This window comes from Alnus glutinosa, chromosome 3 (assembly GCF_958979055.1).
Source record: "Alnus glutinosa chromosome 3, dhAlnGlut1.1, whole genome shotgun sequence".
NCBI lineage: Eukaryota > Viridiplantae > Streptophyta > Magnoliopsida > Fagales > Betulaceae > Alnus > Alnus glutinosa.
The window spans coordinates 26251303-26382495 of NC_084888.1; the positions used below are offsets into that span (position 1 = coordinate 26251303).

The 131193-nt window shown below is 37.7% G+C and overlaps 8 protein-coding genes and 2 long non-coding RNA genes across 15 annotated transcripts in view; 5 read left to right on the forward strand and 5 right to left on the reverse strand.

Annotated features, from left to right (window-relative positions):
* LOC133863896 (probable polygalacturonase At1g80170) overlaps positions 1–1774 on the forward strand; it is a 3607-nt gene extending 1833 nt beyond the window's left edge. For both annotated transcript variants that reach the window (XM_062300034.1, XM_062300033.1), the window contains 4 exons: positions 436–517; positions 600–708; positions 810–926; positions 1253–1774. In XM_062300034.1, the coding sequence (XP_062156018.1) occupies positions 436–517; positions 600–708; positions 810–926; positions 1253–1534 (590 nt within the window). In that variant the 3' untranslated portion in view covers positions 1535–1774. The remainder of the gene's footprint in view (positions 1–435; positions 518–599; positions 709–809; positions 927–1252) is intronic.
* Positions 1775–1972: 198 nt separating this feature from the next.
* On the reverse strand, positions 1973–6353 carry LOC133864831 (peptide deformylase 1A, chloroplastic/mitochondrial). Its single transcript, XM_062301259.1, has 4 exons — positions 5862–6353; positions 5306–5395; positions 5132–5199; positions 1973–2544 (listed from the first exon to the last, which is right to left on the reverse strand). Exons 1-4 carry the CDS (start codon positions 6279–6281, stop codon positions 2304–2306), a joined length of 819 nt encoding a protein of 272 aa, XP_062157243.1. The 5' UTR covers positions 6282–6353; the 3' UTR covers positions 1973–2303.
* Positions 6354–10486: 4133 nt separating this feature from the next.
* Positions 10487–10888, forward strand: LOC133864824 (uncharacterized). The gene has a single exon (XM_062301246.1). The coding sequence runs from the start codon at positions 10557–10559 to the stop codon at positions 10794–10796; it is 240 nt and encodes a 79-aa protein (XP_062157230.1). The 5' UTR covers positions 10487–10556; the 3' UTR covers positions 10797–10888.
* A 13516-nt stretch (positions 10889–24404) lies between these two features.
* On the reverse strand, positions 24405–26189 carry LOC133864626 (glyoxylase I 4-like). Its single transcript, XM_062301014.1, has 3 exons — positions 25937–26189; positions 25730–25835; positions 24405–24831 (listed from the first exon to the last, which is right to left on the reverse strand). The coding sequence occupies exons 1-3, from the start codon at positions 26089–26091 to the stop codon at positions 24580–24582; spliced, it is 513 nt and encodes a 170-aa protein (XP_062156998.1). The 5' UTR covers positions 26092–26189; the 3' UTR covers positions 24405–24579.
* Positions 26190–42237: 16048 nt separating this feature from the next.
* Positions 42238–43308, forward strand: LOC133863286 (uncharacterized). The gene is made up of 2 exons (XM_062299238.1): positions 42238–42420; positions 42523–43308. Exons 1-2 carry the CDS (start codon positions 42238–42240, stop codon positions 43306–43308), a joined length of 969 nt encoding a protein of 322 aa, XP_062155222.1.
* Positions 43309–75557: 32249 nt separating this feature from the next.
* Positions 75558–79618, reverse strand: LOC133864718 (uncharacterized). Its single transcript, XM_062301127.1, has 2 exons — positions 79194–79618; positions 75558–75832 (listed from the first exon to the last, which is right to left on the reverse strand). The coding sequence occupies exons 1-2, from the start codon at positions 79567–79569 to the stop codon at positions 75771–75773; spliced, it is 438 nt and encodes a 145-aa protein (XP_062157111.1). The 5' UTR covers positions 79570–79618; the 3' UTR covers positions 75558–75770.
* Positions 79619–89421: 9803 nt separating this feature from the next.
* Positions 89422–92762, reverse strand: LOC133862200 (uncharacterized). Its single transcript, XR_009899179.1, has 4 exons — positions 92534–92762; positions 91811–91871; positions 91180–91254; positions 89422–89662 (listed from the first exon to the last, which is right to left on the reverse strand). It is a non-coding gene; the product is annotated as an uncharacterized LOC133862200 (long non-coding RNA).
* A 2090-nt stretch (positions 92763–94852) lies between these two features.
* Positions 94853–99041, reverse strand: LOC133864687 (uncharacterized). Of its 4 annotated transcripts, none has more exons than XR_009899550.1 (3): positions 98807–98995; positions 97392–97710; positions 94853–95044 (listed from the first exon to the last, which is right to left on the reverse strand). XR_009899550.1 is itself a non-coding variant. In XM_062301092.1 (3 exons), exons 1-3 carry the CDS (start codon positions 99024–99026, stop codon positions 95010–95012), a joined length of 363 nt encoding a protein of 120 aa, XP_062157076.1. In that variant the 5' UTR covers positions 99027–99041; the 3' UTR covers positions 94853–95009. The 4 variants fall into 4 exon arrangements, 2 of the variants coding, with proteins under 2 accessions (XP_062157076.1, XP_062157074.1); XR_009899551.1 differs by lacking the exon at positions 98807–98995 and adding an exon at positions 98744–98758; XM_062301092.1 differs by lacking the exon at positions 98807–98995 and adding an exon at positions 99018–99041.
* A 6575-nt stretch (positions 99042–105616) lies between these two features.
* LOC133864475 (uncharacterized) lies at positions 105617–109498 on the forward strand. Its single transcript, XR_009899516.1, has 2 exons — positions 105617–106018; positions 109224–109498. It is a non-coding gene; the product is annotated as an uncharacterized LOC133864475 (long non-coding RNA).
* A 7610-nt stretch (positions 109499–117108) lies between these two features.
* On the forward strand, positions 117109–121676 carry LOC133862533 (uncharacterized). Of its 2 annotated transcripts, XR_009899238.1 has the most exons (3): positions 117109–117659; positions 119734–119817; positions 120984–121676. XR_009899238.1 is itself a non-coding variant. In XM_062298366.1 (2 exons), the coding sequence occupies exons 1-2, from the start codon at positions 117329–117331 to the stop codon at positions 119787–119789; spliced, it is 387 nt and encodes a 128-aa protein (XP_062154350.1). In that variant the 5' UTR covers positions 117109–117328; the 3' UTR covers positions 119790–119817. The 2 variants fall into 2 exon arrangements, 1 of the variants encoding a protein (XP_062154350.1); XM_062298366.1 differs by lacking the exon at positions 120984–121676.
* Positions 121677–131193: the final 9517 nt, after the last annotated feature.

Sequence of the window (131193 nt, forward strand, 5' to 3'; positions counted from 1 at the left end):
TACATATTTGAGAGTACTTCTCATCTGCATATCCCTTTTTCCTTTTGGTTCATAAATTTTATGTTAAGGTTACTTTCATCATGACTTTTGCACAGCTTAAAGCAATAATTTGTTTAAGCAATATATGGGTGAGATTTCCATGCTAACATGCTTATTTGTGGTTTAGCTTTGAATATACAGATGCCTAGATTTTGACTACCTTGAAACAAAATGTATCACTGAAATTCAAGGATAAATGCGTTCTTCCATTTAGTTGTGGTAAAGACAGATAAGAAAATTACCATCTCTGTGCTATTTCTTCGTTTTCTTTTCAACCCAAAAAAGAAGAAGATAAAAGACTGCATCATCTGTCATTTACTGAAGTTCATAAATTTCTTTTCCATCCAAACAATGCTCAACTAATTGTCTTATGGAGAGATCTTAAACTGATTATAGGGGATGACTGCATCTCTATTGTCAGCAACTCTTCACGGATCCGGATCAGAAACATTATCTGTGGCCCTGGTCATGGCATAAGGTAGACGAAATGCTCATTCCCATTAAGTTAGAACCACTGATATCATGAACACTTTTAACTAATTCTGATCTACATCCTTCAGTATTGGAAGCCTGGGAAAATCAAACTCATGGTCACAGGTGCATGATGTAATGGTTGATGGAGCTTTCCTCTCCAACACTGAGAATGGGGTGAGGATCAAAACATGGCAGGTAGTTTTCTTCACCAACATTGCATCTCTCTCTCTCTCTTAGCACATACAAGCACTGAATCCGGGGTTGATTGAATCCTTGTTTTCTTATATCTTCATCAGGGAGGTAGTGGTTATGCAACTGAGATTTCATTCCAGAATGTGCTGATGGAAAACGTATCCAATCCAATAATAATAGATCAATATTATTGTGATTCAAGGCAGCCATGCGCAAATCAGGTGAGACTGGACTAAGTCCTTATGGAATGATAGTGTAGATGTGATTAGTGCTCTTTTTGGGTCATTATACAGTAGTGTTCCGACCACCCCTTAAAGGGTGTGGGGATGGTTGGCCAAACCCTTGGGAGTAGTCGACCGTGCCCATGGCTGGCTTGGAGTGGCTGATCACCCTCTTAAAGCGTTTTTTATTATTTTTAGTGCTTAAGTGGCTCAATCCAGGCCATTCATTCAAAATGAACAGCCTAGATTGAGGGAATTGTAGATAGAGTGGATTAAAGTAGAATATAACATCATAGGCTAATGTGTATTATCTTGTGGAAATGCAGTCTTTGGCTTTAAAAGTGGAGAATATATCCTTCACGCACATCAAAGGGACTTCAGCTACAGAGGAAGCAATAAAATTTAGTTGCAGTGATAACTTCCCATGTGCAGGGTTATACTTAGAAGACATTCAGCTTGTATCAAGCTGCGGGGGAATTACAACATCTTTTTGTTGGGAAGCTTATGGCTTGAGTTCGGGTTTGGTTAACCCACCTGCTTGCTTTTCTTGTAGCGAAAGCTATATTAACCAGAAAGTCTTGCTGGATTCTGCCATTCATTCCATCTGAAGAGAGATCATTCAGTTTTGAATTTGTATAGAAGCATAGCCAAGACATCAACTCTAGTGCAGAAATACTGCATGACTTTGTAGGGTTCAATCTTCAAGGTCAAGGATATACCTAATTTGTACATAATTCTTCGATGATTCCTTGCAAGTTCCAATTATATGTACTAATTTTCTGTAAATCATTTGTATGCACTGAAGGACTAGACTCAAGTAACAAAGCATAATTAGCGAAATTCATCAATGCTGTGTTTTTCCTCTTTCTAGTGGGCTATTCTGCTATGCTGTTCATTGGGAGGAGCTTCCTGCAATGTGTATGATACAAAGTGTGCTTATATATATATATATATATATATATATATATATATATATATATATATATATATATATATATATATATATATATATATATTATCCTTTGTAAAAAATTAAAAATGCCAAATGAAATCAAGCCAAGAGCTTCATTAGGTATGACAAAAAGAAAAGGGAAAAGAATGATCCCCATCGTTCAGTACTTAATTGTAGTAGTATCAAAAGCTACATTATTGAAGAAATTGCATGGAATGAGCTGAACTAATCTTGAAATATTAGCTAATCGCCCAGAAGATGATACCCCAAATTAAACAGAAGACATCCATTTCCAATCTTAAGCAAAGAACCTTGATTTCCACACAGTCAATTGCATCCATAAGCAGTACTGGAAGTCTGGAACTCATTCTCTCAAGTCTGAAAACCTGCATATCAACATCTATTGAGTGTGTCCAGCGCCAAGACTAGCAAACGCCAAGCTTGGGGCATCCCTCAGCAAGGGGCAAGTCCAAGTTTTCTACAGTTCTGAATGTTTTGGGAAGCATCTTATCAACATAAAGAGTTCCATCCAAATGATTACACTCATGCTGTAAAATTCGGGCCTGCCACCCTGAAGCATCTACCTTAATAGGTTGGCCATAACGATCCAAACCTGTGACCTCAACATCGAGGTACCGCTCCACCACTGCTCTGAATCCATCAACACTGCAAAACGTCACAATACAAGAAGATTACCAATCATAGGAGCTGAAATCTCATCAATATCATGGTTGAGGTATAAATGGAAGTTCCAACAGTATCAGACATACATTTTAAATGTGTAGCATTTCTTGTAATTCGTCAATACGAAATGTCAGATTACAACACAATAGAATTACAATGTTGTAACAAAAATTTGAGTTTCATCCCAAAAAAAAAAAATTCTTCAGTATGAAGAACTCATTAATTTCATGTTGGCTCCTATCATGTTAGAAACTAATTGACACTAAGACGATAATTCTCATATTAAGGACTACCACAATTTTTTTTTTTTGATAAATAATAGAACTTCCTTAAAACGCAAAAGGGTGCACCCAAGTACGCAAGAAATATTAAAGAGAAACACCTAATCATAAAAGGAAAAAAGTAAAAAAAATCTATAAAAACTACAAATATGATAGGCAACCATCCATTGGTATAGGGTATTGAAGAAGAATGCCTTAAATTTTACCACCGTCTTTTCACTGTCTTCAAAGCTTTCATAATTTCTCTCTCCCAATACACACATCAAGTAGGAAGGACTACCACATTAAGTACACCTTTCATTACTAAATTTTGACATAGCCTTAAAAAGAAGTACCATAACCAAGGGGCATTGGACTTGGCAAGGAAATGAATTCAGAGCACGTAGAAAGCAACCAATGGGGACAAAAGCTCATATCAAGATAGATGCAGGAAAACAGTCTTACTATAGAAATTATAGAAAATAATATATACCCATTCAGCAGAGGGAGTAGTAGTACAGGAAGGACCAACATCATTTCTTTGTAATATCTGACTACCCCGTAAGTAACTTCCATCAGAGAAGAGTTTAAATAGTCATTTTCAGCAAACGGAGCAATGAGGAGAATTATGTTCTCTGTTTTGTGGGCATGATTCATTCATTTAACAACACTCACTATTTTTGCTCAAACGCAAGCATATTAAGCTCAGTAATAGAAGAAACATTTAGCTTGTTTTACATGAAAGGTGTTGTCTTGCCCCTGAGCTTCTCTTCAATCTTATAAATGTGATGCAGATTTCTTTCATACAAATTTTCGGTGGGTAAGCTTGACTCAAGCATGAGACATTAAGGTTGAGTTAAATCTGATAATGACTTCATCTACCTACTTAAACCCAAATTTTGAAATTTCTCTTGGTTTACCAATCAAATATAGTCATACAAATAAAGGAACAAGAAATGAAAAAGAAGCTTCAAAAGCATCAAGTAACCGTTCGAGGGATAAGGCCTCCCATTAATATTAGCGCAAACAACTGCTTGAAAACTATATATTACATATCATCCAAGAGAAATCAGAGCTCAATATTCCTCAATTTTGCAAACCATCCTACAGAGCCAACTAAGAATGCGCGTAACTCAGAGCCCATCCATTCAATTTCCCAAATCACGTGGAAGGTAAATTAGTCTTTAGAAAATTGAACCTTTGAGAAAACAGAGTCATAGCTAGGGCTGTCAATTTTTGACATGACCCGCGAACCCGACACGAAGTTAAAGGGTTAGGGTTAAGCTTAAAAGGGTTTGGGTCATAAAAGGGTTAACCCGTTAGACCCGTTTAATAAAAGGGTCGTTATAGGGTCAACCTGCTTGACTCGTGGGTCGACCCGTATACTTAAAACATTTTTTTTTTCCAACATTAAAAATTAAATATAAACAATCATGTTACCTCTCTCTTTCTCTCATTGTCTAAAGAGTAAAAACTAAACTAAAAAAAAATATCATAAAAAACAAAACTAGTCTTTTTCTTTTATTGAGTTAGAACTTGAACAAAAAAGGCAAAGACTAAACAAAATTAGCGGAGTTTTTTTTTCTTTCAAGTTTTCGAACTTAGAAGTTGAATCAAAACAAGTAAAACAACTCAATATTTTATATTTCAACTGTGAAATAATATGATTATTCAAATAATATGATTTTCTTTTTAGTTTAAATTTGTGTTTTTATTTTTATTTTTATAGACTTTATTAATAAACGGGTCGGGTCGTGTTAACCCATTATTTAGCAGGGTTGTGTTAGGGTTTAAGAATTTGACCCTTTTATCTAAACAGATCGTGTCAGGGTTGACCCTTAACGTGTTGGCAAGTCAAACGGGTCGGGTCAACCCGTTTTGACAGCCTTAGTCATAGCTGCAGATGATGAAACAAGATTGGTCATAGGATCTCATGAAATGATGCTGCCATCACCTGTGTTGAGGACTATATTTTTTTTATTTTCTTTAGCTTAGAAAAAAAAAACCTAACTAATTTTCTGGATAGTTACATGTTTGTTTTTTTTTGGATATGTTCTGATTTGGATCCTTCTAAGAGGCCCTGTTGGACAAGTTAAAAAATTAGACTACAACATGTACAAATGTCAACTATTCAATTCATCACGATGTTACAGGAAAAGGCAATCAGTGTACTGAAGCTTGTAATTTAGTCTCATCTCACACATCACACAATGAGTACAACAAAGGGTCACAGGAAAAACAGAGAACTACGCTGTGGACTTGAAAAAACAAAAACACCATACAAATTACTCCTAACTTCTGTATTTTACCTCAGGCACCCTTCAAAAAATACTGCAGTCCGGTTGCTCTTCTTCTTAAGCTTTGGGTTTAAAATGACCTGCCTCGAAAGAACTAATAAATTGTAATTGTCAAGTGAAAGTTCTTGGATGCTACAAATATCAGTATCATTTGAATTTTAACCTTGCCGGTAGAATTTGACATACCAGAAGATCAAAAGGTCGTCTATCTTGTGCTTTAGTCTCTTCCTTGGATGCATAACTAATATATTCTTTTGTATCTTCTAAAACTATTATCTGCAGAAATAAAATGACAAGGTAGTGAAATGACCAGGTCCTTCCATAGAATATGAAAATCAAGTATTCGAAAAGAAGAAGTCTAATCTTATCCACCATTGTGACTTGAAGTTAGCAATTACCAATACATAGACTCTCTCATTACTCAAAGCAATATGCTCAATATTTAGCTTCAACTTCAGCCAAAGACACAGCACGGATCACCATACTCCCATATAGTTACTGGTAGTATAATTGGCAATTTAAAACGACGACTGAGAAAACCAAAATGTCCACCCAACTGAACCCGAATCCAAAACAAACACAACAATTATGAAATCCATATTTTCCCACACTTCACGTTTTTTTTTTTTTTTTTTTCACTCACTTCCTCAGTAACCAAGAAAAAAATAAGAAATTTACTAGGGGAAAAAAAAGATTTGAAACTGCCCATAAAAGAAAATCAAAAATAAAATTCAAAACTGACCCTTAGAGGGATTCCAATCTGAGGAGCAGCGAGGCCAACCCCAGGAGCCTTCCTCATAACCTTAACCATGTCATCAATTATGTTCTGGATCCGGTCCGACCCAATTTCTCCAACTTCAACTTCGCGGGCCGGTTCGTGAAGAACCGGGTCACCGGCCTTCACGATATCGGGCAAGCTCACCTTCTTCTTTTCTCCGAGACCCAGAAGCCACCCTGCTCTGGCAACGGAAGTCGACTCCGAACTGTACGGTTTCCAGGCGGTGAAAGTGCGATTAAAGGGCGGTTTCGGGTTGGGAAATCCAGGTACCGCATCGTGTATTCGGGTTTTCCGAAATATAGGGGTGGTCGTGGCGGGTTTAAGGCATTTATCTGCGAGGGATATCGGGCGGAGACGGAGTGAGTATCGGTGGAGGGTCTCCATAGCCGTTTCCTTATTTTGATTTCTTTCTGAGATAAAGCTGGGATCATCAGGTGCGAAAAGGCCCAAAGGCAGCAAAGTTACGATTCTGCCACTGGATGAGTGCGTACGTACTGCGAGTGTCTGTGTGTGGGTTGGGCTTGGGCTTGGGCTTGGGCTTGAGTTTTGTTCTGGCCAAGTAAAGGGCCTCTAGATGGACTGAAGTTTTTGCAGCAGAAGTCACGCAAACGGGGTCTTGGAGGAGCTCTTTGCAGCGAATAAGGGGGGCTTAAGTAGCTCAGTATAGAGGATAACACCGGCTGGGGCGGGGGCGGGACTGGGAGAAGAGGGCCAAGGGCAGAAGGCGGTGGTAAAGGACGGAGGGTGGCGGTATAAATGGTGCATGATATCGCTATTTTTCATTATTTTCCCTTGAAACTATATATTTCGCATACTTCCATTGGAATAAGGACAAATTTCGTACACAAAATGATCATTCCTTTAGGAATAGAAATGGGTATTACCGGAAATAAAAGAGGTTGTAATATAATGACTATTCATATTCTATTGTTTGATGACAACATATATGCTCTAAATGGAATTGAACAAAATTCTTAAAATACCAAAGATTTGTTTTCAAATGATTTTGAAAATTCTATCGGTGGCGGGACACCACAACAAAACATTGGTGGTGGTCCCATCACCCCTGGAGCCCATGGTTGTGGATCCCTGAGGAACTTCGAGGGTGCATGGTGGGAACACCGCCGGTGCTAATGAGCACCATGTGGTGCTACCATATCTAGGGGTGTCCGAATACTTGTTTGAGCAGATGGGCTTCACAAGAGTCCTTCCACAATTGCTTATCTAAATTATAAACAATATGAGCAGACAATTACACTGAATGTCAATTCCAACTCCAAAGGCCTTCTATTATCACACACTCTTTTCTATATAGAATCGTGCTCGAGCTCATGTATGATTTTACGCCGAAACATTTTCCAACATAAAACATTTTATGCCGAAACAAAATAGGCCTAGGGCCCTAGTTAATATATGTTTGAACTTAAGAATAAACCTTACATTACTATCAAATTCTGTGTAGTGCTCATGTCTGATTCCGAGTAATGAATGATCTTGAACAAGTGTCTTTTAGAATCAAGCTTGAATAATTTTATTTTCAAATATAAACATGGAGCTAAATTAAGGCTCAATTTATTTCGACATAAAAGTGTTTTTCGTTGAAAAATGTTTTCAACAAAATCATTTTTAGGAAAATGAGTTCAGCTGAAAACAATTTTTTGCATTTGACTCATATGGAAAATAGTGACGGCGGACAACGGTCGGTGACTGCAAAAAGCAATCCACTACAAAAGAAAATAGCATTTATGGATGGTTTTTTTCTAGATGGTTTTTAAAACTGTCTAGAAAACAAAATTTGCAAACGGTTTTTTCTGAAACTGTCTGTAAAAAATTTATTATGGACAGTTTGATTAAACCGTCCATAAAATTCCAGACGGTTTTTACTAAACTGTTTGGAAATTTTCATTTCTAGACGGTTTTATAAAAACCGACTATAAATTTATAGACAGTTTTTTCCAAAACCGTCCGTAAATGTTATTCCTAGAGAATTTTTTGGACGGTTTTTACCAAACCGTCCATAAAATTTAAGTTCCAGACTGTGTCTTTTGAAACCGTTTGAAAATATTTTTTCCCATGCAATGTCATCAATCCATGTGATGCCTCTAAATTTCACCACATCCATCTGATTTTTTTCCCAGCCAAAATCACAACCATCTGTTTCTTTTGACAGCCAAAAACTTTCCCAGCCAAACCAAAATAAATAGAAAGGAATATGGCCTGGCTGGAGGTAGCTAGATTGAAGACGACAAGTAATTTCACTCACCCATCAATGCCGTCACTGACAACGACGTCTCTGAGCTCTTCGAGGTCTATAGCTTGAGCGAGAGCGTGTCCACTACAACCACCGGCCAAGAGAGACGAAGATGAGGAGGTCTGATCCGCCAAGAGAGATGAAGATGAGCATGTCCACTACCACCACCGCTTCCACACCTCCAATCCGAGACTGCGCACTGCTGGACAGACATCTCCGACGATGACTCCCCGTCGTCCCCCTCCGCCGAGCTTGAAATTGAACTGAGCCGCGAAGCCTTCGGATCTCGTTGCCATTGAAATCGAACGAAGCCTCCGGAACTGAGCCGCGAAGCCTCAACACCGTCCTCTCCATCGTCGACTCGGCCAAACCCGATCTGTTGCAACTACGGCGGCATGGGGCATTTGCTCAGGCCTCAGAAAGAGAAAAACATAATTATCTTAACATTTCTGGAAAAGAAATAAATAATTTTTTTTTTTAAAAAAACAAAATTTAATTAATGATATTAATATATATTAAAAAAAGAGAGAAATACATCGAAAAAAAAAATAATAATATGGGCAAACCGTCTGGAATTAAACCGTTTAGAAATCCATTTCGCGACTTTTTATTCCGGACGGTTTTAAACCGTCTATAATAAACCGTCAAGAATATACGGTTTGTTTGTTTGTTTGTTTGTTTGTTTTTTTTTTTTTTTTTTTTTTTTTTTTTTTTTTTGTAGTGATCGACAAATTCTGAAAAAGTTTGATGGTGGCCGGCGAACTCTGGAGACCTCCCATCGGAGTGTGCCAGATTCTAGTGACCTTTGGGGGCGATGGAGAATAAATTATGAGAGAAAATGCGTACGAGAAGAAGAAGCTCAAACTTGAAAAGAGATTTATGATATTAAAATACGGAAACCATTTTTTGAATTAAGAAGTTTTTTATGTGGTCAAATCCTTTTTTTTTTTTTTTTAACTATCATTTTCGGTCGCACCAAACATCAAAAAAATACAAAAAAGATTTTACACCGAAACAAACGAAACCTAATTAAGCACTAATAGTCATAGAATGATTTATTTATTTATTTATTTATTTATTGGAGGTCTCTTTCTTTCTTCCCTTTAAGTGATCATGCAATGGAATTAGAATCATTAGATCCTTCCCGTGTTCAGACAACTATAAGATCGATGGTATGCTAAACACAAGCAAAATCACATGAGCTGTTTTCTTTTACACGTATTGTAAGAAGATTTAATAAGATAAGAGGGAGATGTCGTGGAAGTCAAATTGAAAAAGGAAGTCTCAACCTACGTTCCATTGCAATCTCTAGACAAGCCAAAATAAATAAATGCCGTTGTATATTTCTTTAGCTTGACCCATATGCGATCCTTTAATTCTGATGGATCACATTTATGATTTAGCTAGCGTGACCCACTTGCCATACTCATCAAAATATGCCATACATGCATGTGTAATAAATCATTTTGTATTCCGTCTCTTGAAGAGAACATGTTCATACAATGCACCTATACGCAAAATTACAAGGTAGGTATTCCTGCCGCCATACTATTCTTTAATTCATTATTCATCTCCCACGAACCTTCGTCTTTCTAATAATTCAAGCTATCCATTTACACGTGTGCATGCATGTGGAATATATATATATATTTTGGGTTGAGTTGACACGCTTGATTTATTATTAGTATTTTTTTTTTTAAAATTTTTTAATTAATAGTGAATAAAATATGTTAATTAAATGTCCCTACATGTATGATTGGTTACCTAAAACACAAAAATATTTTATGAACCTAACGTTGCATTAATTATTCCTTGACACCGCACAAATGGCCCTTCGATTGGCAGATTTTGGTGCTAATTAACCGACGTTGGGCCATGCCTTAAGGCGTACGTACGATTGATTTGGAAGGTCCACAATCACATGCGTGAGAGTTTATTACTAGTCACTTTATTTTCAAAGTCAGCAAAGATGTTCACTTTTTGGATAAGGATTATTTCTTTTTTTTAAAAAGAAAGTTAATATTGACATTATTTATATCATTAAATGTATAAATTTTAAATTCTGACCATAACATAGATAATATCTATTTCATTTAAAATGGAGACAATCCTATCTATTTCGTTCACTTCGGCGTGCACCGGTATTTAATATGGTCCTCTTCTCTAATATTATTCTCCTATCTAGTTGGTTTTTTTTTTGTAAAAAAAATCAGCCATTAATCAAATTAGTATTTGTGAAAAAAAAATGTTACATTAACGGTTCCATTATTATTGTGTTTTGACCAAAATAATGATAATAATATATTTTACTTGTATAAATATTATATAGAAGCAAAGGATCTGAGGAAGCATTGCTGAGTACGTTTGTTGGTTGAGAGGAGTTAGAGGAGAGGAGAGAAGACGACAGAATGATCAAGAACAGGTCCGTTCCAACTGTTGAACATGGAAGAGAGGGAGATGCCAAGTGTGATACTGAGGAGAGATCAAAAGAGGCAGTAGTACTGCCAAAGAAGGCAGAGAGCAAGGCATCCGGCCAAGACATCAACGAAAGTGCCGAGGCATTCATCAAGAAGTTCCGGCAACAGCTTTTGATCCAAAGGCTCGAATCCATTGAGAATTACGAGCAAATGCTTGCAAGGGGGCTCTAACGCGCGCGCTAACCTACTCTTTCTTCATCTTCATGTACGTGATTGTACGTGCGTAGTATTATTAATAAAGTTGTTTCGTTAATTTGTTGTCACTTCGTTCCAATCTTTAATGGACATGCATGTTATAGATGGATGTGGATCGATATGAAAAATAAATAAATTTTTTGGCCATTCAAAGATGAAATTTATGGGTTTTTTTCCCACGTACTCTCTTTTAACTGTCATCAGATAACGAATCCATATTTTGATGAGAAATGATCCCTACACTCATTTCTCACAACAGCCCCACAACAAGCTGATGTGGCTGGAAGTATTTTATTATTTTTTTACAAAAACAAAACAAAATAAAACAAAAAAAGTAATAAAATATTACCAGCCACATCAGCTTGTTGTGGGGCTGTTGTAAGAAATAAGTGTAGGGATCATTTCTCTATTTTGATAGGCCGGGTTCCACGTATACTAAGATGAGCCACAAGTAGAGAAGGCCTCCTTGCCAACGCGAAGAACCTGAAGGATAAGTGAGAAGGTAGCTAGGAGAATAATAAGGCATTGAGGCTCACGTGAAATTAATTAATCCCCTTCTATCGATAGTTTGTCTCTTTGTTATTTAATTAATGTATTTGTTATCTTATCATTATCTTATTGTTGTTAGTTTGTTTGAGTATTAGTATAAGATGATGCATCGAGTAGTCACTACAAAAAACTTGAATTTTATCCACATGGCTACAGTATTCAGTACTGTAGCTACTTGGTGATTTCGCTGCGTGGTAGCTTACCCACGTTGCAATTTTGCCACATGGGTAATCCACCACGTAGCGAAATGCTTTGCGTAGGTAATTAGCTACATGGATTTTTACCAAGTTACCAATTAGCCACGTGGGCCTAGGGATGTAAATAAACTAGTCCGTTCGACAACTCGCTAGATATCAGCTCGGTTTAGCTCGATCCGAACTCGAGCTCGATACTGTAGAAACTCGATCGTTACTATAGAAACCTGCTCGATTAGTAAGTGATACATACCCGACTCGCTCGACAAAACTCGATAGGGGCTCACGAGCTCAGCTCATTTAAAGCTCGACCGGATCGCTTGCCCGGCTCGTTAGTCTGACTCGTTAGCTCGTTCATATCTTACATATATATTAGTAAATAGTAAATATAGTATAACACATATAGTATTACATATTAATTATAATACTTTGATAACAATATTTAGTATGTTAAATTAACATATTAAGTTATTAATAGTTAGAATATAACAATATAACAATATTAAATAGTTAGCATATATATATATATATATATATAGGGAAAAATATATATTAGCCTCCCAAACTACCACCCATTCTCCGGATGGACCCCCAAACTACCAATGCTTAGATTCTGGCCCCCCAAACTACCACTTTCTGATTTTTTGGCCCCATCCGTCTATTTATGCCGTTAATTTTAACAAAACTTGGCAAAAAACCCGAAAATACCCCTCCCTTAACCGTGAGAATTTCAAAGTGTAGGAGGGGTATTTTCGGAATTCTGTTTAGAATTAACGGCATAAATGGACGGATGGGGCCAAAAAATCAGAAGGTGGTAGTTTGGGGGCCAGAATCTAAGCATTGGTAGTTTGGGGGGCCATCCGGATAAATGGTGGTAGTTTGGGGGGCTAAAATATATTTTTCTCATATATATATAAACACATGTATCACATCACACATGATTAACAATAGTTATATATTATACTTATATTATAGTTACTTAGTTATATAGAATATATTATACTTAATATTTGTTCACATTATACATATACCATAGTTTATACTCTCTAGTTATATACAATAACATATTGTTTATTTATTACTTATAAACTATAGTCATGTACAATATTTTATAATATGCCTTATATAATTACATATTATATATTTATGTTATTAATAAATGCATAGAGGTTGTTCATAAACTTGAGCTTGAATTCTGCTTTGATCACTCATTGAAAAATTTAATAGTCTACCTTGAGCTTTAGTTGAGCCGAGCTTGTCGAGTAACCCGGCTCAGCTCGAATGTCATTTTCAACGAATTCGAGTTTGAGCTCGAACTCGCCCGAGTTTTAAACGAGCCGAACTTGAACATACAATTTATAGCTCGGCTTGAATTCGAGCTCGACTATTTATGCTTGATTCATAAACGAGCCAGTCTTGAAATCTTCAAATTCGACTCGGCTCGGCTCGATTACATCCCTGTGAGGTGGCTAAAATTTTCATTTTTTTTTTTTTCCAATTTTCAGAAATTGAATTTTTTTTTTTCAATTTTTTTTTTTGAGGTTTGAAATTCTAGCCACGTGGTGTATTGACCACGTGGCACATAAACCACATGGCTAATTTATTAAAATTATTTTAATTTATTTTAAGATTTAAAATTTTAGTCACGTGATTTATTGGCTACGTCACCAATTGGCCACGTGGCACATCAATCACGTGGCTAATTATCATTAATTGCTGAAACTTCTCTCCAACCCATTTCTAATTTCCCTTCTCTTTAATTATCTCTCTTTCTTACTTTTTCTAATTTCCCCCATTTTTATTTCGTTTCCCCCGCCCCCTTTTTTAACTTTTCTTTTCATTTTCACTTGGATTTTTTCTTCCTTCTTTCCTTTTTTCCCAAGCAGCCTTTCCTTCTTCTCCTTTTTTTTTTTTTTTTTTTCTTCACAAAGAGAGAGAGATGGAAGAGGGAGACCGAGAGAGCTAGAGAGAGAACTTGAGCGATTATGAGATAGAGCTGTGGTCGACGACGTCGCTGGAGTTCGGAGGGTCACGGCCCGACGCCAGTGAAGCCAAGGGGGTGTTTTCCAGCGTTTTTTGGGTATTTTTTTTTTTTCCTACTGTTTCTTTGAGTTATCTGATCTGAAAGTTAGGTTTTTTTTTTTGGTTTCATTTCGCTCTGTCTCGGGTAAACATGCATATCCACCGGTAAAACAGGAACGACAACGTGGTAATTTTTGGTTTTTGTTGGTGATTTTTGGTGATTGTTGGTGATTTTTTGGTGTTTTGTTGGTGATGCGGTCGACGGAGGATTTTTGAGGGATTTTTTGGATTGGATTTCATGGAGGAAGGAAGGGGAAGATTTCGCCAGCCTTGAAGATGTTTCCGGCGAGGGAAAAAAAAAAAACATATATGATTTTAGTGATGTGGTTAGTTTCAAGTGGCTAAAAGTACTTAATTTTATTTTATTTTTTTTAAAAAAATATAATAAAATGCATTTAGCCATGTGCCATTAGCAACGTGGCTTTTTGGCACATGGCTAAAAGCGATGTTGCTAAGTTATCACATGTATAAAAATTCATGTTGCTAAGTGACATTTAGCAACAACCGGATTAACCACGTGGGACCCACATGGCTAACTGCACGTGGCTAGCAGTTAGCGACGTGGATGACCCTCATCCACGTGGCTAACTCCATGTGGCTAAAATCCAAATTTTTTGTAGTGAGTAATTAATGAGGGATATTGAGAATTGATATAGACTTTTCAACCTTAATTGAATTCACTTGTGGTTTATCTCTAACCCTTATTGGATCGAGTTCATTATCAATATGATTTCCCTTCCATTTTCATTTATCTAGCTATTTCCATTTGATCAGTTGAAAGTACCTGCTTCGTGATTCATTTACAGCTACGTGTAGTCATTATTAGGTAATGGGTCTGTTAGGAAGTATTATCTGTTAGGTTATTCGGTTCATTAGTGTTTTTTTGTTTTATTAGTTTTATTATTTTATTATTGTTGTGTGGGATGATTCTTAGTGTCAACATGAGTATTAGTAGGAATTGATTTAATTATGTTAGTAGTTGAGTAATCGTCCACGTTCAAGACTGTTTGCAACAAAAAATATCAACTGAAGTTTCACAACCAAAAATTCACCCGCGCCGTTCAATCCACCAACAGCTACCATCTCGCAGCATCACACCCGTCTCTTTAGGGACAACCCCAATCGGGTCTAAGGCATTAAAACCATATATGAATAACATGACATGAAATAACCTTAGAAGTTAGAAGAAGCATGTAATCTACTTACCTCCTGTCTTCAACTAGAAGTAGCTCTTCCACAACTAACTAATTACCTCTGTGCAAAGGTCTAAACATTAATACTCCTATGCCAGCCTAGCTAGGATAGGACAATCGATTCTTTATGGACTAACCCCATAGGGATACAAACCAGAATGGTTTCTCATTGGTCTATCCAAATACATTGGCCTTATTTGGCAAACAACACAAAAATTTCTCACTTTATTTTTACATTTTCCAATAACAATCAATTAACATCAAAACATTCCAACTTTTTTCACTTTTTAAATCACATCAATAATTTTTTATTACTATTAAAATAAAAAAAAATCCACTACAACACAAATTTTTCACTTTTCAACACAATTTTTTTTTTTTTTTTTTTTTTTTTTTTTTTTTTTTTTTTTTTTTACTTTATATCACATCGATCACTTTTTACTGACTCCAAAATTAACAACCCACTATCTTATTCTGCATAGTACTTTGCCAAACAAGGCCAATTATATATTTCTTAGTCTAAACCTAAATATAAAAGGGCTTTGATGACTAATTTGCCCCAAACGACACAACCCGATACTACCACTTTAATTGGGTTAGGCTTGCTAGTCTTTGTGTCTTTGAGAATGAATGTCTTATTGTTGGTTAGAAATCTTGAAAATTTCATACCAATAATTGATTTGGGATTAATGTAGAAAACATCTATTATTATTTTTAACGGGTTTGGCTATGATTTATAGGTGGAAAATAGCCTTTAAAGTTTCTGTCTTATCTGAGATTTATGGCTTACCATGCGGTTTCTAAAAATTCTTTCATGAAAAATATAGATCCTATATCTTGCCAACAAGGATTATGAATTGATTTTTGTAGTTTATATATCTTAATTTTATTATTATAATTAGAGTAAGTGTATTTTGTTCCTTATGACACCTTTGTACCTGGTACTTATATAAAGATATGAATAGATGGTCCAGGTCAATGGTGTGGAGGTTTCTTTAAAAGAATACATATAAGCTAAGAGAGTTTTTGAGAAAAAGAAAACAATACGTGCCCCATCTTTAATATTCAATAAAAGCCATGAGATGCATGTATATTTGTTATGTTTCCAAGACAATTAGTCCGAAAGTTTACAAAATAGAGAGGGATTTCAGAGAATGTGAGAGAAATTGAGAAGAAAGAAAATTGTGTATACCTTGAATATATGAATGCGAAAGAATAAGATATTTCTATGCAGTATACATGTCCTAATATACACAACGTGTGTACATGAATTTACATGGAAATAACAATGTCGGGAAATATTCCTAACAGTTAATAGATGGGCTTTATCCATTAACCATAAGCCCATCTATTAAAGAAAGCGGCCAGCTAGCCACGAGATCCACCGGGTGGAAAAACCCAAATCAATTCGAGAGCAAGGGTGGCAAAGCCCAAGCCCAACCGGAAGCAACTAGCGAGAATCCACAGAGAGATCAAGGTCCCGAGATACTCGGAAGTGTCTCGGGAATGTCAAGACCCACGTACGTTCTAGACACGTGAAGCCTCGCGATCCGAATAATTGAAGACCCACGTTCTGGAAACATGAAGACCACGATTTGGAACGTGAAGACCCACGTTCTAGATACATGGAAACCCACAATCAGACAATCGGTTTCCACCATATCCGGGGAAAGCAGATTCAAGTCCTTATGATAAATATATAAAAACACTCAGGTATTCTCTAGTGGAAATTATTGTTATTAAGGCATTGATACACATTCTCTCAAGGGACTAGCTGACACCCTTAGCAAGTTCATTTATCGATCTTTATTGTTTTACAGGGAGAATGAAAAACTTTCTAGAAGCTTGTGACATCATACCGGAAATTGTTTTAACAGTTTGACGCCGTCTATGGTAACGACAATCATTCATTTCTCATAAATATATCCACAATGCTGCGTACAAGATCCACAGATCCAGGAAGGAACAATCCACCAGCCGAGATGGGGGGGACCATTAAACAATGAACATGTGGCTACCCTAGAATCCCGGATCGCTCAAATGTCTAGGGACATGGAAGCTCGCACCTAGTAAAACCTGTAACTATTGCAGCGGATCCCGGAAGAATTAAATATTCATGAAGGAGAAGAGGAAAACGATGGAGAAAATAATGGCCATCACAGCGAGGATACAAATCTATAAAGTAAAGGAACTCCTCGGGACAACCAGCTTGAGGACAACTCTTAGAATGACGTTGGCGGAAGGAATCCCAGCCAACAGAAGAAGAAAAAATTGAGGGAAGTGGTAGCCTCGCTGGATGAGAAGTACAATCAGTTGCAACATGAAGTACTCCACCAAAAAGAGAAGGGAAAAACTTCTCTGGTAGATAACCTACTGCATGGGACAGCCTCACATTTCACTGATCGAATCTTTGCCATTCTTCTTCCCGAGAAGTTCAAAGTCCTGAGTATCACCACTTTCATTGGGATTAAAGATCCAATCGAGCATCTGGACAATTACCGAGCTCACATGGATCTCCACGGCACCCCTGTAGAGGTAGCTTGTCGAGCCTTCTCTCTCACTCTCTTCGGGAGTGCTCGAGACTGGTTTAGGAAACTTCCCCCAAAGTCCATTGATAGCTTCGACGATTTGGGAAGAAAGTTCCTGGTCCAATTTCTGGTGAGACAAGTGCGAAAGAAGCCTTCGAGTCATTTAATGTTGTTGCACCACCAGGATGATGAGTCCCTAAAAGATTTCATCATAAGGTTCAACCAAGCGAAATTGTCTATGGAAAGCCCGAAAGACAAAATGGTGTAGGCCTCTTTGTACTAGGGCTTACGAACTGATGGGCCTTTGATGGCCGAAATAGCTCGACGCCAACCCGAGACCTTGCTAGAGTTTATGGACAAAGTGGAGGAGTTCATAAAACAAGAAGAAACGCTCTGAGCCAATATTGGCTCCCGACAAACCCAGATCTTAGGGTCCAAGAATCCTGAGGAGAAGAATAAGCAAGACGCCCCAAATAAGGGGAAAGAGAAGATATCTGAGGCTTCAAGGCGCCCTCGGGTTAGGGCACAAGAGGCATTTCCGCTACTTATTAGCAAATTGATGGGTGATGCCATCAAGTCCAGGGGTGATAACTCCATCGGTAGTAGTCAGAGAGTCAAGATTGTGCCTCGTAAGAGGCCTCGTATGCCTGAGAAGGAGGGAGACTATGAGGCCGCAAAATGGCCAAGCATGTTGAGATAAATTAGCATCTAAGGGAAATCCTAGCCGATTCAGATGCCTGCTACGTCCACCTGAGGATCCCTGTCCCGACCCCTCCTGCATTGGTCTATGAAGAGTTATCGGACTGGGAGGAAATTGAACCTGTGGATGCCGTGCACGTCTCAGATGGGTCTGAGTTTGAAGATTCAGATATCGAACCTCTTATCAGGAGGTTGAAGGCGAGTCTTTCTCAGTCTCCCTTGATTGCCTACTTACTTCTTCTTTACTCCTCCGTCATTAGGGGCGGAAGCTTTCTCCGCCCCCTTGACTCCAGGGGCGGTTCTTGTCGAGGCAAGATACGAATAGCCACCTATCAAGAAAAAATCGCCCCAGTACTTTAATAAGAAAGTCAAGCCTAGATCCTTCAACCTAGGCGACTGGGTTCTGAGGAAGGTTACTCTGGCTACCAAAGATCCAACAGAAGGAAAATTAGGTCTAGCATGGGAAGGACCGTACCGAGTAGTCAAGTGCCATCGGAAAGGAGCTTATCACCTCGAATCCACCACTAGAAAGATGCTCCCGAGACCATGGAATGCCGAACATTTGTGAAAGTATTATATGTAATCCGATCATGTAATACTCTTTTCGTTTTTCAGATCAATAAAGATCCAAATTCAGGGAACAATTGCTTGTCATTATACATTGAAGATAGAAGTAGATGGGCTATGTTTCCCAGGACAGGTTCCGAAAAGGCAAAAATCTTCTCTACTTAGCTTTGATCCAAGCTAAGTAGAGAAGTAGAGGGGCTATGTTTCCCGGGATAGGTTCCCAAAAAGGCAAAAATCTTCTCTACTTAGCTTCGATCCAAGCTAAGTAGGGAAGTAGAGGGGCTATGTTTCTCGAGGCAGGTTCCCAAAAAGGCAAAAATCTTTTCTACTTAGCTTCGATCCAAGCTAAGTAAAGAAGTAGAGGGGCTATGTTTCCCGGGACAGGTTCCCGAAAAGGCAAAAATCTTCTCTACTTAGCTTCGATCCAAGCTAAGTAGAGAAGTAGAGGGGCTATGTTTGAAAAGGAAAAAATATTCTCTACTTAACTTCGATCGAAGCTAAGTAAAGAAGTAGATGGGTTATTTTTCCCGGGATAGGTTCCTGAAAAGGCAAAAATCTTCTCTACTTAGCTTCGATCCAAGCTAAGTAAAGAAGTAGAGGAGCTATGTTTCCTAGGACAGGTTCCTGAAAAGGCAAAAATCTAATATAGAAGAAGAGTGTTTCTCGGAACAGGGACTATGTTTTCTGGGACATATGGGCTCCCGGAATTACCCAACCTAAACTTAGTTTAAGTTCGGTAATGGGGGGTGGGGTAGACTATACTATAAAGAGTTGAAAACAAATATTTGCATCGTATGCATCGGTACATGCGGTAGAACGGCAATGAGCTTTCTCTAAGGGCTTGACCTTATGGTCACAAAGGTTACTTGGAAGGATACTTGGCCTAGGATCCAATGGTTCTTGTGACTAGTGCAATCATGCTTTAATGGTGGTCACTATTGACGAACGTTATTAGCGGTGTGGGCCACCTGAGGTCAGACTTGGTCGGGTCTCTAGTGATAGACGGTAGCGTACAATATTCGGGCACCGATGTTGTATTATAGAACGCTCGGGACAACGCCAACCATACCAGGAAATGGTTAAAATCCTGGATAGACTATATGGAGAATATCTATGACTTACATATATATATAACAAATCCCTCTAAACTAACAACCGATTTTAGAATAGCACCCTAAAGTTTCAAGTGTGCTAAAGTGACCCATCAAACTACCATCATGTTTCAAAAAAGCAGTGTATTTTTTTTTTCCCGGATAATAACATTATCCTCTAAAAACAAAAATAAAATAAAAAAGTTTTTTTATACAAAAAAAAAAAAGAATAAAAAACTTCAGATAAATGCAAAATCAGTTCATGTAATTGGCCAAAATTAGAAATCGCTCATTGCAATAAACGAATAATTCAGAGGTCATCAGGGTAGGCCAAAATAATAATTTAGTTCCTGCAATCAAAATACTTGACAAATTCCGTTAATGTCCATGTCAACATCAATAAAATGATGACATATGTCACTTTTAGTAAAAAAAAGGAAAAAATATAAAATTAATTCCCGTGGTTTATCTGATTTACAATTAACTCTTTGTGGTATCAAAATGAACTTAGAGATCCCTATGGTACGTCAAAAATACAAATCACTCTTTCCAGTGAAATTTCGTTAAAAAATTTGACAGATTCTGTTAGGTGTCACGTCAGCGCTAATAAGATGGCGACATGTGTCACTCTTAATAAATAAATACAAATATATTAAACTAAAAATATTATTATTATTATTATTTTAAAAAAAAAAAATAGAAAAAAGGAAAGGGGTGGCCTACGAGCCACCCTATGGGATCTAGGGGTGGCTCGAAGGCCACCCCCAGAGGCTGTCGAGGGTGGCTTGCGGCCACTCCCATGGGCTGGGGGTGGCCTGCAGGCGACCCTCAGCCTGATCTAGGGGTGGCTCGAAGGCCACTCCCAAACTGGTGGGTTTTTTTAACTAAAGAATTTTAATTTTTTAATTTCTTTAACTTTTTAGATTTTTTTTTTCAGAGGATAAGGGTATTACCGAAAAAAAAAGTGTCATTTTTGGAACACGGTGGTAGTTTGATGGGTTACTTTAGTACACTTGAAAATTTAGGAGGCTATTCTAAAATCGATTGTTAGTTTAGGGGGCTTTTTAATATTTGACCCATATATATATAGAGCATGTTTTCTCTGCATTTAAATAGTAATATTTTTACATGGGATTATGCCTCATCGGTTTTTCCATCTGGGCATAATAACGGAAGCAATATACGTCATTTGTAAAAACACATGTTTAAGATTCCAGAAAAACAAATTGTTATTGAGGGCTCATTAATTAGTCGATTTTGTAATTATTTATTTACTAAGTCATGGACTTACGTAGGTATTTTTCTTCCATTATGAAACACCTCATTCTTTTGCAGGTTAGTAGGTTTCATAAGGATAGAATGAGAAATTCGCTGGGATGAAGATGCCAAGCGAGTGACTCATGTTGATGGGTTCGGGAAATTAGAATTTAATTGTTATATATAGTAATGCATGTTTGGAAGATGAGTCTAAATTTGATGATACATGCTATTATTGTAAATTTAGAACTAAAATCTCATATCATGATTTATGTTTCCATATGCCCTTTTTACTTTGACTTAGTTTAAAGGTAATCTCTCCAGTCAATTACAAGTTAATTGAGCTGAGGAAATAGTCAATAACCATCTGAGTTAAGTAAATACAATTACTTAATTTTGGAGGCGTTACATATATGGGGTGGTCGAAACCTTGGGGGTGGTTTGGCCACCCCTTGGTTGGCCATAGGGGTTGCTCGAGCCACCCATTGGCCAAAATGGCCACCACCAAGTTTTCATCAATTTATTTATTTATTTTTTTTTTTTGAAGTTTTGGTGATTTTTTTTTTATTATTATTTTTGGCATTTAATATGACATAAATACCACATGTATCGCTTGTGATATAGCGACATGTAATAGGATATGCTGAGTTGTATTACGTGGCACATGAGACATGTGTCATGCTTTTATGGGAGGTGACGTGGATCTCCGTAAAAAAATTGAACAGAATTTGAACGAAAGTGTCAAGTAGGTATTTCGATTAACGACAGTTATCACGTGCGATACTTTTTGAAACCGAGATGACCATTTGATAATGACTTTTGCCACATGTACCAAAAATGCATTTAACACTTAAAAAAAAAAAAAAAAAAAAAAAAGACACTTCCGGAAAATATATAATGGTGGAAGATGTGAGAAGCCTTTTTTTGGAACTTTATTACGTACCCATTAATTGGACTCCATCTTCAATTCCCACGTGATGTTGATTGTCATTTTCAATATGAGCTGCCACCTCCAATAAATGTCTCTCATGCTATGAGCTATCCTCCGTCCATTGCGTCCAATGTGTCCTTGAGACCTTGAAGACGTACAAGTTCGTTTTAAAGAGTAAAGGTAGGTTACTACTCCTTCTAAACTAAGAGGCATAATATTCCTAATTTACCTCGCATAAGTTAACTCTAATCTTTTACTTTTATAAGATTCGTTTGGTTGATGATTCAGCCTTAATTTTTTTTTTTTTTTTTTTTTTTTTTAATTAAGACTTTATTTAAAAGTTATTTTTAAATAAAGATAGAAAAGAATTAATCTAAATCAATCTTATGTTGGTAACATTAGCAAGAGTTAAAACATTTCAATTAATCCGCAAACTTTGAAAATAAATTCCTAAAATGAAAGGAATGAAAAGATCGTTAAAGACTAGAACGAGTTCTTTTCACCCCGTCTCACTTCTCCATCCTGGTCTCTTTCTTCCAACTCATACATGATACATCCAATTTCTACACGTCTCTCTCTCTTTTTGGTACTACATGTCTCTTGTCAAGAAAACTACAAACAAAAAGTTTCGATCGCAAGTATTTCGCATTATTAAAGCATTCTCTTTATTTCATGACAAAAAGCAAATTCTCAACTTTTTTATTTTATTTTTATTTTTATTTATTTTATTAATACATGAAAAAAATTACATCATAAAAGGAAATGACAACAATAAGGACCGATCAACCCAAAATAAAAACTAAAAATGTAAATATGCGGTCACAATGCTGCTGAAAATGCGGGTCAAATGATGATTGGCACGGATGCTAAGAATCTGGGTCACTAGTGAATGTGGTTTGTGGTGTGTAAAGAATCCTGAGGATCCAAAAATCGAGACAGGAATAAACATGGAAAAGTTGTAGAAACAAAAAAGCATAGAAATACAAATGAAATTAAAACAAATACATTACCATAAATAGCAACATATATCCGGTGGAGGAGAGTGGCTGGGAGTTGCCAGATGTGGCGCGTGAAGGCCACGTGCCGTTCCTAAAAAGCATCTCTCCAGTGGGTATCGTAGGGAGCTGTCGAGATTCGCTGAAAACCGGGGTGCATGGCCACCACGCACTGGAAAGGGAGACAAACTCCCTGGCATGTGCATGCCATGCTCCGATGCGTGGGCGGCGAATGAAGACATGGTGACCGTCGGAGGAAGTAAAAGATGCCAGCGAACCCACTGGAGAGGCGCATGTCTTGTAAAAATTGACGAAGGATCGTAGATCTAGATCTAAAGATTTCTACCCTACAACCAAGTCAAAAATTATAGAAGACCCGGTGGATTAAGGAGATGGTGATCGATAATAGCTGTGTTGTGTTGGAGAAAAGCAAGAAAAATACCTCAGATGAGGTGGATAAAGCTAGAGTAAGCTCTAGCTAAGCCTCAGAAGAGGTGTTAGCACATGGAGGAAGGGGGAAAAGCGAAGGGGAAAAGGGAGTGGAGGAGGAGGGATGCACAACCTCCCGTGTTATGTGGGCAGAAACTGTTTTGAGAGAAAGCTAGAGAGAATTAATTAGGCAGAGTGTCTCTCTCTAAAGAGTGCTAACAACTTTTTATTCATCAACAAAAACATCTGAAACTTGATCAGAATAATTCATCGACATCTAGTCTCCACGTTTGAAAGATAAATAATCCACGTAAAATAAATAGATTATAAAAACACTTGTGAGTACTATATCTTATATTAATTTTTTATTAAGTGAGATTGAATTTTATAAATAATTTTAAAAACTTTAAATTAGATGTCCCCACGTTTGAAAGATAAATAATCCACGTAAAATAAATAGATTATAAAGACACTTGTGAGTACTATATCTTATATTAATTTTTTATTAAGTGAGATTGAATTTTATAAATAATTTTAAAAACTTTAAATTAACTCTTATTTTTGTTAGAGTGTATTTGAATTACTTTGGAGTTAGGAAAATTAGGGATTTGATGAAAATATATTGTATTACCTTTTATAAAGATTAGATTACCTTGAATTTAGAGATATTCTCATCAAATTCCTAACTTCAGAATAATCCAAATATACTCTTACGACTTCGACGATGATAGCAAAAACACCTTAACCCCACTTTAGAAAGATAAATAACTCAGTACTCATGATGAGTGTTAACTTTATAAATAATTCTCAAGAACTTTAAATTGATTATTCTTTTTAGAGTAATTATCTGACTAATTTTTTTTCTGAATCGTTACTGGTATCCTGTCCTAAAACTAACTTCCATGAAATTATTACGACAAATGAAATTTCAGACTCCTCTCTACTTAATACTAGACTCGTGTATAATTAATGATGTAGTAGTGTTGCATTTATAAAGCAAGTTAGGTGTGAACAACGTGGCGTTGAATCAGAAAGAGAGATTTGAGATCACAATATGCAAGACAGCTCATTGAGATTCCAACTTCTACAGCAAAGTTGGAAAACAAACAATTTCCCATTTGGATGATGATTATCATGAGTTCACAACGTTGTCCTGTCACACACACAAAGAAAAAGCAATAGAAAATGGAACACATTTCCGATGATTTTATTATTATTGGCACTCCACCAAACCCCCCTATTTTCTACTGATGGACCACTCGGATCTGCTGCTGATGCTGCATCATTTGGAGGTTTATGCGCGAGCATGACCGAGCCATCTCGCCGGCTAAAGGGACCACCGGAAGGTTGTCACAGTCGCATATCTCCACCATGAATCCATCAGGATCGTGAAAGAATATCTGATCAACGTGGATCCCGCCTTCCTCTACCATTGCCCGCACGTATGTGATCTCCATCTCCGTCAGCTTCTTCTCTACTGCACCCATGCTCTCGCACTACCCATCAAACATTAATTCCATCATTACACAATTTAATCTAATCATTTTTCATGTTCCTCATGATATTTCTTATATATATATATATATAACTAACACAAAGTTTGGTGTTAGAATATTGTAAAACAATACATTTGGTGTTACATTTAATCATTAAATTTACCAAAAACATCAAATAGTATTAATTTAATGTAGTATTATAACAAAGCATATTGTTTATCCTTTCCTCGTCTCTGAACAAGAGACAAAAGTAGTAGTTCCAAAAGTTGGCAAAAGTTGAGAGTATATATCTACCACTAATTAAGTGGCAAATGATTAAACTGATCACTAGAACAGGCCAAAGAAAATGAATTATTCAAAGAATTAATGAATTATGTTTTTTCCTTTTTGGTGCATAAAGGAAATCTTAATACCAATTGACATGTTTAATTCGTTATGCTTTTAGAAACTCGATTTTAAAAACTATTTTTTTTTAAAAAGAATAAAAAAGAAAACTCACAAATTTACAAAATATTCAACTACTCCAAAAATGAAATCACACATCCACTAGAGATCTAAAATTCCACAGTATGCATTAATTAGGTTGGTTTTGATTTACAATTTTAAAAAATACGATCATATAAATGTTTTAGATACTCCCTCAACCTCAAGTACTTAATTCCTCAAGCTTAGAGTACTTAACCAGAACAATTAATGCCTGAATTTTTGTATTTGAATTTGCCTTGATCACTTTTTTGTTTAGTTTTTCTTTCCCTTTTGGCACTCAAAAGTATATATATATGATGCACGCATGCTTGTATCAGAAAAAAACTAGTTCGGATTAAATCTGAAAACAAACAAATTAAAGTACCAAGAAAGAAAAATAACAAAAAAGAAATAAAGAGACAAGGAAAATTACCTGGAAAGAGATATGATTATCCTTTGGATTAATTTCAGTCTTCTTTGGCATGTTCTCCGGATGATCTGATTGCAATAGATGTATTCCGATCCCGAAGCCAAATAACCTGTATATATAATTAAGAACAATCATATATCCGTCTGTTGATGTTTATTAATTATTTTCTTGGAAATTAATCACAATTCTTTGTGTGTTTAGTGAAATTACCATGCCCCATCAAAGTCAAAAGAGCCGGGCCTCCTGATAGGAACGAACCCAAGAACATTCTGATAGAAACCAATGGACTCCTCAACTGATTTACACACAAGTGAGACGTGGTTCAAAGATTTGAGATGCAAAGGGTTCCCTACGTTTTCCTTCATTTTCCCAAGAAACACTTAACAATTAAAGCATATAATCAACCAAAATAGGCTGGAAAGAAAAGGCGAAGAGTGGAGGATTACTCGTGAGTGCAGAAAAGGAAGGAGAGGAAGAGGGTCTATATAGATGCCGTGGAGATAGAGGAAGCTGTGCAATAGATGTTGAATTCTTCATGTCAGCCACGTGCCATCTCCATGCAAAGTCTCCGATGGGGATGATTCTGCCACGTAGGTTCCACGTTGCTGACTCGGATCGCGGCCCTACCGCGGGCCCTCCACAGGTGAGCTGTCAACTTGAACTTGTAGTGAGATTTTGGACTGTACTTGATGGTATCATATCTACCAGATTTTTCAAAAGCTAGCTTTTATATTCAAAAATTAACCATGATTTGTATCAGAGTGGAGAGAGGTTTCTAGAGCCTTCATTTTAGTATTGTGAAAGCCGAAAGGTTGAGGTAGAGGGTACAAAACATATTAATTCGACAAATATTATTTTATGATTAATTAAGTGGGACCTGCTGGTCCGCCACTATATTATTTATACCTTTTTCTGTCTTTCTTCTTCATAAAGCAAGTGTGCCACTATACCAGTTGGCCATCATAAAGGTACGTTGGTCTTTTTTGATCCCTCAGTCACTCTCTCATGTTCTTTTGGTGAACATATTTAAAAACATTCCCGTAAAGCATATCACAAATTTGGTCCCACTAATTAACACGAAGATGTGAATATGATATGTAATCGGGTTACCAACTTACCATCATGATTTGATTAATTAACACGCAAATGTATAGTCTATGATGTCGAAATAGGGACGGATTAATCACTATAAAAAAACATGCAATTAGCCACGAGGCTACAGTAGCCGTTACTGTAGCCACGCGGCCAATTAGCCATGTGTAATAAATACACGTGGCTAGATGACATTTAGCCACGTGTATTTATTACGCGTGGCCACTTGGCCACGTGTATTAATACACGTGGCTAAATGTCATCTAGCCACGTGTATTTATTACACGTGGCTAATTGGCCGCGTGTAATAAATACGCGTGGCTAAAATATTTATATTTTTTGTAATTTTTTTATATTTATATTTATATTTGCAATTAGCCACGTGTATTAATTACACGTGGCTAATTGGCCACGTGTAATTAATACACGTGGCCAATTGTTTTTATCAAATATATATTAATAAAAACAAATTTTATTAAGGTTTTGATAAAATATATATATATATATATATATATATGTATAAGAGAATTGTCCACGTGGCTTAAGGCCACGTGGCCAGAATTGGTGTAGGTAGGCGCGCGGGAGTTGTCCCGCGCCCACCTGACCATTATTAATTTCAAGTTTCAAATATTTGAAAAGAAAAAAAAAATTCGTTATATATATTACTGCACGCGGTTCTTTCTCTCTCAAGGTACTGCACAGTGCACGCGTTCTCTCTCTCTCTCTCTCTCTTGTGTATCGCTCTCTCTCTCTCTCTCTCTCTCTCTCTCTCTCTCTCTCTCTCTCTCCGTCAGTACTGCACCACCGGCCAGCTCTCCAACCACCGCGTGGCCGGCCTTCCTGACGTCTCTCTCTCTCTCTCCATCAATACTGCACCACCGGCCAGCTCCTTGATCACCGCGTGGCCGGCCTCCCTCCAGCCTTCCCGACGTCTCTCGCTCGCTCTCTCTCTCTCTCTCTCTCTCTCTCTCTCTCTCTCCGTCAGTACTGGACCACCGGCTAGCTCCCCGACCACCGCGTGGTCGCCCTTCCCGACATCTCTTGCTCTCTCTCTCTCTCTCTGTGTATCTCTCACTCTATGTATCTCTCTCTAACTCTCCAAACTCCAGCCGGCCAGTTCTAAGTCGACGACGAGTTGGTTCTGCATGTGTTTCGTATAGGTATATCGTATACGTATTAGGAAAAAAAAAAGAAAAAAAGAAAAGAAAAGAAAAGAAAAGAAAAGAACAGATCTGTTCTTTTTTTTTTTTTTTTTTTTTTTTTTTTTTTTTTTTTTAAGCAATAATATCATTGTTGGCGACGTGTGTTAAGAATACGTGTAAAAAACAAAAAAAATAATTTTCCATTTTTTTTAATAAAAAAAAGAAAAATACATTTAGCCACTTGGATTTGAATACACGTGGCCAACGTTAGTCATGTGTATTAAAATACACGTGGCTAATTGTTCGCCACGTGTACTTTAGACGTGGTTGACAGTTAGCCGCGTGTATTTTAATACACATGGCTACTTGGACACGTGTATTAAAATACATGTGGCTAAATGTGCATTTAGTGACACCCAGATCCGCCACGCATGCGCACGTGGCCACTTGCACGTGGCCAACAGTTTGCCACGTGTACAGTGACCATACACGTGGCGAAAATCTTTTTTTTGGTAGTGAATTAATAATTCTTATGAGACGGAGTGAAAGCATAAATGAGAAATATATTGAAATTAAAAATTTGATTAATACATATAAAAATTAAAATTAATATCCATTCAAGGTTAACCAAATACATAGAAAATAAAAGACAAAAAATAATTGTTTCTTAATATATTTAAATTTTTAACTTAATCACCTATTAAAATGGAACCCGACATTCTTTTAAATCCCAAAAATCTATGGTTAAATATGTACTAAATTTTGTAGTAATTTTTCTTTGGATATATAATAACAAAGAATCAGTTAGAAACTCGATCATTTTCAATTTTGTTGCAAAGTCTCGTTTCAACAATATTTATAGGTAAAAATATTTGTTTTGTAGTTGTGGAAGAGATGGGAAGAGTAAGCACAAGTATGATAGCTCAAAAAACAAGTTGAGAGATAGCTAATAGCTTAATTTAAAAATATTTGTCAATCCCTGCAAGTTTGAAATTTGAACTATGTACGTACATTATGCTCATAATGGTGAAATTCAATTTTCAATTGTTCTTCTTCAAGATATGTAAAGTCTTTCGGATAAAATTTGTTTATCAACTGACAAACATCTTCGATCTTAAAAGATTCACGTGAAACTCGAGGATCAAGAGCCGAGCTGAGAATAAGCAACTCCATTGCATCCTCACTAAACCAACGTTTTAATTTTTGCAATTAAGAATCTATTCCGTCACACAAATTATTCACTTGATAATGCTGCTCAATTGTAAAGTCATCTTGTTGATGGTGAGCTTGACTTCGTCTGTCAACATAATGAGCATTCATATCTGATACATCTATGTTGTGTTTCTCGCACAATGATTTCACATTGGTAAGTAAAACATACCATTTATCATCTCTATATTCTTGTATAAGTGCTTTAGTGGATGAAACAAGATGCATGCCATTTAAAATGTCTTGAAATTTGCATTGCAATTCTTGACATAGATTACCAATGATTTGCGGAGTTTCTTTCAAAAGATGCAAGATGAAGAAAAATTCAAGTAAAGTCATTGCCTGATAAACTTAATCTGCTTCTGTTCGTTGGGAAGAAATAGTTTCCTCATGAATGATTTTAAGAACTTCACATGTTGGACCGAACATTTTGATCAAGCTAGAAACTAATGTCAAGTGGGAACTCCAACAAGTATCTCCAGCCCATTGTAAAGTACCAATTTGATTTAGTCACCTTCCACTCTCAAGCTCATCAGTTTCAATCATATGGTCAATTTTAGCAGCTTGAGTGACCCTAAATTTTTCATTACGATTGCATGAGGAACCAACAAAATTGACAATAAAAGTCAAATTAGTAAAAATTGATGAATAAGAATAACTTCTTTAGATGCTGCCATTAATACCAATTGAAAACGATGTGTGAAATAATGAATATAGTAGGCATATGGACAATCCTTTGAAATCAAAGCTTGCAACCTATTCCACCCACCTCGCATGTTACTTGTACCATCGTATCCATGCTGTTGAATATTTTGAATGTCTAGATTATGCTAATACAATACATAATATATCAAATTTTTTAGAGTTAATGCCACAACATCACGGACATGAACAAGACCAAAAAAATTTCTCGCACAAAGCCATATGTACTGTTGGGGAAAACACCGGCCTTCTTGGTAGCCAGGCCCATTGGGTCCACCCGACCAGGTCCAAGCATTAAAGAGGAAATAGTCCACCCAAGCCCGTCAATACCACTTGGGCCTAATCTGTTCAACTGGTCCGATTACCCGGCCCGAATAGTCGACCCGAATACCAGTTGACATCCACGTCCATGTATATCTCGGAAGTACCCGGGATCTAAGGGACACGATGCACGACATGAAAGTGGATTACACTCCCGAGGTAAGCGGAACCCGAAATATCCGTACACCCAGGGCCACGTCTCTTTCAACCGCCGATCACTGCATGAATTGGGAACTAACTGAACTGCTCCTCAAACTCTATAAATAATAGAATCTCCTCAGATATTAAGGTACATGCTAATCCATCTTTTTGGCATTATTCTGCGCATTTACCCTCAGAACAATACACTCACTTAAGCATTGGAGCGGGATTGTCGGAACCCCCCCCGACTCAGCTCTCTTTTGCAGGAATATGCAGGAGCTTACAAGACGAATCCTTGATCGACACGTCACCTACCGGAAACTGTCTCAACAGTTTGGTGCTGTCTGTGGGAACGACTTGTGTCGTTTCTCTACTACAAGTCCGCTATGGTGAACACTAGATCAGAAGCGAACAGAGCCTCTCGGGATGATCGAAATGCTCGAGAGGAAGGAAACTCAAACGATCCCCAACTCACTCGGCTGAATGAGAGGATCGAGCAGATGGCCAAAAGTATAGAGGATTTGGCCACTATGAATGCCATTCTCCAAGGTCGGGTTCCGGAATTCCACCGGACAGTCACAGATCCAGAAGTCCAAGAGGTCCGCAATAGTCATATCGGAGAGCGACGGGAGGAGGAAAGACCCGAAGGCAGCCGAGTCGAGGGATCCGGAGAAAGAAACAACCTAGAGGAAGAAATCCCTGTGCATCTTCCCCCTCCTCAAACTGAGGCTGAAAGGGCGGTGCAAGGCATGATCACCCCTTTAGAATAGAGATGCAATGTTTTGACTGCAGCTATAGAACAGAACGACAAGGGAAAAGCATCCTTAGTCGAAAATATTTTACAAAAAACCACCTCTCCATTCACCGAGGAGGTGGCCAACATTCGTCTTCCCGAGAAGTTCAAAATCTTGGAGATCCCGTTCTATACAGGCCTTGAAGATCCCGTGGAGCATCTGGATAATTTCCGCGCGCACATGGATCTACACCGAACACCTGAGATAGTAGCTTGTCGAGCCTTCCCTCTGACCCTCTCGGGTAATGCCCGCGATTGGATCAGGAAGCTTTGATGTGTGTTTTAATGAGTACTTGCAAGCGCACGAATCGTTTGCAATATAGTGTGTGCAAGTGCGAGGTCGAATCCACAGGGAAATGGTCAAATATTGGTGTCTTGTTTAATCAACCTCATTTTAACCTAGTTCCAAAGGTTTTAGGATTGATTCAAGAACAAAAGACTAAATAAACGAGATGAAATGAAATATGCAAATTAAAAGGAACTAAGGCTAAGGAATCTACCAAACCAAATCCAACAACTCACACTCTTGGTTTCCACTTGAACACCCAAAGAACATTAAGCTTTGGATGTCATTCAAATGTCTTAACTACAAACTCTAGAACCATTAAATGAATCTAACTCAAAGATAAATCACAAAGAGTACCCATTTGAAATCAAATCATCCAATGTATCCATTTAGTGAACAAATCACAATGGATACCATCATTTAAACCGATAAAACAATGTATCCATCGGTTGAAACACATTAAATGTCCTATATCTACCAACAACCACATTCATTGCAAAAGATAAAGCATTTAAATGAATGGAACTTTGAACAACAAATATGATATATCATCAAATGTGCAAGTAGTATAACAAGAGTGTGAGTGTCATCAATGGAAAGGTTTCATCCTCAACCTTAGTTGAGGTTACTAGCCTTCCATGACTAAGAACACCACAAGAAAATGAAGAATAACCATGGAAATAAAAGAAAAGCTTTACAAAGAGAAAGTGTCTAAGAACAAAAGCTACTGGAATACACTACAAAATGCACGAAATTAAACCTATATACTGTTCTCTGAACTCCCCAATAAGGAGGCATGACTATGGCTTTTATAGAAGGAAATTAGGGCTAGAAACCCATGTAAAATGACTCCTCTAACCCCCTCTAGGGTTCCTCTCTTGCTAGAGACAACCAAGGTCACGAAACCAGCGTGTTCTGCTGCGAAAATCAGAGGGAGAACTGCTTTTTGTCATGGAGAAGCCCCTGATTGGGTGTTCTGGCGCACTTCTGCAAAAGTAAGTTCTGAGAAATTTCGATCGATCGACTTCGGACAAAATTTGATCGATCGAATTTAAGTTTGATCGATCGAGTTCTTCAGAACTTCCGAATTTTCTAAGCAATTCCACATGAATTTTGCCATTCCTCACTTATTGACCTACAAAACATAAAAACACAAAAACTAATCAAAGCATCAGAAAATAACAGGGTTAAAGGTTTAACTAATGTAAATCAAGGGGTCCAAACACACAATATTTGGCACTCATCAAATACCCCCAAACTTACATTTTGCTAGTCCCTTAGCAAAAAAAAAATGGAAAACAAAATCAAAGCATGAAACATAAATCCTCTTTCGTGGGAGAAACGATTGCATTTAGCATATGCAACAAGCCTTTTAAACCCCTAGGACTCCCAAGTGGACGAGTGAAGTCTCGTGAGGGTTTGTCAGAAATGATACCCACAAACATTGAAGTACTGAATTATCAATTGAGCAAAAATCATCATTCAAACACATGGTTCACACATCATGAGTATATCTAACAAAATGAATATCATATTATCATGTTATCAAAAATCGATTAACTCATAGATGGAAAATTGAGACAACACATGTTCAAAAGTGTAAGGTGTGAATAACATAGAGTCATGGGGTTTCGATTTTCCTCAAAGCACATATATCCAAAAATTCGCAGGACTTCCATCAAATAACCAAGGCTTATCTTACATTTATTAGTATTTATTTATTATTTTTGTGTCGGCTGTGCAATGCTTGACTCCATTAAGCTTTCTAATTGACCCATGTAACGAGTGTTGGGCCAGTGACTCCCAAACCAGATGGTTTTAGGACACTAGATGTAAAAACATCCCTAAGGGCTTAATTACTCAAGTCAAAAAGGTTACGAAGTCAAACTAGCCAAACAAACATCCAAGCTGAAATTCTCATTTTATTACGCGAACACCCAATGCTTAATGACGCAAGGGGCCCGGTTACTCAATGAGAAGTCAAATTGGAGATATTATTCTAAGCAGAGATTTTTTTATTTATATTTATTTTATATATATATATATATAACAATAAGCCAATGTTTCATCAACAAGTCATCCTACAAACCTCAAGGCATATAATTTTTAATTCAAATCTCATACCCCACAGAAACAATGCTAATGTGCTTGTGATAAACAATTTAAACATGTCAAGTCTCTCTAATCCAAAGATGAGTCAAAAGATCTCAGATTTTAATGATATGCAAAATTCAACATGTTAAACAAACCAATGAGATGCAAACCATAGTAAGATGTAACCATGCTCAACTAACAATAAGGTATATATATTAACAAGTATTAACAAAGCAAACATTAAATGAAAATAGACAGAAATGTCTACCCCATCCCCAAACTAGAATGGCACATTGTCCCTAATGTGGCTAGAGATACAATACCGAAATGGTGATGCAAGTTGGGCACACTGCAAGAGAAGCGCTCCCCCAAACTTGAATGGCAGACACTGTCCTGAAAATCACAACTAAAACACAAGAAATAAAATCAAATGATAAGGAAAAATGATGAGGGTTGCCTCCCACAAGCGCTAAGTTTTCAGTCTTCAGCCAGACTTTCCATCCTGACGACAATCACTCTGAGTAACTCGGATCCTCTAAAAGGGTCGTCTCAACCTCCGAGCTCTGTAACTCCAAAAATGGCTTCAGTCGTTGCCCGTTCACCTTGAACGTGCTGCCATTTTTTGGATCATCAATCTCAATAGCCCCATAAGAAAATACTGATCGAACTATGAAAGGGCCTGTCCATCGAGATCAGAGCTTCCCTGGAAACAGATGCAGACGTGAATTGTAAAGAAGGACTTTCTGACCGGGCTCAAAAAATCTCCTCAATATGTTCTGGTCGTGGACCTTCTTCATCCGTGCTTTGTACATCCTAGCACAATCATAAGCATTGTTCCTCAGCTCTTCCAATTCATTGAGTTGGAGCTTCCTCTGTGAGCTAGCCTTTGTGAGATCGAAATTCAGCTGCTTAATGGCCCAGTAGGCTCTGTGCTCCAACTCCATAGGCAGGTGGCATGCTTTCTCGTACACGATACGGTAAGGTGACATGCCAATCGGCGTCTTGAAAGCTGTCCGGTACGCCCATAATGCATCGTTCAACTGGAGAGACCAATCTTTTCTTGACGGGTTCACCGTCTTATCTAAAATCCTCTTGATCTCTCTGTTTGAAACCTCCACTTGTCCACTCGTCTGAGGGTGATAGGGAGGGGTAACCTTGTGCGTGATGCAATATTTCTTCATCAGCTGCTCGAAGACCCGGTTGCAGAAATGCTTTCCACCATCACTAATAATTGCTCTAGGAGTACCAAAACGAGCAAATATAGTGTCTTTTAAAAACTGAACCACAACTCTGTGGTCATTGGTCTTGTAGGCAACCGCCTCCACCCATTTGGACACGTAGTCTACTAGAATGTACAGATAGCCGAAGGAAAGTGGGAAAGGTCCCATGAAATCGATGCCCCACACATCAAAGATCTCGACAATAAGAATGGGGTTGAGGGGCATCATATTTCGGCGTGAAATACTCCCTAGCTTCTGACAGAGCTCGCATGAAACACAATAAGTGTGAGCGTCTTGAAAGATGGTCGGCCAGTAAAAACCGCACTGCAAAATCTTTGCACTGAAGTGGCCTCCACAGGCATGATCATGACAGAAGGAGATGACACTGGATTGGTCAGGTTCGGGAATGCATCTCCTAATGATCTGATCGGGACAATACTTGAACAAGTAAGGATCGTCCCAGAAAAAATTCTTCACCACGGACATGAATTTGGACTTATCTTGCCGCCCCCAATGCAAAGGCATTTGACCGGTGACAAGATAGTTCACTATGTCAGCAAACCATGGTGAGTGCACATGAGCAATATGCATCAACTGCTCATCAGGGAAGGTCTCAGAGATGGGGATGGCTTCTTCCGTGAAGTCCACGGTTATCCTCGAGAGATGATCAGCCACCACGTTTTCGGAACCCTTCTTGTCCCGAATCTCAATGTCGAACTCTTGTAAGAGCAAAATCCACCGGATGAGGCGAGATTTAGCATCCTTTTTGGAGAAAAGATACTTCAATGCCGTTTGATCCGAGTAGATGATGACTTTCGATCCTAGTAGTTAGGATCGAAACTTGTCCAGAGCAAATACGACTGCCAGCAGCTTATTCTCAGTGATCGAATAATTAAGCTGGGCGTCGTTCAGAGTTTGACTTGCATAATAAATGACGTGGGGAAGTTTGTCAATGCACTGCCCCAACACAGCTCGAACGGCGTAATTGTACGCGTCAAACATGATCTCGAAAGGTGTACCCCAGCTCGGGGACCGAATGATGGGTGTGGACGTTAGAATTGCCTTCAAGGCCCCAAATGCCTTCTTGCAGTCCTCGTCAAAAATAAAAGGGGCCTCCTTCACCAACAGTTTGCACAAGGGCCGGGCGATCTTACTGATGTCCTGGATGAATCGCCGATAAAATCCTGCATGGCCTAGAAAAGAGCGAACCTCTTTTACCGTCCGTGGGGGCGGAAGGTTGGATATCAGGTCTACCTTCGCCTTATCTACCTCTATCCCCCGATGAGAGATGATGTGCCCGAGCACAATTCCTTGCTGTACCATAAAATGGCACTTCTCCCAATTGAGTACCAGGTTCTTCTCTTTACACCTCACCAAGACTAACGTGAGGTGGTGCAAACACTCCTCAAAAGATGACCCGAAAACCGAGAAGTCGTCCATAAATACCTCCAGGAAACGCTCCACCATGTCAGAAAAGATGTTGATCATGCACCGCTGAAAAGTAGCGGGTGCATTGCATAAGCCAAAGGGCATGCGTCGGTAGGCGAACGTCCCGAACGGACAAGTGAAGGTCGTCTTCTCTTGGTCTTCAGGGTCCACAGGGACCTGGTTATATCCAGAATAACCATCCAAAAAATAGTAATACTCGTGCCCGGCCAACCGCTCCACCATTTGATCAATGAACGGAAGAGGAAAGTGATCTTTCCTGGTGGCGGTGTTCAGCTTGCGGTAGTCGATGCAGACTCTCCATCCAGACTGTACTCGAGTTGGGACCAACTCACCTTCCTTGTTCTACACGACCGTTACTCCAGCTCGCTTGGGCACGACATGAATGGGGCTCACCCATTTGCTGTCAGAGATTGGGTAGATGACTCCTGCATCCAATAACTTGATTACTTCTCCTCTGACGACTTCCTGCATGGTCGGGTTTAGCCTTCTCTGTGGCTCCCTTGATGGTTTGGTGTCTTCCTCCAGATGTATCTTGTGCATAACCACCGAGGGGTTGATTCCCTTAATATCTTCTATGGTCCAGCTTATAGCTTCCTTATGCTCTCTCAACACGTCTAACAATTTCTCCTCTCGAGAAGCATGTAGATCCGAAGCTATGATTACAGGAAAAGTTTCAGCTGGACCTAGGAACTTATACTTAAGATTGTCCGGCAGGGGCTTAAGTTCCTTCTTAGGAGGCTCAGGTACTGTTGCCTCCTCTTCTTCCTTGCTCACCAGAGGAGCAAACTCTAAAATGGCATTTGCTTGCTCAAGTAACTCATCCAAGTCCAGATCTTCTCTGAACTGAGCAAAGCATGCCTCCAGGGGGTCTTTGGTGCTTGATTCTTCCTTTATGATCTCCTTAGTCAAGCAGGCACTTTCGATCTCATCACATTCCCTCGGCCTCTTGCTGATGTCAAAGATGTTCAGCTCCACTGTCATATTGCCGAAGGAGATCTTCATTACCCCCGTCCTACAGTTGATCAAGGCGTTAGCCGTAGCTAAGAATGGTCGCCCGAGGATCACCGGTATTTGAACTCCAACATTCTGTACCGGCTCAGTATCTAGCACTATAAAATCCACGGGGAAATAAAACTTGTCCACCTTAATCAAAACATCCTCCACTATTCCCCGTGGTATCTTAACTGACCGGTCAGCCAGTTGCAGTGTCATTGAGGTGGGCTTCAATTCTCCTAACCCCAATTGCAGGTAAACTGAATAGGGTAGGAGATTGACACTGGCTCCAAGGTCAAGCAGCGCCTTCTCAATGTGGTTGATGCCTATTGTGCAGGAAATAGTAGGACATCCGGGGTCTTTATACTTGATAGGCAGCCTACACTAGAGGATTGAGCTGACTTGCTCGGTCAAACAAACTTTTTTCGGGACATTGGTTTTTCGCTTTACAGTTACCAAATCCTTCAAGAACTTAGCGTAAGACGGCACTTGTTGGATGGCATCCAAGAACGGGATGTTGATCTGCACTTGTTTGAACACCTCCAGAATGTCCTCGAACTTTCCTCCCTTCTTTGGTGCGAGAAGTCTATCAGGGAATGGCGCCTTAGGTATGAACGACCTAGGAGGAGTCTTTATGGTCGAAGCTAATGTAGATAGCTCGGCATCTCTCTTCTCTACGTTCCTGCTTCCTTGTCCTTCTTGTGCAGCAGGGTTCTCCTCAGGGTGAACCACTTGGTTGTCTACTTGTTTCCCTGACCTCAGTGTGACAACGGCTTGCACATGCTCCAGCCCATGCACTGCATTTGATGAACTTCCCTCATGGAACTGCAACTTTGGATTTGGCATAGGCTGACTAGGGAGCTTTCCCTTCTCTCTCTCCCCCAGGTGACTAGCAATTTGCCCGATCTGGGTCTCCATCTTGGCAATAGCTTGAGTGTTTACCATGGTAGCATTCTTCACGTCATTGATGGATTGGCCTGTAAGCTGGATGAAAGCCTTAAGAGTGTCTTCCAAAGAAGACTGTGAAGAAGAGGCAGGGGCTTGAGTAGGGGCTTGGTATGATGGTGCTGGCTGGGATGGATGGCTTTGATGGTGAACCAGCTGATGAAATCCAGGGGGGTATTGAGTATGGGATTGGTGAGGAACTCCCCCTTGAGTCATAGGTTGGTTCTGCTTCCAAGAAAAGTTAGGGTGGTTCCGCCACCCTGGATTGTATGATTCGGAGAAAGGTCCATTGGATTGTTTCCGATAATCGTTGAAAGCGTTCACTTGCTCCATTGGTGACTCGACAAAAGCCGACAATGATGGGCAAGTCTGTGCTAAGTGCATGGGACTAGCACAGATGGAACAATAGTCAACATGGAATGGATTGGCAGCATTCATGGATTTGCTAACAACTAGGGCTTCGACCTTTTTGGTAAGGGCATCTATTTTCATTTTTAATTCTATATCCTCCCTAACCTCATAGATGCCTCCCTTCTTCTGAATGCGAGCAGCTTTATCTCGACAGCTTGAAAAATCCCACTGTTGGGAATTGTCGAATAACTGATCTAAGGTCCTATACGCCTCCTCTCCCGTCAAACTCAGAAATGCGCCTCCGTTCATCGACTCGATCATGCTACGGTTGGATTGAGTTAATCCTTGATAGAAAAATTGCACGAGTCTCCCCTTCTCGTATCCATGTGGAGGGCACTTAATCAGCATATCTTGAAATCTCTCCCAATTCTCAGAAAATTTCTCATCTTCTTCTTGAGTAAATGAGCTTATCTCCTTCCTACACTCATTGACTTTGGACATGGGGAAGAATTTGTTGTAGAACTTGTTTAGCAAGTTCTCCCAAGAAGTGATGGAACCAGGCATGTTTGAATCCAACCATGCCTTGGCTTTATCATGGAGTGAGAAAGGAAAAAGCCTAAGATGCATAGACTCTTCAGAAAAATTTTGAAATTTGAAGGTGGCATAGATGTCTTTGAATTTCTTCACATGGCTATAAGGATTTTCGAGGTCCAAGCCATGAAATGCGGGTAGGAGTTGGATGACACGAGGCTCGAGGTCAAAGTGAGTGGCATTGGTTGGGGGTAACACTATACATGAAGGAGAATTTGTTGCAACGGGTGCAAACAAATCCCTAAGTGTCCTAGTATGATCAACGTTTTCTCCCCGATTCCTCTCATTCTCATTCGCATGCATGTTATCTCCCATCTCAAAAAGAATTTCTAAGACTTCTCCTAAGAGTTCTTTCAATTTCGGGATCTAAAGACGTCAAGTCTAGGTTCAATGATCTTCTACCAAGCATACACCAAGCATACACAAATGTTTAACCAAAAGACAAACAAAAATAAAGAAAAGAATTTGCTAATGGGGAACAAAGTTCTCCAAAGTACAATCTAGGCTAGTTCCCAGGTAGGTGAGGGGGGGTCACATTGGACATACTTAAATCCTAAGACCTGTCCTTGCCAGAATTCGCCTCGTCATTGTCCTTAGATAGCTAAGTAGACCCTCACTAGCAAAAATCAAAAGAAAAATTAACACAACTAAAAAGGTAAAGACTAACAAAAATGCATACAATTTACACAAAGATAGCAGCAAAAGTAAAAATAAGAATACTTACAAATTGGGACCAAAAAGAATTTTTGGTAAAAATTTCTGCTACTGATCTTATCCAGGAGCTGCCTTCTGAGTTGAGGTCGATCGATCGAACATAAAATCGATCGATCGAATATTTGAAATTGTGCAGGAACAGAAACAGAAACAGGAACAAAAACAGAACAGAAACTTTTTTTTTTTGTTAGAACAAAATAAAATAAATTGAGGGTAATATGAAACACAAACTACACAGAATTTGAACTAAATTATAATGAACTAAAAGAAAATTAAACAAACAGCAAAAAACTATTAAACAGAAACAAATTATGAACAAAATGGACTAAAAGAAGTACTGGAACAGAGATACTCACCTTGTTCCGAGCTGCTGCTGTGCAGAAAGTTCGTTTGATCGAAGTCTATTTCGATCGATTGAATATATTTTCGATCGATTGATTTTATGTTATGCAGATGCTAACTCGATCGATCGAATTTATTTTCGATCGATTCTTCAGGGCACCCAGCAAGTTACAAAAGCTGCAGAACAGATCCGGGAGAAACAAAGAAAGAACTTTAGAATACAGAACAGAAGCTAAACAACAAAAAAAAATGAAACAAAAATCTATCTAACTAGTAGAAAAACAAAATCAATTAAACAAAAACCAATTTTTGAACCGATTTCCCCGGTAACGGCGCCAAAAACTTGATGTGTGTTTTAATGAGTACTCGCAAGCGCACGAATCATTTGCAATATAGTGTGTGCAAGTGCGAGGTCGAATCCACAGGGAAATGGTCAAATATTGGTGTCTTGTTTAATCAACCTCATTTTAACCTAGTTCCAAAGGTTTTAGGATTGATTCAAGAACAAAAGACTAAATAAACGAGATGAAATGAAATATTCAAATTAAAAGGAACTAAGGCTAAGGAATCTACCAAACCAAATCCAACAACTCACACTCTTGGTTTCCACTTGAACACCCAAAGAACATTAAGCTTTGGATGTCATTCAAATGTCTTAACTACAAACTCTAGAACCATTAAATGAATCCAACTCAAAGATAAATCACAAAGAGTACCCATTTGAAATCAAATCATCCAATGTATCCATTTAGTGAACAAATCACAATGGATATCATCATTCAAACCGATAAAACAATGTATCCATCGGTTGAAACACATTAAATGTCCTATATCTACCAACAACCATATTCATTGCAAAAGATAAAGCATTTAAATGAATGGAACTTTGAACAACAAATATGATATATCATCAAATGTGCAAGTAGTATAACAAGAGTGTGAGTATCATCAATGGAAAGGTTTCATCCTCAACCTTAGTTGAGGTTACTAGCCTTCCATGACTAAGAACACCACAAGAAAATGAAGAACAACCATGGAAATAAAAGAAAAGCTTTACAAAGAGAAAGTGTCTAAGAACAAAAGCTACTGGAATACACTACAAAATGCACGAAATTAAACCTATATACTGTTCTCTGAACTCCCCAACAAGGAGGCATGGCTATGGCTTTTATAGAAGGAAATTAGGGCTAGAAACCCATGTAAAATGACTCCTCTAACCCCCTCTAGGGTTCCTCTCTTGCTAGAGACAGCCAAGGTCACGAAACCAGCGTGTTCTGCTGCGAAAATCAGAGGGAGAACTGCTTTTTGTCATGGAGAAGCCCCTTATTGGGTGTTCTGGCGCGCTTCTGCAAAAGTAAGTTTTTGAAAATTTCGATCGATCGACTTTTATTCGATCGATCGACTTTGGGCCAAATTTGATTGATCGAATTTAAGTTCGATCGATCGAGTTCTTCAGAACTTTCGAATTTTCTAAGCAATTCCACATGAATTTTGCCATTCCTCACTTATTGACCTACAAAACATAAAAACACAAAAACTAACCAAAGCATCAGAAAATAACAGGGCTAAAGGTCTAACTAATGTAAATCAAGGGGTCCAAATACACAATATTTGACACTCATCAAGCTTCCTCCAAATTCCATCCGTCACTTTGATTACCTCTGAAGGATGTTCCTAACGCAGTTCATGGCCGGGAGGGTTAGAAGGAAGCTACCCGGATCCTTGATGTCATTGCATCAGGGACCTGAAGAGACTCTCTGAAACTTTTTCTTGAGATTCAACCAAGCAAGGCTCGAAGCTGAGACAACCACCGACGACTTCATATATGGAGCCCTTTTCCAGGGAATTCGGAAAGATGGGGTTCTTATGGCTGATGTAGCCCGAAAGCCTCCACAGAACCTAGACGACTTCATGAATAAGGCCGAGAAGTACATCAACCAGGAGGAAACGCTCCGGGCACTACTGGGATCCGATTAGACTCACCCTTCCAATTCCGAGCGTCAGAAGAAGAAAAAGGATCCTCGGAAAGAAGAACGTATGCGAGTCCCGGAAGGAGAAGAGGCAAAACCAAAGCGAAACCGGAATCGTTCCGAGATCACAATTGGACACCCCTCAACGCTCCCATCATGGATGTCCTTATGGAGATAAAGCGGGATCCCATGTACCGAAAACCCAGGCCAGTACTTGTGAATCCAAATTCACCATATGCCGATCAGTATTGTGCTTTCCACGATACCACCGGGTACCGCACCGAAGCTTGCATCACCCTGAGAATCTTGATAGAACGCTTCATAGAGAATGGGAAGCTTGTTCGATTCCTTGCAAATCAAAGGATTCTACCAAACCTGGAGCACGGTAACTGACCCTGGGAAGATCACAATCGGTTCCATCCAAATCAAAACAATCCTCAGAATGACCGAGAAAGAGATCGGGAAAGGGCCAGGGAGCCAGAGCGTAGGCCAGATCATCAGGTTGTCCGAGAAAGAAGCAGGAGCCGAGCCCGACCAGCACCACAGGGGAACCTTCCGGAGATACACACAATTTTTGGGGGATTCAGAGGAGGAGGAGAGTCCAGCTCGGCTCGGAAGGCATATGCAAGGCAGATGAAGGACTTCGAAGTATACTCGGTAGAGAAGCCTCCGAAATCCCAGAAAAGTGAGAATCAGGTAATCGGGTTCTTGGACGATGATTATGCGGGGGTATCCTTTCCACATACCGATGCTTTGGTTTTGAGCTTAGCCATTGCCAACCACAAGATACATCGCATCCTTATTGACACTGGGAGCTTGGCTGACATCCTTTATAGGTCAGCCTTTGAGCTCATGAAAATAGACCGAAGGAAAATGGTTCCGGCTAGACACTCACTAGTGGGATTCACGGGAGAACAGGTGCTCCCTCTCGGGTCGATAGAGCTCCTGGTAATGGCAAGGGTATACCCGAGGCAAAGGACAATAATGGTCAAGTTCCTAATAATAGATCGACCTTCGGCTTACAACGCCATCCTCGGAAGAACGGCTCTCAATGAGCTCAAAGTTGTCACCTCAAACCCCCACCTGAGCATGAAATTCCCTACCGAGGAAGGGGTCGGCGTTGAAAAAGGGAATCAACGAATGGCGCAGGAATGCTACAACACGAGCTTGAAAAAGCTCATTGAAGCTGTGGGTCTCGGAGAGCGGACCAAAAAAAATGGAAAATAGCAATCACAGTTGGGGGAGCCGGTCGAGGAGTTGGAAGACTTCGAGCTTGGTGACCCGAAGAAAAAGATCCGGATAGGCTCGCAACTTACCCCTGGAATGAAAGAAGCCTAGGTAGCATTCCTGAGGCAAAATGAAGACGTCTTTGCATGGAGCCACGATGATATGCCAAGGATACCTCCCTCCGTGATAGTCCACAAGCTAATGGTCGATCCGAGCCACCAACCAGTCAAGCAACGAAGGCGAACTTTTGCTCCGGAAAGGAATCAGACTGTAGCTGAGGAGGTACAGAAGCTCCTACAGGCCGGGTTTATCTGAGAAGTGGATTATCCCAAGTGGCTAGCCAATGTGGTTTTAGTCAAGAAATCCACTGGGAAGTGGAGAATGTACGTCGATTTCACTGACCTCAACAGAGCATGTTCTAAGGATAGCTTCCCGTTGCCACGGGTCGATCTGCTGGTAGATTCGACAGCTGGGCATGAACTCCTCACGTTCATGGACGCATTCTCCGGCTACAATCAGATACATATGGATGAAATCGACCAAGAAAAAACATCTTTCATTACTGATCGAGGCATATATTGCAATAAGATGATGCCATTCGGTCTGAAAAATGCGGGGGCCACATACCAGAGGCTGGTCAACAGAATGTTCCGAGATCAGATCGGACGAAATGTAGAAGTTTATGTTGATGACATGCTTGTCAAGAGCATCCGAGCCGCCGGCCACATAGCAGATCTGAGAGAAACTTTCGAGACGCTGAGGACTCACAAAATGAAGCTCAATCCGACCAAATGCGCTTTCGGCGTTTCTTCCGGGAAGTTCTTGGGATTTATGGTCTCACAGAGAGGAATCGAGGCGAATCCCTAGAAGGTGAGTGCTGTCCTCGGAATGCAATCTCCCCGGACTACTAAGCAACTGCAGAAGCTGACCGGGAGAATAGCAGCCTTAAACCGGTTCATCTCCGATCCACAGACAATGTCTCCCATTTTTCAAGATCTTGAGAAAAACCTTTGAATGGAGTAGCGAGTGCGAGGAAGCCTTCGGGAAGCTAAAAGAATATCTGACCAATCCGCCGCTCTTGAGCCGCCTCGGCGAAGGGGAAATACTATATCTCTACCTAGCAGTATCTCTCTCGGCAGTCAGCTCAGCATTGGTCCGAGAAGACTCAGGTATCCAACAACCGGTTTATTTTACCAGCAAAGCACTCCATGGAGCCGAAGAGAGGTACCTTCGGATCGAAAAGTTGGCCTTCGCCTTAATCATCTCGGCACGAAGACTAAGGCCATATTTTCAAGCGCATGCCATACAGGTGTTGACGAGTATCCGCTGAAGAAGATATTACAAAAACCAGACCTTTCTGGCAGGTTGGTGAACTGGTCGGTAGAGCTGGGGCAATTCGACATAGAATTCCATCCTCGAACTCTTATCAAGGGTCAGGTCCTAGCTGACTTCCTCCTGGAATTCAATAATACACCCGAAAGTGAAAAATTGCCCAAGAAGGAGACCTGGGTAGCATATGTAGACGGTTCCTCAGCTAACCGAAAGAGTGGAGTCGGTGTCACTCTGGCAAGCCCGGATGGAGAAAGTTTTCGGTACGCAATCAAGCTGGATTTTGTGACCACCAACAATGAAGCGGAGTATGAGGCCGTGTTGGCCGGGCTTTCCATAGCCCGGGAGATGGGAGCAAAGAACGTAGAAGTCAGAAGCGATTCTCAGGTGGTAGTAAGCCATGTGCAGGGACTTACAGAGGCCCAAGGAGAAAAAATGATTCAATATCTCGACAAGGTGCGTGAATATCAGTCTAACTTTGACAGAACCGTCATGACAAAAGTTCCTCGGGAGGAAAATGTCCAGGCTGATGCTCTCTCCAAAATGGGCTCTGGAACTGGGCCCGTCATCAAAACATCTACACGGGAGGTGGTAATATAGACCGAAACTTTAATCCTCCCGAAGCTTGATATGATGGAAGTCGAAGAAAGATCAGACGATCCTGAATGGGCCACTGATGTTGTTCGGTACCTCCGCAGGGGATCTTTACCTGAGGACAAGCTGCTGTCTCGTAAGGTGAAAATGCACTCTGATGTGTGTTTTAATGAGTACTTGCAAGCGCACGAATCGTTTGCAATATAGTGTGTGCTAGTGCGAGGTCGAATCCACAGGAAAATGGTCAAATATTAGTGTCTTGTTTAATCAATCTCATGTTAACCTAGTTCCAAAAGTTGGAGGATTGATTCAAGAGTAAAAGACTAAACAAAAGAGATGAAATGAAATATGCAAATTAAAAGGAACTAAGGCTAAGGAATCCACCAAACCAAATCCAACGACTCACACTTCTTGGTTTCTACTTGAACACCCAAAGAACATTAAGCTTAGGGTGTCATTCAAGTTTCTCAACCACATACTCTAGAATCATTAAATGAATCCAACTCAAAGATAAATCACAAAGAGTACCCATTTGAAATCAAATCATCTAATGTATCCATTTAATGAACAAATCACAATGGATATCATCATTCAAACTGATAAAACAATGTATCCATCGGTTGAAACACATTAAATGTCCTATATCTACTAACAACCACATTCATTGCAAAAGATAAAGCATTTAAATGAATGGAACTTGAACAACAAATATGATATATCATCAAATGTGCAAGTAGTATAACAAGAGTGTGAGTGTCATCAATGGAAAGGTTTCATCCTCAACCTTAGTTGAGGTTACTAGCCTTCCATGACTAAGAACACCACAAGAAAATGAAGAACAATCATGGAAATAAAAGGAAAGCTTTACAAAAAGAAAGTGTCTAAGAACAAAAGCTACTGGGATACACTACAAAATGCACGAAATTAAAACCTATCTACTGTTCTCTGGACTCCCCCAACAAGGAGGTATGGCTATGGCTTTTATTGAGGGAAATTAGGGCTAGAAACCCATGTAAAATGACTTCTCTAACCCCCTCTAGGGTTCCTCTCTTGCTAGAGACAACCAAGGTCATGCAACCACCGTGTTCTGCTGTGAAAATCAGAGGGAGAACTACTTTTTGTCATGGAGAAGCTCTTGATTGGGTGTTCTGGGGCGCTTCTGCAAAAGTAAGTTCTGGAAAATTTCGATCGATCGACTTTGGGCAAAATTCGATCGATCAACTTTAAGTTCGATCGATCGAGTTCTTCAGAACTTCAGAATTTTCCAAGCAATTCCTCATGAATTTTGCCATTTCTCACTTATTGACCTATAAAACATAAAAACACAAAAACTAACCAAAGCTTCAGAAAATAACAAGGCTAAAGGTCTAACTAATGTAAATCAAGGGGTCTAAATACACAATATTTGGCACTCATCACACTCAGCCCGGTACGTGCTTATCGGAGGATTACTTTACCGAAGAGGATATACCGAACCACTTCTCAAGTGTCTCAAGAACTCTGAGGCAGAATATGTGTTAAAAGAAATACACGAGGGGGTTTGTGGGAACCATTCAGGCTGTCGGATGCTAGCACACAAAGCAATGAGAGCCGGGTACTACTGGCCAACATTGAACAAGGACTCTATCAGGTTGGTTAGACAATGCGACAAGTGTCAGAGGTTCGCTCGGGTGATGAAGAAACCCCTTGAAAAACTCAACCCGATCACCTCGCCCTGGCCATTCGCAAAATGGGGGGTCGACATAGTCGGACCCATGCCACCGGGAAAGGGAAAGCGGAGGGTCCTTCTTGTCGCGGTAGACTACTTCACCAAATCGGCCGAAGCCGAGGCATTTGCCACCATCACCACCGACAACATCATAAAGTTTCTTTGGAGCTCGGTCATATGTCGATTCGGCATCCCATATGCCTTTGTTACTGACAACGGAAAATAGTTTGACTGCGGACCGTTTCGTAAATGGTGCGCCGAACTTCGGATTCGAAATCATTATTCCACTCCGATTCACCCCCCAACAAATGGGCAAGTGGAAGCCATAAAGAAAACACTACTCAAGACACTGAAAAAGAAGCTCGGCAAGAAAAAATAAGCTTGGGCAGAGTATGTCCCCGAACTACTTTGGGCTTACAGTACCACAACACGCACTCCCACTGGTGCTACTCCATTCTCTTTAGCTTACGGATCCGAGGCAGTCATCTTGGCTAAAGTTGGATCGCCAAGCTTCCGGGTATCACACTACAATCCGGGACTCAATGATGAAGGAATCAAGCTCAATCTGGACTTGTTACAAGAAAGAAGAGACGAAGCACATGTCACATGGGTAGCGTACCAGGAATGAGCCACCCGTTACTTCAATAAGAAGGTGAATCCACGGAAGTTCCAACTCGGTGACCGGGTCTTGAGGAAGGTAAGCCCGATTACCAAAGATCCAACTGAAAGAAAACTCAAACCTCAATGGGAGGGGCCCTACAAAGTCATACGATGTCATGACAAATGAGCTTATCACCTAATCGATATGGCTGGCAAGGAACTACCGAGAGCGTGAAACGTCGAGCATCTGAAGAAGTACTTTATATGAATCGCCTGTAATCAAATATTTTGTCGGTACATTCAATTGCTTTGAAATCTACAGAGATCTTTCTTTCCGGATTATTGTCTCGGTTCAAATCAAACCAGATCAAATCAAAGTGCTATTTCCACTCGGTTTGAAACACAACCGACTTGGAATGCACGTCGGTCAAGTCCTCAATAATGACTCAGACAAATCCAAAATTTGTCTAAGGCATTGGGGGGTGACTTGGTTCAAATCAAACCAGATCAAATGAAAGTGCTATTTCCACTCAGTTTGAAACACAACCGACTCGGAACGCACGTCGGTCAAGTTCCTTAGTAATGACTCAGACAAATCCAAAATTTGTCTAAGGCATTGGGGGGTGACTCGGTTCAAATCAAACCAGATCAAATCAAACCAGACCAAATCAAAGTGCTATTTCCACTCGGTTTGAAACACAACCGACTCGGAACGCACGCCGGTCAAGTTCCTTAGTAATGACTCAGACAAATCCAAAATATGTCTAAGGCATTGGGGGGTGACTCGGTTCAAATCAAACTAGACCAAATCAAAGTGCTATTTCCACTCGGTTTGAAACACAACTGACTCGGAACGCACGCCGGTCAAGTTCCTCAGTAATGACTCAGACAAATCCAAAATTTGTCTAAGGCATTGGGGGGTGACTCGGTTCAAATCAAACTAGACCAAATCAAAGTGCTATTTCCACTCGGTTTGAAACAAAACCGACTCGGAACGCACGCCGGTCAAGTTCCTCAGTAATGACTCAGACAAATCCAAAATTTGTCTAAGGCATTGGGGGGTGACTCGGTTCAAATCAAACCAGACCAAATCAAAGTGCTATTTCCACTCGGTTTGAAACACAACCGACTCGGAACGCACGCCGGACAAGTTCCTTAGTAATGACTCAGACAAATCCAAAATATGTCTAAGGCACTGGGGGGTGACTCGGTTCAAATCAAACCAGATCAAATCAAAGTGCTATTTCCACTCGGTTCAAAACACAACCGTCTCGGAATGCACGCCGGTCAAGTTCCTCGGTAATGACTTAGACAAATCCAAAATTTGTCTAAGTCATTGGGGTGGTGACTCGGTAGTACATCAGCAGTTCAACACGAATGGCAGTTCAACACTTTCAAAATAAAACGGTAATTTTAATTACGTCGTACTTTTAGTTACATGCTAACTCGGTTGTAAAAATTAAAAATTCAGTTCAAAATACAACCGGGTATATATAAATTTTTTTTTACAAGTTCGGACTGCCTGGCGTGTCAACTTCGTCACCAGCTTCAACTTCCTCGGCATCTTCATTCCCGGGAGTACAGTCCGAGACAGAAGGCCTGGATGTCAAGTCATCACGGAATGGATTGGGAGCGTCCTCGGTCCAATCTGTCACGTCCGGAAAGAACTCCACGCCCAAGGTTTGAAGTTCGTCAGTAGCACTCTTTGGCATCCCAATGAGGTCGGGAGATACAGTCTCTAGATCGACTTCAAAAACTTCCGGATGGAGGAGCATAGTTCTCAAGCTCTCAAAACCCCAGTTTGATCCCTGGCCCCAGCTAAGGCCCCGGAGCCAGGGAACCAAATCGAGTTGCTTCTTCAAGCGCTTGGACTTGGACTTGTAATGGTGGCTCTTCTTCCGAAGCCTCTTGCACCGAGCACGAGCCTTCTTTTGCTTCTCGGCAAGGGCTAGCTTTTCGGCTACCAGCGAGTCCTTCTCCGTCTCCATCTCGGCCACCCGGGCAGTCAGAGCGGCCTTGCGTTCGTTAGCCTCAGTAAGGTTCGTCAATACCCGGTCGAGGGTCTTCTCACTTTCAGTGGCCTGGACACGAGCCTCCTCTGCCTGCTTCAGAGCCAGAACCAGATCTTTGTCCCGAGCCTCAATTGTCCGATCTCGGAGTTGAATGTCATTTTTTAGGGCCTCGATCTGAGACTTCAAATCTTCGGTACGAGACACGTCGAATTCCAGCTCCTCAATCCGGAATTGCATCTTAATAACCTTGGCCGCTAGAGAGGCTTGACTCGCGGAAGCTTCCCGGTGGTTTCGCCAAAGGGCAACCGACCTTATTATACCCTAAAAAAAAAAAAAAGAAGGTGAGAAAGGGAAAATAATGAGTATAGGAAGCTTGGCATGAAGCTTACTTGAAGTTGGGAATGAAGTATCGCCTCTGCAAATTCTCTCGGGGACCCAATACAGGGTGCAGACGAAAACCCCTCCGGAAGTATCTTCATCAAAGCCTTCAAGGGACGGGCCAGTAAGCCCTCCCTTAGGGAGTTCATTAACTCTCCCGGTCGGGAGGCGCCAGTTTCGCCAAGTCTTTCGGCCCTTGGGGAATCCACCACTATAATCGGATTCGATCCTTCTCGAATCGGCTCCAATAAATTCACCGCTTCGGTTTCTAAGTATTCCTGAGTCCCCAATCTGTCGCCAGGACTTGGCAATGCTTCGGCTTCCACTGGCAGACGGTCCTCGGGTATCACGCCGGCATTAGACTCCGAGCGAGCCTCGTTCTCTGTAATGGGTGATTGATTGACAGGCTCCCCGGAAGATGGCGCAGCTAAAGTAGCGGAGTCTGAAAGAGAAAACTCTGCCGGGGTCTCCTGAGTAACCGACACTGTTGGCAAAACAAAACATGGGCGACCAAAGAGAAGCTCGGCTTCGCTGGCCCGAGTCAGCGCATACTCCCGTGGATCCGAGGCAAAGCAGGTCCTTTTTGCTGACCCTTGCACTTTTTCCTTTCCTTTACGTTTGGCCGCACTTTAAACCGAAGGAACCTCTTCCTCCGGCTCATCAACTGCGTCTTCAATTTCAATCACCTCGGAGTCGGGGGCAGGGGCAACTCCAACCGAAAGACTCTCGAGCAAAGTAGGTGGAACCTCTTCCCTGGATGCTTCCGCCGTCTCCTTCGCGAGTGTAGCGGATTCGAGTGGGGCAATCGAGGTAGAAGTGGAGAGGGCTTCCTTTCCCGAACCTTCTGTTGACCTCCTCTTGGGAACGGTTACTTGGGCCGAAACGGTTGGGGGGTGGTCACCTGCTCTCGGGATAACGGTTTGCTTCCCGACCTTTTTGGCTTGAAGAGCGTCTGTTTTTGGCTTGACGCTCTTCTTTGGCCCAGAAGTAACCCCTGAGGCCATGACCCGGGGGGTAGCAGCTGCTTCGCTCCCGGATTTTCTTACCATGGTTTTCCCCTTTCAGTCGCACCAAACTTTGTCGGTGGGGATGTTGTACTTGAGAACCTTCCTCATGTTCTCATTGGTAACAATGTTGTCATAATCAATCTTCAAAACGTTGAACGGGGTTTGGGAGAAGGTCAACATAGTGGCAACCCTTCTCCTTCCGGTCGCATTCAGAGCCGGAGGTTCCCTTAGGTCGATTTGGATTGGTCTCCACTCTCGGGGAATCCTTCGATCACCAGCCACAGGTCCCGCCGACTCCCATTCACCTGAGACTCTAAAAAACTCGGACCTCCACCCCCGGTTGTTAGAATAACTCGGGGAAAGGTAGATAAAAATTGGGTTTTCCCGGACGGTGAACTCTACAACGCCCTCCCTTTTATACTTGACCCGGTAAACGGTAAAAAACTCTGGGATCGTCATCCGGGCTTCCACGACCGTGCGCCATAAGATAAAAGACTCGAAGAGGTATCTCCACGCGTTCGGCGCAATTTGACTCGGGGAAACCCCGATGTATAAAATCAACTCCTGAGCAATTTCTGCGGGAAACGGGAGCCGAAGTCCGGCCAGGAGCATCCGCTCGTAAATAACAATGTCACCACCACAAATCTCCAGGGTAACTAGATTCTAAAAGTGAAGAAGAACCGATGGAAGAAGGTCGTAGTTGTTTCGGAGACGGAACTCATCCCCGACACGGATCTTCGAAGCCCCTCGACGGTCGAGAGACACAAAGGGTCGTGGGGCCACCTCCCCCTGATTCAGGTCGTCAACCGGCTCGGGTATCACTTCATCATCGGATAGAGCTTCCTCTTCTTCAAGATCAGGGATGTCAACCACTTGGAATTCTTCTGTGTCAGACATTTTTCAAAAGAAGGTGAAAGGATGATATGCGGGCAAGTTCTAGAAGAAATAGTGAGATTTGAAGGTCCGATAGAAATTAGGAGGAAGAGTGACGAGAGTATTTATACTTGAAAGCGACCCGGGTTAGCCGGCTATAAGCAACCGGAAGCTGGAGGGACTCAAACAAATTTGTTTCTCCCAAATCGGCAGCTGAAGAGTTACCGGTCGCTTGTCTGACAGCCGCAGCATGCCTCAAAAGACAAACCGACGTCCAATCGCATTAAATGCGCTGCACGCGCATGTCAACGAATCTTGAGGCTCGCGGTTATCGATAAAAAAGAATTTGAAATTTAAATTTCAAATAAAAAAAAAAGAGCGGGATTTTCTGAAATCATAAGAGGAGGCTCTCGGGGAAATTGAAGCAACTGGTACGATGTTAACATCCAGCCGTGCCACCGACTAAGCGTTGAAGTATACAAAATGAAGACCTGCTGATTGTTCTCGAAGGTATGCTTCTGGTCTAGTCTTAAAGTATAAAGCAATTAAAGATCGGTTGATTGCTCCTAAATTCTCTTAAGCATAAATTTCGCATAAGAGAATTGGGGGGTAGCTGTTGGGGAAAATATCGGCCTTCTCGGTAGCCAGGCCCATTGGGTCCACCCGAGCCCGTCAATACCACTTGGGCCCAATCTGTTCAACTGGTCCGATTACCCGGCCCGAATAGCCGACCTGAATACCAGTTGACATCCACGTCCGCGTATATCTCGGAAGTACCTGGGATCTAAGGGACACGATGCACGACACGAAAGTGGATTGCGCGCTCGAGGTAAGTGGAACCCGAAATATCCATACACCCGGGGCCACGTCTCTTTCAACCGCCGATCCCTGCATGAATTGGGAACTAACTGAACTGCTCCTCAAACTCTATAAATACTAGAATCTCCTTAGATATTAAGGTACATGCTAATCCATTTTTTTGGCATTATTCTGTGGATTTACCCTCAGAACAATACACTCACTTAAGCATCGGAGCGGGATTGTGGGAACCCCCCCCACCCCCCGACGCAACTCTCTTTTGCAGGAATACGCAGGAGCTTACAATACGAATCCCTGATCGACACGTCACTTACCGGAAACTGTCTCAACATGTACATGATATCACATTATTTAATTTTTTAAAAAGATGTGACAACATTGACATCATGTATACCATTAGATGCACCAATTTTAAATCAACCATGAAATACATATTATCCATTTTATTTGAAATTGAGAGGATCCCATTACTTAGTTTTTGTGTTAGAATATTTTCTTAATTGAACTTTTATTGATTGTGGATTTTAATTTGCTAAAATTGGTTGGACATATAGTCTATAATGATGTACATGTTGGCACAAATATTATTGAGTGGCCATTTTGTTGTTGGGCTTTATACACCTTAACTGTGTAAGTATTGGATTCTTATTATATGTGATAAATAATATATATGTGTGCCTTTAATTATTTTAGGATTAGGAGTATGTAATGGTGGACTCCACTCGATTTTCTATATATAAGTGAGACGATGCATTTTTTTTTTTTTTTTTTTTTCTATTTTATACAAAACGGATCATCACAGTGGCATGATAATTAGTCATAAGCCAACATCAACACAACACATTTGATAACATGTGCATAATATATCAGAGAATAAACCTGTAGCAGCAAAACTTCCAATATTAACATTAATAGAATAATTACAACATTAGAGCCATTTAGTTGTCTATCTGTTTAAGATTTAATCAAATGATGTTTACATAACAAAAGAATGGCTATACAAAAAGGGTGTCACATGCGACACATTGCCATATACGAAACTAAGCAAAAGACAAACTATCCACAAGTGCCACCGTCGCGTTAAGCCTCAGTCGTAGTACCCCAAATACAGAGCCATGGGTCCTCAAAGACATCAGCGGCACCTGCGTCCAAAACATCTACATCTATACTGTTGTGGTGGTTGCCACATCCGCATAGGGAGATTAATGAATCCACGGTCATAGTAGTATATAACTCACTAAGTTTTTAGTATTGAGTTGACATTTGTTTCTTCTAATATACATTGACAATAACAGCTACCTTCAGTATAACACTTTCTTTTAAAAATATTTTGTAGCTGATATGGTCAATTCTAGCGTTATATAAATAGGTGAAATCATACTATTTAGATGTGAATATATACACATGTTCCAATCTCCCACTTTGAAGCACATATATATACACCCACCTACATCATTTTATCATTACATACATATATATCATGTGACTCAACTATACTCGTATACAAGCTTTCCAAACCATTGAGAAATACAAGCATACGAATACATCTAAGCAATAAACAAACGACATCTTAAATCACTACACTCGTATACAAGCTTTCCAAACCTTCAGGAAATATAAGCATACGTGTACATTTATACATAACATCACATATAAATCATCATATGCAATCTAGCCTTAACGATATACCTATGTTCTGTTCCATTCAAACTCATAGGCATATAGGTACGTCTAGCATGAAATTCTATATCAAACGTTTTATGCATTTTAGTTGTAACGATAACAATATAAGCATACGTGTACATCTATGCATAACATCACATATAAATCATCATATACAATTTAGCCGTAACGATATACCTATGCTCTGTTCTATTCAAACACTTATACATATTGCTACATCTAGTCATGAAAATCATTATAAAACATGTCACACGACATCATCGTAATAAGCATGCTTTTCATTCATTTTCATCACATCTTGGTGCTGAGGGGTAACAACCCAACGGTCTTTCGTTTCATAGTGCCTAGGGGTACTTAGCCCAAGGGCCTTGTTGCATGGTGCCCAGGGGTACGCAACCCATGGGTCTTTAGTTCAGCGTTTTGTTCCATGTAAATGCTTGTGCTTTCGTGACACATAATCATTGTGTCTATGCTTTCACACACTTATGCATCAATTAACATCATGTACTTCTCATGTTATTTTCAAATGTATCATAAAATTCATAACTCATCATGAAACTCATAAATCATCATCAAAATCGTTTCTCAACATAATTTAAAGTATCGAAAGTATTCATAAATCATATATCACCACAAAATATCATCGGCTCGAATTTAAACATTTATAACATTTTCATATTAACATAAAACCACGAAATCATAGTATCTTTTCTCAGTGAGTTGAATACTCACCTAGGCTGCTTGACTTAGATCTTATGAAGAAATTTCCAACGAAAGCCTTGCAATGTACCATAGTATTACACAGTGCAATAACACATCACAACTAACCCAAAACATTTCTAACTCTAAATTCCACCTAGGTTCTTGATTTGCCTCAAAAGCCATAGCGCATGGAAGCCTATAGAATTTCTAGGGTTCCATTTGACAATCCAACAACTAATAACACTAACCCATAAGAAAATGTTAGGGTTAAACACCAAAATCATCAATTTACTACATTTAACCAAAATCTAAGGTTTGGGTCTTACCTTGATTACTTACCAAAGATGAACCCGATGCTTAGCAATCGTCTAGGACACTTTAAAAAACAAAACACCTAGAGAAATTTGGAAGTTAACCTCAAACTCCCAAAAATCAACAACAAATAGAAGAAAAGTTAGGGTTTTCAGATTTACCTCAAACCAATTGGTGAAAACAATGGTTTTACACGAAGGATCATGTTTCTGGTGTTAGATTTGAGTTTGGAAGCTTCAAAATGCTAGAATTTATGGTTTAAGCATAAGCCCTAGGAGGGAGAGAGGAGAGAACTCGGAAGAAAGGGGAGAAATTTGAGAGAAATGAGATGAAAATGTGTTTAGCCATTTTCTACACAGGCTTGTTCAGACAAGTTAATAAGCCGTGAAATGCGCCTCTCAACTCTTGGGTCGCACTGTCCAGATAGCAAAATGTCTTGTTCGAACACGTAGAAGGAGTGAACTTTCTGTCCAAACTGTCCAGACACCCCGAGGTCACGTCCAGACATGAGTTGAACCTGAGACTTACTGACCAACCCATCTGCAACCTGTCTGGACACAGAGGGAACACGGGACCTATTGACTAGTCTGTCCGGACACACATCTCATAAACTCCTAATTGGACCATTTTCTAAGTGTTCTTTTCCACTTTTTACCTAATTACTCACTTAATTAATCTAATTTGTTTTTAAACTCTAATTTAAACTCTAAGATATTACAAGACTTCCTAAGCAATAAGCATTGTGTTCAATCTTAATATCTTATCATATTAATCAATTATGTATAGTTTTATCTTGGCATGATATTTATTTTAACATATTGAGTTGCTATATAGTTGATTATTTATATTGAATTTAGCAGTGTATTATTAATTTGTTGAACTTGTAGTAATTATATGAAAGCTATTATATTTTACTTCTCATCATGTGAGTCTGTCCACTGTTAACCAACTTAAATTGCATCTATTTTCTTCTTTTTTACCTAAAGACTTTGATGTGACCATGTTAATTTATTTGTAGATGACTAAAAAGCCAACTACAATAGTTGACTTTTTCAAAAGAAAAAATGTACAAAGTTCAGAAGTCAATACCGGTGATGCATCATTGCCAAGCTCTGATATTCTAATTTTTAAAAATACTCATACAAAATCTCAAAAAGTTAACGCAATGAAATTGATACTAGCTCATTGGAGCATGATTATGGATTGTGTCCACTGATATGGGATTATATAGTTAATAAATTTGACGAGCTTACATTAAAGTTCGTCCATACAAACCTACTCTCAAAGTAGAATTTATATAGTTAATAAATTTGTAGGTTTGGTCCAACCTACAAACCTACATTAAAGTTCTACTTTAAGAGTAGGTTTGTACGGACGAACTTTAATGTAAGCTCGTCAAATTTATTAACTATATAATCCCATATCAGTGGACGCAATCCAGAATCATGCTCCAATGAGCTTACATTAATAAATTTGACTTATTGGACCAATAAGTCATTTTCGTATCTTTCAACCTTCGTGGTTCAAGCGATTTCCTTCATGGCTTGAATATTTGCCTAATAAAAATGCAGCCTTTTTTCCACCATGTTTTCTCTTTAGTAAGCCATCTGCAAACTCGATAGTCGACACAACGCATTCACTGTTGATGGGTTCAAGAATTGGAAGAAAGTTAAGAATAGAAAAAATTGTGCATTTCTCAATCATATAGGAAAATATCCTAATTCACTACATAGAATTGCTGAAAGATAATCTGAGGACTTGATGAACCAATCTCAATACATAGAAACAGTATTTACAAATTTCACTTTCTAAACAAATTGCAAACAATTGGCTGCAGTTGAAGGCCTCCATTGATGTTGTAATGTTCAAGACTTTAATTAGATGTTTAAAATATTAATTGGATGGAATAAATAAATGGACTTAGCAAAATGGCAAGAAAAGACCTTGAAAATGCTTTGAAAATTTGTAAAATTAAGTCTTAGGAAGTCATGTCAAAACAAGCGAAGAACGGAATCCAGACGAGAGAAGCTGAATGTCCAAATGGACATTCTGGTTGCTGTGTTCGGACACACATGGCAGTAAGTTGGCTTTATCACGCGTGTCCGGACAGCCACTTACTGTGTCTGGACACTGCATGGGATAAAACTTAAAATGGGTCTTTTTGGCTCATTTTCTGCACAAACTCGCCCCTCACTCATTTTCTCTCTGGCGTTTTCACTGTAAACCTATTTTCTTAAAGATCTAAGCCCCATAACTCAAATCTAATACCGGGAATGTGATCTATGTGAAGAGATCTACCTTTTGACTGATTAGTTTGAGGTAATTTCGTAAACCCTTGTCTTTTGAGATTTTGGGTTGAATCTTGAAGTATTTGAGTTTAATCGTTGTTATTCTTTAGGTTTTGCATATTTTGGAGCTTCCTAAACATTTTCCAAACTCCGGGTTGTGTTTGGTTGAATTTTGGTAAGTTTTTCAAGACCCTAGTTCTTGGGATTTTGTTTAAAGTATAATTTTAAGTGTCTAACCCTAAGATTACCTTATGGGTTAGTGTTTGTTGTTGTTGAAATGTTAATTGGAACCCTAGAGATTCTATGGGTTTTCCATGGATCTAGCTCTTGAGCAATTTAAGAGCTAAGTGTGAATCTAGAGTTAGAAAATGCTAATGTATTGTGCAATTTGGAAATGCAACGGTACTTAGCAAGGTTTTAGTAGAGGATTCTCCATTAAGCCATGAACCTTACAGCCAAAGTGAGTAGAACCTACTTTGATCTAAGCAAATGAAACGCTATGTTTGATAAATGTTGAGCCAATGTGATTTTAATGATTATCATTGCTTGTTGATGTTTTCAATATGTTCAATTATATTATGAAATGCTTTGATGATGATTTATGCTTTGATAAGATTTAAAGTATGTTGAGTTGAGATTTGAGAATGTTTTATAGAATTTGATGACATGTTTATGAAGTGATGGTTTGAAGTATGATCTTATGAGTTTTATGAAAAATTGAAATATCATGATGTGTTGAGAAAATGTGAAAAGAACATGATGCCATATGATTAAGAAAGCATGAAAGCATGAAGCATGAGTATTTATATATATGAAGAATATGGAGCCAAAGTTGCCTCCAATGAGGAGCCAAAGTTGTTTCCATGTAATTGTAAAAGAGAAAGGAGCCAAAGTTGTCTCCATAATGAATGAGAAGGAGCCGAAGTTTGTCTCCGTAATGGATAATATGGGCCAAAGTTAGTCCCCTATTATGATTGCATTGCACTACATGAGATTTGGAGATGTTTTCTGAGATTTGAGCTAGACGTATTAATATGCATATGTGTCATAATGGGAAAGAGCATATGTATATTTCTATCGACTAGATTGGATATGATTTAAGTGATGTTTAAGTTGGATGTGCTTGTATGCTTATGTCCTCCAAAGTAGTGGGAGATATGTATGCTTATATGACTAGGTTATGATATCAATTGTTTTCATATAGTTGATTTTATGTCTTGACGTGCTAGTATACTTATGTCCTCCAAAGTTGTGGGATTTATGTATTCTTGCATGATCGGAATATGATGTCGTTGACTTTCAGGATTGGATGTGCTTGTATACTTACGTCCTTCAAAGTTGTGGGATATATGTATGCTTGCATAACCAAGCTTTGAGGTCTTTGACTTATACTTAGAGATGGACGTATGCTTGTGTGTCCCAAAGTTGTGGAATGCTTGTATACGAGTATAACTGGGTCAAATGCTATATATGTAAGTGTGTATATTGTAGTAGACTTTCCAGTTTATGTATACCAGTGTTTACCCTATCAACTACAAAGCGTCTTAAAAAGAAAGGCATCATGTCAAAAGTAGCTGTTATTGTAAACGTATGGTATGAAAAAAAGGATTGGCTCATTGCGAAAAACTTAGTGAGTATTATACTGCTGAGGTGGTGAACTTACATTTTCACCTATGTGGACGTGGTTAACACCACTATCGTGTAGACATTGATGCTTTGGCTGCCGGTACCGTAGATGCTGACGACGACCTAGTGACAAACTACTTGGGATACTACGACTAAAGCTCGTCGCTCGAGTTGTAGATATGTTGGACTTGGATGGTCCCTTTTGATGTATTTTTGTATATGGCTAGTGTCACTTGTGACACATAGTTTGATAACCATTCTTTTGTTGTGTAAATAACTTTATGTCTAAGCTTTAAATAGATAGATGTAATAATGGCTCTTTTGTGTAATTAACAGTTTATGTTTATTGAGTTGATTTCCGCTGTTTAGTTTGGTATTCTACCGCATAGTTATTATTACTCTAATATGTCAGGTACAGGTTATGGGACTTGTGCTATGAGTTGGTTGAGTGACAAATAGTCATGCCACTTTGATGATCCATTATATGTGTTTGTACAAAAAAAAAAAAAAAAAAAAACAAACAAAAAGGGTCATCACAGATGTTGTTTGGGTGCTTGCATTTCAAGGTGATGCTTTTAGAGGTACGGATGAAAGTATGGGTTCAACCAATCATGAAAATTTTCTTGAAATATTGGATTTGGTGGTTTGATTCAATGAAAAGGTTGCCGAGGTGACAGCTTAATCTCTCAATAATGCCTCTTACACATCATCAAAGATACAAAAAGAAATTTTACATGTTCTTTTTATGCAAAGGTTTGCATAATTGTTGTTAAGCTCGTGATGAGTCTGAAAAATTGAAATGACTTCTAAAAGTAAAGTGTGTGCATAAGTGTCAACAAAAATTAAAGCACAGCGGAAAGTAAATGACACAGAGATTTTTGTTGACGAAATGGAAACTCTGTTAAGAGAAAAACCACTCCGGGGCAGCCAAACCCAGGAATTCCACTATTCAGAAGACAAAGCTAGATACAAGATAGTAACACTCACATGTACCGATGCAGTGGTCGTACCTTGATCTCTGATGTGTAACCCAACACGAACGCTTCCCAACCAGGTTCACCTACCTGAAGGGGTCTTCAATGGAACTCCTTACCTTAGAGCCGACCTCTAAGATAGACTTCGGTTTACAGCACAACACTTGAAAAACGACTTCAGAGTAGATATCACATCTCTGAGCTCTAATGGAATTCACACCGAATTCTTGCAGCTCTAAGTGCCCAAGGACCCCTATTTATAGGCTGGGGGTCAGAATGAGTGTCAGGAAAAATTTGCTTGGGAGCCGTCCGGATGGTGAACCATGGCTGTCCGGACGGACAACTGTGCGACAGGATTTTCTAAAATTTTCGCGGAGAAATCTTTCCTGTATAAGAACATCGTCCGGACGAGATGGCTCGATCGTCCGGACGGACGCACGTCCGCTGCAAGTAATTTCCATAACAGGCTTCGCGCGTCCGGACCATGGGGCAGGAGTGTCCGGACGGCTAAACTTCAACACGCAATTTCCATATCTGATGCGCGTGCGTCCGGACCATGAGAGGGAGACGTCCGGACGGTTGAAGTCGAATCGACAGTTACCATATACGATGCACTAGCGTCTGGACCACAGCTGTCAGATGTCCTGGCGGTTCATTTTGAATTGTGATTCTTGCCTTACGGAGATACGCGTCCAGACTGGATACCACATCGTCCGGACGATTGATTGATCTTCCCTTTCTTGAACTTGGAAAGAATCAGTGAACCGTTCGAGAACTGATAGGCGTCCGGACGTGCTGCTGAAACGTCCAGACGGAGCAAGTTGGCACAGAAGCTTCTCGATACGTTGTAGGTGTCCAGACGGAAGAAACACGTCGTCCGGATGGATGGATCAGTAGACAGATGGGTGTCCAGACGGGATGTCACGTCGTCTAGACAGCTAACAGGGAACTTGAAATTCTTCTGACATCACTCTGAAAGTGGAATCCCTGTTTACCGCATCATTACACATAAGTGATTTTGTCCAAACACAGAATAAGGCCAAAATACTAACAAACTCCCCCTTTGGCCATTCTGGGACAAAAATCACTTGACCGGTTTGGAAGCACATTCTCGGTCCAAAATAAAAATTACTCCCCCTTTTTGTCACAAAGGGACAAAGGGTAAACAGAGTAATAAAACAACCATCTGAATAAAAATTACTCCCCCTAACGGTCTCAGAAAGACCTGGGAAACAGGGTAATATAAGTTCAACAATTTATCAAAAACAAAGACTGAACAAAAATGCTGATGAAACCTTCTTTAAGAGAGAGAAATCAGCAAAGTTAGAGCCTTCACATGGAAAGTAGCACACACACGCATTTCTATATGAAAAACTAGTCATAGAGCAAGTCAGTATTATGAGAGCATGGAGGTGATAGACAAGTATAACACAGACAAAGTTACCCTGCCAAAAAAAATGAAGATAGCCTGCTCAACTCATGTAAAGCGTGTGTGTGTGAAGACTCGTATCCATAAGGTTTGCATTTTACAAAAACGACAAGAAACCACCAGATTTTCTAGGCAAGAGATAAAATCAGAGACAGATTGGCCAAAGGTCAAACCTTATAACTTACTAGGGCCTAGTCACCCTCATCTGATACACTCCCCCTAAGTGACAGCACATATTTTGTTTTACTTGTACCATGAAGGACAAGGTAAAAAAAATTTTACTTGTTCATAGAGGGCAAGGTAAATTTAAGCACATAAGCAGTGATTAAACATTTTAAAGCACAAAACTTGTATGAATTACTGCTTGTAACTTATGATACTGTAAACTGTAGGGAGTGCCAGAATTTATAAGTGCTAGGTTCAACTAGCCTGAGGTCAATTTTGGCCATCCAAGCAAAAATCTCTTCTCTTATCAAAACTTCTTGGAGCAACGAGTCAGAGAAGGAAAAATACGCACCTTCGGGGAGTCTAGGATAGTGCATGAGGTCATCACATGATATAAGCTACTATCAAACAGAACAATGAGTAGGAAAAATTGTTGCACATGTCAGACTAATTCTCTCACCCACATGTAAGCATAATATATCAATGCTCAACAAACTAGTAAAACAGAGAGAATACACGAAATAGCTGACATACCTTGTGAAAGACTTAACCTGCTACGAAAACTCCCTTTTTTTTTTTTTTTCTTTTTTTTTTTTTTTTTTTTTTAATACAACATCATGCTATCAGAGGACAAAGAGTTCATCCTAGCATGGAAACATCATGTATAGAACATGGCACACACACCAATGGCTTTCCGAAGAGACTCAAACCTGCTACCATCTAGAGGTTTGGTAAGAATGTCAGCCAATTGATTTTCAGTGGGGATGAATAGGAGAGATACTACCTCGGATTCCACAAGATCATGTAAGGAGTGATGCCTGATGTCGATGTGCTTGGTCCGAGAATGCTGAACGGGGTTCTTAGAAATATTAATAGCACTAGTATTATCACAATTGATAATCATAGTATCTTGAGAGAATCCGTAATCCCCTAGCAATGTCTTCATCCACAGTAATTGGGTACAGCAACTACCCGCAGCAATATACTCAGCCTCAGCAGTGGAGAGAGATATGGAGGCTTGTTTCTTGCTCATCCAAGCTACAAGATTGTTCCCCACATAGAAACATCCTCCTGAGGTGCTCTTTCGATCATCAGCATTTCCAGCCCAATCTGCATCAGAGTATCTTGCAACAACAAGATTTGTTTCTCTAGAGTACCAAATGCCATAAGAAAGGGTATCATTTACATACCTGATGATACGCTTTACTGCAGTGAGGTGAGATTCCTTAGGATTGGCTTGAAAGCGAGCACAAACTCCTACATTGAAGGCAATGTTTGGTCGGCTGGCTGTAAGATACAGGAGGCTCCCTATCATGCTCATGTAAAGGGATGGATCAACTGATTTTCCAGCAAGATCACTGCTAATCTTGACACTGGTGCTCATAGGTGTGCGAGCACGACTCTTTCCATCCAATCCAAACCGTTTGACTAGATCCTTGGCATACTTAGATTGAGAGATGAAGATGCCTCAGCAGTTTGCTTGACTTGAAGGCCAAGAAAGTAGTTCAGCTCACCAATCATGCTCATTTCAAACTCCTGCTTCATTTCTTTAGAGAACTCATGTGAAAGAGAGTCTAAAGTAGCTCCAAAAATAATGTCATCAACATATATTTGAGTAATCAGTTTATGAGTACCTTGATTTCTGATGAACAAGGTTCGATCAGCTTGCCCTTTTGCAAAACCTTTGCTTAAGAGATGAGTAGTGAGACGCTCATACCATGCTCGAGGTGCCTGTTTAAGCCCATAGAGAGCCTTCTTCAGCTTGTACACATGATGGGGATGATGAGGATCTTGAAAACCCTTCGGCTGTTCTACATAGACTTATTCTTACAGAACACCGTTCAGAAATGCACTCTTTACATCCATCTGGTATAGCTTGAAATCAAGGTGACATGCAGCAGAAAGAAGAATTCGAATGGATTCTAACCTGGCGACTGGGGCAAATGTTTCATCAAAATCTACTCCCTCTATCTGAGTATATCCCTGTGCAACAAGACGAGCCTTCTTTCTAACCACGGAACCATGCTCATCAGTTTTATTTTTGAAGATCCACTTGGTTCCTATGATATTTTGTTCTGCAGGATGGGGAACCAAGGTCCAGACATCATTCCTGGTAAACTGATGGAGCTCATCATGCATTGTAGATACCCATCCTTCATCCTATAGGGCTTCATCTACTTTCTTGGGTTCTGTCTGAGTAAGATAGCAGCTGTAGGAGACTTGATTAGCTACTTCATTGGCAGGCTGAATGACGCTACTTCTCAATCTGCGCCCTTCATCTAAATTCCCAAGAAGCTGCTGAGGAGGATGATTATGCCTCACTCGTGATTGCCTAGGAGGATTAGCTGGAATATCCTCATCTTCGGAAGTAATGGGAGTGGAACCCGAAGTGGTAGGAGAAGATTCATCTAGAGATTCTTTTGAAGAAGGCTTAATAATATCAGTTGGAGCTGCTGAAGAATCAACTGAATCAATCTGTTTTTCTTCCCCACTGATAGATCTCTGAACTCCTTCATCATCAACAATCACATTTATTGATTCCATCATAGTCTCTGTTCTTTTGTTGAAGACCCAGTAAGCCCGACTGTTTGTGGAATATCCCAAGAAGATGCCTTCATCACTCTTGGTATCAAATTTCCCCAGATTTTCCCTGTCACGAAGTATATAACATTTACTCCCAAAAGTTTTAAAATACTTCACTGTGGGTTTCTTACCTCGCCAAATTTCATAGGGAGTCTTGTTTGTTTCAAGCCTAAGGTAGACCCTATTGATGATATGACAGGCAGTGTTTACAGCTTCTCCCCAGAAGTGTTGAGCAAGATTCTTTGAGTGGATCATCACACGAGCCATCTCCTGAATTACCCTGTTCTTCCTTTCAACAACTCCATTCTGCTGAGGAGTAATAGGTGAGGAAAATTCCTGCTTGATTCCATAAGAGAGACAGAATTCTTCAAACTTGGAATTTTCGAACTCTCTTCCATGATCACTGCGGATTCTCATAATCTGGCAATTTTGCTCAACCTGAATTTTCTTGAACAAATGCTGAGCTACATCAAAAGCATCAGATTTTTCTCGAATAGGAATGGCCCAAGTAAATCGAGAGAAATCATCTACAACAACCAGAATATATCTTTTCCCACCTAGACTAGCAGTCCTAGTGGGACCCATGAGATCCATGTGCAGTAATTCTAGATTTCTGGAAGTACGAATACCTGAGGTCTTCTTATGAGCAGCTCGAGTCTGTTTCCCTAGCTGACAAGCCCCACAGACTCCTTTTTCAGTCTTCTCCATTTTGGGCAGGCCTTTAACGACATCTTTGCCTGCAATTTTCAACATATCAGAGAAATTGAGATGCCCTAACCTCTAGTGCCATAGCTCACTGTCATCTATGGTTGCTTTGTTGCAGAAGATCTGAGGGTCTGCAGTCAAACCAGCAAGGCCATAGCAATTGTCAGCAGTTCTTTCTCCTCCCATGAGCCATGTCAAATATATTACATTCATTCTTGGAGAATTGCACCACCAAGTCATTATCACAGAATTGGCTGATGCTGAGGAGATTCGCCTTGAGCCCTTCAACATACAAGGCTTCTTGAGATGTTCCGAGGCCTGGGATGTCGATGATCCCTTTACCGATAAATCTGGATTGGCTCCCATCTCCATAGGTGATTCGCCCTCCTTTGCCCATCTGAACTTCTTTAAGCAGAGTCTTATCACTTGTCATGTGTTTAGAACAGCCACTATCCAAATACCACAAACAAGTATCAAGAATTTTTAGTGCAGTATGAGAAACTAAGCACAGATTATCTTCCTTTTTGACCCAGACTTGTTTGGAAGTTTTCCTATGTTTTCTAACCAGGAAAAACTTTTGCTTAGTAGGGGTGAGGTATGCTAACTTCTCACTAATGAGACTAACCTGATTACTTAACATGCTTACTTGTTCTTCAAGACCTGGTTCTTCTTTTCTAGGGATAAGACTTTTGTTCCAAGGTTGCTGAGACCTAATTTGGAAACAATTTGGGCGAATATGACCACTAATACCACAATGATGACACGTAGGTATAGATTGATTTGCCCCTTTATCCTTACTGACAGAATGAGTATGATTATAAGATATGACAGGCTTAGTAAACATGGTTCTATGCACATACATATCATGCGAAATAGAAGCAACATTGTTCATACTCAATTTAGACATGATAGAAGTCAAAGAAAATATAACACTCAAGAATTTAATCTTCTCAGAGTGTACCAAGCTCTGATACCAATTGAAAAATTGAAATGACTTCTAAAAGTAAAGTGTGTGCATAAGTGTCAACAAAAATTAAAGCACAGCGGAAAGTAAATGACACAGAGATTTTTGTTGACGAAGTGGAAACTCAGTTAAGAGAAAAACCACTCCGGGGCAGCCAAACCCAGGAATTCCACTATTCAGAAGACAAAGCTAGATACAAGATAGTAACACTCACATGTACAGATGCAGTGGTCGTACCTTGATCTCTGACATGTAACCCAACACGAACGCTTCCCAACCAGGTTCACCTACCTGAAGGGGTCTTCAATGGAACTCCTTACCTTAGAGCCGACCTCTAAGATAGACTTCGGTTTACAGCACAGCACACTTGAAAAACGGCTTCAGAGGAGATATCACGTCTCTGAGCTCTAATGGAATTCACACCGAATTCTTACAGCTCTAAGTGCCCAAGGACCCCTATTTATAGGCTGGGGGTCAGAATGAGCGTCAGGCAAAATTTGCCTGGGAGCCGTCCAGACGGTGAACCATGGCCATCCGGACGGACAACTGTGCGACAGAATTTTTCGAAATTTTCGCGGAGAAATCTTTCCTGTATAAGAACATCGTCCGGACGGGATGGCTCGATCGTCCTGACGGACGCACGTCCGCTGCAAGTAATTTCCATAACAGGCTTCGCGCGTCCTGACCATGGGGCAGGAGTGTCCGGACGGCTAAACTTCAACACGCAATTTCCATATCTGATGCACGTGCGTCCGGACCATGAGAGGGAGACGTCCGGACGGTTGAAGTCAAATCGGCAGTTACCATATACGATGCACCAGCGTCCGAACCACAGCTGTCAGATGTCCGGGCGGTTCATTTTGAACTGCGATTCTTGCCTTACGGAGATACGCATCCGGACGGGATACCACATCGTCTGGACGGTTGATTGATCTTCCCTTTCTTGAACTTGGAAAGAATCAGTGAACCGTTCGAGAACTGATAGGCGTCCGGACGTGCTGTTGAAACGTCCAGACGGAGCAAGTTGGCACAGAAGCTTCTCGATACGTTGTAGGTGTCCGGACGGAAGAAACACGTCGTCCGGACGGATGGATCAGTAGATAGATGGGCGTCCAGACGGGAGGACACATCGTCCGGACGGCTGACAGGGAACTTGAAATTCTTCTGACATCACTCTGAAAGTGGAATCCCTGTTTACCGCATCATTACACATAAGTGATTTTTTCCAAACACAGAATAAGGCAAAAATACTAACAGAGTCAATGAATGAGCAAATTACTATAATTTTAATACTTATTGACCCTAAGTAAAGGTTTGAAGTTTCCTTCAAACAATCTTCAGTTAACGTTTGAAGTTTCCTTCAAATGATCGCCCTTGAACATGGAAAGCTTCCTTCGCATCATTGAAAGGGAACATTTGGAAATACAACTGAACGTTTGATGCCTAGAGTACTTGAGAAAAACAAAAAAACAGATGACTCATCCTTGTCCTCAACTTTACCACGCTTGTAAATAGAAACCCTAACCCCTCCTCTTTTGCTTGCCGATTTACGTTGTTCTGGAAACTCTAGAGTGCACTAGAGTGAGAGAAAGGAAGGAGTAGTGAAGAAAGGGTTAAGGCTATATTTGTACATGGTAAACACCCCATCTTAACGTCATTTGTTACCTACTCTGTCTTGTTGTCTTACATTATTCAGTGGCTAGCGCATTTTTAGCAGAATAGTCAAATCGTTCATAATAGCCTAAATTGACTATTAGTAACCTTTTTTTTTTTTTTTCTTTTCTTTTATTTTCTCTCTCTCTGTCTCTGTCTCTGTCTCTCTCTCTCTAGTAGAATAGGCAAATTATAATTTTTCCTTCTAGTATGAACAATGAATAGGTTGAAGAGCCTATTCACTGTTCATACTTGAAGGAATAAAGAATTGAGGAAAAGCATTTTCTTATCTTTTTAATGTCCACACCAAACTCCTTCCTCCAGATGACGACGTTGTTTTTCTCTAACTTGAGGTTTTCAAAGGAAAGCTCGATCTCCAGCTCACAGATCATCAGAAGGGAAACAAACTCACTGACGAGATTCCTGATTTTGGTTCTATGAGAAACTCTATTTCTTTGATGCTAGCGATAACGAGCTCTCCGTTGAAGTTAGCCACAACTTCGTTCCTGAGAATCAAATTCGTCAGCCACAAATTCTTTCGCAAGAATCAAATTCGTCAGCCACATATTTATTCATTTTTGCTTCTTCTTCACTGGCTTATTTCTCTTCCTCTGAATGGTGGATTTGGTCATGGAAAAAAGATCATTGCAAGTGAAATGAACTGATTAAGACGTAAGAACAGGTTGTTATGACATAGATGGAGTGTGATTTGGCATGGTTGAAGGGTGCAGTGTGGAGGTGGGAAGCCAAGCCTTGGCCTCTCTTGGAAGATGGTACGAAGGTGTGGACCAAGTTCATATTCCATGGTTGATTCTCGATGGTGCTAGAAGTAATAAAAAAAAAATAAAGGTGAGAGAAAGAAAAGAAAATAAGAAAAAAAGATTAAAAATAATATTAAAAGCAAGTAGAGGAGATAATAGAGAATTTGTTGGAGCGGGTATAGAAAAGGCAATAGCTAAAACAAAGAGTTGTGGTTTTTTAGTAGTTATTTTAACTACTATTGCTGAAGATGCTCTTAGCCTTGTAGCTTGAGTTTGTTTTTGTGGGTTTTTAGGTCAACGTTAGTTTAGTGTGTTATTAATCCTTTACGTACTTTTCGGTGTATAGATGTGTTATTTGGGGTTTAGTCCGCTTTAGGTTCGATATTGAAGCCTTAAACAAATTTTGGGTGGGTAAAGTTTAGACCTTTTTTGAAGAAAATAAGAGGGGAGTTTCTACCAGACCTTCTATCGTTTGAAGGGGTTGCCGAACATTCGTGGCCGAACTTTCGACATGATATCTTAACGATTGATGGCAAGGTAGAATGACTATTTTGACCCCTATTTAGATTTAAGGGTATTTTTGTTTAGGTCTAGGATTAACATAAGGTCGTTTCATGGATTTCGAGGTTGTGAAGCCTCATGAGGATTTTGTGGAGGAACCACACAACTCAATTGAGTAAAACTCACATGGATACTTTTTATTACTTTTTCGCAAAACATGGTTATTTTATGTATCAAACCTACATGTTTATAACTCACAAAATACATTTTCAATTAATGTGAAGTCTATTTTGTGAAAATGAATGGTGAATAATAAGATGACGAAAATGATGAGTTTGTAAATATGTGTTTGTAAAAGACTGTGAATAATAAATTGCATTATATGACATGGTATACCAGTGCATGTGGGAGAACGGCCATGGGCTTTCCATTATATTGGTTAGCCCTATGGTCAAAGAGATTTACTTTTATATTTTTCCTTGGATCCAATGATTGTTTTGTGACGGGCGCACTATGCACGGATAGGTCGCCATTACAGCTTTGCTAGTAGCATGGGCTACCCAAGGTCGGACTCGGTCCGGCTACTAGGATATGAGGGTATGCTGCAATATCCAAGGCACCGATATTGTACTACGGGTCCCTCGGGACAGTACCAACCCTAATAAGAAGGTGTTAAGGGCTTGGATAGATCATATAGAGCCAAACTTTGACATGTTTCTCTTGATTATCATGTATTATATCTATACTGCATAATCACATCATATGATCTTTAGAATTGAGAAGCTTACTTTATTATTGCTTGTGATTTGTAACTAACTGAGTTTACTGATAAATAACATCAATTCATGTGTATTCTTAGTAAATAAGTCGTGGATTTACACTTGTATATTTTCCGCCAGTAAAATATGTGTTGTTTTACAAATAATATAGTAGACAATGGATCTTTTGAGGCAACATGTTCTTTTGAAGGTCATAGCTAGGATTATTTATAATCAATAGCTAGATTCTGTGTGGCTAGAAGGCACGTGGGACGATGATGAAGATGCTCACCACCTTTTGATCGAGATTGTTTGTCTAGTTTAATTTATCTTCTTAGGATTAGGCTTTGAAACTTGATGTTTGTATGACTTTTAGATTTTGTATTGTAATATTTCCGTAATGTTTTGATGATTGATCTTTGACTATAACATTTGCAGATGTTGTTATTTATGTTATTATATTTTAGAATCGTTCTGGTTGTTTAAAGATTGTGGGTTTAGTTAGTAGCTATCTTTGTGTGAAAGTGAAAAGTCTTCCGCTGTAGGCTCTTTTCGGATAGTATGAGATCCAAAGTCTTAATCCCTATGGAATGGGACTGAGATGTGAACTATGAATTTAATTACCAGTTAATTAATTTCACTGAGGCATTACAAATCACCCCATTGGTCCAAACTTAGGTCTGTCCCTTTCGGGATTGCCTCTTCCAGATCTGTATTGTCCGTAGTGCCGTCCGAATATCCCTGCCAACGAGATGTTTCTGAAACTCCTTCTGTTTGAACATGTCTTCTGTCCGTTCGGACATCCATGAACCCGAGAGAGCCTGTTTGCTCAGCCGCTCAGACTTCTCTAGTAACGGGCACTTTATGGAATGGCCTTTGCAATATGCCGTCCAGATTCTTCTTCTTCCTTTTCGGATGCCCAACTATATACTTGTCTTCTTTTAGCAATTTTTTCATCTTCTCCAACCTTAGTACGAGCTACCCTTGTTACACAAAACATAATGTAAAGTTTTGACACCAAATACGGTAATCTACAAAACTTAACAATCATGAACATATAAATCTTACTTTTTGTATCTCTTCTTGTGTTTGATGTGATGGGTCCCTTGTTACAATGACACTACTTTAGTAGCCCCTCAAAAAAAAAAAAAAAAAAAAAAAAGTTAACACTTTTAGTGGCAAAGAAGAATAAAAAAGGGTTAAACATCTTTTTGATATCTGTGGTTTGACAACTTTATTTTTTGCTCCATGTGCTTTCATTTGTTTCACAGGTGGTACCTGTTCTATGCGAAAAGAAAAAGATAGTACCTCCGTTCATTTTTCTGTCCAAAACTAATGTCTGACCATGTCATCGGACAGGTGTCGGTGTAATAATGCAACACCTGTCCCCTATATGCAACGGTAACGACATATCAGCACTGACATAGCTAACGCTTTTTTTTAAAAAAAAAAAAAAAATTAAGGATTTAAAAAATAATTAAAAAAAAAAAACTGAAAGGAGCCACTTCCAAGGGCCAAAATAGGGGTGGTTTCGGCCGAAACCACCCCCATTTGGCGAACCATCCCCAAAACTGGCCAGCCACCCCCATTTTGGCCAAGGGAGCGGCTGAGCCACCCATTCAATATATATATATATATATATTAAAAAAAATCCTTAAAATAAAAAAAAGTTGGTAGCCATGTCAGCACTAACGTGGCGCTGACGTTGCATCTGGAGAACATGAGTCGTATTATTACGCCGACACCTGTCCGATAATATGGCTAGACGTTAGTTTTGGACGAAAAAATGGAAGGAGGTACCATTTTCGTCTTCCGTCTTTTTGCATAGCACAGTTACCATCTGTGATACAAATGAAAGTACAGGGTGTAAAAAATAAAGTTGTCAAACCACAGGTACAATAAAGGTGTTTAACCTGAATAAAAAAAACTTCTAACACTCCAGATCTTTTGAGTTAGGTTTCATTCACATCAAAACCTGATTTCCTCCACTTAATTTCCATGCTTATCTTTGTCAACATGCACTAGTTTGAGAATGCAAAGGATGAACGAAAGTAATTAAGTGTGAAGAAAGAAAGAAGAAAAATCCTTTTCATTTCTAAGTGCAAACCAGCTGCAGGTGCTTTGATAAGCAACTAATTAAGAAGAAGATAAAATGAAGAAATAAAAAGGCAGAGACGAAAAGGTCCTCTATGGATGACAGTATGATTATCCACTAACATGCAAGTGGTAGCCTAATTGTTTTTTATGAGAACGTGGCATGTGTAAACTTGTAGATGTACACAACGTAGAACGAGTTAAGGAGGAAGACGAAAATAAATAAAGGAGTACGACAAAAGTACCTTTCACTTGCATTGAAGTAAGGGTGATTGGGAACTGAACAACAAGTTGAAGACGTCGTACTAGTTAGCAAGCTTATAAGAAAATGGGAAATACATTTCTTAATGGCCAAAGAGTCATTAATTAATGAAGATGTTTACTAAAGCAATGGCAAGAAAACGTGATAATATACCGCAAAGGTATTAAAGAAACACCGACTTTCAGAGTTTACTATGTATAATTTTATTTTAGTTTTTAAGCATAGAGGTGTCTAGACAATGACATCCACTTTATCATGCTGTTTTGGTCATTACATATGGTTCAATTTTCCGATTTAAAAGCCATATATATAAGTAAGAAATGGCTCAAAAATCAGAAGAACCCAGTTTTCATTAATTTCTCAACTGTGAAAAATGGTTCTATATCTGAGTAAACTTTCAAATCTGGGAGATATGAGACCTGCTCTTGGTGCAGATTTATGGGCTATAGACCTTGTTATAAAAGGATTTGTAAAGATTCAAATTACTGAGAAAGATTTTTATTAAGTGCATAATACAATGCTTGTCCAATGGCAGAGAGTATGTATTCTAATAACAATAGAGTTCGATCATCTTTTAATAGGATTGTAAACAGACTGTATATCAATAGCATATTAGAGACCTATTTCTATACAGTTATGTAAGAGTAGTTGTATGATGAGATACATCTTGCTTGTGAATTGTGATTATCAGAATGGATGAAACGATATTGCTTGAGCTTTATCTTGAAGTAGTGGCTGTTGGTAGGAGTGGGCAGGACCTGCAGAACCCACCCCATACCCGCAACCCTGCCCTGTGGAACACTGGTTTTCCGATTTTTATTGCGGGTACCGGTTCAAATTCCTGGTTTTTAAAAAAACCAGGGACCCGCCCTGCCCCGCATAATAAAATAACAAGGAAAAAAAACCCTACCCCCTTACTTACCCTAGCGCCGTAGGAGCATCCCCCTCTTCACTTTTCCATTTCTTTTCTTCCTAGCACTGCAGCACCCCCACGGCCCCTCCCCTCTTCACTTCATTTTTCACCTCTCCTCTCTTCACAGCCTCCTCTCATAAAACACTCACAAATTGTCAGATCAGCATGTCCTTCCCTCCACTTAAACGAAAGCTTGGGAGGCGCTGTGCCATTGTTCATCCCCTTCAACACTGTCTGGAGGATTTCCTAGAAGTAGAACCCTCAATGACAGAGAATCAGAGCTTCATGCCTTCACGGAATCACGGGTGTCGATTCTCGTTCTAAGGCACCGAAATTGGGTATTTTCACTAAAATCTGGTTTCAGAGTTTCACTTTGTTTTCTCTGTTGGAAATATGGTTTTTGTTTCATTGTTTGATATCTTGGTAAATGATTTTGTTGGAAATTTTCAGACCTTCAAAAGGATGCACCCCGCCTAGTCAAACCTGCGCCCCCTGCCCCGCACATACCCTCCCCGCATGTACCCGCATTGCACGGTTTTCCCAAAAAATATACGATCCACGGGTTCAAAAAATACAACCCGCAGGGCTGTGGGACGGGGGCGAAAAGGGCGGAAAACCACCCCGCCCCGTGCCCACCCCTAGCTGCTGGTATATCATTATTTGATAATAGTGATTTATCTGATCTAATATCGTAACGATGCCAGTATACTTTTAGGGAGATTTACATAATTTTAGTAGTCATGGAGAATTAATTTTTTTCAAGAGAACAAAATATTGATTCACATTAATTTTTTTTTTCTCAAAATATTGGTCAATAAATAATTAAATAACAAAGAAAAATTCTAGAACCTGCATTTACGGAATTTTAATTTGGTCTCACAATTTAATATTTTTCCCAAATCTATAAAGAGACAATATTTTTTTTTTGAAAATAATAATAAAAAAACCATTTATGGCATTTATGGAATTTTATCTACTGTTATTATTTTATTTTTACTATATTAAAAAATACACCTCATTGTATCTAAATCCTAGAAGTAAAATATGAGAATGAGATAAAACTCTAGCCGAGTAATTCTAGAATTCCCTCATGTGTTACTCTTGTGTCTCTAAAAAAATGAGGTGCCTTTTAAAATAACCATTTAATCAAAATTTAATAGTGATAAATCACAAACTCAATGGTGATTTTATGTTATTTTCATTAATGATTTTAGTAGATTCACCTGGTTTGTATCCTCTTATTAATAAAAGTGAAGTGTTCACTTATTTTGTGAAATTTAAGCTTCTTGTTGAAAAAAAATTCTCCACTAGTATTAAACAACATCAAACAGACAATGGAAGTGAATATACCTCCTCGCAATTTAAAAATTTTATTGTCCAACATGGGATTTTTCATCGTTTCACTTGCCCTATACCTCTCAGAAAAATTGCATTGCTAAAAGGAAACATCACCACATCGTCGAGATGGGACTTACTCTTCTTGCTCAATCTTGGTTGTCCACCAAATATTAGGTTGAATTCTTTGTTCGAGGGGTAATAGAATCCATGAAAAACGCAAAGCTCCTACCCAGACAAATTTCCATCCTAACCAAGGCTTATAATAACTTTATAAAAACATGTTGAACTATATCAACTTGAAGGTTTATGAAAAGTGAGGGTAAGTCTTCAAATTTTTAAAAAACTTTTCCCCTTAAGAGAGAGAAATTATAAACTCTTCTTGGCATGTTGAAGACTCATAAGAAGCGTGGTAAATCACATTATCAAGACACCAACAACATGAAAAATAAGTTTAAGGTTTGAAGTTTATCTTAATAAAGATGGGAAAACACCAAATCACCCCATCTCTCTTGGATCTCTCTCTCTCTCTTTCAATAAACGAGGTGGCTATGATGCATGGAGAATTTGTGAAGTCTGAAAGGCATGAGGGTGGCTTTAATAGCTATGGTTTTGAGTGGATAAGGCTAAATGATGTGAACTCTATGTTAAAATTGCTTTTGAGGCATGGTTGAACATTCGGTATATTACTTCGAACGTTCGGTGTATTGTTGGTCCAACGGTCATAAGGTTTTTCTGAACAGTTGTTGGTCCACTTCGAAAGTTCTAGAGATTCTTCAAACGTTTGGGCAAGGGCCCATCTCGAACGTTCCAGAGATGCTTTGAACGTTCGGGCGTAAATTTATTTATTTGTTTTTTTTTTTTTTTGGAAAAATTATTTTAAGGCATTTAGCAATACAAGTATATTTTTATAAAAATGGGATTTATAGCGGTTAATTACTTGTTATTTCTGTTTTATTATTTTTGGGGTATTACAGTGTAGGAGTTCTAGGTCATTCATGCATCCTGGCAGTCATCGAACGTTCCATCTCTGAGGCCGACCGATCAATCCTTGTTGAGATGGTAATCGTTCTCGAAGACAAGCACGAATTTGATTTAGGGTGCAAATACAAGTTTAAGTGGGTTATTAAATATAAGGAAATTAACTACATGCAGGTTATTTTATCCCCTTCCATGGTTTTCCTTATTTGAACAGAAAAAAAAAATTAAATAAAAATTGGCTACATGCAAGTTTAATCTAAATACTATGATATAAGCTCGTAAATTTACAAGGAGATATGAGAAAGGATTTGATTAGGAATCACATGTAAGCATAAGCACAAGTCCAAAATCTTATTTGAGGATTACAAGCTTGTTGTCAAGCTCGTAAAAAGCAAAAACAAGCCAAAGTTTATATAGTAAGCAAACTTAACTTGTCCGCAGTAGAACCACAACCTAGAAGCGACCTGGCAACTCTTTCACTTTCTTCCTTCCAGCACTTTTCATGGCCTCTAGGACTGTAATCAGGAAGAAATGTGCAAACTGTTTAGATTGCTATCTAAAGTCAATTGGATTTTATTTTTTAAAAAAACCAAAAACAAAAATTAGGATGTTTTAAGAATTCTTGGAGCAGCATATAATGAAATTCTTAAAAATCGTTATTTTTTTCTTTTCTTAGAGTAGCTTACAACGAATTTACAAATTAGTGACATATAATGAACGAAAAATATTAAGGGCTTTCTAGAAATGATAAATATTAATTAATTGATAAGATTTAAATCATTTAATTATAAATAATGGTTAGAATTTTAGGAATTTGACTGTGGACACTTTATTTGGAAGGGACCTCTAGGGTTGTAAATGAGCCGAGCCGATTTGAGCTTTAAGATTTCATGACTGCCTTGTTTATGAGTCAAGCTTTAACAGTCGATCTCGATTTCGAGCAAAGCTTTAAAAAATGTGTATTTAAGCTCAGCTCGTTAAAAGTTCGAGCAAGCCCGAGCTTGAATTCGTTGAAAATGTTGTTCGAGCCGAGCCAAGTACTCGACAAGCTCGGCTTATTAGAGCTCGAGCTAGGTTATTAATTTTTTTAATGTATGATCTGAGTGGAGTTCAAGCCCAAGTTTGTAAACAACTTGTATACATTTATCTATAACATAAATATATCATATCTAACTATATAAAGCACATTATGTACAAGATATAGGACATAACTATTGTCTATAAGATATACTAAGTTACTATATATTAACTAACAAGTTAGAATGTTAACACTAATATATATGCACACATACATATATAATATATTCATATATATAATAATATATATATACAAATATGAAGCAACCTACAATTTTTATTTTTTATAAAAGTAACCTATAGTTAATTGTACTTAGTTAATTATTTGATTTATTAAAAAATTGTAAGGTCCTTTTGTCTTTTTGTTAGCCTTAGGGGACATTGACAATGTTTTGGTAGTTTAGGGAGGACATTGTCCCAATTGAAAGTTTGGGAGGAACATTGTCATTTGAATGGTAGTTGGAGGGTGTATGTGAATTTTTCCCTGTATAATAATATAAATAATATACATAGAAATATTTAGTAACCTATTGTTAATTATATTTACTAAATTACTCATTTACTCGGTATATATTAATTAACTACATAATATGTTAGTTTACGAACTAACTAGCTAGTTAGTATGTTAACTAATCCTGTATAACATATATTACTTAATTACTAATATACATACTTAAATTTATATAACTCATTTTTAGTAAAATATTAAAATATATATATAGTAAGGAATAGAAGGGAGATGTGTTGTGAAAAGCTCGACAAAGATGGGGAACCTTAAACCAGTTGTAGCCGAAGTTGTGGGACCTCTACATGCTTATGAATTCTGTAGAGATCTGGGTCTACGAACAAGTCGTAATGGAAGGCGATACGCTCTAAATAGTGAATTATGTCAAATCTTGCAGATAAAATTGGAGTAGATATGGACAACTTGTGGAAGATATCCAAGGGATGCTTAATACCCTAGTTGATTGGCAGATAGCCCATGTTAAAAAGGGGAGCAAACTCTGTAGCCCATGAGTTAGCCAAAGCGGCGGTTAAACAAATTATATATCAGGTTTGAATGGAAGAAACTCTCGTTGATGTGTCTATGATATTGTTTTTTTAGAGCAACATGCTCTATTTTTTATGATATGACATATATATGAGTAAGGAAATGACCTTTCTAGAAAGATTAAAAAAATAAAAATAAACAATGCATTCTGATCACAAAATATGGCACATTATAATGGATTATCGATTAAACGAATATGAGTAAATGTTCTATACAATTAAATAAAGATACACGTAGCATTTTAATTGAGAAAAAATAACCAAAATCCAAATTTTACGAGAAAAACAAACATTCAAAAAGTGATAGTTGGCTATATAGCTGCATATATATATATATATATATATATATATCTATCGATCTCTAGGTTGAAGATACCCTGGCCTGATCTTGAGACGGAATATTAATATATGTAAGCCAATAGTTTCAATATATATATATGCTAGCTAGTTTCATGATTTTAATATATATATATATATATATATATATATATATATGCTAGCAAATTTTACGATTCTTGTCTTTTTTATTTAAAAAAAAAAAAAAAAATTAAATTGATGTGCGTAACAGTACTTTTCAGTAATTCAGAACAAGGACAACTAAAAGAGGTTTTTTTTTTTTTTGCCAGACAACTAACAGGCAACAGCTAATAGCTATTTGCCTCTAAAAGGTCTGTACGGTAAACTCTTCTTCTTTTTTCTTAATTCTTTTTCCTTTTTTGTTTCTTTTTTTTTTTATTTTTATAAGGAATATTTGGTTATTAATTACATGGAATTTTAGCAAAATACGGTTGCAAATAAAAATCTTAGAAATAAATTAAACTTCTAGCATAATGATTTTGAAATAACACAATCAATGAAGATAAGTAATTGAAGGTGGGCGTTCTATTGCGATCCAATAGAAAGAAAAGAAAAGAAAAAAAATTAAAAATAGGCATTTCTCTTTACAATTTGGAAAAGATAGAAATTTCGTTTAAGGTGGTTAGAGAAAAATTCTTGCAACCCAGTATATAATCTGATGAACATATAAGAAATAAATAATTTTTTTTTAATAATTCTATTAAAAGTCACCTGCTTTTCATATGGTATAGAACACATACATGAAAATTAAATTGACCGATCGAATTTATAAACGAAATTCCTTCAACTCAATTTGAAAAAAATCATGTACAAGACAGTATATATGTATATATATATATATATATATATATATGTGCGTGTGTACGTGTAAGCGTGAATGTGTCTGCATGATATTGATTGTATATTTTGTTTGTTAAAACTTTTGTTTTGATTGTTATGAATCTATGATATATATGTTTGTGATTGTTGATTATCGATAAAAATGCAAATTGTTGTGATTATGTTGATCATGGATTGATGGAAATGTAATAGATTGTAAAAACTTTTGTTTTGATTTTTTAATAGTTGTGATTGTTGATTATGTATAAAGATGCAGGCTTGTTGTGATTGTGTTGATCATAGATAGATGGAAATGTAATAAAATGGATTGCAGAATAGACATGTAAAAATGCTAGATGAATTGCATATTTTTATTTTTCATAAAAAGAAATTACCGTAATTAGTGGCGTGTCAACCAGTGACACGCCACTAAATCATAATTATTGACTCCCTGATTACTGACCTTCTAGAAAAGCCACTAATCAAAGGTCACTATTGTTTAGTGACCTTTCAGACATTCTGAAAAGCCACTAAAACTCAGTCACAAAAATCATTTGAGAGAGAACTTCATACCATGTTCAAAAATGTTTGTCAAGAACTTCGGACAACCAAGAGTCAGGATGTCGGATGGTACTGTTGGAAGTCGAAACCTTTGAGCACAACGATCCATACAAGATCGAATACATTCCATGTATGCCATTTTAGGAAATAATCCAGGGTAAAAGCAAAAGAGATCACATTCCTCAGCACATTTTACGTGAGCACAAGTTTCATCCAGTGGAGAGAGAAAGGGCGTAGCAAATGGAGAGGGAGGAAGAGTGGGAGGGGAAGATGTTGGAGACGCGGAAGGAGAAATCTCATCAGCTTCTGCTACATTAACTCCCGCAGCTACAATCTGCAGTAACATCATCATGATCACCACATGAACTTCCTTCACCCCATTCTTCATGTTTGTGGTTGTCTCAAGTAAATTGAATACCTTATAAACTGATTTATATTTACACTTGAATTGCCCCATGGATCCTTGTAAGGAGAAGAATTTTTTTTAAAAAAAAAAAATTATTTATTCGAAAGGTTTTCTGGATCAAAGAAAAGTCAATATTAATTTAAAAATGTGGCGCCTTTTAGCAAAGCAGTATAGGCATATAGCTGTTTACTTTAGCAGGCCGGTTTGGGTGAATATCATATCTCTTACTTAGTAATCATGCATAGATAGAATTCTTTTATGGTTATGATTTAAAGTTGGTACATCAATCTAATGGTGTACATAAAGTTCATGTTGGTATGACTTTTAAACAATTTAATTAATATGGCATTATGTACATCATTAATTGCATTAACTTTAAATCCTAAATGTGAAATTGAGAGGATCCTTGTCCTGCTTCGAGACTTACAAAAACTTTTACGTCTAATATTTATAACTCGATCTAATATTTTGGTGTAAATTACTAAAGATATCATATTAGAATAATTACTTTTGGGTATGATGATCTAAAGGCAACACCATATATAGGGGTGGGCAGGACCCGCCCCGACTCTCCCGCCCCGCCCCTCCCCTAGAAAGACTGGTTTTATGGTTTTTTCAGCGGGTGCGGGTCAAAATATGGGGGATCCGCACGGGGCGGGGCGGATTGCAGGTCCTGGTTGTAAAAAAAACCGGGAACCTACCCCGCCCCGTCCCGTCTAAATAATATATATACATATATATGTTAAAAACTAGAACCCTAAGTTGCCTAACCCTAGCATAGTGCCGCACCCCCTTCATTTTTTCCTTCATTTTCTTCCTAGCACCGCACCCCTTAGCCTCTTCTTCTTCTTCTTCTTCAATCTTCAATTCTTCACCCCTAGATTCCCTCCCTCCGTTTGATGAAGATCGGAAATCGACGAACGTCGATCACGTCGACGATCGATGCACGTCCTGTGGTAGATCTAGTTTGTCCACTTCATTAGCTCCCAATTTTTAATTTGTTTGTTGTTTCTGTGGTGGATCTAGTTTGTGTTTGTGTTTAGGGTTTCTGGGTTTGTGTTGGTGGGTGGTGTAAGAGGTGTTTCACGGTGTTTGTGTTCGTGGAATCTTGTTGCCGTGGCCCGTGGTGGTGTGGTTTTGCAGCTAGTAGCAGAAAACCCGTACAAACCGCCCTGCACTACCCCTGCCCCGCACGGACACAACATATTTTGTTCGGGGCACGGATCTGATTTCTTGCACCCACAGGGGTGCGGGGCTGGGGCAAAAAGGGCGGAAATCCGTCCCGCCCCGTGCACACCCCTAACCATATATGTTGGCTCAGAGCAGCCAAGGATGAATGTTAAAGCTAAGGATAAATTAATATACTTATTTAAAAATAGTGAAATGAAATGGTTTATTGGATTGAGTGAAAGAGTGTTAAAAGTATCCAGTAGTACAGAGGATGAAACAGTCGATTCTCTCTAACCCGCAAGGATTCAAGCAGCTATGCACTAGTCAATCTAGGAAGCCTTACTCCCCACCAAAGGGACCCTAGCCTGCACCACAACATTCACGTCTTACATCTTATGGGTACTGCAATGGTACTCCATCCGATCTGGGTACCACCGTGGCATACCTACTAGCTCTGCAAGGAACCAGCCTAGCAGTCCACCGATTCTGCCTCCATGCTCACCCTGCCAAATCTGTTATAAAATTAACGACCGAGCACTTGACAACAACCACCGCATGATTACTCCTATCAAGGTAGGCCCCCTCCCACTTAACTGTCAGCCATGGTGGCTTAAACAAATGCAAATTATGATACTCAAGAGTGGCTAGCAGACAGTGGAGCCAACACACATATTACTACTAATCCTAAAAACATTCATAATCCCCAACCGTTTGATGGCAAGGATACTGTTGGTGTAGGAAACGAGGCAGGTTTGGTTATCACTAGCACTGGTTCTTCTTTTGTTTATTCAAATTCCTCAAATGTATCTGCTTTTCATCCTAAAGACATTGCCCGCTGTCCCGATGCCTCAACAAACCTTCTATCCACCAACAAATTTTGTCGTGATTACAAATGCTTTTTTATACTCACTAATTCATATTTCTTTGTGAAGGACACAACAACTTCCAGTTTCTGGTGCCATTAATAAATCTCGGGTTTGCGAATCTTGTCAACTTGGGAAATCCAAGCAATTGCCCTTTTTAGAATCTTTACGAGTTTCTACTTCTCCATTAGAACTCATCAACTCCCATGTTTGGAAATCCCGTCCCCTCCATGAGTGGATGTAGGTTTTATCTTATTTTCGTAGTTTGATGATTTTAGTAGGTTCACCTAGTTTGTATCCTCCTATTAATAAAAGTGAAGTATTCAATTATTTTGTGAAATTTAAGCTACCTATTGAAAAAAAAAAAAAAAAAAAATCTCCACTAGTATCAAACAACTTCAAACGGAAAATGGAGGAGAATATACCTCCTTGCCATTTAAAAATTTTCTTGTCCAACATGAGATTTTTCATCATTTCACTTGCCCTTATACCTCTAAGCAAAATTGCATTACTAAAAGGAAACATCACCACATTGTCGAGATGGGGCTCACTCTGTTTGCTCAATCTGGGTTGTGCACCAAATTTTAGGTTGAATCCTTTGTTCGAGGGGTACCAGAATCCATGAAAAACAGAAAGCTTTTACCCATACCATTTTCCATCCTAATCAAGGCTTATAATAACTTTATAAAAACATGTTAAAATATATCAACTTGAAGGTTTATGAAAAATGAGGGTAAGTCCCCAAATTTTTGAAAAACATTTCCCTTTAAGAGAGAAATTATGAACTCTTCTTGGCACGTTGAAGGCTCATAACAAGTGGGGTAAATCACATTATCAAAACACCAACAACATGAAAAACAAGTTTAAGGTTTGAAGTTTACCTTAATAAAGATGGGAAAACACCAAATCACCCCATCTCTCTAGGATCTCTCTCTCTCTCTCTCTCTCTTAATAAACGGGGTGGCTAGGATGCATGGAGAATTTGTGAAGTCTAAAAGGCATGAGGGTTGCTTTAATAGCTATGGATTGGAGTGGATAAGGGAGGATGATGTGAACTGTATGTTAAAATTGCTTTTCAGGCATGGTTGAACATTCAGTGTACTACTTCGAATGTTCGGTGTATTATTGGTCCAACGGTCAAAGGGTTTTTCTGAATAGTCATGGGTCCACTTCGAACGTTCAAGAGATTCTTCAAACATTCGGACAAGGGTCCATCTCGAACGTTCCAAAGATGATTCGAATGTTCGAGCAAGGGTTCAATTTATTTATTTGTTTTTTTTTTTTCGGAAAAATTATTTTAAGGCATTTAGCAATACAAGTATATTTTTATAAAAATGGGATTTATAGCCACTACAAAAATCCACACATCGTTGATCTAGTTGTCGCGAAATGCCGGGTCGTGATGTGGAAAAAGTGTCCACGTTGCCATGTTGTGACATGGCACTTTGTCCATGTCATGACTAGTCAGCGACGTGTCAGTTGGCCACGTCGTTGCTTGTAGTGACATGGCACTTTGTCCACGTCACCAATGGATGATGTGGCAACTTGACCACGTCACTTAATGTTGACGACATGGGAAGCAGGCCACGTCACCAATAATAGTGACATGGCATAAAGTGCTACATCATTTTTTTTAAAAAAAAAAAATATATATATTTGGTTTTGGTTTTTGCTATTGACAGGTATCCTATAGACAATTTGCCTTTCAAAGAATCCATCATCAATAGAAACAATTTACATTTTCATAAATTATCAACAATATAATTACAACGATTCAAATTCAAAATAGCAGTTTCAACAAACTTACATGAAATATGTGTCATACTTATTAACAAATTAATTATAGCACTAACAAAAAAATTATATTGAAATTACAAAACTGCAACAAAAAATACACCTCCGGCCACTTCTTCACGCTCCTTGATTTTCGATACCACAATTTGCCGAAATGTTCGATGGCTGCCTAGCGAGCGTTGCATTACCTGCAAATAATAAGAACAACATTAAGAAAATAAGATATATGCATGATGGAATGCATATCAAGTCCAAAGCATTGTACGACGAGACAATTCACACAAACATAGTCATACCAACAGAATCACTACCAACAGACGATTTCACACATTCCAAAAGCTATGTCCTACCTCCATTTGGCGCTGGGGATTGCGGAGTGACCGGGGTCATGGGATGCACCACTCCTGAGGCAATCAGTGACTCAATTTGACTCAAACATAATTCCAAGGCCCGACGTGCTAATCGCTCAGTCTCTAACTCACTCTCCATCGATGCGATCCTTTCGTCCTGTGAGGAGGAACTTCACCTTTACCTGGATGATCATGGCTGTGAAGGGGTATAGTATGAATATGTCATCCCCCATACAGGCAAAACATTTGGCCCAACTTGCTGAACCATTCCCAAGTACTCTGGCTTGCCAAGCGCCTGTTCGTATGCGTCATTTGGTGCCCATTGCACCATACTTTCAGTCACACTATGCCGGACTACAAGGTCATTCGCTATGAGCTGTGCCATTCTTTCCTGTATGTTGTACCAAATGTTAGTGCGCTAGACAAATGTTTGTAGCCAATATATAAGTTATCACACACATAACTTATAAATATTAAATAAGGTGAGTAGCATACACATAGCTCCTTTGTTCGCTCAGTTGGGTAACTCCCGTCCTTCCTTGTGTGCGTTATTACAAAAGCTTGTGCTAGTGTAGGAGTAGTGCCAGACGTGCTTGCCTGTTGACATCCAGAAAAAATAAAAACATTAACACTTGTTTTAACAAACATTTAGATATATAAATGTTTCCATCTATATGTCTAGAGTAAGTTGGCCTACACATATATACCTCCTCGTGTGTGAACCTGGCATAGCTTTTTTATCCTAAGCAGTGGGGAGTATCATTCAACTCTCACATTCGCTTCATCCGTCCAGCATTCTCCTATACAACGAACTTCTTTTAATATGTGCGCATTAACACAATTACATGAAATGTTTCATTAATTAATTAATGAAAGTACACAACATAGTAATACAAGTCATGACCTACGTACCCTATATTTCTCGCTGCCTGATCTCACCAATAGATGCTCCAGGTCTACGGTGTCATCGTGTACGAGAAACTTTGGTCCCACTCTTGTATGGATGGTTTCTAGAGTATCGTCCGGTTGAATATTAAGCGCATTTTTAAGATCGTGCCTCCATTGCCTATGCTTATGGCCCATATCCTGAAACGCTCTAGATCTACCGTCTCAGGGCGATAGAACTCCACCTACACAAGTTAAAATTAACTTGATAAATTAAACAATAACATAATTGAAAAAAATTACAATGGCCGTGATTTCAAACACACCATCAATGCCGCCCACATATCCTGCTTTATCTCCTTATCTACCTTCAACCACTCATCTCGCATATGTACAAAGTGACCGCTTCTTACTAACTTGCCAGTGTTCCGTCTAAATTGGTTTGCTCTGTGCCCTACGGGTTGTGTCGCAGCATTGTACTCCAGTACAATCTTTTTCCCCTTGGGGAGCACCCAATTCTTTTGCGGGTCTGTAATCACTTTGAAGTAAATGCTGCCATTCAGATTATAACCTACCCAAAAAAAAAAGTAAATGAGAAATGTATATTATTTCAAACTTCATGTTGACTACAAAGCATATTATTGGTTTTTTTTTTTGGTAAAAATATGTACTTACCCATCAACCGAAGCTTGTCACATAGGGCTAGGTTGTAGGGTCATCGACACGCGCATTGTCATGCCTTTCCTCCGAAGGTGGCCTCTGGCTCTCGTCCGAAGGCAACATCTAGCTCTCATCGGGAAGTGACATCTGGCTTTCTTCCGAAGGCGGCATCTAGATCTCTACAAGGTTTTGTGTCTCACTATTGGAGGCACATGGAATGGGTCCAGAATATGGGCAGTTTCGAGCCACGTGACCTAGTGAAGTAATCCATAACTGGGACAATATCAGCGGCATAGATGGCATAGAAGAATAAACAACGAGGCCGCCCTGCCCGTGCTCTACCTGGTACTCCTCCATACATGGGAGTACTAGTCTATAATTACTATCTGTGTGGTGTGACGAGCTATACTGTGACCCCTGTGACGTAGACGGCATAGGCTTGCGTAAGGGCCGAGTCACACAGTGTTTACCCCTAAATGCCATTGTAACCTGGGAAATACAGCATGCACACAAATATAGTAATTAAATATACATTTGTATTTATAATGACTCACATATTTGACAATGAGATTTACACCATTTATTTAATGCACTAATTAATAACTAGAATTTACAAATGGTGTAATAAAATATGGGAAAGAAGTGGCAGATCAATGTAAAACTAAATAACAGTAAAATAGTCAATCAATTAATGTGAATTGTACGAGCAAATAAAATTTATTCATTCACACGCGCTTCAATTGGATCTAAATCGAGCTTGTTGTGCTCAAAGTCATCTTGTAGAACATGGAGGTTACCACTGTTTAATACGAGCGGCTCGTACTCGTGATAGGTGGCTCGTGCATAATTAGGCCTTTCAACTTGACCAACGTCGAATACGTTCCTCGGTTTTGTCCTTAATGCACAAGCCCAATCTGGGTTCCTTTCATCTTCGACGTAAAATACTTGGTCAACTTGAGAAGTTAGCACGTAAGGCTCATTAGTAATCAGCTTTTCCATGTGGACAAGGTGATTGAAGTTGACAAACACTAGGCCATAGTAGTCTATCATGTATCCCTTGTCCCTCATGGTATCCACCCAATCACACTTGAATAAGACATACTGAGTCCTGTCATAGTACTCGACCTCAACTATATCTGTTAACTTCCTGTAGTATGTTTCACTATCAACGGTCGGCACACATACGCCACTGTTTTGAGTCCTCCTTCCCACATCATCTGCAAAGTGTGAAACAGTTTGCCATTGACCACGTATCTGTTATACTTGACTGTTGTATCCTTCAGCCCTCTAGAATGCATAATCAATTTGTGACCCATTTCGTCCCTACCTTGATCGTCCAATTGATCAACCTATGTGTGTATTTCGTACAATGAAAAATGCAAAGTTAATTAGTTTGATTAGTTGATATTTTAAACTAGCTTGAACACACGAGACATATATATAGATAGAACACCACATTTTTTTTACATATGCACGGAACCATTCGCAGAACTGCTCATGACACTAGGCTTCCAATCAATCGTCCGTAATACGCCCCCTATTGCATGCTCGCCTCAGTGTATTCATGTGCATCCTACATCTCAAAATTACTTTAATTATTTATTATTCACCATAAAGGCTGCAACGTAACTGAACATGCATATTCTAGAAACACGACTTATGTCCGCAATTGAAGGAACTCGTTTGAGTTGAACATAATATAACGATGAATTTGTGTCAATGTCAAACGGTTCAGGGTGACTCGTGTTCCCTCCCCCTTCGAACCATCAGGATTTCTCTATGGTTTGTTGTGGAAGGTTGGTGTGTTATATAGATACCTTGAACAGAATGTCACCAACTCGGTTCCTATGTACCCATTTGCAATGCAGCAGTTAGATGTTGTCTTTTAATTTTAGAATAATTTTAAAAACTTATTATTATTATTATTATTATTATTATTATTATTATTATTATTATTATTATTATTATCATTATTATTATTATATATTCATATTTTACCTCTCTGCTAGGTACATTCACGTATACTGTACGGGTCCACTGAGTCTACATTCTCCCACAAGATGCACGACCAAGTGGACCATACTAGTAAAAAAATCGGGGGGGAATACCTGTTCCATCTTGCACAAAGTGGCATAGACATCACACTAGAGTTTGTTTATATCATTCTATGTTAATTTGATTGAGCATATGCCTCTGAAGAATGTGGACATCTCAACAAGAGGTCTAATTATTTTATCTGGCAGTGACTCGAATAATGTAATAGGGAGAAATTGCTGCATAAGTACATCATTGTCATGGCTCTTCAATCCCGGTATCGTACGTTCCTTGAGTCATACACAATGAGAAACGTTCGAGGCATATAAGTCCGGCACCCTCACATTTCAAAGAACCCTCAAAAAGTGTTTTTTATCGCCCCTGAACATCGTGTGGCAAGCTGCGGGCCTATATGTTTTACCATCAACGACGGTGTAAGGATGCAGTTTAGGTCTCAAACCCATTTCTTTCAAGTCTTGCCGAGCTGCGAGGTTGTCCTTGGTTTTCCCTTTGATATCCAGAATTGTGCTAAGTATGTTGTCCATAACATTTTTCACTATATGCATGACATCAAGATTGTGCTGCAATATATTGTCCTTCCAGTACCACAACCTGAAGAAAATGTTTTTCTTTTTCACTATATGCATGACATCAAGATTGTGCTGCAATATATAGTTGATGTGCCCTTCTTCCGCTTCTGTCATTTTTTCTTACCCGCGTTCTCATCCCCAAATAACAATCCATCCAATTGTCTAAGAATCTCATCCCCACATTGCACATCGAGAGCAAATTCTAGTTCTTCAGTCTTGTCAAATGTTCTTTTGTTCAGTCGCCACAAATGCTCCATGGGCAAGTATCTCTTGTGCCCCACTTAGCAAAATTTTTTGCCATGTTTCAACCATATAGACCTCATCGACTACATACATCAAGGACATGCCTTCGCACCATAAAAGGCCACCCGGCAAATTTATGTATGCCGAGAGGTCATTTATTGTCCACATCAACTGAGCTCGCGTAGCAAAATTATTTTTCTTTGAAGCATCAAATGTGTGTACCCCTACATTCTACAATTCTTGTAACTCATCAGTCAAGGGTTGGAGGTAGACATCTAAATCCATACTAGGTGAATTCGGGCCCGGGATAGCCAGGAATAGTATGAACGACATCTGTTTCATGCACATCCAAGGAGGCAAGCAAGTTGTATGGAACAAGCATTACTGGCCAAGTACTATGGGAAGTGCTTATGTTCTCAAAAGGATTAAATTCATCCGATGTTAGAGCAAGCCACACATTCCTGCTGTCCGCTGAAAATTCTAGGTGTAAGAGGTTGAATGAATTCCATGTTTCACCGTCGCATGAATGCCTCAATATGCCATCCTTTGTGCGGCCTTTTGCATGCCACTTCATATAGGGTGCAGTATGCTCCGACATTAACAGGCTTTGTAGTTGTGGGATGAGTTGAAACCACCGTAACACCTTCACTGGATGTTTCTTGCTCGATGATATGGGTTCACCATCCTCATCTAAATGAATTTGATCTTTTCACTTAGATTCTCCACAGAAGGTACATGAATCTAACTCCTTATTGTCATTCCAGAATAACATACAGTTATTATGGCACGCCAGAACCTTCTCATACCCGAGCCCCATGTCCCTGAGAAACTTTTTCGCCTCACATGTATTTACTGGTAGAGTCTCATCACAAGCAGGCAGCAATTGAATAATGAACTCTAGAAAAGCCGAGAAGATAGTGTTATTAATTCCACCAACGCACTTCAAGTTGTACAGCTGTACAATATCACTCAGTTTACTATGTTTAGTACCCTCATGAAGTGGCTTATCCGCATTTTTAAGCAGATCATAGTACTTCAATGCATCACCTGTGACGACCCAATTTTATTTTATTTTACAATTTTTTTTTTGAAAACATAAAATGAGTCATGACAGTGGCACGACTACATGTCGCTCAGTGAACATACGGTACACATTCCATAACATGTACCTGATAATCAGAGTTACATCTACTCAGTGGATAACACATAATAACATTACCAATATAACAGAAGGTACATCTATAAACAACACTTAATCACAATAAATGAACCATTAATATGTCTATCTGTTTAAGGTTTCTACATAGTTATTAAATATATATCAAAAGACTGGCTCATATATACAAGTGTCACAAGCGACACGAGCCATAAACAAAATTATCAAAAGGTGGACGTCCAAGTCCACACAGCTACGACTCCAGAGATGTGTCACAATTGCAATACCCCAAATCAAGAGCTACGGGGTCATCCTCTACATTCGCTAAACCTACAGCCAAAGCATTAGTATATGTACGGTAGTGGAATTAACCACAACCGTACAGGTAAAAGTATGAGTTCACTACTTCAGTAATAAATTATTGAAGTATCAGCAGTATAGTACTTACTAGAGTAAACAAAGCACACAGACATATGTACACATATACAAGGTTCAACAACATCACTCTCAAATCATTATGTCCACACGCCAACACATCATCGAATACTAGTCACTACTGTAGATTGTCTTTAATTCCAACTCTAAAATTACCAACACCGCAGCTAGAAGCAACTACTCTAGACTCCCATATAGAATGTCAGAATGACAACATACACTGCCTATGAAGCCACATACCCGTAGGGCAAACAACACACAAGTGCTAGAAGCCACATACCCTAGACTTGCCTTGTATAATACACCGCCCGTGAAGCAACATATCCGTAGGGCAAATAACACACAAGTTCTAGAAGCCCCATACCCTAGACTTGCCTTGCATAATACACTGCCAATGAAGCTACATACTCGCAAGGCAAATAACACACAAGTGCTAGAAGCCACATACCCTAGACTTGCCTTGCATAATACACCGCCCGTGAAGCTACATACCTGCAAGGCAAACAACACACAAGTGCTAGAAGCCACATACCCTAAACTTACCTTTAACACCGCCCGTAAAGCCACATACCTGCAAGGCAAACAACACACAAGTACTAGAAGCCACATGCCCTAAACTTACCTTTAACATCGCCCGTAAAGCCACATGCCCGCAGAGCAAACAACACATAAGTGCTAGAAGCCACATACCCTAGACTTACCTTTAACATCACCCGTAAAGCCACATACCCGTAGGGCAAACAACACATAAGTGTTAGAGCCACATACCCTAGACTTACCTTTAATACCGCCCGTAAAGCCACATACCGGCAGGGCAACAATACACAAGTGCTAGAGCCACATACCCTAGGCTTACCTTGTATACTAAGTACTCATATACTACCATTATCATAACATATTCAATTCCCACGATCTACAACTCAATCACATTATTCTCATTCATCTTCCTTCCAACGCATGCCACTTTCATAATATAATTTCATGTTACTCAATCCCCAACAATTACAAACATATCAATTTCAATCATCACAACATTAACTTATCATCATATTCTCAATTCAATCACACACACACACACACACACACACACACACACACACACACACACACACACACACACACACACACATATATATATATATATATATATATATATATATATATCTAACATCATGTTATCCATTCACATGTAGCTTAATTCATATCTACACATTATCTCATTATCACATTTCCATTCACAATACAAATCTCATGCGTTCCTCAATATTAATTCATCAACATATTTTATTTTCACAATATAGTTCATAATTTCATATACCAAATCATCATCATAGAGTTAATAACCAATTAAACCAAACATAGCAATTCATATATCTAAATTCCAAAGGTCCCTCAGTGAGTAGAATACTCACCTGCTCCCGCGGATATCAAGCTTAACCAAGCTTCCTAATCAACTCTTCACAATGTGCCACTGTAAAAATAATACCCTGCACAATTTAATATTCTAAATAATTTAACATCCTAATTAGCACTTGAATCACTCAACGCTAAACTGTTAGAAAACCCATAATATTTTAAGGGTCCCAATTACACACCTATAAACATTACTCACTAATTTTACCTACAACACCACTAACCTAAAACACTTATTTAGGAATGAATATGAAAATCATCACCTAAACCCAAATTATATTCATTAATCAATAGATTATTTTCACTTACATTTTTTCAATATCATTAATCCTAAAATTATATCACTAATCTTTTATAAAACACATAGCTAATTTGGAATTAATCATCACAATAACCTCAATTAATCCATAAATTAGTAATCTAGGTTTTAAACACTAAAAACCCCCCAAATTAATTTAACTGCACCAATTAGGGTTTTCAATCTTAAACCCATAATTTATTTTACTAACTTATAACATAATATTGCTATTTAAACACTAATACCACTAACCCATAAGGTTTCCCTAGGGTTAGGCACAAGAAATCACAATTAAAATATATTACCCAAAAGTTAGGTTTTAAGAAACTTACCAAAATTCACCCAAATGAAATCCAACACTGAACATTTAGGGAGCTCCAAACCGTGCAAATTCTAAAGATAAACGAAGATTAAACTCTAACATTTCAAGATTTAGCCCAAAATCTCTAATGACAAGAGTTTATGAAAATACCTCAAACCAATCGGTAGAAACGTAGACCCGAGTGCTAAGATCACGTTTTCGAATACGGGTTTGAGTTTGGACGATTGGATCTTTGTGGATCACAGGTTTTGTATCAAAAACCCATAAAAATGTGTGAGAGAGAGAGAGAGAGGAGAGATTTCTAGAAACGCTGAGAAGAAGGGCGTTCGGCCCTTCATAAAACAAGCTCCATCCGGACGGGCATCACAAGCCGTTCGGACGCGCATGAAATGAGGCGTCGGCCTCACGCATGACAGGCACCTTCCGGACAAGCATTGTCTCCCGTTCGGACTCGCATCCACTTGCGGACATGCGCCTATGAAGGGCCGTCCGGACACTCATAATATAGCGTCCGGACGCGCTATTTATATTTATATATTTTTGCATTATTTTCTCATTTATTCTATTTCCAATTGATTTTCTCATATTTTCTTCTTAAATAACTTATTTCTTTGGACTATAAAACATTCTTTGCGCATCCTACTATCTTTTCTAGTTGTCAAATTAATCTTAGTCATTTATCAATTAAATTTTATTCTTAAAATGGTAAATAATACTCAGGACATTACATCACCTTCCGCGGCTTCTTCATTGACTGCCTGGGGTTCACAATTAGTGTCTTCCTTAACATCGTGCATGCCGAATGCATCACGTAACAGTGCATGTCGCCACCCTATTCTGTGCTTCCACCCGTCGCATCTGCGACCTCAGGATTCGAATAAGAGCTTGCAATAGGACCACTAACTGTCCTCTCACCGTGCATATACCGCAAATTGTATCTCGAGTTCATTCCCCTACCCCCTGTCAGGTGGGCAAGTACGTAATTAAAGGGGTGGCGTTGGCTATTTCGACACAACTTAGATGGGCAGTAAATGAATCCATCAGCAGTTCTACAATTACTAACTACAAACATTAAATATAAACATAAATAATCTCATCTCTCGTGTCTCTCCCGTTTTAGGTATAAAATTTATTTAATTTTTTTTCCTTTTATTTTTTTACGGTTGCTAACCTGGATTATTTGATTTTTTGTGTTCATTTATGTATAGTTTTTATATTTTTGAAATGTTAGTCGACCGATTAATACCTAAAAATTAGTATTAATTAAAAGTTTTTATATTTTGTAAAGTATATATATTATATGTATAGCATACAAATGTAAACCCTAACCCTACGTTTTTTTATATATAGCACTAATTTAAGGTTAGGGTTCAATAAAAAGAATATATACATGATGTATGTATTATTAATTAAAAGTTGTTTTATTTTGTAAAGTATATTTATTATATGTATAGCATACAAATGTAAACCTTATATATAGCATTAATTTAGGGTTAAGGTTCAATAAAAAGAATATACATGATGTATATATTATTAATTAAAAGTTGTTTTATTTTGTAAAGTATATATATTATATGTATAGTATACAAACGTAAACCATAACCCTACGTATACTATATATATTACAAATCTAGGGTTAGGGTATATAAATAGAATATATGCAAGATGTATATAGTATTAATTAAAAGTTGTTTTATTTTTTAAAGTATATATATTATATGTATGGTATACAAATGTAAACCCTAACCCTACGTATACTATATATAGTCCTATTCTAGGGTTAGGATATATAAAAGAATACTTAGATCATATAGTTAATTGAATGATTAGTACTTATATTATTATGTTAAATATATAATAATCGTGTCATAAATAATTAACTAGTTAACTATGTGCATATATGTACTAATATACATAGTTATTTAATATTCAATAGTATTATGTAATTAATTATAATCAAATAATATTTTTGATATGTTAAATATATTATTGAAATAATTAAATATCAATAAATAAATATTTTAAATATTTATTTATTTAGCAACATGCCACGTAAGGCACGTCCCAAAATCCCCACGTGTCGGATTATGGCACGTCAGCATTTAATGACGTGTAAAAAGCCACGTCGGCAAAAAATGGTGACGTGGCATTTTAACACGTGATTAATGTGACATGTCTAAAAGCCATGTGAATAATATATGACGTGCCCTACTGCCACGTCATATTTTGCTGACGTTTCAAAGACCACGTCAGCATTTTTACAGACGTTTTAAACCTATACGTCAGTATTGTACGACGTGGCATTGTGACACATCATTTTTTTCCTGCGTGGTTTTCTAAAACGTCATTAACTTAATCACGTGTCACTTTGTGCATGTCACTAAAAATTTACATTTACATTTTTGTTTTTTTTTTGTTTTTTTTAAATTATATATATAGTGACGTGGTGAATGTAGGACGTCAGCATACAGTCACGTGGAAGATATAACACATCAGTACTGTATGGTGACCTATCCACTTTACCACATCCGGAAATGCGGACGTGGAACAAAGACCACGTTGACGAAAAATTTTTGGGCATGGCCTTAAACCACACGTGGTGATTCGTGGACGTGGCATAGATCTAGTTACTGTAGCCACATCGCGAATTCCATAGTTTTTTGTAGTGAGCGGTTAGTTGCTATTTTTGTTTTATTATTTTTGGTGTATTGCAGTGTACGAGTTGTAGGTCATTCATGTATCCTGGCAGTCATCAAACGTTCCATCCCCGAGGCCGAGCAATCAATCCTTGTTGAGATGGTAATTGTTTTCAAAGACAAGCACGAATTTGATTTAGGGTGCAAATACAAGTTTAAGTGGGTTATTAATTATAAGGAAATTAACTACATGCAGGTTTTATCCTCTTCCCTGGTTTTCCTTATTAGAACAGAAAATAAATAAATAAAATAAATAAAAATTGGCTACATGCAAGTTTAATCTAAATACTAGATATAAACTCACAAATTTACAAGGAGATATGAGAAAGGATTTGATTAGTAATCACATGTAAGCATAAGCACAAGTCCAAAATCTTATTTGAGGATTACAAGCTGGTGGTCAAGTTCGTAAAAAGCAAAAACAAGCCAAAGTTTATATAGTAAGCAAATTTAACTCGTCTGCAGTAGAACCACAACCTAGCTAGAAGCGACCTGGCAACACTTTCACTTTCTTCAATTCCTTCTAGTAATTTTCTTTGCCTCTAGGACTGTAAGCAGGAAGAAATGTGCAAACTGTTTAACTTGCTATCTAAAGTCAATTAGAATTTTTTTATTATTTATATATATATATAAAAGAAATTAAAAACAAAAAAACAAAAAACAAAAAACAAAAATGAGGATGTTTTAGAATTCTTGGAGTAGCTTACAATGAAATTCTTAAAAATCGTTAATTTTTTTTTATTAGAGTAGCTTACAATGAATTTACAAATTAGTGACACATAATGAACGAAAAATATTAAGGGATTTCTAGAAATGATAAATATTAATTAATTGATAAGATTGAAATCATTTAATTATAAATAATGGTTAGAATTTTAGGAATGTGATGGTGGACACATGATTTGGAAGGGACCTCTAGGGCTATAAACGAGCCGAGCCGAGCTAATCCAAGCTTTAAAATTTCATTACTGGCTCGTTTATGAGTCAAGCTTTAATAGTCGACCTCGATCTTGAGCTGAGCTTTGAAATGTGCGCTCAAGTTCAGCTCGTTAAAAGCTTGTGCGAGCTCGAGCTCGAGTTGGTTGAAAATGCCGTTCGACCCATGCCGGGTACTCGTCAAGCTTGGTTTAACTAGAGCTCGAGTTAGGCTATTAATTTTTTTAATGTATAATCCGAATGGAGTTCATGCCCGAATTTGTGAAAATACTGTATACATTTTTCTAAAACATAAATGTATCATATCTAACTATATAAGGCATATCACAAGATATAGGACATAACTATAGTCTATAGTCTAGAAGATAACTAGTTAGAATGTTAACATACATACATACATACATACATACATATGAAGCAACCTATAATAATTTTTCTTTTTATAAAAGTAACCTATAGTTAATTGTACTTAGTTAATTATTTGTTTTATTGAAAAAATTGTAAGGTCATTTTTGTCTTTTTGTTAACCTTGTGGGACACTGACAATGTTTTGGTAGTTTGGGAGGGAACTTGTCCCAATTGAAAGTTTGGGGGGAACATTGTCATTTGAGTAGTAGTTGGAGGGGGAGTTTACGGATTTTTTCCAATATAATAATATAAATATTATACATAGAAATATTGAGTAACCTATTGTTAATTATATTTACTAAGTTACTTATTTACTTAGTATATATTAATTAACTAGATAATATGTTAGTTTCTGAACTAACTAATTAGCATGTTAACTAATTCATACATATAAATATTCGGTAACATGTACAATTACTTAATTACTAATATACATACTTAAATTTATATAATTTAACTCATTTTTAGTAAAAGAGTAAAATATATATATATATATTCTGTAGAGATATGGGTCTACGAACAAGTCATAATGGAAGGCGGCAGTTAAAAAGATCTGAGGCGGTTAAACTCTATTGCTCGTGTTGAAAAGAGGAGCAAACTCTGCTGTCCATGAGTTAGCCAAAGCAGCGGTTAAACAAATTATAGATCAGGTTTTGATGAAAGAAATTCATCGATGTGTTTATGATATTGTTTTATTAGTGCAACATGGTCTATTTTTATGATATCATGAGTAAGGAATGACTTTTCTAAAAGATAAAAAATAAAAAAGTAAATAAACAATGCATTCTGATCACAAAATGTGGCACATTATAATGGATTACCAATTAAACAAATATGAGTAAATGTTCTATACAATTAAATAAAGATACACGTAGCATTTTAATTGAGAAAAATTAACCAAAGTCCAAATTTTACGAGAAAAACAGACATTCAAACAGCACTGATAGTTGGCTGGCTAGCTGCATATATATATATATATATAGATCTATATATCTCTAGGTTGAAGATACCCTGATCTTGAGACGGAATGTTAGCCAATAGTTTCAATATATATATATGCTAGCTAGTTTCATGATCATTTACGATTCTTGTGGAGATCTTTTTTAAAAAATAAATAAATTAAATTAAATAGACAACTAAAGAACTTCTAGCATAATGATTTTTAAATAACACAATTAATGTAGATAAGTAATTGAAGGTGGGCCTTCTATTGCGATTCAATAGAAAGAAAAAGAAAATTAAAAATAGGCATTTCTCTTTACAATTTGGAAACGATAGAAATTTCGTTTAAGGTGGTTAGAGAAAATTTCTTGCAACGACCCAGTATATAATCTGATGAACATATAAGAAATATATATATATATATATATATATATATATATATATATATATATTTTAATAATTCTATCAAAAGTCACGTGCTTCTCATATGGTATAGAACACATGCATCGAAATTATATAAACTGATCGAATTTAACGAAATTCCCTCAACCCAATTTGACAATACGTGTAAGCGTGAATGTGTGTGTGGAGAGAGAGAAAACTTCATACCATGTTCAAAAATGTTTGTCAAGAACTCTGGACAACCAAGAGTCAGGATGTCGGATACTGTTGGCAGTAAAGACCTTTGAACACAACGATCCATACAATGTTGAACACATTCCATGTATGCCATTGTAGGAAATACATGGAAAAAGCAATGGAAATCACATTCGTGAGCACATTTTGCGTGAACACAAGTTCCATCCAGTGGAGAGAGATCAAAGGGCGTAGCAAATGGAGAGGGAGGAAGAGTGGGAGGGGAAGATGTTGGAGAAGAACTGGAAGGAGAAATCTCATCAGCTTCTGCCACAACTACCGCAGCTATAATCTGCAGTACTAACATCATCATGATTACTCTCTTCACACCATTCTTCATGTTTGTGGTTGTCCTAGATAAATTGAATACGTTATAAACTGATTTATATTTACACTTGAATTGCCTCATGGATCCTTATAATAAGGAGATCGAAGAAATTTATTTATTTATTTTATTCGAAAGGTTTTCTGTATCTAATAAGGATCATTATTAATTTGAAAATGTGGCGCCTTTTAGCAAAGCAGTATAGCCTTTTAGTTTAGCAGGTTTCGGTGAATATCATATCTGTTACTCAGGGTCATAAGTTACAACAAAAGTAATCATGCATAGATAAAATAGGATTTTTTATGATTATAATTTAAAGTTGATACATCGATCTAACAGTGTATAAATTCCTGTTCGCATGTCTTTTAAATAATTTAATTAATATGATATTATATACATTATTAAATACATTAACTTTAAGTCCTACTTACAGATTTACAAAAACTAAAACCTCAAAAATATATTTAAATTCGAAAACATGTCTCATAGTTGTCATGGAGTTGTCTTATAGACAATTAACTTTTAACGATATCTTGGAGTTGTCTTGTAGAATCACGGTTGCTGTTTTATAAATTCGGAAAAAACTAAAACTAAAAACAAAAATAAAAACTAAAAAATATATTTAAAAAAAATTTAAAAAATAAAAAATAAAAAATAAAACGAAAAATAACTGAAAATTAAAAATAATAAAAAAAAAAAAAAAGGTCAATTATTTATTTATTTATTTTATAACTTTTTTGTTATTTTCTATTTTTTTAACATTTTTTTTTTAATTTTAATAATTTTATGAAGGGTAAGTATTTTTTTCATTAGGAGAAACATTTACATGTTTTAATAGTTTAAACGGGGAAAATGACACAATTGGCAATTTGGGGGGGACATTGACAATGAAATAGTAGTTTGAAGATGTTATGTGTATTTTTCCCAAATATCATCCAGCAAGAAAGTTTTTCTTGCAAACTTTCAAAAAGCAAATAAAATTATGATCGAAAGTAATTACTCTTCAACGTAACATGTCGATCGTTTGCAAAATAGAACGCAAAAATTGGTATTGCATCCATACATTCTCTGAGTGCAGTCCATGTATGCTTCTCAAGGAAGCACAAAATAGCTTCTTCAAGCATTCCTCATCACATTTGTGAAAGGAACTTTCATCCAATGGAGAAATAAAGGTATAGGCACGAGGGGACTTAAGAGAAAATTAATGGAGATCGAGGGAGGGGAAGATATATGTTGGAGAACTGCAATAACATCAACACCACAACTCCCCTCACCATTTCCATCCAGTACTTGCCTTCGACTCTTCATGTTTGTGGTTATCTTATATATGTTGAATACAATATCAGAAACCTTATCTTGTATAAAGATCGTTGCTTTGCCTTGTAAACTGATTTATATTTACAATTGAATCGCCCCATGGATCCTTGTAAGGAGAAGAAAGATTTTATTTTTTAAATTTATTTATACCAAAAGTTTTCTGGATCAAATAAAGGGTTATTATATTAGAATAATGGCAACACCATGTTGGCTCAAAGTAGCCACGGATGAATGTTACATGATACAATATATTTATTTAGAAAAAGTGAAACGAAACAGTCTATTGGATTGAGTGAAAAGCAAATCGTTTTATCGTGTCAGTCTGGAAGTAACTCTTCAACAGAATATATGTCTTTCCAAATGAGAATGCAAAAACTTTGAACTTGATATCAAAGTTTAAAGAGGAATATCCACGTACGACTGATAACCTACAATTAATTCAGCTTGTAATTTTCAAATGACATATCCATCTTGCTGGTTCCTCACCTCACTTTGAGAATGTACGCAAGAAAATTAATTTTTCAAAAAAGCGGTAGTCTTTTGGAAATCAAGTGAGTAGCTCAGAAGTTAGGTAACAGATTATAAGATAGTTTTGGGCTCCCACTTCCACTTGTAATGAATTAAGGGCTCTCTATTTAAGCAAATCGAAAAGTGATATTCCTACACATTCTACACATCGCATTTTTCAAATCTACCATTAGATTTATGGGACCCACATTGAGTCCTAAAAAATCAATGATGAATTTGAAACTGGATTGTATGGAGATTGTTAGTTTATATTATTAGCTAAATTCTGTTGACAAAAAAGTTATTGTATTGTTGAAGAAACTGGGACACCGATCACTCAGAAGATTTTCAGAAGTATATGGCAAGTAAATTTATCAAGAAAGGAAACGTATGAAAAAGAAGAATATTGCAGAATATTGATCAAGAAAGAAAAGAGTTGACCAAGGAAAGTATTGCAAGAATATTTATCAAGAAGGAAAGAGCAGTACTTTAGAAAATATTCTCCATCATTTTTTGTTCCTGAAAATCTGGATTTCCTAATGAGTGTCCGGACAGCCAAAAGCCGTGTCTGGACACGACTGGCAAAAAGTTTCTATTCCCTCACATGTCCGGACAGCCAGCGGACGCAAGTTCCAAAAAATCCCCGTTCTGCATCATGTCCGGAGACAAAAAGCTAAACAGCAAACACATAAAAGTTTTTCATGCAAATGTCTAGACACTAGGGCAACGTGTCCGTACACGCTTCACAAAAAGTTTACTTTCTGATACATGTCTAGACAAGTGTTGACAAATCCGGACACCACCACCTAAAAATTTGTTTCTGACTTGTTTTAGAGTTTCAAAAGCTTATTTAAACGGGCTTCTAGGCAGTGTTTTTTTAAGAATTCCAATAGAGAATTCCATTGTGCTAAGAGAAAGTTTATTAGGCATAAACGTTTATATGTATCTCTCTTAGAGTATTTCATGTATTTGTTGTTCAACCATTCAAAAATTGAAGTCTAACTGGAGAGGAGCTCCAATTAAGGGATCAATAGAAGAACTCTCCAGACGGGTCTGAGAGAAAGGCAGACAATTAGGCGCTTGTTAGAATTTAAGAGACTGACTACTACAAAAATAATTGTGAGTACGTATTTCTTGTAATTAGCTATTTTTTCTGATAATTGATTTCCTGGGTCTAGCTGCCCCAGAGCGGTTTTTCTCTTTGGTGCAAAGAGTATCCACTTCATAACTAAATATATGTGTTATTTACTTTTATTGATTTACATATTTGGTTAACTGTTTAGTTACAGTTGCTTAGGAGTCTAGATTATTTTTCAGAGATGTATATATATTATTTCTCTGATAAATTAAGGCTATTTTTTTAAAAAAAAAAAATTGTGACAATTGTGGCTAAGTTTGGTATACTGTAATAATGATTTCCTAGGAATTGAAATTAGTATTACTAGAAATATAAGGAGCTGGAATAGAATAATCATTCCTATTCATTTGTTTGGAGGCAACACAAGAATGAACAAATTTCCTAATTAGAATTGAATCATATTTCAACTATATTTCTAGGGGATGATCCTTTTCTAGGGGGTGGTTGGTCAACCATGGGGGCACAACAATATATATATATCTATATATTTTTAGAGTAGATTTTTGGGGAAATTATTTTTAAAGCTATTCCATTCATTCAGGAATACTTATTCCTCATTTTAGGGAAATAGCAATTCCACGGGACCAATTATTCCTAGTAATAGTGACATCTGAATTTGGAATAACTATTCTATTTTTGGGTCTATTCCTGCGTACCAAACGTGCGCTAAGGATTTCTAATATATGCTTTTAAATATATGAATACATAGGATAGAGTAACATATTATCATAATTGATAAGGTATTATCTATTTTCACATATATTCATATTTGTAACACTATAAGTTAATCAATAAATTAAGGTGTAACACGACGTTGTCCAACATCATTTAATAAAAATTTGGTCAATCAAACATGATTTCAATTGATCGAACTAAACAGTAATCCCACAAAAATGTCTATTTAAAGGATCAGAACTCAATGAAATTTCATATTTCGTTCCAAAGCAACAAAGAACATATTTGAAGCCTTTGAATGAAAATGTTTGAGAGATTGACTCAATTATTGACTCTTTAAGTTAAGCACTAGAGTATTTTACTGAGGGCTTGCTATACGAAGTATATTTAGACTGGATTGTCGAAGTATTGCTCCAAGGGTGAGCATTCTTAAAACATAACTACATGCTGCATACCCTTCCATCATTCCTTAAGTCCCGTAGGTTTGATCCCTGTAGAATCTAGCCCATTTTCTCACCAAGCGAAAGGTATGAAATAAATCATATTAATTTTTAGATCGCAAGTACTATGTGAAATCTTTGTTTGTTTGTTTTCTTTTCTTTCCTCAATCCTACAAGTACAACGTTTGAATCAATAGAGAACATTTTCTTTTGTATCTATTTGAATAGATATTATTACATTCCAGTTCCTTCCAGATGCCTCCCAAGGCGGGAACTGTTCATGACATTTCAAAGAAGGCGGAAGTTTTTATGAAAATTTCTCTTACTAAAGAGATGAAATTCAGTTTATGAAATACAATAAATAAAAATAAAGGGGGAGGGGGTTACTTGTATATAGGGCTGGGCACGGTTCGGGGGGGCAGTTTTCCACCCATTTTGGACCCGTCCCACACCCCTACGGGTGGGGGAAAATAGCCCTGTGAACAGTGATTTATGGGGAAATCCGGAGGGTGCGGGTTTGGGTGGGGCGGGGAGGACTGGGTTTGCAGGGCGGGGCGGGGCGGGTTGAGTTGAGTGGCAGTTTTGTAATTAAATCATTAACTACAATTGAATCCAACATTGGAAAAAATATTTTAGCAACTATAATCTAATATGTGTGAAATTGAAGAAGTTGTGAAATTAAGTAGCAACATAATTTTTATTTTCTAAAAAGAACGAAATATTGCAACATAATTTTTGGTAACCAACTATTTGAACAAAAGCAGGGCTCAAATATTCCATACATTTGCTAACATATCATATAAGAATAGAAAGAAATAGCAAGTCAGCGTCAGTAAACATATTACCCTCAGCCTGTTTGCAATTAGCAGGCAAACCACCAAATATCCCACCAAGCACACAAAGCACACAAAAATTTCTATCTCAAAAGAGTTGCCAAAAGATCAAAATAAATCTTAAATGAGATAACTAAATAAGTAGATTTAATTAATGTTGGGAGTAAATTCAAACAATGCATTCTTCTTCTCATAACTATTAAAGCATTCTTAAAAAGAAATGCAACATTTTACCAAAACAAAACATCCAAATAAAACAATCAAAATCTAACACAAACAAGCAAAATCCATAAGTTCATAACCTACAAGGCTACAACAGCAACCCATCCAAACAAAACAAACAAAATCTAAGTAGCCAACACTCAACAAAGCAACACAAACAAGCAAAATCCAGCAAGTCAACAACCCATCCATACAAAACAAGCAAAATCTAAGTAGCCAACACAAGCAAGCAAAATCCAGCAAGTAAAAATCCCATCCAAAGTTCCAAACAAAATATTGAGTCTAAAATCTTGAATCTTGAATCTTCACTAATCCTCATCAAGCAAAATATTGTTCTTCAAAGTTATTTCTACAAAGAATGAAACAAAAAAAAAAAAAAAAAAAGAAGAAGAATAAGAAAGAATTACATTCTCAATTGAAACCGATATTTAGATTTTGTAATTAGCATAATAAATTAAGAAGTGAATGATAGAAAGCTTACCTAAATCCAGCTTATAACTTTCAGGTTCATCAATTATCTCTGTGTTATAACCACTGTCATTGCTTAGGGGTTTTGATCTTAACTAGTTTTGTGCACACAACAATGCTTCAACCGTTTTTGGGGCCAATGAACTTCAAAAAGGATCCAACACTAGCCCTCCAGTGCTAAACGTCGACTCTGAAGCAACTGTAGTAATGGGAATGACCAACACAATAGATGTTATTTGGGCAAGTATTGGGAATTTGGTTGAGTTCACCTTCCACCAATTTAAAATATCGAAGTTCGCATTCGATTTTTCAACCTCCTCCATAAAATATCGATCAATCTCCGATTTGCTTTGAACGTCACTTTTAGAAGTTAGGTACTTATGAAACCTATTCATGAAGTGAAGTGAAAGGTTCTCCATTTCTTCTGTCACTGAGGAATCTTAAGGAAATGCACTACAATGTTCAACTTGAGATGAACTCTCTCCAACATCGAAGTGATCATATAATTTCTGAAAGTAGTTCTTCAATTTTATCATCATATTAGTACATTGCTCAACAGTGAGAACATCTTTGAACCAATATTCCAATGACCCCAATTTGGTTTGTGGATCAAGTATAATAGCAACAAACATCAACACGTTACCCCTATCAAGATCCCCACAATACTTATTGTACTTCGACATCATTTTCTCCATCATAAAACTTAACACATAATCATTATTCTCACTATAGGCTTGTAAATGCATTTGAATGCCACAGATTTCTTGAAAATACATATTTCATGTCACATACAAATACCCCAAAAGTCGCATTGTGGCTTCATAAAAAGGTTAGAGAAACTTTAGAAAAATCTTAATGCGAACCCAATCATCATAAGTAGGAGGTCCCAAACCCTTTTTAGCATTCTTTTCATCCCACAACAAAGAAACATATTGTCCATCATACTCTTCCAAAAGTTCAAACGCACTTTGACATTTTTTTGCACCTTCCAACATCTTGAATGTAGAGTTCCATCTAGTTGGAACATCTAGACACAGAAACCCCTGTAGTTAAGTTTTTCTCGTTCTATGCAAGTCTTAAAGCTCTCAAATCTTGTAGGAGAAGACTTCACATATTTGACCACACTTCTAACATTCACAATAGACTCATCAACCTCTTTCAACCCTTTAGACACAATAAGATTTAAAATGTGTGCACAACACCTCACATGCATAAATTGATTCTCTAATATAGCGCTAGCCTTATGAGCAATTCTCTTCCTCAAGTACTCCAAAGCAGTATCATTGGAAAAAGCATTGTCAACTGTGATAGTGAAAATGCTACCAATGCCCCACTCAAGCATACACGACTCAATCTTCCCCCCAATGGTCTCACCTTTGTGATTAGGAATTAAACAAAAGTTTAGAATTCTTTTATTTAAGTTCCATTCACTATCATTAAAATGAGCGGTGTTACACATGTAATTAAGATTCTGTATTGAAGTCCAACAATCAGTAGTAAGACAAACCCGAGTACCAGATGCCAAGAATATTCCCCTCAACTTTTATTTCTCAAACATAAAGAACCTAATACAATCCCTCATCACAGTATAACGGGAAGGAAATGAAAACCTAGGTTCAACTGTCTTCATGAACTCCTAAAACCCTTCACCTTCCACAAACCTAAATGGCAACTCATCCATTATGATCATCTTAGAAATTGCATCCCTTACTTTTGAAGCATTATATTTAGCAATCACTAGATTACCACAAGATCCTTCATACCCTCCCACTTGTCATTTCCTTTTAACCTCAAAGGTCAACTTCGATTGTGTCTTATCAAACCTACCAGGATATTTTTTACAGCTTTTCTTGATATGTTGTAGCATGGATTGTAAAGACCAAGAAAAATAAATAGGGAATTTAATGTCAATAAAGTATATTTATTTAATAGGATGAGACTAATAATAATTTCTATGGAGATAAATTTATATAATTGGAATAAAAATGAGTTTCAGTAAATAAATAATTAATTGCGTTAGTAAAGATATAGTTAAAATAAATGTGAGGTCAAATATTAATTATTAAAAGATAGAGTTTTAATATATTGGGGGTCCTAATGTAATTTGTGGAAGTTTATGAATTTAAATAAAAAGGTAATCTCACCTTGCCACTTGTCGCCACCGGATTGGCTACGAGAAGATAACCTTATCTTTTTCCTACCACCCACTTGATGACACATGGCCCACTCTTTCTCTTTCTTCCTTTTCTCTTCCTTTTCCCTCTTTTCCTAGATCTCTCACGCACTCTCTCCATTTTTCCTCTTCTTTTCCTTTTCTTTCTTCTTTCTCTTTTCTTCTTCCTTCCTCTCCAGCAACCCGTACGCCCGACACCCCTTCTTCTTCTTCTTCTCTTCTTCTTCCTCTTCGGTCACGCCCAGCCAGTAGCCCTTCCCCTTTCTTCTTCTTCTCTTTGTCTCTTTCCCCCTCACACACACACCCAGCCCATGAGAGACCGATTGAGAGAGAGAGAACCGAAGTAGGCTCGGGAACCCACCGAACCCATGAAACCAAACCGTGAGAAGGCCTGATCCTGCAGTTGTCCGGCAGGTGGTGGTGCGGTTTTGGAGCGCGGTGGTCAAGCCACCGTCTGGGCGTGGAGACAGCAGCTAGGGCCGTGAATTCCAGCCCTGTTCCGGTGAGACACCTCTCTTCCTCTTCTTTGATTTTGCTCAAATCTTCCTTGATTTTTGGTAGAATCGAATGGGTCTTTTGCGGGTTGGATTAATTGTTGCCCAGATTTGTCTTGTTTGGATTAAAGGACCGATTATGGGAATTGATTTTAGATTTTATTTGAGTGTCTATATTTTGGTGGTAACCGAATGGGTTTGTTTGAAGCAACCGATTGGGCATTCTCTTGTGGTCTTTAATTTTTGGTTGTTTCCTTTGATTTTGCTAGAACCGGATGGATTCTCTTTAGGTTGATTTAGATTAAGGTTTATGATATCCTATTTTGGTTGAAGTAATGGCTGATTGGGTGGAGGATTTTGTGGTGCTATTTTAGATGGTTTGTTATTATGGATTAATGACCTTTTAGTAATTGTCTTACCGACTGAGTTTGTAATTGGTTGAGTTGGGTTTTGAATTAGTAAAATGTTAATATTGTGGTATCGGACAAGGATAAGAGGTTTAATGGAAGGTTTATATTTTTGAAGTGATCTTTTGTATTTGGGTTGGCTTTATGTGAATGGATTTATAAATACCTACTGATTTGGGAATTATTTTGAGATTATGCTCATGGTGTTTTCTATTGAGTATTATTAGGAATTATAGAAGCAAAATCCAGCCCTTGTGTTTGAATGATGGAAGTGTGGTTTGCCTATGGGTTGTGTTTTGAAGCTTGGACTTGGTGATTTCTTGTGTTGGCTATTATGGTTGATATTGATGAGTATGTAATTTTAGTTATATTGAAGTATTATGGATTGTTGGTTTGATGGTGATTTTGTGACTAATAGAGAAGTGGATCTTGATGTTTATAGATATATTATTAATTATTGGTTTGAGAAAGGTTTAGGTTGATTGAGGTTGTTTGAATGTTATAAGTATGTTTTGAGGCTTTAATTTAATAGGGACTTATTTAAAGGTTTGTATTGACTTGTGAACATGGCTATAAGTGGTTTAGAGGGTTAGTAGAATCATTTGGTTATGTCTATGAGCTATGATTTTTGGAAGGGTTTGGAGACTTAATGATTCACTTGGGGATGCTTTGACTTAAGTAAGTTATTAATCGGTGTAATGAGGTTTTGGTAGAGAACATGCTATTTCCATTTATGAAAGGGATTGAGACCATTTGTTTATGACAATGTATTTGGTTATGATGATAGATGATAAGGTCTTAGTCTTGGTACTAGTGGAGTGATGGGAGACCAAGTAACTAAGTAAAGAGTTTAAGAAAGGATTAGGTATTAAATATAAGATCAAAGGGTTAATACCGTAAAATAATAGATAGTCTAAATAACCTTATGACAACAAATATAAAATAGTGATACTATGGAAATACCTAAATAGACTCTAAAGTCAATTAGTAATTGGATGACTTAGTATCTAGTTCTCCTATCCATGTACACATAGTATTTATGCGTACCATCGGATTAGGTTTAAGTGTCATGCGTGTATATGTATTCATGTATATATATATATACATATGCATATATACGAGCTAAATATATATTGCCTACTTAGCAAGTAAATGAGAAGCTATAAAAATGGGTTAACAATAATAATGTTATACAACAATAATAGATAAGCTATAAAATAGTTGATACATCTTTATGTTAATAAATAAAATAAAAGGAACCTAAACTTAAGTGTTAATTTAGTAATAGTGTAGGGTACTTAACTAGTCTTAGAAGTGGGAAACGCGACGTGTGAGCACGTGGGTAGTTTTAAGTGTCCTAGAACGAGTTCCATAGCGTAGTCTAACATTATAAGTATTTGCAAGGTTGTGTCATAATTGGAGACTTCAATGGGTTCTTCAAAGTAGAGTTGGAGTCGTGAGTCCAATGCAGCCAGGTGATATTTTACTCACTGAGAAACTGTTATTTTTATATATTATAGAATTGCAAAATATATATGTTGTTTTATAAATCCGAACCAACTGTATGTTGAATATATCTGTTTTGGTTGATTTGAGTAGTTTCAACTATGTGCAAATAATATCAATGATGTTATGAAATGATGTATGAATGAAATGAGTAGAATTGTTTTTAAAGTATTTGAATGTGAGCTGCGGTTGGGATTTAAATTATGCAAAGTAGAATGATAAAGTTTCATGTTGATTGGTTTATCATATTTGAAGAAAGCATGAATTGTAAAGAATAGGAGGATAGAGTTTGAATTGTAAAGCATGAGCATAAGCATAAGAATCAAAGGAAGAGTAAGCCTCAAAGAATGGAAAGGAAGGAAAGTCTCACAAAGAATGAAAAGACCATCATAAGCATGCATATCATTGTTTAAATTGTGCTATGTTTTTATGATATAGAATATCGTAGTTTTTTTTATGCTAGACGTATTAGTATGCCTAAGAGTTCTGATGGCAAAAGAGCTTATGTATACTGCTATCGTCTAGTTGCATAATTTAATAACATTGAGCTTGGATGAACAAGAATATTGTCATGGTTTGGTATGAGTAATACAGTGTCCTAGGAGTAGGTAGATGAATTGTCGTGGCACGTCAGTAGGAAGTGCTTGGATACCCGAGTTTTACTCTAGTAACCGCATGGACAACTACGTGCTCGACATGAAGTTGCAATGCCCTAGGATCCCGTGTTAACCATGTTCGGAAAATGATAGTAAGCTAGTATTAAAGAACGAGATGGCATGTTTTAAGCTTAGTGTGCTTGATTATGACGCTATTGGTTGCGATACCAGTGTGGCTTGGGAGTAGGTAGAAGGATTGTCGTGACACATCAGTAAGAAGTGCTTGGATATCAGAGTCCTACTCTAGTAACCGCATGGACAACTATGTGCTTTGACATGAAGTTGTAATGCCCCGAGGCATAGTGTTATCACAGTTAATAACGTTAGACGTATGTGCATTTGAGCTACCAACATAAAAGTAATATTGTAGGTAGGTTTATACCTGGTTGCTTCCATGCCAATGGAACTTCTACGTATGGGTCCAACTACATAGTATGTTTTAAATGTTTTCTGATAGTCGGTGTTTGCTATATCAGCTATGGGGGTTTTCAAACAAAATGTTATAAAGTGGTAGTTGTTATAGTGTACGCGAGACTAAAAAGAAAAGTTGGTTCTTTGCGAAAACTCAGTTAGTTTAATATCACTGAGGTGGTGAACTCATAATTTCACCTATACGGATTTGGCAAACCCCCACAACCGTATAGATGCTGTCCTTTTGGCTGCAGGTACTCGAGTCGTAGTTGATGGGGTTGTAGACGTGCATTTGGGATATTATGATCGGAGCTCGCCGCGACGGTCGTAAATGCGGGACCAGGGGCGTCCTCAATTTTATAGGTCTTGTTATGGCTTGTGACGTATGTGTCACTCGTTATTGTATAAAGCCATTTCTGTTATGTATTTATATTGAGGAAAGATTTAAACACATAGATGTTAAATGGCTCTTGTTGTTATTAATTTGTGATAGATGTTTAAGATGTGATTTTCGCTGTTGAGTTTATGTATTCCGCTGCATAGTAGTTAGATGTTGTACTCTGATTTATCTGGTACATATTATGGAGTATGTACCATATGTTGGCTTTGCGACACATCGTCGTGCCACTGTGAGAATCCATTAGTATTTTAAGAGATTAATATTTATGAAATGTTTTGTTTAAAAAAAAAAAATGGGTCGTCACATGGATGAAGTACCATAACTTCTAGGGTGACAACTAAACAATGTCTTACAATAATTGCACTGTAATTTAGGATTCTTGGGGTCACTCTCCTCTAACTTAGTAAAATATTCCAAAACCTTTGATGTTTGCTCAGGTTTTTTAGGTTTTGGTGGGAGAGCTGAACTAGGATTTTGAGGGCTAATAGTTGCTGTAGATCTAATCCCAACACAATCAACATTCTCATTATCAATGAGAGGCATAGTAGTATCCAAAAGACTAGGCCTATATGAAGCAGAACTAGAACCAATAGTCTTCGTACCACTAGTTGAATCACTCATGACTTGAGTCTACATTAAGTGGGAAAAAAAAAAAATCAGCAACAGCTATAGCATACATTGATAAACATAAAATCAAATAGCAGCTAGGACATACATTGATAATCATAAATTAATTGAAATCATGTTTACAAAAGGGAAAGGCTAACAAAATCATTTTTGCTTGGGTGAAGATTATTTTAGTACCTTTTTTGAATAACAATTAAATGATATAAATTTTAATTTTATAATTAAAATTAAATTTAACCCATATGAGACATGATAATAGTGAGATCATTGAGATGCTCCCTTTTGTCTATATGAATGTATTCTTATATGGAGCCTCTTTTATGAACATTTTGTGACAAGCTGTGTTCGAGAATGGGAACCTAATTAGCACTAGATCAAAAGAAAACCTGCGAAGTCATGCGCTTCAACAAGAAGTTCAACAAGAAGCAAGAACTACCTTTAAAGTTAAGAAAGTCTAACTAGCATACAAAACTTAATTGCTCCTCAGTAAAGTTTGAATACCATGTACAATAGAATCATATAAAATAAAAAAAAAAAAAAAAAAAAAAAAAAAAAAAAAAAAAAAGCAAATCAAATCCAAAACTGTGAGAAACACAAATACAAAATCAGCCCACATGACATCTAAGGACACAAATACGAAATCAACCCAATAATCAAAATACATTCACTGAGAAAATAGAATACATTCATAGAAAGATCCGAAACACACCTTAGAAGTTTGATGCAGAGAGTTCAACTAGAAAGAATGGTGATTTCGTGAAGCTATGAGCCTCTGATCCTTTGAAAATACCTGCAAACCCGAACAATAAACACAATGAATCATCAGAAAAACAATAAACCACACAAAAATACACCAAATATTTGAAGAGTCTAAACCCTAGGAATTACCAAAATGTAGAAAGAAAGGACTGAGGAGAGAGGGAATTTGGACTCGGGGGTTCGTAAGGTGCCAGGGACTGGTAGGGGGTGACTGAGTTAGGATTTTGGTGAAGGTTGAAGAAGATGAAGAGAGGAGAAAAGGGGAAGATCAGCGTTGTGTGGTGTAGCCGTGTGGGTGGAAGTCTCTGGAAAAGAAAAAGAAAAAAATCTGAAGGGGGCGTGAAAGTGATTCTGCATGATTTGTGAAAACTAGGGTTTTTTAGGTTTTCTTTTTTTATTTTAATGGTGTGGTGCAGACTGGTGCAGGGCTGGTCCCCGGTATTTTTCTCGGACCCCACTGGCACCCCGCACTGCACCATGCGGGGCACCCATATCAAGAACGTAGACCGCACAATTTTACGCAGTGTGAGGCCATTTGCAGGGTGGTGCGGGTCAGTTACCGCAGGTCGGTTCGGGGCCATCAGATCCTGCACACCCCTACTTGTATATAACTTTGTATAACCTTTTCTATACAACTCCCCATCTTTTAATCTATTCCTACATAAAATGTCGTGTCTATAACGGAGGGTTATTAATTTTTGTACTTGTATCTTGAATATTGTTTTCTTTAATCCCTTTTCCTAAAATTAAAAAAAAAAAAAAAAAAAAAAAGGAAAAAAAAAAAAAAAAAAAAAAACACCTTATTCATATATATATATATATATATATATATATATATATATATATATATATATATATATATATATTATATGTTAAATCAGCCGAGCAATCCTTCATTGATGATAAATTTTAAGCAATGCCCTAAACAAATACAATATCAAGAATACATTGCTAGGTTTCCTCCATATAAACTTGTTCAGTCTTGAAAGAAAGTGTTTCCTTAGCTATTCTATCAAATGTTTGGATCTAGGGTTACTGGCAAACTTTTGGACTTCCAACATCAAACGTTCACCATTAAGGTTTGGCTTGAACGTTCAACAATCCCATTTTGACAGTTCCAAGAAAGGATCTTCAAGTGACAGAGGAGGGCGCATTAACGCCCACCTCTTCTTGCGTAGTCTGAGTAAGGACCAGTCGTTGTGGAGGGTGTGGAAGGTCTACATGATTCAAATGAGTGGGTTGATATAATTGGGGAAGGAGTATGGGTGGAATCTTTTTCTAATGGAAGTGGAGTGTCTAGGGTTACGACGGGTTAAACTTAGGAGATATGAGTAACTCGGGTGACTTTTAGAGTGTAAAGTTAAAGTCGTTCCGGCATTGGGAACAACAAGAAAGTGGTTGGGACAGGTGGAGGGGTCAAGCATGGTATTAGAGATATTCTCTATGTTAATAATCAAGGAGTTAAATTCAGGAGGGCTAATAATGGGATATGGTTTGGTGAGGTTGTTACCTAGAGGGTATAATAGAGATTTCAAATCCTCATTATTTGAGGAGGGCAAGAGATCCTCGCACATTAGCTCAACCAAATGAGTGGAAAAGGCGTGCATTAAATGAGATGGGATATGAGGGGTTTTGGAGATGTGGGAAAGCTGTAGGCTCATTAATGGTGCCAGATGTTGAGGTTATAAATGAGAGGGCTGTGAAGAGGGGTGTTGGGCTCAATGAATGGGGGTAGGCGCCAATATGGGTAGGTGACTGACAAGGGAGAGGATGATAGGAATTGGTAGGTAGGTTTGGGGGATTTGTAGGTCTGATTTGGTGAGGACGGAGACGGAATGAACTCAGAAGTATCCATGGAAGTAATCTTGGGGCTAGATGCTAGGCTCTGAAGATTTTTTGCAGAGTGGGAAGAAATCTGGGTTGTAAGAGGGCCAATATTTCTATGGGATGGTGGGGGAGAGTGATTAACCGAGGAAAATATGTTTTCCAGTTGGAGAGGGGTAGGAGGTTTTGCTCTCAATTGAGGACCAAACTGGGAGGATTTAGGGGGTTGGGTTCAAAGGGACAATAAATGTTGGCATGACCTAATATATAGTGGGGTCATCAAAACTAGAGGAAGGTCATCAACCTGCACCCAATATTCTCCTGTTGAGAAGTCCAGCTCATTACGAGTTATACCCAACTCTAGTGCTTCAAAATCAAGGGGTGACCTTTTATGTCTTGGGGATCCTCTTGCGTATATGAAACAAAATTCATATCAATGTTCGCAGTGGAATAAAGTGATCCCACATAGCTTTTAATTTCAAGAGAAACATGGATAGATTGCTTTTCAAGTCAAAGTATGTGCTACTTACTTGATGATTCGGCCTCGCCTAGGCTTTAGGGCATAGGACTAAGTATTGTTGGATGAACATCAATCTTGTGCCCATAATAGGATTCGAAGCTCATCTCTTGTTCTTCGTGTTCTTTGCGTTCTTCAAGAACTAGATGTTCTTAAAGATCTTGATGCTCTTGAAGTTCTTGATGTTCTTCAAGAACTAAAAGGTCTTTAAGAATAGATTCATTTCTTAGATCTTCCCTTTGATGACTAATCATGACTATGAGTGTGGTCTCACACAATTTTTCTCAAGAACTAGAGAAAATCTTAGAAGCAAAACTCAGACAGAAAAATCTCCCTTGGCCGTGTATTACTCTTAGTGTAGAGTGAATTGTGTTCTTTTTCTTCTCTATGGAACCTCTGCATATAGACTTAGGAATATTTGGAGAGGAAGGAAATGAGAGCATAGGAGTTCAAGAGGGACTAGGATTACAAATCCTCATCCAACATGAAAACCCGTCAAGGGAGGATTGCCCTTCTAGATACCCGGCCGTGGGGAGAATTATTCTCCCCACGGGCCTAGGTCTAGGGTTTAACCTAGACCATTATTCTAGCCCATATGCTTGGGCTTGGGTTTTATCCCTTTAGCCCAATGCTCATTCATCTCTGCTTAAGCCTATAGGATTAAATCCATTAATCCCAAAGCTCAGGCCTAAGCCTATAAGAATTAAATACCTAATCTCGAATCTCTATTTAATTCCTAAGCCAAATCTTCTCCAAATAATTAGCCACTTAGATTATAAATCTCTTGGCCAATGTTTTATAAAATAAAACAACCCAAATAAATAAATGCATAACTGAGGTCTAATCTCAAATTAGTCAATTTACATCAACTCAAAAAGGAACCTAATGGAAAACACTTTTAGCTCCAATAGGCCTATGACCATATTTACCCTAACATAGCACGTGATGCTCTTAGGGTCCGTTTGGATTTGCGATTTCAAAAAGTGCGATTTCAAAATAGCGATTTTAAAATGTGCGATTTGAAAAAAATGATTTTTAAAAACGCAGTAAAGCATTTGGCAAAATCGCAGTTTGGCCTTTAAAATCGCAGGTTAGCCTTTTAAAATACTGCATTTTCAAAAAAGCACCACATTGCCTGCGATTTGAATAAGCATTTTTCTGCATTTTCAAATCGCAATTTTTTAAAATCTCAGTTTTCAAACGGTTTATTTTCTGCGATTTGGTTTAAAATCGTATTTTTTCTCTACGAAATCGCAATCCCCAAACGCACCCTTAATCACAATTAACTCCACTAAATGATTGTGACTGGATTCTAAAGAGTATTTGATTTGAATTAATTAATTCTCATGACGTATTTATTTGATTATTAATCACATATTACCCCTCCATGGAATCATTCTGTAGTTGAATCAAAGTCCATACTATGTCACTTTGTTCACTACCTCTTTTTCCATGATAACCTAATCTAATTACATGATTATCCTTTTTGTACTCTGTGAGATTTAATCTCACCTTGCACAAAATAAAGTTTTAGTAAATTCCTATTGAAACGCTCAAGCCTGAGCTTTAAGATAATCATTCTCATTAAATCTACATCAAGTCGAATATTTCTTATCACTTTGTTCTATGAAAAAAGGATTTTGATCCCTTCTTGAAGAGGGTGTTCCTACAATGCTACATGCGATCACCCAATGCACGAAGATGTTGACCAATAAAGATCTCACTCATGTATATATCAAAGTGACCAACACTTTACATCTGAGTTCACAAACTTCTCAGGATTTAGAGTAACTGTCATAAGTCGCCGTGCACGTACATCATTCTTTATCACAATGTTTTATATAAAAATGATGACTCACATAGTCCTATTCAGTGCATAAAACTACCTTACCTTATACCAACATATCAACCCGAAGCCTACCTGCTTCTCCTGATTAAGACAGATCGTTGAGATTGACATGTTATAGTTTAGATGAAATTTTCAATTCCATTTACGACTACGAAGAAATAATTTTATAAGTCGCAAGGACCTTTGACAATAATCTTCTGTGTGATAACTCCCTTACTCATACCATAGTCAAATACATTAATGCACTTAGGGATCTTACATGTATATAACCGAACAGTTCACAATCACACATATATACCATGCAAGAAAATATAAAGGTATAAGCTCACTGTTCAATATCAAAATCAAAGAATAAAAAATATTATTCTACCATCATCAAAAGAATGGTAGTTTTGGACACCAGTTCCAACATTATGTTCAACGAGGAAAGGTCAAGGACGCAATTCATCTCTGCTGCATTCTTAAAGGTGAGAAGTAGGTCTGGCCTTCTGTTTCTTCGATGGACAGAGATTTGAAGAAGTACCAGGCATTCTTGACTGTCTCTCTAACAGATGACTTTGAAATACTTCAGAGAGAAAAGAACTGGCCAGCAAGAATACAAGGGGGAAGTTGATCTTTTGATACCTCTAGAGGGATAAGGAGAGGAGGGCGTTCAAGCCAGTTAAGATCTTTAACTTTTGAGATAATCTAGTCAATATCATGGGAAGGGATAGCTGTTAGAAAAGAGAAATGAGGGCAGTGTCAGATGCATTCATAGGCCAGCAGAGGATATGGCCCCTGCTGGAGTAAAAAAATAAAATAAAATAAAATAAAATAATCTTAGTAAATTTTCATTGCTAGAGCTAATAGCCCCTACGGCCCTACCTGTTCTCTAATGCTAATAGCCCACATGGCCCCACCACCTTTCCTTTTTTTCTTCTTCTTGTAAGTATGTAAGACAAGTCACTGAGACAAACTTTGCGTACAAGTACAAACGTAGGAAAAAAAGTTGACAATAGGCTCAGGTTACTACTAATATCAAGGAATTTACGTGGGAAATGAAAAAAAAAAAAAAAAAAAAAGTCTCAATCGTGTGGTGGAAGTCAAGAAGCGCATGAGAAAATGAAATGGAGAAGTAGAAAGTTTGAGATAGTCTTTGTAAAACCAAGAAGTGCACGGAGATTATCCTCTTGATTTTTCTCAGCAACAAAAAATTAATTTGTTTCAGTAAAAATATTTTGAATTTGATGTGAATAATGATTCAAAATTACAAATTTGTTTTTCATTACAAAATTATGTCAAGTATTCACAGGGACAGAAAAATCAAAGACATATATACCATCTTATTTATAGATTGATTCATCTTGTTTTGACTCTTCCAGTGTTTACAACGACTATCGAACGAGCCTTTTCAGTTATGAAAGTTGTTAAAACAAGACTTCGCAACAAAATGGACAATGAATTTCTTGCAAATAATTTAGTTGTCTATATTGAAAGAGAAATTGTTGAGAGCTTCATTTTAGACTCGATACTTGATGATTTTGTTTCTCTAAAAGGACGTAAACTAGATTTTCAAACACTTTATATTTATGTTTTTTTTGTACTAGTGCCAACATGTTTCATTGCAAATATATTAATTTTGGCAAATATTTATGAACTTTTATAATATACTTTTGTGATACACATTGTGTGACAAATTACTCAATTTCTATCTTAAATTGTGTTTATCATATTTTTAGTTTGACCCCTCTGATCACAAGTATCTCGCTCTGCCAATGAATAAGGGTTAAGGGGAGGTATCAAGCAAAGGTGACAAGGAAAAGGAAGAAAAAATTAATCCTCAGAAAGACTAGGAGCGAGAAAAAGAGAAGAGAAGTTTGTCGTTTAACCGAAAAGCCATCATACTTTGTCAAAAATGAAGCCTGACTACTAATATATTATATATATGATCTTAAAGAGAAGTCTAACGTCGTTTAACACGAAAAGCCACCATACTTTGTCAAAAATGAAGTCTAACTACTAATATATATGATCTTAAAGAAAGAGAAGTCTGACGTCATTTAACATGCACGATCGAAAAGCCATCATACTTTGTAAAAAATAAAGTCTAACTAATATATATATATATATGATCTTAAAGAGAAGTCTGTCGTTTAACACGAAAAGCCATCATACTTTGTCTAAAATAAAGTCTATCTATCGAATATATATGAAGTACTTGAAGAGACGTCTGTCGTTTAACCGAAACCGTTTTGGTTAAATGAAAAATACTTTGTTCTCGTTAAGAAAATAGGTTGGTTCGATTCAAGTGGCCATAAATTAGTATATGAAAATATATATATATATATGATATCGCTATTGGAATAATACTTCTCATAGATCAATGCAAGAGAAGATGGGCACGGATGATGGAAATAAAAGAATTAGGGGTATGATGATGATGATATTGTTGATTATGGTGGTTGTAGAGCAAGCAACCTCGTTCCATCCTCAACCTCCCACTCTTGCACCCGCTCAACTTCCCCATTTCTCTGGTTCACAAGATTCTTGTATACACGTAATTTGTGCTTACAAATGTGAGTTCAAATGCTTATGGAGGAGACCCTTTTCAGTTGAATACATGGATTGTGTTGCTGATTGTATGCAAGATTGCCTACCTCGTACTACAACAGATGTCAACACCTTTACTCCTGCTTGCCCCAAATTTGGATTTGGTATGTATAAAGCTCCTAAACCTTCTCTCTCTCTCTCTCTCTCTTCTCGTAAACATGCATGTTCTCATACATATGCATGCTGCATATTCCCATGTGTAAGGTTGCATATCATATATATATTAAGAGTATATATACATGCCTTTTTTCTTTTAATGATTTTTCTTCATTGATCATGTTATCATTTTTCCATATATTTATATATATATATATTAGTAGGTACTCTAAAAACACTAAAGGCTATATGGAGGCGTTTGTTATATATATGGAATGGTTATTCTAATAGGCTATTCCTAAGAATATATGAAGTTGGAATGAAATAACTATTCATATTCTTTGATTTGGTGACTACACGTACATATGCTCTCATTGGAACTAAACCAAAATTACATAAATGTCCTGAATTTATTTTTTTTTTTAGAAAAAAAAAAAAGAAAGTTGTTTGTTTTAGAAGGTTGAACTTTAGCGGCCGGCGATTGGCGATGGGTGGAGGATTTCGTTTAACTCTGGTGACCGGCTAAGGATTCCAAAGAACTCCGACGGCGGCCTGCGGAGAATTCTAGTAATTCCAAGAAAAAAAATATATTGTGGGTTTATTTGGGAAATATATATATATATATATATATATATATATATATATATTAACTGATTCCTCAATTTAAAGAATAGGAAATGGCTAATATATTCCAAGGCTAAAAATCTTACCGAACTATAGAATAGTTATTTCAATCTAGCCATTAGTTTAATCCTTATACCAAACGTACCCTAAGGTTTTAAACTTATTTAATTGATTTACACGTAAAAATCCTTTATTATTATTTTTTTTTCCTAAACAACGTTAATGAAACTTTGTTTTCTGTGTTTTCCAAATTTTTCCCATTTTCGAAACTTAATTTTGCTCTCATTGGAAGCAAAAAATTTGGAAATATTTGTGTTTAGTTTTAACGAACTAAAAAATAACCAAAATTTTTCAAACTGAGAAGAGTTGATTTGTACTACATAGTATTTTTCAATTTTGATGGACAAAAAGGCAGTATAATTTCGAAAAATCTCAAGGGAGGTTATTCCATAGAGCCAACCCCATAATCATAAGATCTTGTCCTTGTGAATGGATTTTTTATTTGAATTTAGACTTTTTGGTTGTCTTCAATCAACTAAGAAGGGAAATTTTATTTTTATCAAGTGTTTTAAGTATCATTAATTTAAATTAGGACAGAAATTAGCAACAAATTAGTTTGTAGCAATTAGCTACAACCCAATCTAATAAATAAGAAATTATTTTTGCATATCTCTTCTACATCTTTTGTACATCACTTTTCTAAATCAACCATTGGATTTGTAGGACCACAAGGATCAACATGTAAGGAGTAATTCTACATGTACATTAAGTGTCCATCAAGTATCCATCAAAAAATGAGATGGCTCTTAAAATCACAATTTGATCAAAATCATCATTTGATCAATCGATCACACGCCCAATGGTAATTTTAAAAGCCACCACATTTTTTGATTGACACTTAATGTACATGTAAAATTACTCACATATGGGTCCTACAAATCCAATGGTTGATTTAGAAAATTAATTTACAAAAGATATAAAAGAGATGTGCATGTAACATGTCTCCTAATAAATTGTCATGTGTCCTTAAAGCATGTGAGAAACACATGTTTTTTTAATATCATGTGTATCTCACATGTTTTTTTAATAACATTAATCAGAAAACATGTGCTTCTTATGTGCTTAAAGACACATGAAATTTACTAGACTGGTCTGTATCTAATTTCTATCCTTTAAATTATAGTATAGTTTAAATAATTAGCTAGTATTTCACGGACAAGTATACATATTATCCAAAAGAGATGTCTTTGGTGTCATTTTCTTACACATTTCATGCACATTTTTTTTTTACAAATTCACCATTAAATATATGTGGAACTCACATGTAGTCTCATAGATTCAACGGTGGATTTGCATATCTTCTACACGGAGATGGATAAGATATGTGTAAGGGAATGAAACCAAACTTTTCTCTATCCAAAAATCAAAAGGCTTTACTCATTTCTTTGTTCTTGACAGTTCCCAACGCGAAGGAAACTAGAAGGATGAAGAGAGTTATTCCACGTCACTTATAGGTCTAATTCTATTATATTCTAAGATAAGGTAAATTAGTTTCTCCATGCTTACGCAAATCTCGATAGTTTAGGCTCCGTTTGATTCAAAGGAAAACATTTTTTGTTAGAAAATGTTTTCATGAAAATTATTTTTCAAGAAAATATCTCTTGCTGAAAACATTTTTCAGCGTCTGGCGCGTATGGAAAAGCAAAAGTATTTTTTTTATATTTTCATTCAATCATATTAACCTATAAAAATCAATTTTATTCACAACATAAACAATAATAATAATAAACTAAACGAAACTAAACTAAACTAAGCTAAACTAAACTAAAATTTTGAGTTCCGGCGGTGATCCGATGATTTGAGAAAGAGAAACTCAAAGTATGAAAATGGTTTACGTTTTAAAAAAGGGAAAAAAATTTATAGAAATTAAAGAAGTTTTTTCAGTCAAACCAAAAATGTTTTTGGCTTACTATTATTTTCCATGTTACCAAATACCAAAAAAATACGAAAAATATTTTTTTTAAAAAAAATCATTTTACACCGAAACAAAAATCATTAATTTCTCTTTGGCTTCATAGTAGTTTCTCTTGAACCTACCCCGTTAATTAAGTTTTTATTTTATTTTATTAACATTATCTTCTTTCTTGCTTTTCCGATACTGATGCAAGAGAAAATCGGGCATAAGATTTGAAAATTATTTCTTGAATAAGATCAGCTCGAAAATGAAAATGAATCGTACAAAATATTTGAATATTATGTTTAGAATAATATATTTTACTTTCGGTACAAGAATTTTATTTTATCTCCAAGTTTACGGTTATGTTTTGTATTTTTATTTTTTTTCAAGTATTCTACTTTGAGAATACTCAAACTTTGCCTATATAAAGGCACGTCTGTATTATTTTGGAATCAAGTTTTGAAATATCAATTAAATTTTAAGTCTTTCAGAATTATTTCTACGTTTGCTTATTTGGGCCAATTAGGGGTTTTCTCTTCCCTATTTGTTATTTTCTCTCTCTTGAATTTCCTTTTCTATCTCCAAATCATAATTTATGCTGCTATCATACGCTGTTAGAACAATCTTGGTTCTGTCCTACGTCAAGTACTCATTGAGGGTTTTGTCATACTTAAAAGTTGTTTATCCTTGACTAGTTTTAAACTCTAAGTGGATTGGGCTATTCCTTTAAATTAATACATAACATTTGCAGAGAAAAATTTAGTAAGTGCTAGTCTAAAGGGCCATGAAGTTCGAAGAAGAAAGCAACATTGTTGCCTGGTATTGAGACAAATCCTATGGTGATCTCCTCTTCAAATGAAAAGAATCGCAACTCCTCAGATCATGACAAAGATCATAGCCACCATTCAGGACAAAGATTTTTCTTTCCACAACAACCCATATGTACTTGTGTATTGTGTAAATCTGAGTGGGGAAAATCAATAAAGCTTTTCATTACCTTTTGGACAAATTGCTTATTGTATCAGACCTGTAGGACCAAAAGGCGTTCCTCCTTTTTTGTTCCTTTTGCTTCTCAGCAGTATTTTCTTAAACACTCGAAATGGAGAGGAGGGTTAGGCAAAAAAGTGGGACAAAATTGTCCCATCTTTTATAACACTTGTTTGCCTAACTAGCTCCTCTACATTTCAAATAGAGGATTCTATTCCCACTGCACCATGGCAATTTTTGTGTTATGGGTCTGCAATGGATACTATCAGGAGGTAGAAGCAAGCTACTTGGAAGGGAAAGAACGCGTGTCAGCAACAAATGGCTCATCTGTTACAGGTGGAAGCTTCTAGAATAGTTATCCATCCTTATGTTACTATCTTTGTAATTTACATTTTTGTCCTTAAGGATATGCATTTTATGCGGATTAAGATGCGTTTAATAAGCATCTTTTCTATTCCATTTTATTTAGTAACAGAAGTCGTTTTAGGAGAGAGGGAAGAGCTGAATTTTGTTAGAAAGATTCTAGCCGAATAGCTTATATAAACAATCTCTGAATAGAAGGTAGAGCAGACTTGAGAATATATTGTAATCATTATCTTAGGGGAATTTGAACCTCTTGAAGAGCTCTGCATTTCAATACCAGGATCATTCAGCATTTTATCATCTTCTTCATTCCATTTCCAACCATTATCCTTCTTCCCACAGAAAACCCTTTACATTTGGTATCAGAACCAGCGACCCTTCACTTCCAAACCTTCCTATTTTTCCTCAAAAAATTTTTTGCAATGGTAGACGGTACCCGATTGTTTCAACTCTCTGTATCTCTGAAAGAGTGTCAGGAGGCCATCATCTAGCAACAACAGCACACCCACAACACCTCCTTCCAATAATAGTTACCAGATGTTTCTGAGATACTCCGAACATTGGTATTTGGTAGCTACTCAAACTCGCCCACCACTGGAGAGACCTCCTTTTGCGGATGCACCTCCCTATCAGCTTCCTTTTGTTCCCGGACGTGATGAATACAGACTCCATGCACGTGATGGTCGTGATGACCGTTGTCAAGACAGAGATGATCACAAGGCTTTTGACAACGAAGGCTGAGACCATCAAGACAACCGACGATTCCAGTTCGACGATGACCACCAGAATCCTAATCAGCAAGAAAGATTGCTCCAAACTCACCACTTGCGGCTAGATTTCCCTCAATTTGACGGTGAGAACCCATCCAAATGGACATACATGGTTAATCAATTCTTTGATTACTACTAAACCCCACTCTATCAACGTATCCGAATGGCTTCCTTCCACATGAAAGGAAATGACTTTCAGGATGCGTAGGAATCCAGGCCATTTCCGACATGGGATGCCTTTGTCTAGGCTTTTTTATTCGATTTATTCCAGCTTATGATGACCCAACGGAGGTTTTGATGCGGCTGCTTCAATTTTCTTCGGTGGCTAAGTATACCACTCAATTCGAGGGTCTTTCAAATCGTTTGCTTAGAATTTCTGAGAAGAACCAGTTGAGTTGTTTTCTCAACAGGTTGAAGGATAACATTCGCCTTCCGGTGCGTATGTTAAACCCAACAAACTTGGTAGCAACGTTTGCTCTTGCTAAGCTGAAAGAGGAGTACATCCAGAGCTTCAAACGTCCTCTCCGCTCATCCACTACTTCCTTTTCTTTTGGAAGGCAATAGAGTTGGGGCCATTCGGGGAACTCTTCAACCCAGCAAACCCTCCTATCGTCTTCCCAATTAGCTCTTCCACTCAAGATACCATCCAGGTTTCCTGTACAAAGAACCTCAACAAGTCAGATGAATGAACAAAGGGAAAAGGGCCTCTACTACAATTGTCATGAGAAATGGCACCCGGGCCATAAGTGCAAATCACAAGGGCTTTACCTCTTGTCAAGCTTAGAGCTCCAATCGGATGACAATGTTGAAGATGTCTACTATGACTTCACTGATTTGGTTGATCCAGTGCCAGAAAAATTGATGTGGTGGAATGCAAGGCACCTGAGATCTCTCTGAATGCGATTTCGGGCTCCCTCGGCTCCAAATCCATGCGTTTATTGGGTCTCCTTCATCACCAACGAGTTAGCATTCTATTTGATTCAGGAAGTACACATAACTTCCTGGATTCGGCCTTGTTTAGTAGGGTGTAGCTCCGGATCACTTCAACTCCCTTAATTCAGGTTAAGGTTACGGATGGGACAACAATCCAGAGTTTTGGGAAGACTGATTCTCTCACTCTCAAGGTACAAATTCATTCTATTCTCACTATTTTTTACCTGATTTCCTTGGGGGGTTGTGACATTGTCCTAGTGGTTGAATGGTTGAGCACATTAGGTCCTATCTTGTGGGCCTTCACCCTAATGACCATGCAGTACACTCGCATGGGAAATCCTACACTACTCACGTGTTTCAGCCCTACCGATTTGTTATGGAAGAGGGAACACATTTCCTTAAACCATCCACTTATGCTAATAAAGGTTTCCTGCTAAAGTTACTACCCCTTGATTTCGAGGCACCCTCATGTCCTCTTCCAGATTCTATTAAGGCCCTTCTCCAAACTTTTAATCATGTGTTTGCTGACCCCACGGGACTTCCTCCTTCTCGGGGACAAAACCATCAAATTAATTTGAAGAGACCACAACCCATTAACTTCAGATCCTATAGGTACCCCTACTTTCAAAAAATCGAGATTGAGAAGATCATTCGAGAACTCTTACATCCGATCGTGACAAGACCTAGCCAAAGTCCATTTTTAGCCACTATACTTTTGGTTAGGAAGGCTAATGGGAGTTGAAGATTATGTGTTGATTATCGGGCTCTTAATCAAGAGACTATCAAAGACAAGTATCTGATCTCGATCATCGATGAGTTGTTGGATTTGCTTCAAGGTGCAGTCATCTTTTCCAAGCTTGACCTGTGTTCCAGCTACCACCAAATCCGGGTGAGGACTGAGGATATTCCTAAGTCGGCCTTCCGCACCCACGAGGGACACTATGAATTCCTCGTAATGCCCTTCGGCCTTACCAACACACCTTCTACATTCCAAGGGCTCATGAATGACATCTTCAAGCCCTTTCTACGAAGATTTGTCCTTGTCTTTTTCGACGACATCTTAATTTACAGCAAGTCCTTCGAGGACCATTTGCTTCATTTACACACTGTTTTGGAAGTCCCATTGCATCACAAACTATTTGCAAGGCTTTCTAACTGCAGGTTTGCAGTGGAGGAAATTTACTACTTGAGACACTTGATATCTCACCAAGGTGTTAGGGTAGATCCATCAAAGATAAATGCTATGGTTAACTAGCCTCTTCCTCAGCATATTAAATCCTTACGGGGATTTTTGAGCCTCATAGGCTACTTCCGAAAGTTCATTCGAAACTATGGGGTCATTGCTTCGCCCTTAACTGCCCCATGGAAAAAGAATGCCTTCCTTTGGACTTCCTCGACAAGAGAAACATTTCACAAACTTAAAAAGGCTGTGACTACCCCACCCGTCCTAAGGCTTCCGGATTTTACCAAGACATTCATGATAGAATGTGATGCACGTGGAACAGGCCTAGGGGCTGTCTTAATGCAGGACGGGCAGCCAATTGCTTTCCTAAGCAAGGCTTTGAAAGGGAAGGCTCTCCATCTCTCTACCTATGAAACGGAATTGTTGTCCTTGGTCATTGCCGTGCAAAAATGGCGGCCTTACCTGTTAGGGTACACCTTCACAGTGAGAACCAATCATCAATCCCTAAAGTTCCTACTAGAAAAAAGGGTGGGTACTGTCTCCCAGCAACGTTGGCTGTCTAAGCTGCTAGGGTATGACTTTGTGATCTAATATAAGAAAGGCCGCACCAACAAGGTTGCTAATGCCTTGTCCAGGATATCAGTTTCCACCACAAGCTGGGAGGAAGTGTCAATTTCCCTAATCTCTTTTCCGACCCCTACTTGGGTCTCGGAGTTGAAAGACTCTTATCTCTCGAAGCAGCACACATCCGAGTTATTATTCACTCTACAAAAAGGTGAGCTTATTCCTAAGGGCTACTCTCTGCAACAGGGATTGATACTACGCAAGGGGCAGGCTTTGGATTGTTAAGGACTCACCATTCCAGCACCAACTCCTGGAATTATGAGTGTAAACGAGCTGAGCCACTCGCGAGCTTATTCGTGATCGACTCAGTTTAAACTTGACTCGTGCTCGAATTGATTATTAAATGAGCCGTTTGTGAACACAAAAATATGCTCGATTATTGAACGACACAAACTTATATAAACTCGGCTCGACTCGATTAAAGCTCGTGAACCCGCTCGTATAAGGATCGACTCGCTTATTAAGGCTTGACTCGTATATATATAAGTAACAAATAACAATAGTCAATATATATTAAGTAGTGATAAATAATTGGTTATATGTATATTAAATAGTAAAAGTAAATAAAAAGCAAAACTTAATTTGATAACCATATGATTTAATAACTATTCATATACTTAATATGTCAATCATATTATGCATGTAAATATGTAATATAATATGACTATATAATCATATAATAATATAACATTATGTCATATGATATATAATCACTATATATACTGATATGATTATAGGTTCTAAGTATTATCATTATATACTTATGAATCATTAGATTCCGTGATCTAAAATCTAAGATCATACGAATTATTAAATCATATGATCATACTTAGATCATACTTTTCTTAGATAATTTTATAAGTCATATGATATTATATAATTCATAATTCATATAACATTTTATATATATATTCATGTGTAACACATAACATACACATAAATTAAGTACAAATATAAATTATAGCCACATAATTTATAATTTATAAATTATAAATTATAGTTATAATCACTAATGTGTTAATTATAATCAAATTAATTTTTAGATCACAAGTACTATGTGAAATCTTTGTTTGTTTGTTTTCTTTTTTTCGCCAATCCTACAAGTACAACGTTTGAATCAATAGAGAACATTTTCTTTTGTATCTATTTGAATAGATATTATGACATTCCAGTTCCTTCCAGATGCCTCCCAAGGCGGGAACTGTTCATGACATTTCAAAGAAGGCGGAAGTTTTTATGAAAATTTCTCTTACTAAAGAGATGAAATTCAGTTTATGAAATACAATAAATAAAAATGAAAGGGGGAGGGGGTTACTTGTATATAGGGCTGGGCACGGTTCGGGGGGGCAGTTTTCCACCCATTTTGGACCCGTCCCACACCCCTACGGGTGGGGGAAAATAGCCCTGTGAACAATGATTTTATGGGGAAATCCGGAGGGTGCGGGTTTGGGTGGGGCGGGGAGGACTGGGTTTTCAGGGCGAGGCGGGTTGAGTTGAGTGGCAATTTTGTAATTAAATCATTAACTACAATTGAATCCAACATTGGAAAAAATATTTTAGCAACTATAATCTAATATGTGTGAAATTGAAGAAGTTGTGAAATTAAGTAGCAACTATAATTTAAAAGCAACATAATTTTTATTTTCTAAAAAGAACGAAATATTGCAACATAATTTTTGGTAACCAACTATTTGAACAAAAACAGGGCTCAAATATTCCATACATTTGCTAACACATCATATAAGAATAGAAAGAAATAGCAAGTCAGCGTCAGTAAACATATTCCCCTCAGCCTGTTTGCAATTAGCAGGCAAACCACCAAATATCCCACCAAGCACACAAAGCACACAAAAATATCTATCTCGAAAGAGTTGCCAAAAGATCAAAATAAATCTTAAATGAGATAACTAAATAAGTAGATTTAATTAATGTTGGGAGTAAATTCAAACAATACATTCTTCTTCTCATAACTATTAAAGCATTCTTAAAAAGAAATGCAACATTTTACCAAAACAAAACATCCAAATAAAACAATCAAAATCCAACACAAACAAGCAAAATCCAGCAAGTCAGCAACCCATCCATATAAAACAAGCAAAATTCAGCAAGTAAGAATCCCATCCAAAGTTCCAAACAAAATATTGAGTCTAAAATCTTGAATCTTGAATCCTCACTAATCCTCATCAAGCAAAATATTTTTATTCAAAGTTATTTCTACAAAGAATGAAACAAAAAAAAAAAAAAAAAAAAAGAAGAAAGAATTACATTCTCAATTGAAACCGATATTTAGATTTTGTAATTAGCAAAATAAATTAAGTTAAGAAGTGAATGATAGAAAGCTTACCTGAATCCAGCTTATAACTTTCAGGTTCATCAATTATCTCTGTGTCATAACCACTGTCACTGCTTAGGGGTTTTGATCTTAACTAGTTTTGTGCACACACCAATGCTTCAACCGTTTTTGGGGCCAATGAACTTCGAAAAGGATCCAACACTAGCCCTCCAGTGCTAAACGCCGACTCTGAAGCAACTGTAGTAATGGGAATGACCAACACAATAGATGTTATTTGGGCAAGTATTGGGAATTTGGTTGAGTTCACCTTCCACCAATTTAGAATATCGAAGTTCGCATTTGATTTTTGAACCTCCTAAATAAAATATCGATCAATCTCCGATTTGCTTTGAACGTCACTTTTAGAAGTTAGGTACTTATGAAACCTATTCATGAAGTGAAGTGAACGGTTCTCCATTTCTTCTGTCATTGAGGAATCTTGAGGAAATGCACTACAATGTTCAACTTGAGATGAACTCTCTCCAACATCGAAGTGATCATATAATTTCTGAAAGTAGTTCTTCAATTTTATCATCATATTAGTACATTGCTCAACAGTGAGAACATCTTTGAACCAATATTCCAATGACTCCAATTTGGTTTGTGGATCAAGTATAACAACAACAAACATCAACACGTTACCCCTATCAAGATCCCCCCAATATTTATTGTACTTTAACATCATGTTCTCCATCATAAAACTCAACACATAATCATTACTCTCAATATAGGCTTGTAAATGCATTTGAATGCCACAGATTTCTTGAAAATACATATTTCATGTCACATACAAAGACCCCAAAAGTCGCATTGTGGCTTCATAAAAAGGTTAGAGAAACTTTAGAAAAATCTTAATGCAAACCCAATCATCATAAGTAGGAGGTCACAAACCCTTTTTAGCATTCTTTTCATCCCACAACAAAGAAACATAGTGTCCATCATACTCTTCCAAAAGTTCAAATACACTTTGACATTTTTTTGCACCTTCCAACATCTTGAATGTAGAGTTCCATCTAGTTGGAACATCTAGACACAGAAACCCTGTAGTTAAGTTTTTCTCTTTCTATGCAAGTCTTAAAGCTCTCAAATCTTGTAGGAGAAGACTTCACATATTTGACCGTACTTCTAACCTTCACAATAGACTCATCAACCTCTTTCAACCCTTTAGACACAATAAGATTTAAAATGTGTGCACAACACCTCACATGCATAAATTGATTCTCTAATATAGCGCTAGCCTTATGAGCAATTCTCTTCCTCAAGTACTCCAAAGCAGTATCATTGGAAGAAGCATTGTCAACTGTGATAGTGAAAATGCTACCAATGCCCCACTCAAGCATACACGACTCAATCTTCCCCCCAATGGTCTCACCTTTGTGATTAGGAATTAAACAAAAGTTTAGAATTCTTTTATTTAAGTTCCATTCACTATCATTAAAATGAGCGGTGCTACACATGTAATTAAGATTCTGTATTGAAGTCCAACAATCAGTGGTAAGACAAACCCGAGTACCAGATGCCAAGAATATTCCCCTCAACTTTTATTTCTCAAACATAAAGAGCCTAATACAATCCCTCATCACAGTATAACGGGAAGGAAATGAAAACCTAGGTTCAACTGTCTTCATGAACTCCTAAAACCCTTCACCTTCCACAAACCTAAATGGCAACTCATCCACTATGATCATCTTAGAAATTGCATCCCTTACTTTTGAAGCATTATATTTAGCAATCACTAGGTTACCACAAGATCCTTCATACCCTCCCACTTGTCCTCCCCTTTTAACCTCAAACCTCAACTTCGATTGTGTCTTATCAAACCTACCAGGATATTTTTTACAGCTTTTCTTGATATGTTGTAGCATGGATGAAGTACCATGACTTCTAGGGTGACAACTAAACAATGTCTTACAATAATTGCACTGTGATTTAGGATTCTTGGGGTCACTCTCCTCTAACTTAGTAAAATATTCCAAAACCTTTGATGTTTGCTCAGGTTTTTTAGGTTTTGGTGGGAAAGCTGAACTAGGATTTTGCGGGCCAATAGTTGCTGTAGATCCAACCCCAACACAATCAACATTCTCATTATCAATGAGAGGCATAGTAGTATCCAAAAGACTAGGCCTATATGAAGCTGAACTAGAACCAATAGTCTTCGTACCACTAGTTGAATCACTCATGACTTGAGTCTACATTAAGTGGGAAAAAAAAAAAAATATATCAGCAACAGCTATAGCATACATTGATAAACATAAAATCAAATAGCAGCTAGGACATACATTGATAATCATAAATTAATTGAAATCATGTTTACAAAAGGGAAAGGCTAACAAAATTATTTTTACTTGGGTGAAGATTACTTTAGTACCTCAAGAACTAGAGAAAATCTTGGAACAAAACTCAGACAGAAAATCTCCCTTGGCCGTGTATTACTCTTAGTGTAGAGTGAATTGAGCTCTTTTACTTCTCTATGGCACCTCTGTATATAGACTTAGGAATATTTAGAGAGGAAGGAAATGAGAGCATAGGAGTTCAAGAGGGACTAGGATTACAAATCCTCATCCAACATGAAAACCCGTCAAGGGAGGATTGCCCTTCTAGATACCCGGCCGTGGGGAGAATTATTCTCCCCACGGGCCTAGGTCTAGGGTTTAACCTAGACCATTATTCTAGCCCATATGCTTGGGCTTGGGTTTTATCCCTTTAGCCCAATGCTCATTCATCTCTGCTTAAGCCTATAGGATTAAATCCATTAATCCCAAAGCTCAAGCCTAAGCCTATAAGAATTAAATACCTAAGCTCGAATTTCTATTTAATTCCTAAGCCCAATCTTCTCCAAATAATTAGCCACTTAGATTATAAATCTCTTGGCCAATGTTTTATAAAATAAAACAACCCAAATAAATAAATGCAGAACTGAGGCCTAATCTCAAATTAGTCAATTTACATCAACTCAAAAAGGAACCTAATGGAAAATACTTTTAGCTCCAATAGGCCTATGACCATATTTACCCTAACATAGCACGTGATGCTCTTATGGTCCGTTTGGGTTTGCGATTTCAAAAGGTACGATTTCAAAATAGCGATTTTAAAATGTGTGATTTGAAAAAAACGATTTTTAAAAACGCAGTTAAGCGTTTGGTAAAATCGTAGTTTGTCCTTTAAAATCGCAGGTTAGCCTTTTAAAATACTGCATTTTCAAAAAAGCACCACATTGCCTGCGATTTGAATAAGCACTTTTCTGCATTTTCAAATCGCAATTTTTTAAAATTGCAGTTTTCAAAAGGTTTATTTTCTGCGATTTGGTTTAAAATCGCACTTTTTCTATACGAAATCGCAATCCCCAAACGCACCCTTAATCACAATTAACTCCACGAAATGATTGTGACTGGATTCTAAAGAGTATTTGATTTGAATTAATTAATTCTCATGACGTACTTATTTGATTATTAATCACATATTACCCCTCCATGGAATCATTCCGTAGTCGAATCAAAGTCCATACTATGTCACTTTGTTCACTACCTCTTTTTCCATGATAACCTAATCTAATTACATGATTATCCTTTTTGTACTCTGCGAGATTTCATCTCACCTTGCACAAAATAAAGTTTTAGTAAATTCCTATTGAAACACTCAAGCCTAAGCTTTAAGATAATCATTCTCATTAAATCTACATCAAGTCGAATATTTCTTATCACTTTGTTCCATGAAAAAAGGATTTTGATCCCTTCTTGAAGAGGGTGTTCCTACAATGCTACATGCAATC

What these genes read in the sequence shown, in the direction of transcription:
- LOC133864831 (XM_062301259.1), bottom strand. Translation starts at nt 6,281, where the DNA reads ATGGAGACCCTCCACCGATACTCACTCCGTCTCCGCCCGATATCCCTC. An exon ending in AGATTGGAATCCCTCTAAGG is followed by an intron (nt 5,396 to 5,861) that starts GTCAGTTTTGAA and finishes TTATTTCTGCAG; the next exon opens with ATAATAGTTTTAGAAGATAC. An exon ending in TTTTTTGAAGGGTGCCTGAG is followed by an intron (nt 2,545 to 5,131) that starts GTAAAATACAGA and finishes GACGTTTTGCAG; the next exon opens with TGTTGATGGATTCAGAGCAG.
- LOC133864824 (XM_062301246.1), top strand. Translation starts at nt 10,557, where the DNA reads ATGATCAAGAACAGGTCCGTTCCAACTGTTGAACATGGAAGAGAGGGA.
- LOC133864626 (XM_062301014.1), bottom strand. Translation starts at nt 26,091, where the DNA reads ATGAAGGAAAACGTAGGGAACCCTTTGCATCTCAAATCTTTGAACCAC. An exon ending in TTTGACTTTGATGGGGCATG is followed by an intron (nt 25,836 to 25,936) that starts GTAATTTCACTA and finishes TTATATATACAG; the next exon opens with GTTATTTGGCTTCGGGATCG. An exon ending in ATAATCATATCTCTTTCCAG is followed by an intron (nt 24,832 to 25,729) that starts GTAATTTTCCTT and finishes TTTGATGGGTAG; the next exon opens with TGCGAGAGCATGGGTGCAGT.
- LOC133863286 (XM_062299238.1), top strand. Translation starts at nt 42,238, where the DNA reads ATGGATGTCCTTATGGAGATAAAGCGGGATCCCATGTACCGAAAACCC. An exon ending in TCATAGAGAATGGGAAGCTT is followed by an intron (nt 42,421 to 42,522) that starts GTTCGATTCCTT and finishes AACAATCCTCAG; the next exon opens with AATGACCGAGAAAGAGATCG.
- LOC133864718 (XM_062301127.1), bottom strand. Translation starts at nt 79,569, where the DNA reads ATGAAGAATGGGGTGAAGGAAGTTCATGTGGTGATCATGATGATGTTA. An exon ending in GACAAACATTTTTGAACATG is followed by an intron (nt 75,833 to 79,193) that starts GTATGAAGTTCT and finishes TCCTGATTACAG; the next exon opens with TCCTAGAGGCCATGAAAAGT.
- LOC133864687 (XM_062301090.1), bottom strand. Translation starts at nt 97,758, where the DNA reads ATGAAGAATGGTGTGAAGAGAGTAATCATGATGATGTTAGTACTGCAG. An exon ending in GACAAACATTTTTGAACATG is followed by an intron (nt 95,045 to 97,391) that starts GTATGAAGTTTT and finishes TCCTGCTTACAG; the next exon opens with TCCTAGAGGCAAAGAAAATT.
- LOC133862533 (XM_062298366.1), top strand. Translation starts at nt 117,329, where the DNA reads ATGCAAGAGAAGATGGGCACGGATGATGGAAATAAAAGAATTAGGGGT. An exon ending in TTGCCCCAAATTTGGATTTG is followed by an intron (nt 117,660 to 119,733) that starts GTATGTATAAAG and finishes TGTTCTTGACAG; the next exon opens with TTCCCAACGCGAAGGAAACT.